We start from the raw sequence: 122,150 nt of genomic DNA, 5'->3' as shown, positions 1-122,150 counted from the left end.
AATGTTAATGCTATCTTGTGGATTTATTGTTATAATAAACACATACAGTACTTATGTACAGTATGTTGAATGTATATATCCGTCTTGTCTTATCTTTCCATTCCAATAATAATTTACGGAAAAATATGGCATATTTTAGAGATGGTTTGAATTGCGATTAATTACGATTAATTACGATTAATTAATTTTTAAGCTGTGATTAACTCGATTAAAAATTTCAATCGTTTGACAGCCCTAATATTGTATATTTATGTATATTTTAATAAATAGTTTTTAAGCACTGCAAATTTCATAATTTATATATTTGCTTATATAAATGAAATATATATAAAAGAAAACAATTTATTTTATGTGTTTACATGCATATATCTTAACATTTTTAAATGAAATGCTGTATTTTTTTTTTAATAGAAAAAAATCTGCAATGGACTGTGGGCGGGAAGTTTGAAGCGTGAAGTAGCGAGGGATCACTATAATGTGGTTTGTCTTGATAACGTTGTGAGCATTTCAACCCTTTCATAGTCAAATGGTTCCTTATTTATTTTATTTTTTTCCCTTAAACGTCTTGTTACATTCTTATGGGTCAGGGGGTCTCAACCTTGTGGCCTGTGGGCCAATAGACCCCAATCACCAACGTCACACAATCACGTGCTCGCTGTATTGTGCCTCCATATTGTCTGTCATTGTGTGTCCGTATTGTCAATGATCGTAGTTTCTAAAGGTGGATTCACTTGCAAATTATGGAAGCCCCGGTGCTTTCCGACGCTGCAAACTTATTGGATGAGTTGCATAAAAGCCGTTATTTGGAAAAGCTTCGGTCGATCCAGTCGCCAGATCCATATTTGATGCCCAAATCGATGTTTCCTCCCGTCCGGTCCCGTCCCGTGCGTCAGAGCCCATCCTGACACCACAAAATTTCCTATCATACTCCAGTTTATGTCACGATGAGGAGTCGGGTACCCAAAATCGGCACCGACCCGAATATAAAGCGACATTTGGTCAGCTGAGCGCCACCGTTGTCACGATTGTAAAATGAAACTTGATCGGCGGTTCGACAACGGGCCGGTGTGTGCCGACTGCCGAAAAATAGCCGCCCGGCGTGAAATGTCCCCCCTGACGGGAGCGCTTATTTATCACGCTTTATTGACGTCAAAACATCAAATGTCTTCATGGACACATTACAGTAATGGATTTACGACTGTAATATCAGTTTTAAATAATTAAATTACACAAAATATTAGTACTGTATTTAAGTAACAAATCATGGACCATCTTTGAACAGAAATGTATTAGTCTACAGGTTCTCACAACCATATCCCAATGACAATCACACAGGTATGACATTTATTAGTTCAAGCAGAGTAAAATAATACATATTCACAGTGCAAGAAAGTCGTTTCCCTTTGGGCGCTCCCGTCAGGGGGGACATTTCACGCAGGGCGGCTATTTTTCGGCACAACACCTGTTGTTACGCTCACCTTCTTGCTGCGCGACCGTGGCGACGAGCTTCGTAGTCTCCGTCTGATCATGTTTGCGATCGTATTGGCATCATATTGATGTTTTCGCCGCTGTCTAACAGCTGTCGACACAAACGCACCATGGACCAAGACAAACAAACCGTGCTGCTTTAGAGATTTGCCCTTTTAACAATGGGCAGACAGCAACTACTAAAATGACCGTTTATCTTCTCTGTTACTGCAACCAACCGCCACACATGCCTTCACCATTTTGATGAATCAATGTTAACGATTGTCAGGAAGGTTTTTGGGTTCGTTTACTAGGCGGCGATTCCTGAGACGAGCAGAAAACCACGCAGTAATAGGAGGAATGTACGTAGCGGTAATATGAAAACACGATGAGCTGACGGACAATATGGCGGCACAAGTCGGGGGGCGGAGTTGTGACGTCACGTGATTGGGGTATATCGCGGCCCACGGGTCTTTGTGATGGGCAATAAAAAATATATATGTAATTTTAAATTAAATGAATTGATTAAATGAAGGATACTTTTGGTCATAAACACAAAATATTTTTTAAAGAACCCATGAGTAATTAAAAATATAAGTAATTCTAAATAATGTAAAACACAATTCAAAATATAAAACAAAAATTTTTTTTTTTTTTGAATGAGGAACAGGAATAGCCTAAATTCAAAAAATTAATGACTCTTCTTTGTAGCAACCATGTTTTTATCCCACATCACAAATTTTAAAATGCATCAGGACGACTTTGGGGCCGAAGAAGACGAAGGGGATGAAACTCGCAAAATAATGGGTTTGTGTTATTTATTGTAATCTCTGATTTATTATTTACGTTTTACAAGTTAGACCTGTTGAGAAACTAATTGCTCACTGTGTACTCAAAGTCCCACCTGTGGTTATGTGGGCAATTGCCCGTTGTGTGCAGAGTATAACCTAAATACTTGTAAATCGTTGTCATAACATTTATACCATGGATATTATCTGAAATTGACCCTTGTCAGTCCCACAGCATTGCAAGTCGGCATTTGCATGTTGTTTCCACCACCATTTTCTGCCTATGTTCCGGGACCTGTGCCCATCTCGTCATTCCTGCGCTGTCATATGTACTTTGCGTTCCTTCACCTTATGATTTACAAATTAAGCACTGAATATGACCATATTAAACAGGCGCATTCTGTAGATTATGTTCTGCAGATTTAAGTTTTTTATTTATTTTTTTAACCGGTGCCCCAGTGAAATATGTCTGGGGACGCCCATGTCTGACACACACAGTCAAATCAATTTTGTTTGTTGTAATTTAAATATCTCATTTTGCATGGACAGGCAGTAGATGGCGGCATAACCATGACTCAAAATTTCCACATATCTCTCCAAGACGCAATTGAACTGCCCTTTAATACTCACTGATTCCAGTCAGGGCCTTCACAAGAGTGCAAGAAAATCTTTAGTTGCACGTAACCACACGTACGCCTCACTTTCTTTACACTTAGGTGCCAAACTTTCCATCTGGCCGTTTGCTGAAATGCTGCGACATGCCACTTTTAAGCCTAACTTTCCAATCTATCCCCCAAAAGGTATTTATTTGATGATGCTGCAAATGATACTTCCATCCTCTGACATCTCCGGACTTCCTGTCAGTGAGTCAGGAAGCTCAACGCCACATTGCGATACAGTTCACAAATTGTGCGCTTCTCTGAGAGATGACACACCTGTGACATGTTTGGGTGCAGGCGGCAAAACACAATTCTCACCAGCTTTAACAGAGACACTGCAGGTGTGAATCAGTATCTTGTCATCCTATATTCTCACTTTTTTTATGACTTCCGAATGGCCTCATGGGCTTGTCACATGCACTTCCTTCAAGGCCTCATGAAATCCAGTGAAAATTAGGCAAAGCTTATCTGAAATTTAAGCCAAAATTATGAGTATTTGGAAAAATATTGATGGGGTGGCGAGAGGGGGGCAGGATCTTTCAAGGGCAACAAATATTTCCTGACTATATAATACATAATCGATTCTTTGGACAATGACACGATATTCTGCAACGATTCCAGGGCCATCGATCGATTTACTACAAAGTTAAAGACATTTAACTCATTCACTCCCAGCCATTTTCACCTGTGCAACCCCCTTCGCTCCCGGCCGTTTTACTGGATTTTGACTGCTTTTGCAAGGCCCACTGAAAATTGTGTTCAATTGCTATATAAACACTGAACCCACCTAAAGAAAAATTAGACTCTCTTCTTTCAGCAGGAAAAAAAAGTCTTTTTCCATTCTTTCGAAATTAGCATTAGAAAACAGCTCAGTTTGAGCAATTTTCCAATTTCTGATAAAAATACAGTGAAATTGAGCTTTTTGTGAAAGCTTACATTTCAAACATAACTTTGACTTTAACAGTTATTTTTTTTGCTTTAGTTACATCTCAAACATCTGAAAATTGTTTGAATAATGAAGACAAATAGAGCTTTTGATAGCAAAGTAACAATTTATTTACACATAACTAACTGAGAGATGAAGCTGTTGTGGCCGTAGCAGCCGGGTAAACTTTTCCCTCATCGCCGCCTGTCTCTTAAAGATGGATTTTTTGAGTCTCTGCAGGGTCTGCTCGGCGAGCAGCACGGACTCAACGGCATCGTCTGCTGCACTGGTGGTCCCGGTCGTTCTGCTCGGTCGTCCAGCGCCTGGCATCCCGGGCGTCCTCTAGGTTGTTCTGCTCAGTCGTCCGCCGCCTGGCATCCTGGACGCCATTCAGTCGTCTCCCACCGGCGCCCCGGCCATTCGTTGCCGTTGAGTCGGGTTGCGGGTCTTACCAAATGCGCTACTGCCCTCCAGTGGCCAGTTTTATTGCTTTAAAATGGATTTTCAGCTTTGTGCTTTGGAGCTAAATTGAATCAGAACCCAGAAATGTCTCTTATAAAAAAAAAACCAAAAAGACGTATAACTACGTCTTTGGGACACTGAAACAATTAAAAATAGAGCATATCTATACGTTTTTGGAAGCAAATGAGTTGACACAATTCGTTCCAATATAAAGATCAATCAATCAATTTTGATGTGTAGGACAATTTTGTTGATGAAACATTTGATTTGTTTTCAATAGACAAAAATATATTGAACAAAACAGCATATCGAAATTATAATAATTTTACATTTTGATCGAATTATATTCAACTATGCTTAAAAAAATCTATTTTTTTGATCCATATCGGTTGTTACACCCCTAAGGGTCAACATCTGGCAGATGTGTATACATATTGAATCAGAGTTTGCTAAGAAATCGTATGGAGACACTACAAAAAATGTTTGTTCAACACAATTTTTTATTATTATTATTATTATTATATAGTAGCATGAAAAAGTATCTGAACCTTTGGAATTTTCTCACATTTCTGCATTAAATCACCATCAAACGTCAAAATCTTTGTCAAAATCACACAGATTAAAAAACTGTAACTAAAACCACCCAAACATTCATAGGTTTTCATATTTTAATGAGGAATGAATGAATGAATAAAATGTTAGAAATAAATAAATGTTTTTCTTATATTTTAACATTTTAATGATTGTTTTATGTTTTTTTTTTTTTTTTGTGCTATTGTGTTTTGTAAAGCATCTTTGAGTGTCGTGAGAAGTGCTGTATACATAAAAATGTATGATTATTATCATTATTATAAATACCCATTCAAATTATTTTTTTGTGTGTATTAGCAATTGTCTATTATGAACTCAAGCATACAGACTCCTAAAATCATTTTTTAAAATTTCAATCACTCCTGGTCATAGACTTCATAATGTATTGACGGGTCAGATCAGTCATGCACTGCGTCTCGCAATCAAGTAGGGGGCCGCCCACATCAACAGGAGCTATTCACAAACACACGCACGTAGCAATCTAACGCCGGATTTCTGTTGAAAAAGTACGAAAGCTGGTACGAAAGAAGGATTGTCTCAGGAGTGATTTGTTGGAGAATTCAAGGTAATTATTATATTGTTCGTACCATGCATGCATTTTGAAACGTTGTGAAAAAAAATCAATGGGAGAAATTAGCCGCTACAGCATTGGCATTATACTTCACAATATTTACGTAAAATAAATGCTAACTGCGTAGTTTTTTTGCTTTTAACCAAGAATCAAGGCTGTTTTACATGATAATAATACAAAGCTGCCACAAATGCGTTTCATCTCCAAGAAGAAAAACAATCTACCAACATCAGATTTACATACACAAGTGTTAACAACAAGCATAATAAAGTGCTTGTGTAGCGTAATCCGTTTCCACCGATATTTATTATCTATTTTATTCCACAGACAGCATGGAGGTTTCCCCAGCTGCTGTTGTTATCTGAGTCTGACGATGACGAGTCAGGTCAATGTGCGAATGCACGCAGCAAAGCAAAACGCCTGGACTCATTGATCCATTCATTTGGCTGACATACTGACATGTGATCACCAGAGATAGTTAGCTCTGATTGGTTCAAATGTGCATGTTTTCTGAAACAGCAAAAAAAAGAAAAGAAAAAAAAAAAGGGGCAATGCAACAGAAAATGGATCAAATCTTTAAGAGCAAGGACAGAGTGGCTTATTCATCATATTTAGTTTTATTTGCTCTGATGGGGAGGTTCAGAACATCTTAGCTGTCAATGTGCACTTTGGACTTAATTTGTTCATTTATGTTAGGCTACTTATTCATTTCCTTGTGATTTAAAAAAGTCAATGTTTGCACGATCTTTAAAATATATATTCCATTTCACTCTGCATAATATAAGTAATTTGTACTTATTTTTCTGAATGTATGTTACTGATATATTTATTATTAAAAAAACACAACAAATAGTAAATGTTTACATTATCTTCAATTTTAATAAACATTCTATGTTCTTAAGTAGTTAAAACTGAGATTTGGCATTTAGTATGTGAGGAAATGAGGGAAAATAAAAATTAGGAGATGGAGGTTGGGGGTAAAGCTGTTTTTGTTAACTTTTATTTTGCAAATTATTGAAAAACTAAAATTTTGAATTAAAATCATTTTTTGTATGTTTTATAGAAATAACTGACCGAAACAGTTTTCTTTGCATTTCAGCTGTTTTGACAAAATAAATAAATAAATAAATTTTCTGGCTCTGTGGCGACCTTCACGTTGGCGAGTTCCGGCAAGAAATTCTAACCACTTTCACCCCTGCTTATGACAGTCGTATTATGCCGCTGTCAAACAAAGTGTTATCGGTTAATATCTTTTGTTGTAAATATCCAATAATACAGTGAAGAAAGCTGTGGCTTATAGTCCAGTGCGGCTTATCTACGAACAAATGTTGTTTCCGTGTCAAATTTGGTGGGTGGTGGCTTAAAGTCAGGTGTGCCTTATAGTGCGAAAATTACGGTAATCGAATTGAATCATTTCAAAAGGTTTATTTGTTAAATGATAGATTTCTCATCAAGTATCCATAGTCATGTTAGTTATTATGCTAGTAAAGCTAGACTGAGGGCTAACTTTAGCTCAAAATGTCCCCTCTATTTGTGTCCACTTGCTCTAGTGCAGTACTTCTCAAATAGTGGGGCGGGCCCCCCAAGGGGGACGCAGAGTGATGCTGGGGGTGGCGCATGTGACATTGGGGAACATACTTTTTCGCCAAACTAAAATAAAGTGTAATTGCACATCCGCTGAGTGGGTGGCAGTGGCGCTCTCATTTTCAGCATGTGCGCAATATTTTTGAACCAAACAAGAACACACAGAAAAGAGCACTGGAGATATGAAAAGCTAAGACAAAGAAATATGACGAAGCGTATGTAGCATTTGACTTTTAGTACAGTGGGAGACGAGGAAAGACCAGTCTGTGTACTTTGTCTAAAGATGTTCGCAGCGGACAGCAGGATTATTTGTTTTTTTCAGCGAAAAGGTGCCGAATATTGCTAACAATCGTCCCGCGTTGTCAGTGTTACATCAGTATCACAGCGAGCACTGTCAGCATCACATAAGGTGGCATACCAAGTTGCTCAATGTAAAATAACCCAACACCACAGCAAAGGAGCTGATCCTGCCTGCAGCAAAAATAAAAACTGTCTCTCTGTCCAATGACACTGTAGTTTTTGTTCTATTAATTTTTGTTTTTTCAGTCTAATGGTTTGGCATATTGTCCTCTTGAGTTAATGTTGCTAATCAGTTTGACTTGATTATGATTATTTTATTTATTTTATTTATTTATTTATTTTTCAGTATCGAACGGTCAAAAAATGTATCTTGAGTGTATTTTTACAGTATGGATGTGTTGTTTTTTTAACACTATTTTTTTTCTTCTTTAATATTAAAACGGACACAATGTTATGCAGAGGTGTACCGTAATTTTTGCACCATAAGGCGCCCCTGATTATAAGATGCTACCCACCAAATTTGGCATGAAAATGGCATTTGTTCATAGATAAGCCGCACTCGACTGTAAGCCGCAGCTGTCCTCATTGTATTATGGGATACAGCACTTCTTTTGACAGCGGCATCATAAAACTGTCATAAGACCAAATGAACCACCACCATAAAGCTTTACAGCCAATTGGTTCATTGCTTCAAGAAGCTTCATTTGGTCATCACTGCTCCCTTGGGGGAGACAGTCCACCTCTGCTGCCACCTGCTGTTAGCACTGTTGTTGTCCAACATTCCTCTTAGCATGCACTGCAGCGCTACAGATGTACATAACGATCAAAATTCATGTTCTGTGCTAATTATTTCTTCAGTAACTGTTCCAGTTGTTTCATTATTTGCTAGTTATGGTATTTGGTAACACTTTATTTGACAGTGGCACCATCAGACTGTCATTAGACAGTCATAATTATGACATACCACTATCATGAGCATTTATGAAGGCTTATAACAGATGTCATTTAGTGTTAACCGGCAAATTATCTCACTTTTGCATGGATGTAAAAGATCCAAGCTGGACATAAATGGTGTTAGCGACATAATTTGCTGGATGACACTTAATAACATAATCATTCAGTAAAGCCCATGATAGAGTCATGTCATTATTATTACGATCTTTTGACAGTGTTATGAAACCGCTGTCAAATAAAGTGTTACCTAATAACCCAAATAAATCAACAAATAGGCCGCACTGGACTATAAGCTGCAGGATTTAAAATTCAGGAAAAAAGTAGCAGCTTATAGTCCGAAAATTACGGTTTTATAGACAAATGATACTACAGTATATTTAAAGTGGCGGCAAAGAGTTGGGGGGGCGCGGAACATTTACGTCTTCTTGTGGGGGGGCGTAACAGAAAATATTTGAGAAGCACTGCTCTAGCGTTAGGGTTGCCACCTGTCCCTGAAAATAAGGATCAATCCAAAATTGGGAATTAAATGTTGCGTTCCGTATTAAACTACTACGGAAAATAAATGAATAGATACATTTCTATGCATTTTAGGAGTTTTTGGGATGTCCCTTTTTTTCTCTGCCTGTACAGCTTTGGGCGCGAGGGGGGCGTCCCGTATTTCTTATTTCTAAAAGGTGGCAACCCTATAACTAACGTTCACTCTCCAAATGGCACCCCATATAAAAAAAATACCTCTTAACGATGTTCACACAGTACATCTAAAATGGTAGCTCAGCGCTACTGCTTATGCTCGGAATGTTATCTCCACCCGCAGCTTGGTGGAACAATAGCCACGGCCTTCAAAAGCTCCATCAACATTTTATCTCATACACAGGGCGGATGTAAAGGAGGAGGGAAGGCTTTGCCTGGACATTTCATTTTAATTAAGATTTAAGATGCTTATTATTAAAATGATATTCGGCTTTTTAGGTTCGTTTCTCCATCACGTTCAATGGCGCCACCAGGAGGTGGCCACGGCCCCCCTATAAATTTGTTGGCCACCCCACTTGCAAGTATAATGTCAGATTGTAGTAGCTGTGGAACTCAAAATGTTTACTGGACTGTTATGGACTGCTATGCACATTAAAGCAACACTATAGCCCCTTTCACACACTTATCCCGGTAAATTCCCGTGTAAGGTGACACGGGATTTGCTCACGTCATTGCTTGCACACATGTATAGAAATCCCGGGAATGACGCGGGTTGGACACTTTCAAAGACTTGTCATTTGCCCACTGGTGCTCTCTGTGCGGGGATGGGCGATTTTATAACCCGGATGTTACGTCATTTTTGGTCGGCATCGGCTGTCACATTCTATTGGTCAGATCGTGTTTTGTTACAGTGTGGGAGCGTTCCCGACGTCGTACCTGCAGCCAATTCAAGCTCATCAAGACTGTATTTAAGCCCAGGCAATCCAAGAGAAGGGTGCCGAGATATTAACTTGCCGGGCGCCATTCGACACCTTGTATGCTAGAATTTTTTGCATTTGCTAGCTTGTTTGTCTGCCGCCCTTGTTTTGAAATCCCCTACGTTGTGCTGGTATTTGTGTATTTGTTTTATTGTCTTATTGGCTCTTATCGGTATTATTGATCTCCGTAAACGCATGAATGCAAGAGTTACAATTGCCACGTTTACATGGAGCCAAATATTCCAATTACAATCGGAATATTTGTTCAAACCGAATAAATGTGTTCCATATAAACACTTCATTCGGAATGAACAGGCCCAAACCGAATGGAATTTCATTCCGATTCACAGGGGTGGAATATTCCTTTTCCCAAACCGATTAGAAGTAAAATTATATCATGTAAACAGGGAAGCGGAATGGTGTCTGGTTGCGTTCTTTCTGCGCATGCTCCGTACTGACGTGGTGACGTCACTCGGTGACGTAAGTAACGTCACTTGCAACATGGCTTCCAAGCACACGCACAGCGCACCCACACAACTTTTTAAATGAACGGCGTATCATTCTGAAGTTTTGTTTCCACTCGAAAAGTTAAAACAGCAGCTGATCTGACGATCGATCTCCATGTTTCGCAACGTGACGCTTTGTTTTGATTAATCTGCGCATGTCAGACGGCAGTTGTCAAACGTCCTTTCGGAATAAAGGCAGTCACATGTAAACGCTGGATCGGAATAGATGAAGTGACATGTAAACAGCTGATGTGAAATTTCCATTCGGAATGATTTGAATCGGTATGAATAAAAGTCAGCATGTAAACGTGGCTATTGTTTGTTTGTTTGTATTTGGAAACCGCTGTTAGGCAAGGGAAGACAAATTGATGTGCCTCAAAACAATACTTACTTGACGTTGATGGACATACAGTATATCGAGACTATATGCTTTCTACTTTGATGATGGTCGGCTGGACTTACGCGCCACCTTCGTTAATATTTTTCTAATAACTATATATTGTGATTTATTGACCTGTTTTGCACATGCGCCAATCGTTTTAAATAAAACGAGAAATGGAATCATGTTGTCCAAATGTTTGATTGCGATCAATATCTGCAATAAAAAAGAATGACTTACTATTTTTGTTTATATGTACATACCTTGTAGTATTTCCTTATAAGAAAAAAAACATGTCAGCCCTTTTGCATTCGGCAATTGTAATATTATTTGTAATTGCACCTCATTTTAGGTACTCAAGCGGCTGGCGTATCAATGTACACCTCACGTCAATACAGGCTGACAGGTTATTATAAATTTGTCCACGAATGATCAACGAAGTGATAAAAAGAAACATACAATCTTTTAGGTATATCCTTAGGTTAAAGCACATCCTTAACTTACTGTCTGCAGCTGGTTCTGAGTCAAGGCGTATGGTGAGGTAGAGCCACACTGGTGCTTTGAAGCTGGACGCTGTTCAAAACATTCCACTTCCAGCCATATATAGGCGCTTCCAGGAGCTCATGCACAACACAGAAAGTCTCGGAGTCTCATCTACGTCGTGCTGAATCTGTTTTTGGAGATTCAGTGGGTTCCTCTGGTTTGATTTTGCAGTTTTAACTTGGTCAACACACTGCTTACTTCAACCGCACTTCATGTAGTTCTGTCTACACCGGAAGTTCGGGGCAGAAATTATCAAAGATGGTGCCGCCCCATCTTTCGCTCAGGAAACTTGTCTCTTAAAAATGAACAAATAAAAACTTTGATGAAGTTGTTTTATCTATTATCTACAAATTATATACATTTCACAGAATAAATAACCTTCAGAAATCTGAATAAACATTTTTTTTTTTTTCATTTTAAATTAAAATGACCCCGCCGCCCCAATTGGTACTTAAAAAGAAAACAAATAGTGAAAAATGTATAACTCTGAAGAAGTATATAGCATATTGGGAACATTTTTATCAGAATATTATTTTCATCATCCTTAGATTGTCTATGCCTTGATATATGTACTATATAATGTATTTTTAAATTTGTCTTTCAAATTTTTAATTGTTTTTTGGCATTCTTACTTTTACTTACACAAAAGAAAAAAATACACATTTGGTCAGATAAAGATACTGTTAAAAAATATGACACCCCCCCCCCCCACCCCGCATATTTTAAATACCAATCATACATTTTGTTTAAAAAAAAAAAAAAAAAAGTACAGTGGTATGAAAAAGTATCTGAGCCTTTTGGAATTTCTTACATTTTTGAATAAAATCACCATCAAATATGATCTGATCTTTGTCAAAATCACACAGATGAAAAGACAGTGTCTGCTTTAACTAAAACCACCCAACATTTATAGATACAGAAGGGGGAAAATAAATAAGTGAACCATCACATTCAATATTTTGTGGCCCCCCTTTTGGCAGCAACTTCAACGAGACGCTTCCTGTAAGCTGCAGATCTGTCTGGCACATCGATCAGGACTAATCTTGGCCCATTCCTCTCTACAGAACTGCTGTCGTTCAGTCAGATTCCTGGGATGTCTGGCTTGAATCGCTGTCTTTAGGTCATGCCACAGCATCTCAATGGGGTTCAAGTCCGGACTTTGACTTGGCCACTCCAGAACATGTATTTTGTTCTTCTGAAACCATTCTGAAGTTCATTTACTTCTGTGTTTTGGATCATTGTCTTGTTGCAGCATCCATCCTCTTTTTAGCTTCAACTGTATGACAGACGCCCTCACGTTTTCCTGCAAAACATCCTGATAAACTTTTAAATTCATTCTTCCATTAATGGTTGCAAGTTGCCGAGGCCCTGAGGCAGCAAAACAGCCCCAAGTCATGATGCTCCCTCCACCATGCAGGATGAGTTGTTGATGTTGGTGAGCTGTTCTATTTGTCCTCCACACGACATTGTGTGTTACTCCCAAACAATTCAACTTTGGTTTCGTCAGTCCAAAAAATATAGTCCCAAAACTTCTGTGAGTGTCCAAGTGCCTTTTTGCGAACATTAAACGAGCAAACAATGTTTTTTTTTTTTAGACAGCAGTGGCTTCCTCCATGGAGTCCACCCATGAACACCATTCTTGGCCATAGTTTTACATACTGTATACAGTAGTTGATGTATGCTCAGAGATATTGGACTGTACCAGTGATTTCTGTAAGTCTTTAGCAGACACTCCATAGTTCTTATTTACCTCTCTGAGTATTCTGCGCTGAACTCATCTTTGGTGGACTGCCACTCTTTGGGAGAGAAGCAACAGTGCCAAACTCTTTCCATCTGTAGACTGAATGTCGATTGATGAAAATCCAGATTTTTAGAGATGGGTTTGTGCCCTTTCCCAGCTTTATACAAATCAACAATCCTTGATGGCAGGTCTTTAGACAGCTCTTTTGACCGAGCCATGATGCACAACAGACCATACTTTTCATCAAGACAATTCTTACCAGGTGTGTGTTTTATGGTGGGCAGGGCAGCTTTAAACCACTCATCAGTGATTGGACACGCACCTGACTTAGATTGATTGGTAAAAATTGGTTTCAATTGTTTTTTTTAAGTCTGCTTAGGCAGAGGGTTCACTTACTTATTTGTTTCCCCTTCCCGCTATAAATGTTGGGTGGTTTTAGTTAAAGCAGACACTGTTTTTATATCTGTATGATTTTGACAAAGAGCAGCTCACATTAGATAGTGATTTTATGCAGAAATGTGAGAAATTCCAAAAGATTCACCTTTTCATACTACTGTATGCGCATGATAAATTACATTGAAGATCACAAATCTGCAGAAAGTTGGAAAAAATAGTAATTTGTTCAAATGTTGTATTAACAATGATTTGTCGTGTCTTGAAGGTAGAACGAAAAGTAGTGTAACTTTCAAAGTATGCAATATTCATGCAAGGAATATTTGGAGTCGCGTCAAGGTGCCACTTTTCACAGTGGCTCTCCATCCGCTTACCCTTGTCCTTCTCCTCCTTCTCTTCCTCGTCATCATCATAGCTTTCCTCATCCTCATCGCACCTCCTCCTTGCTCAGTCTCACCTCTGCAGCCTCTGGAGGAAGTCGTGGTGATTTACAGGAGGACGCCTTGGTCTTTTTTTCGGCTGAAAAAAGTCTTAATTGAGTTAGGAGAAGGATGCTGGGCTTCCTTGGATGCTTTGCCGGTCTTTTAGTGGCTTCTCTTGTCAACGCTGATGGTAAGAGAGGAGAAATTTATCAACAAAATGGGGATAGAAATCAATTGAAAGCTTTTTTTAGATGGCATTTGTTAGCAATTCGTTACTTAGACGAAGATATGCATTGGAACTTTTCTCATATTTCCTTTTATGGTCAATATATTACTGTTAAATCTTGACAAAATAAACTCTATAGAGTGAGAACACGTTTTGTTTGTACAGCATATAAAGCGCAGTGTTGTGTTTACATTAAGTGCAAATGAGGTAATTAGACATGATATAGTAAATGCAGTTATTAACCATAGATGTACTTTGAACATGTTTATGGCCAATAAAAAGATTTAGGTATTGTACTGAAGATTTTCACATCATTTTTAGAGCATAAAAAAATAATTTAAGTAATCTAAATGAAGGGTGCCCACCATATAACTTTATACTCTTTAAGATTGATACAAATAGTTTATATAATAGGTTTAAATTAGGGCTGTCAAAATTATCGCGTTAACCTGCGTTATTTTTTCAAATTAATCACGTTAAAATATTTGACGCAATTAACGCACATGCCCCGCTCAGATTAAAATGACAGCAGTGTCATGTCCACTTGTTACCTGTGTTTTTTGTCTCCCTCTTCTGGCGCTTTGGTGTGACTGATTTTATGGGTTGACATCAACAATGGCGAGCTACTAGTTTATTTTTTGATTGAAAATTTTCCAAATTTCATTAAAACAAAAACATTAGGAGGGGTTTTAATATAAAATTTCTATAACTTGTACTAACATTTATCTTTTAAGAATTACAAGTCTCTATCCATGGATCACTTTAACAGAATGTTAATGTTAATGCCATCTTGTTGATTTATTGTTATAATAAACAAATACAGTACTTATGTACAGTATGTTGAATGTATATATCCGTCTTTTGTCTTATCTTTCCATTCCAACAATAATTTACAGAAAAATATGGCATATTTTATAGATGTTTTCAATTGCGATTAAGATTAATTAATTTTTAAACTGTGATTAACTTGATTAAAAATTTTAATTGTTTAACAGCCCTCGTTTAAACACTATGAAAAGTGCTCTCAAAACTAATTTTTAAAATCACAAATAATCACGTCATCTTATCATTCTCCCCAAAAAATATTCCAGTGAAAAAAAAAGGTACAGTATTTAATTTTAAATTAAGATATAGACAAGTATACATTTATAAATCATTGTTTTTATAGAGATTTAATTTATATCATAATTCTTACATTTGCAATGCTTAAAAAACATTTATTAAAATATATATATTTGGGTTTTTAGGTTTTTGTTATTTTAATTATATTTTGGCAAAAAAGGGAAAAATCTGTCTTACATATATATCTTTCCAATGCGCTTGAATAAGCATTGAACACACCCCTATTTTTAAAAAAGAAAAAATAGTTAAGTATATTTTTCAAAATATAAATTAGCTCCGCCTCTACTTCGCAGATTTTCGATTTTCGCAGGGGGTGGGGCCAGGGGAGGGTCTCCATTAGCTGCGAAAAATGAGGGATCACTGTATATAAGATATATATATGGCGGAAAACACTTAGGTGACTTGGAAATTCCGCTCCCCCAATTTGTCCAAATTTCAAAATTGTCTGATTTGCATGTATGATACATCATTGGAAAGCTTAAAATGTCAATTTTCTGGGGTAAGAAAATTTTTCAACAGTGGGGCAAAAAAAAAAAAAAAAATTTAAACAGCAAAACCCTAACTGGAGGCGACAGCACGCAAGAGCAGAATTAAAGACACCACGACTCTAACGACATATTATCACATACTTACCTTGTTTCGATCCAAAAACTCCATATAGCATGTATCATCGGGTGTCAAGACACAGATGTGAATGGCCACAGCTGGAATTTTTGGGGATTTTATGGGTGAAACATGGTCATATAACAAGGGTTGCGATGCAGAAATCGCAGACGTCAAGGAGTAATCGAGATTTTCATTTTCATATATTTACCCTTTTAAATGTTATTTCTCACTTTTTTTTTTGTTTGGATCGATTATTTATCATCGAAAATATTGGGGAAATGCGACAGTAACGAAAAAAATACAATTAAGTGATAGTTATGAGGTAGATATCCGTGACTTTTTTTACAGACGCCAATTTTTTCACTGCGTCGTAATTTGTTTAAATCTTTAAAATGTGCGAGTAAATATTTTTTTTAAGTCGTTTTTTTTTTTAAATGAAATATTAGACATCAATTAATGATTCTAAGCTAAAAATGACAGACATTTTGAATAATAAATATAGTTAATTACCTTCGTTTTATGGCTGGGTTGAAACAAAAGCGGTTGTGCGACGTCTGTAAACGGGGGTTTTCAGGGTAAAACGGACAAATCAAAAATAGTTTGGGGGCTTCATTCGCCATGAATCTGCTATGGGTTAGGGTTTATAGATATATAGATATATTGCTCTATCAAACACAACATTTTTTTTGGCTTAAAATACAGCAGTTTATTTTAAAGAAGGGTGCAAGAGCAGAAACTGCTTTTTCAGCCTTGTCTGTGTATCCATATATATGGCGGAAAACACAGACAAGGCTGAAAAAGCAGTTTTGCTTTCGCACCAACAATATGTCTATATGCTGCCATAGCAGATTCATGGCGCATTAAGTCCCCGAACTATTTTTTATTTGTCCGTTTGACCCTGAAGACCCCCATTTACAGACACCACCCAACCGCTTTTGCTTCAACTCAACTATCATCATTATCGTTTTTAATATAGAATCATAAATTGATGTCAAATTATAAGTTTGAAAAAAAAAAAAAAAAATTATTCACTCAAAAAAAAAAAAAAAAAAAAAAAAGTGTCTTATATGGATCTTCCTGTAGCTTTGTCAAATCTGGATAAATACATTCCAACACAAAAAAATTATTCACTCGGATATTTTAAACTTTTAAAAAAATTAAGTCACAATGTAAATGTCAGATGTAAATACAGAGGGGCAAATAAGTATTTAGTCCACCACCAATTGTGCAAGTTCTCATACTTAAAAAGATGAGAGACGCCTGTAATTGTTAACATGGGTAAACCTCAACCATGAGAGACAGAATGTGAAACCCCCCCCCAGAAAATCACATTGTTAAATTTTTAAAGAATTTATTTCCAAATTAGAGTGGAAAATAAGTATTTGGTCACCTACAAACAAGCAAGATTCCTGGCTGTCAAAGTTCTTCTTCTAACAAGGCTCCACTCGTTACCTGTATTAATGGCACCTGTTTTAACTCATTATCGGTATAAAATACACCTGGCCACAACCTCAGTCAGTCACACTCCAAACTCCACTATCGAAGGACACCAGAGACAAAATTGTAGACCTGCAACAGGCTCGGAAGTATGAATCTGCAATAGGTAAAACGCTTGGTGTAAAGAAATCAACTGTGGGAGCAATTATTAGAAAATGGAAGACATACTGATAATCTCCCTCGATCTGGGGCTCCATGCAAGATCTCACCCCGTGGTGTCAAAATGATAACAAGAACGGTGAGCAAAAATCCCAGAACCACACGGGGGACCTATTGAATGACCTACAGAGAGCTGGGACAACAGTAACAAAGGCTACTATCAGTAACACAATGCGCCGCCAGGGACTCAAATCCTGCACTGCCAGACGTGTTCCCCTGCTGAAGAAAGTACACGTTCAGTCCCGTCTGCGGTTCCTCCATCCAGATCTCCTCTAGAGCAGTGATTCTGGGGCTGTCGTTGGGCAACGCGGACTTTCAACTCCCTCCCAGATTTTCTGTGGGGTTGAGATCTGGAGACTGGCTAGGCCACTACAGGACCTTGAAATGCTTCTTACGAAGTCACTCCTTTGTTGCCCTGGCTGTGTGTTTGGGATCATTGTCATGCTGAAAGACCCAGCCACGTCTCATCTTTAATGCCCTTGCTGATGGAAGGAGATTTTCACTCAAAATCTCTCGATACATGGCCCCATTCATTCTTTCCTTTACACAGATCAGTTGTCCTGGTACCTTTGCAGAAAAACAGCCCTAAAGCATGACGTTTCCACCCTCATGCTTCACAGTGGGTATGATGTTCTTCGGATGCAATTCAGTAGTCTTTCTCCTCCAAACACGAGAACCTGTGTTTCTACCAAAAAGTTCTAATTTGGTTTCATCTGACCATAACACATTCTCCCAGTCCTCTTCAGGATCATCCAAATGCCCTCAAGCAAACCGCAGACGGGCCTGGACGTGTACTTTCTTCAGAATGGGGACACGTCTGGCAGTGCAGGATTTGAGTCCCTGGCGGCGCATTGTGTTACTGATAGTAGCCTTTGTTACTGTGGTACCAGCTCTCTGTAGGTCATTCACTAGGTCCCCCCGTGTGGTTCGGGGATTTTTGCTCACCGTTCTTGTTATCATTTTGATGCCACGGGGTGAGATCTTGCATGGAGACCCAGATCGAGCGAGATTATCAGTAGTCTTGTATGTTTTCCATTTTCTTATAATTGCTCCTACAGTTGATTTCTTTACAGCAAGCGTTTTACCTATTGCAGATTCAGTCTTCCCAGCTTGGTGCAGGTCTACAATTTTGTCTGTGGTGTCCTTCGACAGGTCTTTGGTCTTGGCCATTGTGGAGTTTGGAGTGTGACTGACTGAGGTTGTGGACAGGTGTCTTTTATACCGATAATGAGTTACAACAGGTGCCATTAATACAGGTAACGAGTGGAGCCTCGTTAGAAGAAGTTAGACCTCTTTGACAGCCAGGAATCTTGCTTTAAAAATCTAACAATGTGATTTTCTGTTTTTTTCCACATTCTGTCTTTCATTGTTGAGGTTTACCCATGTTGACAATTACAGGCCTCTCTAATCTTTTTAAGTTGGAAATCTTGCACAATTGGTGGTGGACTAAATACTTATTTGCCCCACTGTACATACAGCTACTGTACACAAGATAAACGTATAAATATAACGTATAAAATCATGTAATCACCTTTTACTGTGCTTATATTTTTTGACATTTTTCTGTGGATACTAAATCCAAATTTGTGTTGCAGGTCGAGTATTTGTGGTGGAGCTCGGCAACTCGTCGTCCAGTTCTTCGTTCCGGGACGCGGAGTGGGCTTGCGCCTCCCGGCAGGCCCGCCTGGCATCGGCCTCGGAGCTGAGGCATGCCGTCATGGAGTGTTTCTTTTCCTTGTGCACCCGCGGGTGGCTTCACGGAGGTTCCATCGGGTAAGAAAATAGATCTTCTGTCAACCTTTTTTTGGAGTTGCTTCCCGGAAAAGGACGGAGAGGATGAGGAGAATGGAATTCTGAGCCGGGGTGTCATGTCCACATCCGTCGCCGTGGCAACGTGACACTGAGGAATATGTACGGTCCTCATGGATGTCATGATTGGCAGTATTCAGCTTAATTGATCAAAAATTGTTATTTGGGTAATTTTTTCCATAGGGTGCCATATGGACGTGACAGAGTGGACATTTAAAGTTGCTAAAGTTATTCCTCAGTTTGTCTTTGCTAGCATAATAGCTAACGTGACTTTGGATACTTGATGAGAAATCTTTGATTTTAAAAACAACCTTTTGAAATGATTCATTTCTCTGATATATACCTTTAACAGAGTGGACATATTATGGCCATAAAAGTGAAAAATCTGATTCGAAACATAAAATTGCTTTCCCACCACTGGTGTGATGTTATCGCAGAAGTGTGATGTAATTAGCTTACCAGAGTGGACGGTGACAGTGGGGACGGGGAGAAACCCTTTTTATTTTATTTATTTTTAATGAAATCATATATTTTTATTTAAAAACAACACATGATTAAAGCTAGATTATATAGGACAAAATATTAACAATTATTTTGGATTTTTTTTTCTTCTGTTTCATTCGACTGAATCTGAATGAAACACACTGGGGACATAGAAAAAAATCGATACCAACCTTTTACTGGAAGTAAATTAAATTTTAAAAATAGGAGTCTGCACCCTTGAATTAATCGAAAATACACAAAAAAAGTGGTTTTGTCCATTATTATTTTTAAGCCACCACTCATCAAATTTGACACGAAAACGACATTTGTTCATAGCTTAAGCCGTGCTGGACTATAAACTGCTGCTGTCTTCACTGTATTATGGGATATTTACAACAAAAGATATTAACCGGTAACACTTTATTTGACACCGGCATCATACGACTGTCATAAGACCAAATAAACCACCATGAAGCTTTGAACCAATTCGCTGCAAGGCTTCCTTGCTTCAAAAAGCTTCATTTGGCCAACACTGCTCCCTTGGGGGAGACATTCAACATCTGCTGCCACCTGCTGTCAACACTGTTGTTGTCCAACATGCCTCCTAGCATGCATTGCGGTGCTACAGATGTAAATAACAATCAAAAATCATGTTCTGTGCTAATTATTTCTTCAGTTGCTGTTCCAGTTGTTTCAATAATTGCCAATTATGAAATTTAGTAACACTACATTTGAGTGTGGCACCATAAGACTGTCATAAAACCGTTATAATTTTGACATGACACTGTCATGAACATTAATGAATGTTTATGACAGATGTCATTTTGTGACATCCAGCAAATGATCTCACTTTTGAATGGATGGAAAAGATCCGAGCTGGACATAAATAGAGTTAGTGACATAATTTGCCGGATGACACTTGATGACATCAGTGGTTTGTTTGCTAAGTACTATGTTGAATTTTTGCTGTTATTTCTTTAGTTTGTTCCATAGCTAGCTTGTTAGTTTATCTTTTTGTTCATTACTTTAAGTTGTGTTGTTCGGTTTTGTTTACCGTAATTTTCGCACAATAAGGACTGGACTAGCCGCAGCTGTCCTCACTGTAGTCTGTAGTCCAAAAGATATTAACCGGTAACACTTTATTCGACAGCGGCATCATAAGACAATCCTAAGACCAAATCAACCACCATGAAGCTTCAAGAAGCTTCATTTGCCATCACTGCTCCCTTGGGGGAGACAGTCGACCTCTGCTGTCAACACTGTTGTTGTCCAACATTCCTCCTAGCATGCACTGCAGCACTACAGATGTAAATAACAATCAAAATTCATGCTCTGTGCTAATTATTTCTTCAGTTACTGCTCCAGCTGTTTCATTAATTGCTAGTAATGGTATTTGGTAACACTTTATTTGACACTGGCGCCATAAGACTGTCATTAGATGATCATAATTATGATGACACTGTCATGGGTATCAATGATTGCTTATAACAGATGTCATTTAGTGTTATCTGGCAAATTATCTAGTTTTAAATGGATGTAAAACAGCCAAACTGGACATAAATGGAGTTAGTGACATAATTTGCCGGATGACACTTAATGACATCTGTCATAAGCATTCAGCAATGCCCATGATAGTGTCATGTCATATTTATGACACCGCTGTCAAATAAAGTGTTATTAACCCTATTAACCCAAATAAATCAACAAATAAGCCACATTGGACTACAAACCGTAGGATTCAAAATGAAGGAAAAAAGTAGCGGCTTATAGTCCGAAAATTACGGCAATTTTTCTTATCTATAGCTTTAGAAGAGCATTAATGAATGTTTATGACAGATGTCATTTTGTGACATCCAGCTAATGATCTCACTTTTCATTGGATGTAAAAGATCCGAGCTGGACAGAAATAAGAGTTAGTGACATAATTTGCTGGATGACACTTAATGACATCTGTCATAAGCATTCAATAATGCCCATGATAGTGTCATGTCATATTTATGACGCCGCTATCAAATTAAGTGTTACCTATTAACCCAAATAAATCAACAAACAAGTAGCAGGATTCATAATGAAGGAAAAAAGCAATGGCTTATAGTCCGTAAATTATGGAAATTGATTGTTAACCTGTTGGCCTCTACATCCATTATATTATTTAAGAAGTGAATATGTTATTATGGTGGCTGATTGCATAGTTAGCTTAGCATTTATTTGTTAGTTATTCATTCACTAGTTCTGTTGTTTATTTCTTGATTTGGTTGTTAGTAACAAGTTAGCATGTTTGTTTATTAGTGTTACAAAAGCACTGATTTTCGGCCGCAAAGCTTTGTCTTGATCCAACTTAAAATGGAAATAGCTTGTTAGCATCCTGGTCTCCCAATGGGAAAAGACTCAAGCGCAGAAAATCATGCGTTAAATTGAAGCGGCACAACAAATTCCTGGAGGAGCAGTCGGACACGACATTAAAGCAATAACAAGGAACGAGCCAATGTTTTGCGCCAATTCAGCTCTCGGACTGCGTTAAAGGGTTGCTAAAGGCTCAGACCAGACAGACGGATGACACCCTGAGGTGTGAAACATTGTGAGGACGTGTCAAACCAGCACTGCCGGGAAAAGTGCTCCGTCAGACGCCATTTCGGTCTGAGCTTACATCATAAACAGATAAAGCGGACTAATTTATTCCATTTCTGGGGATGTTGGTTTTTGTGAGAATTATTTGTTTGTATACCTAATAGAATTTGTCAACTATCCAATTAGTCAGTTTGTTCCTACATCATTAACAGTAGTTAATATTGTTTTATCAGTTTCTCTGTCCATTAGTTCATCGCTGGCAGACATTCTCCTCTACCAACCAGGAAGGGTTCTTTTCCTGTATGTTTACATTGATATACGTAACACGTTCTAACATCTTTCTCTTACTTGGCAGACTTTGCTGTTGCCATAGCAAGAAACCACAACACACAAACACGTAATACACCCAACTAGTATAGCAAGGACTTTCTATTCCCCACTTTTGTCCAGTGCAAGGTGTCGGATTTTTGTCCTTATAAGACAATGTTGACAGTATGACTCACATGATTTCTCGCAGTTTCACATTCTCAATTAGTGACGATTTAGGTTGATTGGAGGGACAGGGAACTGCTTTCCTGTCGGAGACATCATGTTTTATATAGTTTAATCTATAAGACTGACATGCATGGGAACGTCAACTCGTAGGGTGATAAAGCAACACCACATTGCGCAGGCTATGCCCTGATATGCTGGCATAATATTTGTGCAAGAAACTCAACCAGAATAAACCATGGGTAAATGTTTTCCAACCAGAATAAACGGAGGAGAAATGTTTTCATGGCTCCTCCATGCACTAGAGTAGAAGTCTCTTTCTAAAATGCATTTTATACTTAATATTGAGTAGTTTTTGGTTTTATTCCAAAGGAATGGAAATGAACTTGTGTCGTAATCTGTATGTAATTTTAGTGGACGTTTCTTCGGGCAATTCAGCCGTAAAATTTGTTAGCTATATTGTATATTAGCTTTTTATTCAGTTGCATAGACTCCACCATCAGTTAACAAGACAGCTCCCAAAGACATTGCACCAGGTCTTCCCATAGGGGGCCGACCCAGGCCAAACGTTGAGTTGGCTTTCACTGTAATAACCGCAAACACACGTTGCCTTCTAACGCCGGATTTAGGTGGAAATAGGACGAACGTTTTATTGCATACAAGAATTGTCTCAAGAGTTATTTTGTCGAGGAAACAAGGTAATTATTATGTTAGATAGCACCATGCATGCACTTGGATAAAATTAGTGCAACTCTGGCCTGAAATATTTACGTAGAAAGAATGATTTTTTTTTTTTTTTCTTTTAACCAAGAATCTTGACTGTTTTACGTTCATATCTATTGAAATTCCACAATTTAAGCATTTATTTACCAGAATTTTCAACTTAAAAAGCTATTTATTTTGTGACGGCCGCCATGTTGGATTTTGTATCTCTACACAATAGCGGAATTCAACCTAAAAAAGTTGTGATTGTAGATAGGAAAATGCAAATTTTGCTTTTGTTGAGTAAAATTAAGATGACTCGGCATGCTTTCCTCAAGTATTAAGTTTCTGATGTGAAAATTGAGTGATTTATTAGCTGTTGAAAAATTGCACTTTAGCTTTAAAAAAAAATAAGTTGCTATTTTGGGCAAAAACTTATATATGTTAATTATTGCTATTGATCCTGAAAATATAGGTGATTATTTCGGCATTTGGTGATTTTTGTGCATCTAGCGTAAAATTTGAGAATTTTATAGCCATTTTAAGTTTTGTTATACTTGTATGAAAAAAAATATTAATCGGGATTTCATTACTGAATTACTTTTTTAATGTTGCTGCTCATGGAGACTCATATATGCCTAAGGGAGGTGCCTGTTTTGGTTTTATGTTGCTGACGGCTTTTTTTTTTTTAAATATTTGAAAATAGGCCCCCTAAAGATCGACCCCAAGCCGCGTGTCCCGTCAACTGATAGTGAAGTCTATGTCAGTTAGTTTGGAATTTCAGTCGCTAGTTTGTACTTTAGCTCAGTAGTTCCTAGCATAGCTCTTCTGCATTTTTTAGTCAATTTGGCAGACTGTATGACTAATGTGATTGAGTGCCACATTTGAATATTTGCAAGTTAGCTAGCTCTGAAGTTTATTTATTAGGTGTGTTTTCTCATTTTCTCATTCAGGTTTTTCCTTTGTTAGTTTTGGCTTTCTTGCACTACGCTCAAACTGCAGGAGAATTCCAATTTCTTTGCACATATGTGAAAAATATCTGTTTTTTTCCATGCAGTGTGCACAGACCAATTCCTGTTTTCTTCTTGTTGCTTAGTAATACATAAGCCCCTTTCAAATACACCTGAAACCCGTTTAAATTCCGGGATTTCAACTGGCAGCCCTTATATGTGAAAGCAATTTCCCCGGTCGACTGACACGGAGATGACGCGGCCATTGACCGAGTCGCGTCTTTGTATAATGTCCAGGACTTTCCCGGGAAGCGGTATGTGTGAAAGCAAACATTTGGCTATTTTATTTTCATTAAATGTGTCTAGTATCTATCTTGCTAACCTGCAAAACTCGAGTAGAAAACTGCTGCTCCTCTATGTGTTTTCTACTGTAGTATATTAAATTTATGAGACAAATGGGTTCCTTGAAGACTCTCCGACTAGTCCACAAGGCGGCAGGCAGTGTGGAAATGAAGATAGACACGTTCATTCTACTTGAACAAGATAATGCTTTATGTCACGCAGAAGTGGGAAGAAGGAAACAAAAGAGGTCCAGCCCCTATCCCACTTAGCGTATATACCCCAAGACGTACCTTTAAGCCCCTTTCACACATGCCGAAACACAGTGAAAATCCCGGGATTTAAACACGCAGCCCTTCTATGTGAACGCAATTTCCCAGGTCGACTGACACAGAGATTACGCGGATATTTTACAGGTAGCGTCTTAGTAAAATGCCAGAGAAAGTCCCGGGACGAGGCTTATGTGAAAGCAAGCGTTAAATTCCTACGTCACATCACGATGGCTGATGATGTAAATATCACGGCGGGCCGATTGTCACTTCCTCTTTCTTCGCAGTAAGACAAAAAGTGGTAAACAAACATTGCAATTATCAACATAGCAAGCTGGAAATAGCTAAATTAAACTGAAAGCATAATGAAATTTCTACTGGATCGTAGAGCCGTGGAAGAGAGTCCTTCGTCCATCTTTGAAAATGTGTGATTTATATTGTGGGTGATGTTAGGCTCCGCAACTGTGGAAACAAGGTTGTACCTCAAAGCAGAAAACAACGGAGGGTTTATTAAATACAAATAAAAATACACACGATCGTGGAAAAGGGGGAATAACACAATGGGTCAATGACAGTAGGTCAATGGGGATCAATAATACCAACCTAAGTGGTAGGCAGAACCAATAAGACAACAAAACAAATACATTCAAACACCAGCACAACATAGGGGATTTGAAAACAGGGGCGGCAGACGAACAAGCTAGCACATGCACGAAATTCGAGAGTACAAGGTGTCCAATGGCGCCCAGCAAGTTAATATCTTGGCACCCTTCTCTTGGATCGCCTGGGCTTACATACAATTTTGATGAGCTTGAATTGGCTGTGGGTACAACGTCGCGAACGCTCCTACAACCGGCTCTCATACCTGTCAAGTTGTACGATTTCGGCGTAATTTGTACAAGTGAGCACTGATTTTTAAATGTGTACGCCGTACGTTCAAGATCTTTACGTTTTTCGTGCATTCCTTTTTTTTTTTCCGTTTGGATTTTGTCACCGTTTCGGCAACGAGACAATGTGCGTTGGTTGAATGATGCGAGAAAAGTCAGCGACACTGAGAGAGAAGAGTGTTGTGACGCTGTAGCAAACGCGATGCTAGGCTAGGTGGCTCCAATATTTCCTGACTGTAGCTGACAGCCTATAATCTACGCCTAGATATCACATGCTTAAAGAACTACATGCAAAATGACAGACTGCAGCGTTAATAAACAGCCGCCATTTTGAAGCAGTAGACTTCTCAGAAAGGCTCTGTTGTAGTGAACCTTCCTAGCGAACTTAAGTAACTTTTCATCTAAAATACTCCTAAATTGGCAAAATCTTGACTTCAATCTATCTTTAAATGATGAAACAGTTTTAAAACTTTAACATGTCGAAAGTAGACAGAAGGGAACTAATGCAAAAACGGTAGCAATTTTAACAACTTTAACAGTTGATTCACAACATTAAACGATTTCCAAACATAGCAAAGGTTACTATGTTTTATTTATTTATTTATTTTTTTAAATTGGAAAAAAAATATGAAAGATAACACCAGTTACTTTACCAAGTAACTAATTACTCTTACCTTCAGGTAACTGGGTTACTAACTCAATTCCTTTTTGGGAGAAGTAATTTGTAACCAATTAATTACCTTTTAAAAGTATGATTAACAACACTGGTCATCAAGATGAAGTCTGCAGAATGAAAAGTGACGAAAGCGGAAATTTCATTCGGCCAATTTGTTGCCGAACACAATTTGCCCGCAACTATTGCTAATCTCTTCTCAGAATTAGCAAAAGAAATGTTCCCTGAATCAAAGATTGCATCGTTAATTTTATCAATTGACTTTTTTAATTTATAAATGGACACACTAACGAACTACCTTCAAGTCAAACCGAATTGCGAGCTGAAGTGCAGCCATCAAGACATGATAGAAATTGCCAAAAGTGCTACATACAATTATAACAAAAGTCACTGTTAAATTTTAGTAATCATGATGTAGCTGAAGATATTGATTTTTTGATTACACCAGGTTATATTTTAAAATATTACCAATAAATTCATATGATTTTAAAAATTGAGTTTTATTTTTGTTTCATATTGCACACTATATACAACGTTGTAAGATTAGTCACCGATTTTTAAGGGCATACGTCACTATTTGTAAGATTGTCAACGGCCTAGGGTTGACAGGTATGGGCTCTGTAACAAAACACAATGTGACCAACTGAATGTGACAGCCAATGCCGAACAAAAATGATGTAATGTAAGGGTTTTAAAATCATGCCAGCAGCCCTCCCCGCACAGAGAGCGCCGAGTCTAAAACATGGGGCTGTGAACTTGTCCAGCCCGCTTAATTCCCGGGATATCTCTCCATATGTGAACGCAATGACGCGAGTAAATCCCGCGGGAATTTACTGTGATATGTGTGTGAAAGGGGCTCAAGTTTCACATTTTAATAATCTCTTATCTCATTCTAGGACTACTGTGTGTAACTATGTCGGGGGCTCACTGAAAGCAGTGGATGTGAGGCTGGAAAATGCTACAAGTGATGCCAAGAGCTTGAACGGATTCTGTATCAAAGACAAAGGTCAGTCATTCAAAGGGAGTCTTTGATGGACGACAAAAATGATATGGCGGTATGTTTTTTGTCGGCGACAGGTGTGCCATGCGGCGACCCCCCATCCTTCCCCAACGCCCGTCTTCAGGGTCATGGCGGGTTTGAACTAGGCGATGAGCTCCTGTACACATGCGTGCCAGGTTACGTCATGCCCAACGGCCACAGTGCATTCAGCTTGCTGTGTGACAGCTGTGGCGAGTGGTATGGACTGGTGCAGATGTGTGCCAAAGGTATGAAATGAAGAAAGCAGCACGTTATGTTTTGGGTCAGGGTTTTCATGACCTCGACTGGAGTTCGATTTCCTGGCTTGTCAGCGGTTCGGTGAACCTCCGCTCTGTTTCTACCCTTTACGGGAACAATGGCTTGCTTGTGAGTCCAGAGGAAAATGGCCGCCGTGGCACCTGGGTGCGACATGCCGTGGCGTGGTCTGAGTTGCAGCCACGATAGAAAAAAGAGGATAAGAAGTGGTGTGAAGGATGGGCGGACGTGCACACTTACTTCACATTGGGTTGGGTTCCAAAACAGGCGTCATTTGAATGGAATGATGACGTGCGGACCTGATACTTTGCCGCTCTTTAATTAGTTAGCGCCAAGTTTATACATTCCTTTGTAATGTTGTTCACGAATATGTTTGTCCCCCTGTTGATTTCTTTGTTTGTTAGTTTGCGTCATTGTTCTCAATTAGGCCTTTAGTTTCTTCTGTAGTTTCTAAATTTGATGTTTCGTTCATTTGTTCCTGACTAAAACATTTGTATCCCTATGATTGATATGCTTTGAACTTCTAAAACTTTTGTCTATAGAGATAACTAATTGTCTTTGTGTACTGGCAGACTCGACTGAGACCCACATGGACTACGAAGACCAGTTCACGTATGACGAGGCGGACCATCAGAGGGAAGACGACGGGCCTGCGGAGGGTCACGCTCAATTGTACGAGAAGCCCCAAGGAACTACAGCGCAACCTGAAGAACCCCGGAACCGGGAAATGCAAGTGATCAGCTTCCAAAGAGAAGAAGAGGCTCCAGACATGGACGGTCAGCAGGAGGTGGAATTAGATGACGAGACTGTTGAAGAAACGAGGAAAGATGACGTGAAAATGGACGTGGAGGACGCGGGTTGGAAGATGGAGGAACGCGAGGTGACAACGGTGTCAACAGACCCACCGGTCTCCCTCCTGTCCCAGAAACATCTCTTCTGGTTCCCTTCTGACACCTTCCAGCAGCAGCAAGAGCAGCAACCGGTCTCAGTGGATTCCGTTACCCAGACCACCACTCAGCGGTCCTCTGGCAGCCAATCCGAAGAGAACCTCAACAATCACGCGCAAGAGAGTCTCGATCACCGAGATGACGGTCAAATAGAACAACAGATTCCGGTTCATCAGGAAGACCTAGATGAACAAGACCGCTACGATGACAACCACCATGATCATTACGACATGGGTGAGCATGAGGACGTTCGCTACGGCGGGTGGAACAACAGCTCCGAGGAACGTGGTGGCGACAAAGACGGTGATGATATTCTGGAGCAAACGGATGTTTCTGAGGAGCATACGGACCATGATGAACACGCCGATGACGATGACCAAATTCTTGAGGAACATGATGACCGCGACGATGATGACCACCATGATCACGATGAACGCTATGACCATGAACATCATGACAATGATCATGATCATGATGATCACGATGAACGCTATGACCATGAACATCATGACAATGATGATCATAACCACGATGATCTCGATCACTATGACCACCTTGACCATGATGGCAATGATCATGACAGCCAAGAACATAACCCTGATACCGATGACGGTGGACATGATGCAAATGATAGCCACGCTGATCACGATAGTCTCGAAGACGACGACCATCATCAGCACGTCGTCTTTCCTGAAGAAAGTCTGAACTCTACCCAGGATGACACAAGAGTAGCAACCACTACAGATGAGACCTGGCTGGACGGACACCCGGTGGCCGCCATCCCTAACGGGGTGGAAGAACTAGTCCCTGACACCAGCGTTCCAGCGGTACCAGAGTCTGAACAAAGAGAAGCCACAGTCCCAGAAAACCCCTCGTCCTCCTCATCTTCGGATACTCTGGAGTACGATACGCAGCAGGTGGTCCCCACCCATTCTTGGCTCCTGGATCTCACCCAGCACCCCATTCTGGACCCAGCCCAGGATAGCGAAACCCTTGACGGGGCAACAGGGGGGCACACCCTGAACTTGCCTGGCGAGACTGGTGAGAGGGGCGATATGGAGGGAGAGAGGGGCGAGACGGTATGCGTCGGAGAGAACTGCCCGCCGTCGAGTCCATCACGCCGTGGCCCCATTGTGGCCGCCATCATTGCGGCGGTGTGCGTGGTAGCAGCGGCCGTCATGGTAACGGTGTGGTGCTACCGTCGGCGGCAGCAGAAGAGCTCCGTGTACGACATGAACGGGAAAGGACAAAGCAGCCAGCAAATGGAGATGCAGCAGAAAGTTTAAGGATGGGCGGAGACTTTTCGGGTAAGGGGGCGTTAAGAAGAATCGGACACGCAGTGGACGCTCGAAAGCCGAACGCTAGGAGTTTCCGTTTTGATGATTTGCTCGGATTTGAGTACATTTTCAAAATTGCCACTCTAGAGGTGATTTTCCATCAGTGCCTTTCAGACATATCTTGGTGAAGAATGAGTAGACAACTTCAGTGTAATGACACAGTTGCTATCAAAACAGAGGGGGCGTGGCTAGCTAGTTTTACAATCTGGTCAAGGAATCCCGCAGTGATACCTCCCAGTTCGACTTTAATACTCCCATCTGATAATAGAATCTGATGGTAATAAGTTAATTGTAGGGGCTAAACTGCACAGAAATAACAAACAATTCCTCATGATTCGGTTAACCATTTACTTGATATTAAATCAATTTTAGATGGAAATCACCCGCTTTGTAAGCCGTTTGAGTTCAGATGTTCCACTGTATGTTGTAAAGACTTTTTTTTTCTCCATATTTGTTTTTAAATGACAGCTTTCTCGCTGGAATATTTTTTTTTTCTCGCTCAATTAGGTGTGTCGTGACAAAAATGCCTAACGGGAAACATAGTATGGCTGGAAATACAGTGGGATGTAAAAGTATCTGAACTTTTTGGATTTTCTCACATTTCTGCATAAAATCACCATCAAATGTGATGTGATCTTTGTTTCATCACATTTCATCTAATCTTGAACCATTTTCAGTCAATCAATGTCTTTATTTTCGATGTATATTGTTGAAAACAGCCAACAATTGCATCTCAGATGTAACTAGAATTAAAAAAAAAGACAAATTCACTGCTTTCACTCAAAAAACTTTTAGATCTTATTAAAAAAAAAATATATATATATATCTTACCTAAAAATGCCGTTACGCTTGACAACGCACATCACTTTAAAGTTAGGATTTTTTCCCACGTGTTTCAATTGAATTTCTCTTTGTGTCAAGCCATTTTTAAGTTCTAGTTAAGTTTTAAGTTAGTCTAAACTGTAAGTCCTGATAGGATTTTGAGTTTTTGCAGTGTTCAAAATAAATGTATGACACAGGCTGTATTGGAGCACATTAGGGACCAGTGCTACTTGGTGTTTTATCCAGCAATGACTACTGAGCTAAAACTGATAGTTAGCATGATTAAGTTTTTAGTTTACACCCTCATCACTCCGCAGTGCTATGTTATGTTAAAGCCTGTATGTAAGACACGCTAGCCACGCATCGACAGTGGTCATAATTAATTGAAAACTAGCCCTCCGCAGGGCAAACGTTACGTGAGCTAGTAGCGACAGTATCGTTAATCTTATTTATTTGCGCTTAGCGCATTACTGCTTTAAGATGGCGGCTGTTTACTAACGTTGCCCAGACGCGGCCGAGTCTGTCATTTCGCATCTAGTTCAACATACATGTGATCTCTATGAGACGCATCTGACGCTACCTGTTACCAACGTAGCATCGTGCGGGCTAGTATTTAGCAACGTCGGCGTCGTTTGTGGCGGCTGTCGACTGCAGTAAGTTTTTTTTTCTTTCCCTTCTTCCTCTCCGCACGTGACAGCGCGTTGTCATGCATTAAAAGTAGTCCGAGCAAAACGTGATGCTTAGAGCTGTCAAAATAAACGATTACTCGAGGTGAATAAAATTACTCGGATCAGTTTTTAAACTCGAGTTACTCGAGTTGCTCGAGTACTCATTTCAGCTCTAAACCAGACGCTTCCTGCACCTGCAGATCAGTCTGGCACACCGATCAGGACTAATCTTGGCCCATTCTTCTCAACAAAACTGCTGTAGTTCAGTCAGATTCCTGGGATGGTTAGCATGAATCGCTGTCTTTAGGTCATGCCTCTGCATCTCAATGGGGTTCAAGTCGGGACTTTGACTTGGCTACTCCAGAACATGTATTTTGTTCTTTTGAAACCATTCTAAAGTTGATTTACGACTGTGTTTTGGATCATTGTCTTGTTGCAGCATCCATCCTCTTTTTAGCTTCAACTGTTTGACAGACAGCCTCAGGTTTTCATGTAAAACATCCTGATAAACTTTTGAATTCATTCATTCATTAATGATTGCAAGTTGTCCAGGCCCTGAGGTAGCAAAACAGCCCCAAATCATGATGCTCCCTCCACCATGCTTCCCGGTGGGGATGAAGTGTTGATGTTTGTGAGCTGTTCCATTTTTCCTCCACACATGACGTTGTGTGTTACTCCCAAACAAATTAACTTTGCTTTCATCAGTTCAAAAAATATTTGCCAAAACTCTTTGTAGAGTGTCCAAGTGCCTTTTTGAAAACATTAAACGAGCAACAATGTTTTTTTTTTTTTTTTTTTAAGACAGCAGTGGCTTCTTACGTGGAGTCCTCCCATGGACACCATTCTTGGCCATAGATGATGTGTGCACAGAGATATTGGACCGTGCCAGTGATTTCTGTAAGTCTTTAGCAGACACTCTAGGGTTCTTTTTTTTTTTTTTTTTTTACCTGAGTACTCCGCGCTGAACGTTTGGCATCATCTTTGGTGGACGGCCACTCCTTGGGAGAGAAGCAACAGTGCCAAACCCTCTCTATTTGTAGACAACTTCTCTGACTGTCAGTTGATGAACATCCAGACTTTTAGAGATGGTTTTGGATCCTTTTCCAGCTTTACACAAGTCAACAATCCTTGATCGCAGGTCTTCAACAGCACTTTTGACCGAGCCATGATGCACATCAGACAATGCTTCTCATCAAGACAATTCTTACCAGGTGTGTGTTTTATAGTGGGCAGGGAAGCTTTAAACCACTCATCAGTGATTGGGCACACACCTGACTTAAAATGTTTGGTAAAAATTGGTTTCAATTGCTCTTTAAGTCTCTTTAGGCAGAGGGTTCACTTACTTATCCCACCCCTTTCTGTCATTGTTTGCATGCTATCCTCATTAAAATATGAAAACCTATAAATGTTTCGGTGGTTTTAGTTAAAGCAGACAGTTTTTACATCTGTGCGATTTTAACAAAGATCAGATCACATTTGATGGTGATTTTATGCAGAAACGTGAGAAATTCCAAAAAGTTCAGATACTTTATCATACCACTGTATAATTGCTATGCTTTTGACAATTAATCTACATTCATTACTTTTAAATAAACAAAAGCCCATTTTTGATGCATTTAACTGGAAATGTTGGGTTTGAAATTGCTGATCCAGTAAACTGTTCCGATGTTCCGTCTCTAGTTTTAAATGATAGCAGTCTAGTTGAAATAGCGATTTTCGCTCAGTGAAATTTGCGAAAAAACCACAACTGAAGAAGTCTTCGGGATACAACAATAAAACACAGAACTAGCTAACATTCCTTTGGTAGTTAGCTTTTCTCCTTTGGACTCATCATTTTTCAAGAAAAGGGATATATAGACAAAAAATTGCAACATAGATAAGTTAGCTGGATCACAGCCGATCAATTTTAGGTTGTAATTATTCTTTGGGTTCTAATGTTTCACTGTATTTACGAAAGATTTGTGAGTGTATTTTATAATGTAGCTTTTGAGATAGGTTGTCGGGGTTTTTGTTTTGTTTGTTTTTTTTGGGGGGGGGGGGGGGGGGCATTTGTGGCTAGGCTAATTTAGGAAAACCACAACAGAGGGCTGCACAGTTAAGCTTGGCTAACAATGAAACCTAGTTAATGTTACCATTGACAAACAGTTTCGGTAGTATGCTAACTGCCATCATTGCTTTTTTCATCATCGGGTGAGTCATCGCAAATTCCCTTGTGAAGGGAAGCATACACAAAAAATGCAAAAAAAAATTTAAAAAAAATAAAATAAAAAATAAAAATAAATATATAAGATTAAAAAGTTAAAAAAATAAAGTGAATATGAACTACGCATTTTCTTTACAATTTTAGCTTGTCAATTTGAATCAGTTTTCAAAGTTCCATTGTATGTATAAAAGATTATAAAAAACTGTATATATAATTATAAGTGGAGTTGTCCGATAATGACTTACATATCCCGATATTGTCCAACTCCAAAAATCTGATGCCAAACTGATACCAACAAATGAAATCGTGGACTTAAGATATTACAGATAATTGTATTGTGATGCCCCATTGGATGCTTTAAAGGGATCCACGTAAGAAAGGCTTGTGGTTCTTAAAAGATAAACCTCAACTCGGGATGTCGTGAGTCGGTGGGGAGAATACTTCGAAGACTTCCTCAATTCCGACAACACAGCTTCCTTAGAGGAAGCAAAGTCTGAGGACTCTGAGCTGGGCTTCCCTATCTGTGGGGTCAAAGTCAATGAGGTGGTTGGAAAGCTCCTCGGTGGCAAGGCCCCGGGGGTCGATGAGATCTGCCCGGAGTTCCTAAAGGCTCTGGATGTTGTGGTTCTGTCGTGGCTGACACGCCTCTACAACATCGGAGACAGTGCCTCTGGATTGGCAGACCGGGGTGGTTCCCCCTTTTTAAGAAAGGGAGCCGGAGGGTGTGTTCCAATTATAGCGGGATCACACTCCTCAGTCTCCCCGGTAAAGTCTATTCAGGGGTGCTGGAGAGGAGATGGTGCTGCTGCCTTCATCAAGCCGTGACCTCCAACTCTCACTGGAGCGGTTCGCAGCAGAGAGTGAAGCAGTTAGGATGAAGATCAGCTCCTCCATATCCGAGACCATGGTCCTCAGTTGGAAAAGGGTAGCGTGCCCTCTCCGGGTCAGAGATGAGATCCTGACCCAAGTGGAGGAGTTCAAGTATCTTGGGGTCTTGTTCATGAGTGAGGGTAGGAAGGAGGGGGAGATCGACAGGCGGATCGGTGCAGCGTCTGCGGTGATGCGGACTCTGCACTGGTCCGTAGTGGTGAAGAAGGAGCTGAGCCGAAAGGCGAAGCTCTCGATTACCAGTCGATCTACGTTCCTACCCTCACCTATGGTCACGAGCTGTGAGTCATGACCGAAAGAACAAGATGCTGGATGCAAGTGGCCGAAATAAGTTCTCTCCGCAGGGTGTCCAGGCTCTCTCTTAAAGATGGGGTGAGAAGCTCGGTCATCCGGGAGGGACTCGGTGTTGAGCTGCTACTCCTCCGTGTTGAGAGGAGCCAGTTGAGGTGGCTCGGGCATCTGATTCAGATACCTCCTGGACACCTCCCTGGAGAGGTGTTCCGGGCATGTCCCACCGGCGGGAGACCCCTGGACCCCTGTCTCTCGTCTGGCCAGGGAACGCTTTGGGATCCTGCCGGAGGAGCTGGTTGAAGTGGCTGGGGAGCGGGAAGTCTGAGCTTCCCTGCTAAAGCTGCTGCCACCGCGACCCGATCTCGGATTAAGCGTCAGATGATGGATGAATGGATGGATGGATGGATGGATGGATGGATGGATGGATGGATGGACGTACGAAACAATAGTGGCTTATTAGAGCCTACAAGTCCGAGGTTCCCTATAAGTACAGTAAGTAAGTACGTTTACTTGTCTGTTTCCTCTGTCTCGATTTCCTGTCAAGAAATACGTTTACTTCGTTACATTTCACCACTGCCAAGCATCTTAGTTTGGAGGTATCTAATGGTCAATACTAAGCTTGTTCTGATCATGTTTTTTTGCTCCCGATTGGATCCTGATCGTTTTAGTTTGAGTATCTGCCGATCCCAATATTTCCCGATCCGATTGCTTTTTTTTTGCTCCCGATTCAATTCCAATCATTCCGGATTTTTTCCGATCATATACATTTTGGCAATGCATTAAGAAAAAAATGAATAAAACTCAGACGAATATATACATTCAACATACAGTACATAAGTACTGTATTTGTTTATTATGACAATAAATCCTCAAGATGGCATTTACATTATTAACATTCTTTCTGTGAGAGGGATCCACGGATAGAAAGACTTGTAATTCTTAAAGGATAAATGTGACTTTGTATATTGTGACTAAATATTGCCATCCAGTGCTTTCAGTAAATGATACTGTAGCCATTTAACTTCTGCCAAAATCCATGATGGGAAGTGCAACCATGACTGTGCGTCGTGGTACCAATTGATATGTCTTCTCTGCGTTGGGAAATGACATAGGGTGTTAAGAAAAAGATCAACTACTTCCTTTCTTCCCCACATTGCTTCCCACGATTATTCTAATCATTGGGAGAGGGATTGTAAGGCTTTAGCCATTTAAAAAAAAAGCGTTAATTGCGTTAAATATTGTAACGTGATAAATGTAAAAAATATTAATTCTAGCCGTTAACGCGATAAATTTGATAACCTTACCTTAAGCTTAAACTAAAGACTCTGGAAGAGTGTAACCCATTATGTCTGTAACGTTAAATACAATTAGAAAACGATTTACTAAAAAAAAAAAAAATTAATAAAAGGCATGTCCGATATTTTTTTGCCGATTCCGATACTTTGAAAATGACGTGATCGGACCCGATCGATCGACATCTCTAGTCAATACGCATAACTGCTGTGCTAAGCTGTGACCAGCCCTTGTACAAAGGCCAAAGGCTTCTAAATTCACTTTGGAGGCAACATGCATATTGGCCCAAAACAGATAAAGAAAAACCAATGTCGATATTATCCGATTTCATTTTAAAATGCTTTTATTGGGTGGCCGATAATATCGGACAACTCTAACTATAAAATTAAAAATTATAAAAAGAATTTTTTTTTTAAAAAGGACGAAGTGAATATGAATTATGCCTTTTCCTTACAATTTTAGCTTGTTAATTTGTATCTGTTTTAATGTATTTTTGTCTTTATTTTGATCAAATCCATTAAGCTGGAATGGCTTTTAAATTAAGAACTATCACATACAGGATTTGGGAAAAAACAGCTGCATTTCCTTCAAAATCCTTCGTGTTCACAGAAAACTTTTGTGTTTATTTTTATGGTACTTATGTTTAGCGTCAAGCTGCAGGTTTTTTTTTTTTTTTTTAGTAACAAATGCCAAAAAGAAGATGGTTCTAAGAATTGTGAAGCATACATTAGATAACGATATAACACAGCTTAAGTAATAACTAACTATAGTAGTTTTGCAATAAGTCTATCATAGTCATCGTTACGAACACAAAATACCCTAAAATGTTGGTTGTAGTCTGTTTTGGCCAACTGTCCTATTCGTTGGATTTTAAATTGGTTGTTTTCGTTAAATTATGGGCTCTCTTTCATTGTAAATTCGTAGGAATTTCTTTTGTTTAAGTTTCAGCCTTCAATACAGAACACTGGTTGTCGTTTTGTTCTGACAAGACAACCAATAATGGAGGAAAAATGTTGCTACGGACTGAGACGGCAACCTCCGAGGAGGCTGTTGCACAATGTGGTATTTTTGCTCATTTGACTTTCCTTGCTGTTGTTACATTCTCTACACGTGCGTCCCCACCCCTGCCCGAGAGTGCGTCCTTTCTCTTCAAATGTTCATCAACAAAATAATTATCGATTAGCGTCTAAAATGACTGACACGTCATCGGTAATTAAACATCGCAATTTGCCGCCGTGATGATGAATGTAGCAGCCGATCTATACTTGTTGATGTGATTATTACTCACGGTAGGATGTATGTGCGCGTGACGCATTTGGAGTGTGCAATTGTGTTTATAGGCATAACACTGTGTGATATTGATCTAGAATACGGGGGATAAAGTGAGGCATATCTTCACAAATCAGTTCATGCTTGTTGTTAAGATGAAGTGTTTGTGTACTGTTGGTCATAATAAATTCCTAAACATATGACTCGGCCTTATTATTCAACTCTACATAGGATTTTTTACTCACAAACAACCTCAAAGGCAGTAAAAATACCGTTTTTCTTGAAGCAAACAGAGAGGTGAACTACAAAGTCAACGGTGTTAAGTTTGCATCCTTTGCTGTTTTTCAAAGGCAAAAAGAGCAAACTCATGCACACAGAAGGGAATTTTCCGCAGTGGACATTTTAACACGCGAGTGTGACAAACTGCACAGAGACTCAATGTTCAAACACGATTCAACACGTGTGTGTCTGCTCTGACTTCACCCACCCTCACGCGGAATAGTCGGTCTCTTTTTAGGATTATGACAGTTTCGAGCCCTCTTTGTTAAACGTGCTCATCAATTATGAGCAGGGGTGTGACAAAATATCGAAATTGTAATAAATCGTGATACGTTGTATCCCAAAAGGATTTTGATAGGCTTGATATACAGTGGGGCAAATAAGTATTTAGTGAACCACTAACTGTGCAAGTTCTCCCACTAGAAAATATTAGAGAGGCCTGTAATTGTCAACATGGGTAAACCTCAACCATGAGAGACAGAATGTGAAAAAAAACAAAACAGAAAATCACATTGTTTGATTTTTAAAGAATTTATTTGCAAAACATGGTGGAAAATAAGTATTTGGTCAATACCAAAAGTTCATCTCAATACTTTGTTATGTACCCTTTGTTGGCAATAACGGAGGCCAAATGTTTTCTGTAACTATTCACAAGCTTTTCACACACTGTTGCTGGTATTTTGGCCCATTCCTCCATGCAGATCTCCTCTAGAGCAGTGATGTTTTGGGGCTGTCGTTGGGCAACACGGACTTTCAACTCCCTCCGCAGATTTTCTATGGGGTCGAGATCTGGAGACTGGCTAAGCCACTCCAGGACCTTGAAATGCTTCTTACCAAGCCACTCCTTTGTTGCCCTGGCTGTGTGTTTGGGATCATTGTCATGTTGAAAGACCCAGCCACGTCTCATCTTCAATGCTCTTGCTGATGGAAAGAGATTTTCACTCAAAATCTCTCGATACATGGCCCCATTCATTCTCTCCTTTACACAGATCAGTCGTCCTGGTCCCTTTGCAGAAAAACAGCTCCAAAGCATGATGTTTCCACCCCCATGCTTCACAGTGAGTATGGTGTTCTTTGGATGCAATTCAATACCTTTCTCCTCCAAACACGAGAACCTGTGTTTCTACCAAAAAGTTCTATTTTGGTTTCATCTCACCATAACACATTCTCCCAGTCCTCTTCTGGATCATCCAAATTCTCTCGAGCGAACTGCAGACAGGCCTGGACGTGTACTTTCTTCAGCAGGGGAACACATCTGGCAGTGCAGGATTTGAGTCCCTGGCGGAGCATTGTGTTACTGATAGTAGCCTTTGTTACTGTGGTACCAGCTCTCTGTAGGTCATTCACTAGGTCCCCCCGTGTGGTTCGGGGATTTTTGGTCACCGTTCTTGTTATCATTTTGACGCCACGGGGTGAGATCTTGCATGGATCCCCAGATCGAGGGAGATTATCAGTGGTTTTGTATGTCTTCCATTTTCTAATAATTGCTCCCACAGTTGATTTCTTTACACCAAGCGTTTTACCTATTGCAGATTCAGTCTTCCCAGCCTGGTGCAGGTCTACAATTTTGTCTCCTGTGTCCTTCGAAAACTCTTTGGTCTTGGCAATTGTGGAGTTTGGAGTGTGACTGACTGAGATTGTGGACAGGTGTCTTTTATACCAATAATGAGTTAAAACAGGTGCCATTAATACAGGTAATGAGTGGAGCCTCGTTAGACCTCTTTGACAGCCAGAAATCTTGCTTGTTTGTAGGTGACCAAATACTTATTTTCCACCCTAATTTGGAGATAAATTCTTTAAAAATCAAATAATGTGATTTTCTTTTTTTTCTCTCCACATTCTGTCTCTCATGGTTGAGGTTTACCCATGTTTACAATTACAGGCCTCTCTAATCTTTTCAAGTAGGACAACTTGCACAATTGGTGGTTGATTAAATACTTATTTGCCCCACTGTATTATTTTAAAAACGTGTAAAAAGTAAAAAGAAACCAATTAAATCGAAACAGACTTTTTGGGTTAAAACTATCGCTGCAACGATTAATCTACTAACTCGAGTAATTCGAAGAGAAAAAAAGCGTTGTATTAAATTTTGCTTTTATTGATTCGGGCGGATACACTGCCCTCTAGTGGCAACAGTGAATATGTCATAACTCATTTAACAAGGCTGAATCCAGCTGCTACCTGTTAAAACCAAAATAAGGTAAGTTTTTGTTTGTGCTAATGTTTTTTATGCAGCCATAATTTAGTTTATAGGTATATTTAGTTTTTTTTTTGTGGGAATATGTGTTTGAACGATTTGTTCAGAGCACTGTAAAAAAATGTTAGCATTTTATAGCATTTAAGCTAGCAGACTTTTGCTATGCAAGTTAGTCAATCGTTCTTTTGTTGTACTTAGATCATTTATTGATACCGTTTGAGGCTAAGCTCAAGTATTTGTTTTTTTTTCTTTTAACGAAAGTGCAGTTCTGCATAGTTTGATGAAATACTCAAGAATTTTATTTTGTATTCACATTTAATGCTCTTTTGAAAGTGCAATTTTGCCAAGCATTTGTTTAACATCTCCTCAAATTTGTTCTGCAACGCATTAAATATTCCTAATCCGGCTACTCGATTATTCAAACTAACTAGTTGATAGATTAATTGACTACTAAAATAATCGATAGCTGCAGCCCTAGATAAAACGAAGAATGATTTTCGTAGTTTCCGCTGCATTTCCGCTTCTTCCCACAAGAGCGCGCTGTCTTCAACAACTAGAACTACAACAACAACCACGGCTACTGGCGATTCTGCTACTTTTGCCCAGCCAACTTTGGACACAAATTGCATAGCGCCATGAGTAAGTGTATTAGTATCTCATGATGTACTAGCGATTATTCGATAAACTCGAGTAATTCGATTAGAAAAAAGCTTCAAATTAAATTTTGCTGCAACGAGTATTCCTTTAATTAAAGTGGCGTTGTAATGGTTTGTTTTGAAAGTGTTTGCATTTATTTTTATTGATTGAGTGGATACACCACCCTCTAGTGGCAACAGTGAATATGACATAACTCCTTTAACATGGCTGAATCCAGCTGCTCCCTGTTAAGACCAACATAAGGTAAGTTTTTGCTTGACCGAATGTTTTTTTTAATGCATTTGTAATTTTAAATCTTTTTGTGGGAATATGTGTTTGAACAATTTGTTAAGAGCATTGTTAAAAAAAAAAAAAAGTTAGCAATTATATTTAATTTTTCATGTACCTAATGTGATTACTATTATTATTACAATACTATTATTATTCGGACTAAATGGTTCATAAATTAATCGCCTATTAAAATAATCGATAGCTGCAGGCCTGATATGCATGCATCCCTGACACGTTCAACACTCCTCATTTACTTCGTCTGCACACTTTCATGTATAACACGACAGGCAGTAATTTAGCGCCACGTCTGGCTGAGTGTATATTGCACTCTACCACAAGTATGAAAGTACTAGTCTCACCTCTCGTACTAGTCCTTCTAAAAAACATTAGCATATTGTGATAAAGTTCATTATTTTCTGTAATGTACTGATAAACATTAGACTTTCATATATTTTAGATTCATTACACACAAATGAAGTAGTTCAAGCCTTTTATTGTTTTAATATTGATGATTTTGGCAAAAAAAAATCGAGAAAAAAAAAACAAAAATTCCCTATCTCAAAAAATTAGCATATCATGAAAAGGTACTCTAAAAAGCTACTAACCTTATCATCTGAATTAAGGAATTAACTCAAAACCCCTGCGAAAGATTCCTGAGGCTTTTAAAAACTCCCAGCCTGGTTCATTACTCAAAACCGCAATCATGGGCAAGACTGCCGACCTGACTGCTGTCCAGAAGGCCATCATTGACACCCTCAAGCAAGAGACACAGAAAGAAATTTCTGAGCGAATAGGCTGTTCACAGAGTGCTGTATCAAGGCACCTCAGTGGGAAGTCTGTGGGAAGGAAAAAGTGTGGCAGGAAACGCTGCACAACCAGAAGAGGTGATCGCACCCTGAGAAAGATTGTAGAAAAGGGCCGATTCCAGACCTTGGGAGACCTGCAGAAACAGTGGACTGAGTCTGGAGTAGAAACATCCAGAGCCACCGTGCACAGGCGTGTGCTGGAGCCACTTTTGAACCTGAAACAGCGAGAGAAGCGCCTGACCTGGGCTAGAGAGAAGCAGCACTGGACTGTTGCTCAGCGGTCCAAAGTACTTTTTTCAGATGAAAGCAAATTTTGCATGTCATTCAGAAATCAAGGTGCCAGAGTTTGGAGGAAGACTGGGGAGAAGGAAATGCCAAAATGCCTGAAGTCCAGTGTCAAGTACCCACAGTCAGTGATGGTCTGGGGTGCCAACTCAGCTGCTGGTGTTGGTCTACTGTGTTTTATCAAGGGCAGGGTCAATGCAGCTAGCTATCAGGAGATTTTGGAGCACTTCATGCTTCCATCTGCTGAAAAGCTTTATGGAGCTAAAGATTTCATTTTTCAGTACGACCTGGCACCTGCTCACAGTGCCAAAACCACTGGTAAATGGTTTACATGGCATTACTGTGCTCAATTGGCCTGCCAGCTCTCCAGACCTGAACCCAATAGAGAATCTGTGGGATATTGTGAAGACGAAGTTGAGAGACACCAGACCCAACACTGTGGATGAGCTTATGGCGGCTATCGAAGCATCCTGGTTCTCCATAACACCTCAGCAGTGCCCCAGGCTGATTGCCTCCATGCCACGCCGCATTGAAGCAGTCATTTCTGCAAAATGATTCCCGACCAAGTATTGAGTGCATAGCTGATATAATTAATTGAAGGTTGACTATTTTTGTATTAACACTTTTTGTACTGGTCGGATGAAATATGCTAATTTTTTGAGATAGGGATTTTTGTTTTTTCTTGACTTTTTTGCCAAAATCATCAATATAAAAACAATAAAAGGCTTGAATTACTTTAGTTGAGTGCAATGAATCTAAAATATATGAAAGTCTAATATTTATCAGTACATTACAGAAAATAATGAACTTCATCACAATATGCTAAATTTTTGAGAAGGAATAGTATATGTGTCCGTCTCGTTTTCCTGTCAAGATTGATGCTACTAGATTACGGTAACTAAAAGCATGCCATGTTGTTTATCGTTTTAATACAATAACATATTTTAGCTCAATGCATCGGTCTACATGTGAAAATTGAATCTATATGCATTAGCCTATTAACGTGTATGATCTGAAGTCTTTTGTAAAGATGAGGTGCTCACAAGGATCATCCGGTTTGTTACCTTCACTGGGGTGCATTTTTGTGTTTGTTTAGACAAGGTGATTGCCACCTTGCATATTGTTATTACTGAGTGACTGTTTTGCACTAATCATTAATTTATGTAAGTAAGACCAGAGAGAAATATGACAGCACATCAGCCGAGCCTAGCTGCCTACCTACTTCACCTGACTGGCTGGCTAGCTGGTTAGCAGACTGACTTGATGACATCCTATTTGGTTTACAGACTGACTGACTACCTTTTCGTATGTTTGATTTTGTTTCAAACGGTGAATGGACATTCTTCTTTCGTTATCACTTTAATTAAGAACAGAGCTAGAGTCTGTTGTATGAATAAAATGCTCTTAGTGCCAAGGGATTGTTCTGTGTTTATTATCGGAGTTAAATTCACTGGCACTTTTGGTTCTAAGAACGAAAATAATAATTTTAAATAGAAAACATTCCCAATACTTTATTTGTCATTGCTTTTATTCTGCCAAGAAATTGTAAGCGACATCGGAAAATCGGATTTGAGAGAAAACAGTCGGGATTTTGTTGTTATGCCAAATTGAACAACCCTACCAACAAGTTGCTCCCAAAATCTTCCACTATAATAGTGTGTCTGTTAACTCAATGGCTTGCCATTGACGCCGCTAGACGTCCAATCCCTTTTGAATGGGAGGGGCGAATGAACGTTCCTTCATCCGAAACCAGTACATCGCATTTAGTCTATCCGATTTTCGGGGCATTTACAGGTCACTTCCTGTTCTGTAACTCAAAATCAACAGGAAGTGACCCAGAAATACCCCAAATATCAACAGGGAATGAATGATAGTCAACAGCAAATGACCTGAAATGCCCCAAAATTAAACTCCTTGAATGCAACTGACTGCCATAGACGTCCAATCCGTTTGAAGTGGGAGGGATTGCAACACGAAGTGACCAGTGTTGTTTTCGTCACCGATGATGAGAAAGAAAATATTTAGTCAAAGTACAATTTTTTTCATGATGATGATGTCACCATGACGCGCTGAAAACGTGTCTTGGGAGACTAAAACATGACGAGATGGATTGATGCCAGTTGTCGTCTGACAACACGAGAACGAGACGAAAATTCACCATAGTTTCCGTCATAAAATGTGTGATATTTTCTTATTGTATGCGTCGTTAGAACGCATTTAGCAGTGTTTGGTTGTGTCACTCGTGTTACGTGCTGCGCCTCCCCCTGCCCCACACACATAAATGTGCCCATAAAAATGTATACATAAACTGATACATGCGGGGCTCCCTTGCTGGGCTGCGGGAGGAGGGAAGGGCTGCACTGAAAGCCCCCCCATTCCCCCCGACATGAGAATTGTCGACTAAAACTAGACGAAGACGAACACATTTTGAAATGATTAAAATATGAGTAAGACTAATAAGTATTTTCGTCCAAAGGACTGAGACTAAGACGAAAATTAAAAAGACTGCCAAAAACAACACTGAGATTGAAGGAATCTGACCTTCTAGCCAGACTGCCGGAATCGCGCCAGCCGAACTGCCGGACCCGCGCTGGCACAGCTCCAACGGCCCGGGCCAACGGGACACCAGCAATCTGGCCAGAAGGCCAAACCCCGCGCGTTCAACTTAGTCTTAACCCTTTGTAGTGACTCCATTTTGAAAGGTTTAAAGAAGGCTCACCGAACACAAGTGGACAATTTATTCAGGTCGACAGCGATCAAAACGGCAAGGCGAAACAGAAACAATCAGGCAGGGAGGCAAGCTCGTTCAAAGGTCACCATAACAGAAGTCAACAAAAGGTTCCCGAGAAAAAAATGACAACGCTTAGTTAAACATTCAGTCTTTTGAAGGCTCTTACGGGGCGGGCGTGTGTTTGGGGTGTGTTGGGATTATTGTCTGTTCGTGGATTAGACAGGAGGATTCAGGAGTTACTGTTGTCCTGGTAATGAGAGTTGTGGATTTTGCCACCTCGTCGTCAAAGGAGCTCTTGAAGTCATGTCTGTCGCGTTATCAGTTGGATTTCAGGTGTTCTCTGGTGCTCCTTGTGTGCTCACAGCGTCCAGCCATTTGTTCTGGACTGTCCGGGAGAACTGATTGCGAGAGTTGGTGCGTCAATCTTGCACACGACGCACACATTGGGCTTCCGTGATAAGAAGGTGTCGTGTATCTTTTATGCCCTACATTCTGCTTGTTTCCCCTAAAATATGGTATGTATATGACCTAGAAATGCCCCAAAATCAACAGAAAGTGAATTGGATGTCTACTATTGATAAACTCAATTCAATTCACAGCAGGAGGATAATAAAAGCTTGTTTTTCTGTTTATTATTTTTTTTTGTAGAAAGATTTCCTGACCCATGCATCCATAACTGTTATCGTTATGGTGAGCATTGTATCGCAAGTCGTATCATATCATGAGGTACCTGGAGGTTCCCACCACTAATTATGAGGTTCGCGGAAGACGAGTCTGATATTTTGGTGTTTTTTTTTTTTTTTTTTTTTATTATAAAACAATTCACAGCGGATGTATTCGTCCATGTAACAGCAAGTTCAAATATTTCAACACTTACCCAGCACAACCGTAAAATCATGAGGATGGAAAATGTTTCAATAAATATAGGATGTGTGTGTGTGATTTGCCTCAGGGTTCGAGAAACTCATCTATAAACTCCACCACCTCACCCTGTGGATAACACACAAAGACACATTGGGTTGGATAAAATTTGGGGAAAAAATGGAGTATATTCATTTGAAGTTGCTATGTAACTCATGATACTGTTTTACGAATGACAACAATTCATCAAAAATAATAATCATGGTAAGAGGAAATAAAATGATACATACTCATTTATAATATACAGTGCCGAATGATTAGTTGTAATGCATTATTTTTGTATTCAGCTTTCATATTATTAATAGATTATTTATTTGTATCATTTAAATTATTTATTTAAAAAAAAAATGTATTTCACTTTTTTTTAAATTTCATTCTTGCACTCTTGTTCCTCCACGAACAAGAGTGCAGGAATGAAATAAATAAAAAGTGATATAAATAAATGAAATAAATTAATACAAATTAAAATGAATATATAAATGTTGAAATAAATGTTGAAATAAATAAATATACTGTATATTGGAATAAATAATGTTGAAATAACTAAATAAAAATTTAAGTAAATGTTGAATTAAATAAATACTGAAATAAATAAAAAGTCAAAAAAATAAATATTGAAATAAATAAATATAAATTGAAATAAATAAGTGAAAAAAATAAATAGTTGAAATAAATAGTAAATATTGAAATAAATAAATGTTTAAATAATTAAATGAATGCTAAAATAAATAAAAAGTCAAAAAAATAAAATTGAAATTGAAATAAAAAAGTGGGAAAAAAAATTGAAATAAATAGTAAATATTGAAATAAATGTTAAATATTGAAATATATATTATAAATAATTATTAATAAATATCAAATACTTTGATGACGCATTTAATAATTTTTTAAATTTTCTATTTATTTAATTTTTGCACGCCTGGTCCTCCACAGATTTGATGTGAGCCGTAGTGTGCTACACCCTGGTGGATTCTTGTCATATTGCAGCTACTCATGTGAAATGAACAAAAAGTCACCTCATCATCACTAGCTAGATGCTTCCTGGAGAAGTCCAACATTTCCATCTGCATGGTGGTCTGGTTGAAGTAGCGTATCGCTTCCTACACAACGCACATAAATGGAATAAATGTTTCTGCATAAGTTGTTGTTCTTGTGCGTTTGCCACGAACCGCTCTGGGTAGGAAGTCTTCATCGGTCAGCTCCCACTTGTCCTTGTGGAACTTGTAGTAAGCCACGTTGTTGTTCATCACCTCATCAGTGGGGTCGAAGAGAAGGTAGCTGGTGGCGCACGGCACTGCGTTCTTCAAGTCCTTAACTGTGGGCGCAAAATGGTGACATCGAGTGGATGTTCTATTCTAGTTTTTTTTAGTTCATCTGAATTAAATGTCAAGTATGCTTCAAGGACTGCAAAAACTCTGAGTAGAACTCACGCTTGTAGTAGGCAAACTGTAGGTAATGGTACATGGTAGCCACAAACTTGTCCACCACAAAACCACCCACCACGGGGGTTAGGTCGCTCTCGCACTGCACTTTTCGCTCCAGGACCTCCGTGTAGTGATCTGGAGACAACAACAGATATGCATAAGAACAGGCAAAAATATTGGCCAACAGCCATCTTTAACACTAGAGGTAATACAGCAGAAATTTTATGATTTGTTGTATCAAAGATTTCCGGTATGAAGATGTTCCACTCAGATCAATTCAAAGCTGCAGACTCACTCCAAAGAATCCCGGACCTTAAGTACTACAAACATTTAGTTTCAAGTACCGTAATTTTTGGACTATATGGCGCACCTGACTATAAGCCGCCACCCACCAAATTTGACACGAAAACGTCATTTGTTCATTGATAAGCCGCACTAGACTATAAGCCACAGATGTCCTCACAGAATTATGGGATATTTACACCAAACGATAATAACTCTTAACACTATATTTGACAGCGACATCATAAGACTGTCAAAAGACCATATGAACCACAATGAAGCTTTAAACTAATGGCTGGAAAGCTTAATTGCTTCAAGAAGCTTCATTTGGCCATCACTGCTCCCTTGGGGGGGGGGTGAGGGGGGGGGGGGTCAACCTCTGCTGCCACCTGCTGTCAACACTGTTGTCGTCCAACATGCCTGTAAATAACAATCAAAATTAATGTTCTGCGCCAATTATTTCTTCAGTTACTGTTCCAGTTGTTTCATTATTTGCTAGTTATGGTATTTGGTAACAATTTATTTGACAGTGGCGCATTAAGTCTGTCATAAGACTATTACCGTAATTTCCGGACTATAAGCTGATACTTTTTTCCCCTCATTTTGAATCCTGTGACTTATAGTCCAGTGTGTCTAATTTGTTGATTTATTTGGGTTAATAGGTAACACTTTATTTGACAGCGGCATCATAAGACTGCCATTAGACCCTCATAATTATGACATGATACCATCATCGGCATTAATGAATGCTTATGACAATTGTCATTTAGTGTCATATGGCAAATTATGTCACAAACTCCATTCATGTCCAGCATGGATCTTTTACATGCATTCAAAAATAGATAATTTGCCGGATAACACAAAATGACATCTGTCATAAGCATTAATTAATGCTCATGGCAGTGTCATGCCATAGTTATGATGGTCTTATGACAGTCTTATGACGCTCTGTCAAATGTTAAGTGTAAAAGTGTTACCAAATAACATAGGCTAGCTAGCAATTAATGAAACAAATAGAACAGTAACTGAGGAAATAATTAGCACAGAACATGAACTTTGATTGTAATTTACATCTGTAAAGGTGGCAGCAGAGGTTGACTGTCTCCCCAACGGGGCAGTGATGGCCAAATGAAACTTCTTAAAGCAAAAATGCTTTGCACCCATTTGGTTCAAAGCTTCATTTGGTCTTATGTCAGTCTTATGATGCCGCTGTAAAATAAAGTATGACCGGTTAATATCTTTTGTTGTAAATATTCCATTATACGATGAGTACAGCTGCAGCTTATAGTCCAGTGCGGCTTATCGAAGAAAAAATGCTGTTTACGTGTCAAATTTGATGGGTGGGGGTTTATAGTCAGGTGCGCCTTATAGTGCGAAAATTACAGCATAATTGTGACATGACACTGCCATGACCATTAATGAATGATTATGACAGGTGGCATTTTGTGTCACGTGGCAAATTATCTTACTTTTACTTTTAAATGGATGTAAGGATCAGAAATGAAGTTAGTGACAGAATTCAAATCGTCATTAATACTCATGATAATGTCATGCCATAATTATGATGGTCTTATGACGCCACTGTCAAACAAAGTATTTCCTATTAACCCGAATAAATCAACAAATAAGACGCAATGGATTTTAAGCCGCATGATTCAAAATGAGGGAAAAAAGTAGCGGCTTATAGTCTGAAAATTACGGTACTTTCTGGTGACGATGTATATCGTTAAAACGATATAAAATGACATCATATCATGAGGATCTCATACCGCCAATACCATGATATGGTGGACAGAAAATAAAGCTTTTATGCACTTACTGTTTAGGTTTAGGTCTAGATCAGTGATATTCAACAACAGTAGTTTGCCACAGAACAGTGGTTGAAAAACACTGCTCTAGATGTCTTCAAATAATCATGCTCGATAGAGGAGAATTGATTAATCAATTTCAATACTTGATGGATCTGTGTTACGAATGAACGGAGTACATTAACCTGTGAAATTCTGGATCATTAACAAAACCATAACTCGTCAATTTGCACTTACATTGCGTTTGTAATTGCTTAAGTTTACATTCAACTCATAACAGGCAGTCGAAACAACAACTGGAACAGTAACTGAAGAAATTATTATCACTGAACATGAACTTTACATTTTACAATATTATTCACATATTTTGCTTTGCAGCCAATAGGGTCAATGCTTCGTGGTGGTTCATTTTCTGTATGGCGCAATCAAGTGGCCTTTTAGCCAAAGAGGTCAACAATGTTGAGAATTCTATGGCAATTTGTTTAAGAGAATGACATGAATGAGCTTAGTAAGTAGTAAGGTACTAAGGTAATTAATATTGTCTACATGCAGGCACTTATTTTATCGATGTGGTAAATAAGAAGGAGGAAGATAAGCGGGAAAGTTTTTTTTTCATCAAATGATTAAGAAATACATTATACAGTATCTTGACATGTCGCCATCATGACATAAAATAGCCTATATCGCCATAGAGGATTTTTCCCATATCGCACGCCACTACTTCCTGGTATTAAACAGTAACAGATGTAATGCACACTGCACCCACTCACGCATGACTGTGAGCTAATTAACCCTTGAGGTACCCTTAAATACCCCCTAAATCCATCCATTATCCATCCATTATCTTCCGCTTAGTCCGGGGTCGGGTCGCGGGGGCAGCAGCTTTAGCAGGGAAGCCCAGACTTCCCTCTCCCCAGCCACTTCAGCCAGCTCCTCCGGCGGGATCCCAAGGCGTTCCCAGGCCAGCCGAGCGACATAGTCTCTCCAGCGTGTCCTGGGTCGACCCCGGGGCCTCCTGCCGGTGGGACATGCCCGGAACACCTCTCCAGGGAGGCGTCCAGGAGGCATCCGAACCAAATGCCCGAGCCACCTCAACTGGCTCCTCTCAACGCGGAGGAGTAGCGGCTCGACACCAAGCCCCTCCCGGATGACCGAGCTTCTCACCCTATCTCTAAGGGAGAGCCCGGACACCCTGCGGAGGAAACTCATTTCGGCCGCTTGTATCCGGGATCTTGTTCTTTCGGTCACGACCCACAGCTCGTGACCATAGGTGAGGGTAGGAACAAAGATCGACAGGTAAATCGAGAGCTTCGCCTTTTGGCTCAGCTCCTTCTTCACCACAACGGACCGGTGCAGAGTCCGCATCACTGCAGACGCTGCACCGATCCGCCTGTCAATCTCCCGCTCCCTCCTACCCTCACTCGTGAACAAGACCCCAAGATACTTGAACTCCTCCACTTGGGGCAGGATCTCATCCCCGACCCGGAGAGGGCACTCCACCCTTTTCCGGCTGAGGACCATGGTCTCGGATTTGGAGGTGCTGATCTTCATCCCAACCGCTTCACACTCGGCCGTGAACCGCCCCAGTGAGAGTTGGAGGTCACGGCTTGATGAAGCCAACAGCACCACATCATCTGCAAAAAGCAGAGATGCAATGCTGAGGCCACCAAACCGGACACCCTCAACGCTTCGGCTGCGCCTAGAAATTCTGTCCATAAAAATTATGAACAGAATCGGTGACAAAGGGCAGCCTTGGCAGAGTCCAATCCTCACTGGGAACGAATTCGACTTACTGCCGGCAATGCGGACCAGACTCTGACACCGGTCGTACAGGGACCGAACAGCCCTTACCAGGGGGCTCGGTACCCCGTACTCCCAGAGCACCCTCCACAGGACTTCCCTAGGCACACGGTCGAACGCCTTCTCCAAATCCACAAAACACATGTGGACTGGTTGGGCGAACTCCCATGCACCCTCGAGGACCCTGCCGAGGGTGTAGAGCTGGTCCACTGTTCCACGGCCGGGACGAAAACCACACTGCTCCTCCTGAATCCGAGATTCGACTTCCCGACGGACCCTCCTCTCCAGCACCCCTGAATAGACTTTACCGGGGAGGCTGAGGAGTGTGATCCCTCTATAATTGGAACACACCCTCCGGTCCCCCTTTTTAAAAAGGGGGACCACCACCCCGGTCTGCCAATCCAGAGGCACTGTCCCCCGATGTCCACGCAATGTTGTAGAGGCGTGTCAGCCATGACAGCCCCACAACATCCAGAGCCTTTAGGAACTCCGGGCGGATCTCATCTACCCCTGGGGCCTTGCCACCGAGGAGCTTACCAACCGCCTCAGTGACTTCAACCCCAGAGATCGAAGAGCCCACCTCAGAGTCCCCAGACTCTGCTCCCTCAAAGGAAGGCGTGTCGGTGGAATTGAGGAGGGCTTCGAAGTATTCTCCCCACCTACTCACGACGTCCCGAGTCGAGGTCAGCAGTACACCATCTTCACTATACACAGTGTTAATGGTGCACTGCTTTCCTCTCCTCAGACGCCAGATGGTGGACCAGAATTTCCTCGAAGCTGTCCGGAAGTCGTTTTCCATGGCCTCGCCGAACTCCTCCCATGTCCGAGTTTTTGCCTCGGCGACCGCCGAAGCCGCAATCCGCTTGGCCAGCCGGTACCTGTCAGCTGCCTCCGGAGTCCCACAGGCCAAAAAGGCCTGATAGGCCTCCTTCTTCAGCTTGACGGCATCCCTTCGGGGATTGCCGCCACGACAGGCACCAACCACCTTACGGCCACAGCTCCGATCGGCCGCCTCAACAATGGAGGTGCGGAACATGGCCCACTCGGACTCAATGTCCCTCACCTCCCCCGGGACAAGGGAGAAGTTCTGCCGGAGGTGGGTGTTGAAACTCTTTCTGACAGGGGATTCTGCCAGACGTTCCCAGCAGACCCTCACAATACGTTTGGGCCTGCCAGGTCTGGCCAGCAACTTCCCCCACCATCGGAGCCAACACACCACCAGGTGGTGATCAGTTGACAGCTCCGCCCCTCTCTTCACCCGAGTGTCCAAAACATGTGGCCGCAAGTCCGATGACACGATTACAAAGTCGATCATTGAACTGCGGCCTAGGGTGTCCTGGTGCCAAGTGCACATGTGGACACCCCTATGTTTGAACATGGTGTTCGTTATGGACAAACCGTGACGAGCACAGAAGTCCAATAACAGAACACCACTCGGGTTCTGATCGGGGGGGCCGTTCCTCCCAATCACGCCCCTCCAGGTCTCACTGTCATTGCCCACGTGAGCGTTGAAGTCCCCCAGTAGAACGAGGGAGTCCCCAGAGGGGGCGCTTTCCAGCACACCCTCCAAGGACTCCAAAAAGGGTGGGTATTCTGAGCTGCTGTTCGGTGCATAAGCGCAAACAACAGTCAGAACCCGTCCCCCCACCCGAAGGCGGAGGGAGGCTACCCTCTCGTCTACGGGGGTAAACCCCAACGTACAGGCACCAAGCCGGGGGGCAATAAGTATGCCCACACCTGCTCGGCGCCTCTCACCGTGGGCAACTCCAGAATGGAAGAGAGTCCAACCCCTCTCGAGAGGATTGGTACCAGAACCCAAGCTGTGTGTGGAGGAGAGTCCGACTATATCTAGTCGGAACTTCTCTGCCTCACCCACCAGCTCAGGCTCCTTCCCTGCCAGAGAGGTGACATTCCATGTCCCAAGAGTTAGCTTCTGCAGCTGGGGGTTTGGCTGCCGCCCAACTCTCTACGCACCCGACACCTTTGGCCCCTCCCACAGGTGGTGAGCCCATGGGAAGGGGAACCCATGTTGCCTTTTCGGGCTGTGCCCGGCCGGGCCCCATGGGGACAGGCCCGGCCACCAGACGCTTTTCTTCGAGCCCCACCTCCAGGCCTGGCTCCAGAGGGGGGCCCCGGTAACCCGCGTCCGGGCAAGGGAAACTGGAGTTCATTTCTTTTTCTCATCATAAGGGGTCAGTTTGAGCCATGCTTAGTCTGGCCCCTCACCTAGGACCTGTTTGCCATGGGTGACCCTGCCAGGGGCTTAAAGCCCCAGACAACATAGCTCCTAGGATCATTGGGACACGCAAACCCCTCCACCACGATAAGGTGATGACTCACGGAGTCTCAAAATAATTATCCAAAATCATGAATTTTATGTCAGATTAATAAAATAAAATGAAAAATAAGATATTGTCCTTACCATCAATGCTGAGATGTTTTACTGTTACGCGACAAAAGACAAAAACAAACAAACAAAAAACAACTGGAAACTAAAGCCGCGTTCAACTTATATCCAACTTATTCCTTACCCGTGTCATGGCTTTCAGACATGGGGATATGTACCAGGTATTACCTGGGTTGGACTCTTTCAGACTCATCCCATGTTGGCGACTTGGCACTGTATGTGCAGGGAGGGCGGGGGATTTTATAACCTGGACATTACAACGTTTTTGGTCGCCATCGGCAACAAAATAAACCACACATTTTCAAAGATGGACAATGGACTCTCTCTTTCTCGGCGCTAAGATCCAGTAGCAATTTAATTTCGTTAAGTTTTCAGTTTAATTTTGCTATGTTTCCAGTTTGCCATGTTGATAATCTCAATGTTTGTTTATCAATCTTTGTCTTACTGCGAAGAAAGAGGAAATGACTATCGGTTCACCATGATATTATCGTCATCAGCCTGTTGCTTTCAAACAGTACGTACCGACGTAGGAGTTAAACTGCTGCTTTCACACATGCTATGACCCAGATAGGTCCCGGGCATTATACGATTAAGCGACCCGGTTAATGTCTGTGTCATTCCGTGTCAGTCGATAGGGGCTAAAATGGCGGACGAGACTCCCGCGTCGTAAAGTCGAAATCATGTAAGTCAGGTACTTCATAACTAGGGGTGTGACAAAATATCGAAATGGTGATATATCGTGATACTTTGTATCCCAAAAGGTTATCGATATGCTCCTGCAAGAATCGAGGTATCATTTTAAAAAGGTGTCAATGTCTAAAAAACAAACAAAACAAACAAAAAAAGGAACCAACAAGTTGCTACCAAAATCTTCCACCAGTGTTAACTCTAAGGCTGCCTTGACGGTGCTTGACATCCAATCCATTTAGACTGGGATCGTTTGCCAATTCGAAACCAGAGCATTCATAGTCATCTTAACAGATTTTCATGGCATTTCATGGGTCACTTGCTGTTCATTTTAGGGCATTTCCAGGTCATTTCCTGTTGAGCTTGAGTCACTGCCTATTCATTTGGGTGATTCCCAGGTCACTTCCTGTTCTGTAACACAAAATGAACAGGAAGTGACCCATAAAATACCCCAAAATCAACAGGAAATAACTGAAAATCAACAGGTAAATGACCTTGAATGGCCCAAAATTACCAATCAACAGTAAGTAACTGAAAGTCAACAGGTAAATGACCTTAGATGGCCCAAAATTACCTCATTGCCTGGCGTTGGCTGCTACTGACGGCCATAGATGTTTAATCGAGTTTGAAGTGGGAGGGATGGCAGCGAATGAATTCGCTGCCATCCCTCCCACTTCAAATGGATTGGACATCTACTAGTGATAAACTCTTTCCAATTCACAGCAGGAGCTTGTTTTTCTGTTTATTAGTTGTTTTTAGAATATCCTATAATGATTTCCTGACCAATGTATCGATAATCGTTGTATCGCCATATCGTCAGATCATCGTTATCGTGAGCTTTGTATCGCAAACCGTATCGTATCGTGAGGTACCAAGAGGTTCCCACTCCTAGTCGTAACCTTGGGACTACCTGTACTTGAATCAAGGAACTTTTAAGTCTTGTTAATTCCTGAAACCAAAAGACGCTAACCAGTTTCCCAAAAATTCCTGGATTTCTACTAGGGGTGCAACGGTTCAGTCAGCCCACGGTTCGGTTTGAACTTCGGTTTTGGGATCACGGTTTCGGTTCGACTTTGGTTTGCTTTTTGCATTTTTTTTTTTTTTTAAACTGCTTTTATTTTACTTTTAAGAAAATGAAATAAACATTTAAAATGTAAAAATGTTCGACTGTTAAAATGCCTTTTAGCCCTTTGGCTAGTTTAGTGACTGACTACTGAATGGTAAATGGTGTTATACTTATATAGCGCATTTCCACCTTTCAAGGCGCTCAAAGAGCTTTACACTACATCGCCATCTACCTACTGGTGACGCAGCACCAGCAGCATGTGGGGTTCAGTATCTTGCTCAAGGATACTTAGGCGAGTTCATCAGTGCGGAGAATCGAACTGAAATACACACACAGTAGTAAAAAAGTTACTTGGCAAAGTAACTGTTGTTACCGTTCATGTTTTTTATTCATTTTTTTCAAAAAAAACAAAAAACACAAAAACATAGTAACCTTTGCTATGTTTGGAAGTCATTTAATGTTCTGAATCAACCGTTAAAGTTGATAAAATTGCTCCCGTTTTTGCATTAGTTCCCTTCTGTCTACTGTCTACTGACATATGAAAATTTTAAAACTGTTTCATCATTTAAAGATAGACTCAAGTCAAGATTTTGCCGATTTAGGAGTATTTTAGATAAAAAGTTACTTAGGTTCACTAGGAAGGTTCACTACAACAGAGCCTTTCTGAGAAGTTTACTGCTCTAAAATGGCGGCTGTTTACTAACGCTACCAACGCTGTCATTTCGCATGTAGTTCTATATGCATGAGATATCTAGGCGTAGGTTGTGGGCTGTCGGCTACAGTCAGGAAGTATTGGAGCCACCTAGCCTAGCATCGCGTTTGCTACAGCGTCACAACAAACACTCTTCCCTCTCCGTGCCTCTGACTTTTCTCGCGTCATTCAACCAACGTATTAACGAACGGAGGGGAAAAAAAACGTAATGCACGATAAACGTACAGAATTTGAACGTAACGTACGGCGTACACATTTAATAATCATGGCTCACTTGTACAAACTACGCCAAGACCGTACAACTTGACAGGTATGAATTACAGTGGACCGTCACAATTAGGTAGTAGCACTCTGTAGCACGGGACGTCCAACTATCAGTGGTGAGGGCGAAACTATGTGCTTTAGCGAAGTCATCTTTGATGGCTTTGCGTGCCATTTCATAAATGTCGGGGAATACATTGTTTGAGAAATATGTCCGCGAGGGAACAATGTAACGCGGGTCAAGCGTTGCAAATAAATTAACGAAGCCCGCCGTGTGTTTTCACTGGGGTCGTCTCCGGGGTTGTCCTGCTCTGAGAAAGTGATATCTGTGGGTGATGCCGGCTGAGGTGCTGGAGTCATGTTATAAGTGTTGCCATTAGCATAGGGAACAAGCACTGAGCAATGCTTGCAAATTGTTTTTTTTTTTTTTCAATATTTTCTCTCCCTCCTATTTTCTCTCCCACCCCATTGTAGTCCACGGGGAAACCGAAATGTTGCCACACCGCAGATTTGAAAGAAACCAGTGCTTCCTAAAAATTCGGTCTCTCCACTCCTCCACTCGCCATAGCTTTTTGTTTTCTTTCTTGTTTCATTTTCACTTCGCTAGTAAGCGAGAGAGGGCGTTACTCGGCTTCTATTACACAGGTGCTTGACAGCGATAGGACATTTACTTGCGGCGGGGCTGGAATTTCTCCACAGCTGTGCTTCACGTCGCATACAGAGCTCGACCAATTCATTCCACAAGTGTTCGGAATAAATTAATTGCAAAACCGAAAAGGCGCGGTTCATAAAGGCGTATTGAACCGTACAGGGCGAACTGTATGGTTCAGCTTTGAACCGCAAACTGTTGCACTCGTAATTTCTACACAAAAACAATGGTGCATAAAATTCTGAGTTTTCGTGCACCTGCTGTAGAACTGCACTGCCAAAAAAATCGACAGATATTTTGGGACGGTAACAAAGGTTTTCAAAACCCTGGAACTCACTAACCAGCTATATTGGCGTAAAAGTCCTTGAATTCCTTGACGTCCCTGGGCCCTTCCGAGGCGGCCAAGCACTCATCATAGACCTTGAAGAAGTCACGAAGAGCCAGTTCCATGTCGGACACCGACGTCCGGAAGTTGTCGCCGTTGTACGCCCGAACGGCACGAACGAACAGCATCTAAGAAAAATTACTAGGTTGTTAGAGACGGCAAAGGAAATCTGACATCGGAGTTGTTTACCTCGTAGGATTTGGTCTCCAGATCTTTAAGATGCTCTTCAGCCCCTGGTAGGCTTTTGTAGTAGGCCATGTTTTTCTGCATCATCTCGTCATTTGGATGCTTTAGCAAGAAGGTGTGAGCGGCTGACACGGCTTTGGCCAGCCTGTCGGTCTGAATGACAACAAAGAGAAACTAAAGTCAGACATTTTGCTACTTTTCCACCTACTAAGACAAAGTGTCTAAGTGACGTATGCCTGAAATTTAGCCATTTTGGTTTGAAGTAGACATTTTTGGGGCTCCAAAGTTAAAAAACAATAGTCCCTGACACCAACTGGATGGAAATAACTATCACATTTGTAGAGATATTTGTTCCCATATATTTGTTCTTTATACTTGATATATTCATTTCAATATTGCTTGTCTTTATGACTTTATTTGGATAAGGTGCAGCTCTCAGCGTCTTCTCTGAAGCCAGGTCATAAACAGATAACACAGTTGCCCAGTAAAATACCACCTTATTGTGAGCCATTTGGGGGCCTGCCTATTTGCATTTGGAATAACAAAAAGTGCGTGCATTGGAAGGTCGGGGCAGATCTTCTGAAAGGCACCCGGGGCACTCTAGGACCTCTGTCCTGGCCGGACAGCTTTTAATTGTTCATTTGTGATGATTGCTTTCTTTTTGTTGCTGAATTGTGTGTTGTGCTGTTCGTGAAAAGAATTAAAGAACCTGTGAAAAGAGAAAATCTGCTTTTTTCTTCCTCACATGAAAAAAACTATGGCCTAAATTAAAATTTTGTGTTTTGAAGTGGACATTTTACGGTTGTTTTGGGTACGATAAATGTATACAAAAATGATGTGTGCAGTCACTTTGTGACATTAGTTTTACCCACACAAATACACAGTGATGACTGGAAAAAAAATGTGTAAGTGATCATAAGTATAATTAATATTCTTTCCGCTAGGAGGCACATGCAAAATGTCTTGTCTATCCCATTAAATAAGTCTTTCTGATAGTTTCTACAGCAGTTAGCTGCAGTTAACATGTGACCCTATCTGCCCACCAATGAGAAAAAGTTCTGGAAGCTAAGCTTGAGAACGATAAACCAATACGACCAGATATCCAGTTTTACAGGTGAGAGATACAGATGTATCGATAGTAAAGTTACCATTCGACAGGAATTAGCCATTAAATATTCAATGAACCGATAGTAGAGATAGAATTCGGCTATCGCGAGCACAAGAATCGGCTTCTAATGCCTAGTTCAATGCATTGCTTAATATGATAATAATTTAGCTTTTACTTCACATGCTGCGCTTGTGTCATTCACCACACAGCGCACTTAGATCGAGACCGCACGCATGATATAATATGGACAAGCACTACTCACAGTCGTGGTTGCCTCAACTTCCCATGCATTTCGGCAGAACCGCTACTAGTCGCCGTCATTACCCGATCGTCACAGGCGTGTCATAACAACGCGAGAGCTAACGAAACCACTGTAACGCACGCTCCGTAGCATTTTCTTCACAGCCAAAACGAAACTAGTAGTGGCTACGAAGCAACATGCTAAAACAATGGACAGTGTGATCACCGACGCCAGCGACGTGCAGCGATTCATTTTCAACGCACCCAGGAAAAAGTCGGACTTTGAAGTGATGAAGGCAGCCAGATCTGTTTGCATGGGACAGAGCTTGTGTGAAGTGTGGAGCGGTACAGAGATCGTGAGTTTTTAACCCTGAAAAATAACCCACTACAATGGTGGAAAGGGCGGCATATTGTTTCCACGAAAGACAGTCTACTTAAACATAAACATGTGGATTAGTTGATCTTCCTCAAGAAAAATCTGCCCTTCAAAAAAGATATGGACAGTGATTAGGAATAAAAAATGAGGAAGCACAGGCATAAGTGAATAACTTTGCTGTGTATTAGGTTCAATGTTGGTCACGTTACTTTAAAAAAGTAATTAGTAACATTACTCACTACTTCTTCCAAAAAGTAACTGAGTTGGCAACTGAATTACTCTATAGTAAAAGTAACTAGTTACCAGGGAAAGTAACTATTTCCGTTACTTTAAAAAGAACTTGTTGTATGTCAAAGAATTTGAAATTTTCTGAGCAGTATTCGAGTCAGTGGAAAAGAGAAGAACAGACAGGTAGTTAACTTGTTAGGCGCTTCAGCAGATTTGAATTGCTTACCACAGATGTCGACAAAAGCTTTGCCCCGGGACATAAATTACACATTACATGCAGGTTCTTTCCTTTAATTTCGACAAACTTGAAATAGTGTCTATATCTCCACCTCTTAAAGGACAATTTTTCTTCTGAATGCTCTGCCATCCCGACCCTGTGAATCTGTTTTGCGTGTGTGTGTTTGCCGCACGCGGCGCGCGCTGTTCCGGTTTGCTTGTGAAATCACCGGCTCTGACTGGCTTACCACGACACATCACTCTAACCCTCAGCCAATCACAATAACTTCCATCGCATCTTTCGAGGGGCTCCATTCAGGTAGGCTCGTTTCCCGACAATTCACGTCACCTTCAAAGCGTCTGCCGTCCTCAAGATGGAAGCAAAATTATTGCTGGCTGACAGTGGGAGATGGGAACGAGGCTAGCATCAGGTGTAGCAAACACAGAAACGTTACCAAACTTTGGAAAGCATTGTCTAATTGAATGAGCAGGGACAAACAGCTTGGAGTCAGAAGTACGTGCGCTATTCTCGAACCTGAACGCACCCCAAGTCTTGCATGACAAATCGAGCAGAGAGTCGACTCGACACGGCTGGTAGTTTCTTCAATTTATTCAGAGTAAGTAACGCACCGCTTTTGACCGTCAGTAACGGTAACGGCGTTGTAACGGCGGAAAAAGTAATTAGATTACCCCGTTACTGAAAAATAACGCCGTTACGTAACGGCGTTATTTATAACGGCGTTACTCCCAACACTGATTAGGTTACAGTAATGATTATTGACCTGTTTAAAATGTCAGGTTTTTATTCCCCCAATTATACCAGTCGTAAAGCATAATTTATTACTTATTTATGATAACACTAGCAGTTTTTTTTTTTTTTCTAGAGCTGCTGTACATAATTAATATTTTTTGTTTGTAAGATGTTTACGTTTAAAGTTTGCACTTAAATTACTTACCTCTTGTGTTAAAAACACCAGGAAATACAGTAATTGAATTACTGCACTCTATTGCTGTCTGTCACTGGAGTTTTATTTTATTATCAATCCCATCCAACAAAATGACGGTCATATAGTAGGCCTTTTTTTTTTTTTCATAAAAAAATAAAACATAACATTGGTATGAAATTTTGTTGTTTAATTTTGCTATATCAGAAATGTGGTCTTTTTATATGTTTAAAATACTGTACAAACACACACAACAAATATTTACTATCATATTGTTTTCACTCTATCGAACCGTATCGTTCTTACACTGTATCGAATCGCTTGTATCGTATCGTATCGGTTTTTTTTAATCGAGTCGTAACCTGTGTATCTAGATACATATCGAATCGGCTTCATGCCAGAGATTCCCAACCCTACTGGAAGCACCACTGATGCGCCTCTCATCTGTTCTCACCTTAAAGTAGGCGTACTGCAGGTACCGGTAGGGCTCCCTGCTCTCGAACTCGTCCAGGGTCTCTCGGCTGGGTAGGGTCTGCCTGAAGGCGGGCAGTCCTTGCTTGCAGCGTTTCAAACACTGTGCCCTCAGTAACACGTTACCGAAGGCTCGTAACTCCGGGAACTCCGCAAACTTACTCTCGTCTTCCCGGCGCACCGAGCTGCAGTTGAGGTTGCAAAAGGCCTCGCTGTCCCGCAGCAGCCGGTAGAGGCGAAGGGACACTTCTATGTACTCCACCGTGTCCCCCCATTTCTCGGCCGTGTACTGTTCCAGCGCGTACTTATAAGCAGACTCCAGCGGCATGAGTTCACTTCTGGGGAAGCTCCGGAAGCTGTACTTTTCATATTGGCAGTGGACCGAAGTTAAGCCGAGAAGCACAACTAGAAGCGACAACGCGCAGGGTGCCATATTGTTTATTAGAGAGGGCCGACTCGACTCGATACACGTAGCCGGACTGAGGCTCTCCGCCCCCGGGTACCGCGCGAAGGAGGAGTCGGGACTCTGGGAGGTGCTCCTCCCACACCTTTTAAATCACAACTTTTGACTTTTTTAATTGCTGTAGGAGAACACCCGTCACGTCCAAACATTACTAGAGTTTATTATTTAAATTTTGTTTATTTTTGCGGAACGATTCTCCTTTTAAAAACAGTTGTACGGGTTGGCTCCCTTTGCCTAATTAGAACCCTGGTGAGCCTTGGTTTGACACACCCACTGCCACGTAGAGGCATTCCTTCTCGCTCATTCACCTCCCAAAAGTTCTACAATACCCCAATAAATACTTACGCATTGGTTAAATGACTTAATTTACCATTGAAAACAATAATATAGTCGTTACGTTTCGTTAATTGCCCCGTAATACCGGAAATGGGATGCTACGTACGTGAATGGGTACGTGGAGACCCCTACCACGTTGTCACTTTGCCGAGGCTTTACTGCGCATGTGCGATACGTGGTACCCCGAAAAAAGCTATCCCATTCAAGCTCAGGGGCGTGACAAGTTCGCGTAATAAAGCTACGCTTGCTAGCGGAAGTAGTCAAAATAAAAGCACACAAAAGTAGATTCGTCGGTGCCTTAGGTTGTTGTTGTTGTTGTTGTTTTTTTTTTTTTTTTTTTTTTGATTATGTAACAAACCTTTACGCCAACGCATTAATCTTAATCATTTGCATTCAATAGAAGGGGATTATAATCGACAATATTTGGTTCATTTTACATGTTGCAAACGGATGTTAAACTTGTATTATCAAACTTGACAGCAGGTCCTTCAAGAACAGGGACCGGGAAGGCAGAACTTCGGTCCAACACAGCGTAGACTGCAAGGAAACCACCTGGGAAGAAACTGGAGGACAGACGAAGGAAGTTTTACCATCTCCTCGGAATAGAAACACGCACAAAATAAAATGCTGCGAGGCGTTCAAGGATTCTGCTGTCTGGCGGTTCTGGTGGCGTTGGCCGCCTGCAGCGCACCTCTGGTTCCGTTAGACGACATAGTAATTGAGAAGACTTTCGTCCCGGAGAAGTGCACGCGCGCCGTCAAAGTGGGTGACTACGTCCGGTACCACTACAACGGCATGTTCCCGGACGGCAAGAAGTTCGACTCCAGGTGAATTACGCACTCGCTTTGCCCAGTTGATGCACCGTGGGAACTTTTGCAGGCTTGTGGGTTGGTTCCGAGAGCCACGCAGGCAACATTTCTGAGCTGTCCGTACAAGTTGGCACTCAAATAGCATCCTTAAAAAACCCAACCTACTTTGAAGTAGGAATGCAGAATACGTACTTAAGTATTTCACCGAAACAATTGTTTACACTGTCAGTTTTACAATGTAGACTCAAAGTGGTTCAGGTTAAATTGACCAGAACTCAAAGGCCCCGTTGAATTGAATTCTTAGTGTGAACACTAAACTGAATTGAGTTCTTGTTATTACTATCCAAAGAAGTCTTTATTTAGTGTGCTGAAAGTGGTTCATGTTCACTTTACCCAGTAACGACTAAGGTCCATTCAGGTCTTAATTGGATGAGAAAGAAATTTGTCTTTTTGATCAAATCTTCTGCGGAAGATGACACTAATTTAATTTCCTTTGTAATCCTTTGATGCAAGGGTGTATGTTTGCATAGGGACGGTAGGGAAATCACATAACTCCACCAACTTTTCAGGATGCTCCAATTGTCCCCACCCACTTTTAAGCAACCTTATCTGCATTACAGAATGAATTCAGTTGTATGGGTGATTTAGATTGTCTTCCCGTATGTTGTAAGGATAGAATAGACCCTATCAAGTGAATTATTTTCATTATGTTCAGACTCACATTTGTCCCTTTTCACTTGCTGAAATTGATAGTCCATTTTTTTCCCTTAAATGCACATTTGATTGGCTGATGACTTACTCCAACACATACACACACACACATGCACTCACAGCCCTGACAGAAATACAACATGTCGCCGCCTCCCCCCCCTTAAAAAAGGAGGGACATTAGAAGTTTTTTTTTTCGGCCAGCAGCAGCCACTGTAGATAATGTGAAAAGGTGGAGGTGGGGAACAAACCACTAATTTTGCTACTGAAAGTCCAACCTGCATCAGAGTTAGTATAACATTAAACTGTGAATTTGCTAATCTCCCAATTGACTCTGGAGTTTTTGGAGTTTTCCTTGCCGGCATGGAGGGTCTTAAGGATAGGGGATACCCAGGACTTGAACTGTATCTATTCATCTTTGTTGCTTCATTTCTAATTTTGTATCATATTGCCTCTGTAAAGCCGTTTGAGACCTCTGTTGTGATTGAGGGCTATACAAATTGAATTGAATTGAATTGAATTAATCTGCAAAACTCGAGTTGGCTGCTTAGAGAGGTGTCCTCCTGTAATTGTTTTCCACTGTTAACATTAAATAATCTGTGAGAAATGTATTGAACCGAGGTTTACCTTTTCATTTTTATTTTATTTCTGTGGTCTTCAAGCAGCCCAAAGGAGCTTTCATGTTTTTGTTGAGTTTGGCTGTGCTTGTGGACAAAAACAGTATTGTTTTACCTGAAGGAAGGCTCCATTTTTGTTTATTTTTGTTATTTCTGTTAATTTCATATTGACAATGTTGAGTGGCAAATGTTTAGTTTTTTGCATTTCTGGATGGTTAAGTGTTTATTAACGGTTTATTCTGTTTATTGTGTATGTTATATAATTTAAGTTATGTTCAAATATTGCTATTTAAATTTGTTAATAAAATCCAGACATTTATTCTGGAAGTTTTCAAAATGGTTCTCTAGTAGTTTTTGAAAATAAAGGTGTGCTGGCTATACACACCAGTATGGGAAATCAATTGACCATTTGCGGAGCATTGCTGCCACCTGCCGGTCAGAATAATTCGCTGCATCTATTTTTGTCTCACAGTTTGGCTCATAATCTCATTCACTTACACAGTGCGGTGTCAATCGGTAGCATTGACACTCGTGAATGAATGCTTTCTGTTACGTTTATGCCTCTGAAATATATGTCTGTTAGTATTTTATGTTAACTACCGTAATTTTCAGACTATAAGCCACTATTTTTTTTCCTTCATTTTGAATCCTGCGGCTTATAGTCCAGTGCGGCTTATTTTTTTTATTTATTTGGGTTAATAGGCAACACTTTATTTGACAGCAGCGTCATAACACTGTCATATGACCGTCACAATTATGACATGATACTATCATGGGCATTACTGGATGCTTATGTCATTAAGTGTAATCCGGCAAATTATGTCACCAACTCCATTTACATCCATTCAAAAGTGAGATAATTTGCCGGATAACCCTAAATGATATTTGTTATAAGCATTCATAAATGCCCATTGGCAGTGTCATGTCATAATTATGATTGTCTAATGACAGTCTTATGGCGCCACTGTCAAATAAAGCAATTAATGAAACAACTGGAACATTAACTGAAGAAATGATTAGCACAGGACATGAATTTTGATTTAATTTACATATGTAGTGCTGCAATGCATGCTAGGAGGCATGTTGGACAACAACAGTGTTGACGCAGGTGGCAGCAGAGGTTGACTGTCTCCCCCCCAGGGAGCAGTGCTGGCCAAATGAAGCTTTTTGAAGCAATGAAGCTTTGCAGCCAATTGGTTCAAAGCTTGGTGGTTCATTTGGTCTTATGACAGTCGTATGATGCTGCTGTCAAATAAAATGTTACCAGTTAATATTTTTTGGGGTGTAAATATCCCATAATACAGTGAGGACAGCTGGGGCTTATAGTCCAGTGTGGCTTATCTATGGACAAATGCCGTTTTCGTGCCAAATTTGGTGGGTGGGTAAATTACGGTATAACATATGGATGCGCAATATATGTTTACTTCTGTGGTGAAGGGTCATATGTACAGAACTTCATATGTTGTTGTGTTATAGAAGCCAGCAAATGCTTAAGGCTGGTAGCTCAAGCAAGTGTGCTATCCATATAATAGTTGTGTATATAAGTGTATTGTGCAGTTTGCTGTATATCGAGTGTTGAATATGTGTATGTTTTTTGTGTTGTAGTTTCACAATATTGAGACGAGTCTCTTCCCATAAAACAAGAAAAGACCAAGCCTTGTCGTTTATGGAAGTGCATTCATTGTTAGCTGCCTGTCGGACAGTGCAAAAAGGAAACGCACTATTTTGGGCTGTACAAAAGGCTTGAATCGAACGGTGTATCACCTGAACCAATATATATGAAAGTTAGTATAAGTAAATACAAATGTATTTTGCATTGATCATTTAACCTATCAATTAATTAGGTTCATATTCGTGAGAAATGTAGCCCTGACCCTGTTCACTCAATTTGTTTGTCCTGTCCCTAACAAAAAGTGTAAATGGAGGTTATGCTGTTATATCGTCCCCTACCAATGACCCCAAACCTATGCCCTTGCTTTGATTTGATATGAATTTGATTTCCCTAATTTGAACTAAGGCTGTCAAACGATTAAAATTTTTAATCAAGTTAATCACAGCTTAAAAATTAATCGGAATTAATCGCAATTCAAACCATCTCTAAAATATGCCACATTTTTCTATTGTTGGAATGGAAAGATAAGAAACAAGGCGGATATATACATTCAACATACTGTACATAAGTACTGTATTTGTTTATTAAGACAATAAATCAACAAGATGGCATTAACATTATTAACATTCTCTTAAAGCAATCCATGGATAGAAAGGCTTGTAGTTCTTAAAAGATAAATGATAGTACAAGTTATAGAAATGTTATATTAAAACCCCTCTTAATGTTTTCTTTTTAATAAAATTTGTAAAATTTTCAATCAAAAAATGAACTAGTCGCTCACCATTGTTGATGTCAATAATTACACAATGGTCATGGCGCTGAAACCCATAAAATCAGTCGCACCCAAGCGCCAGCAGAGGGTGACAAAACACTAAGAAACACAAGTAACAATTGGACATGACACTGTGCTGTCATTTTAATCAGTTTGAGCGGGGCATGTGCGTTAAATGCGTCAAATATTTTAACATGATTAATTTTTAAAAATTAATTACTGCCCGTTAACGCGATACTTTTGACAGCCCTAATTTGAACACAAAGTGGTTCTGGTTCACATAGCTTTGAAAAGGGACTCCAATTTTAATTATACTCAGTACGAACTCTAAAACCAACTGAATCAATTTTTTTTACCATACGAAGCCACACGGGTGCTAACCATCATATGCTATTGTTTAGCCTCAACTGGATTCATTAACTTACTACTATTCATTCTTCATACAGCCGCTGGAAACAGAAATGTTGTTTTAATCCATCTGCAGGCGAACGGAAGATTAATTATTGATTGGTTGATGATTTTACGACACTGTGCAGGTGTGCATTGGTCCTCATGGGAAACGCAGTCTTCCTGAAGGCAAAAAACTACCACTTTTGTCCACCGGCGTCACTAAAATCGAACAAAATTGAAGCGTTACCAAGTGTGCTTAAAACCTGTGGGAGCAGTTAGCCTAATGTGAACACAAAGTGAACTAAAGAGAGTTAGGCATTATGTGTGAATGCAAATATCACCTGAATCCATTCGGTTCCAAATAAACTCGCAATATGAATGCTAAAGTAAATTCTATTGCTATTTCTGAAGTTTCCAGTTGGTATGAATCTTTCCTCAAGTCTTCTTCAAGTGGCTCAAATAGGAAATTCGGTCCATTTACTAAAATGAACTGTAGTGAAAATGGATTTAAGTCCAATTCACTTATTTCGAACGACACTTAACCTGGCCTGAACGTCCCCTTATGTTGCAGTTACGATCGCGGCAGCACCTACAATGTGTTTGTGGGCAAGGGGCAGCTGATCCAAGGCATGGACAAAGCTCTGGTGGGCATGTGTGTCAACGAAAGACGACTGGTCAAAATTCCACCGCAACTCGCCTACGGGAAGAAAGGATACGGTGAGTTCGATATTGAGATTAACATTGCAGCGCTTCTCAAACCTTTACAAAGTGTTTATTGACAGTAATTGTAGTTGGTAATTAAGGTTCAAAATCATGTCTGCATGCTTTTCAGGTGACATCATCCCAGCGGATGCCATCCTCCATTTTGACGTGCTGCTGCTGGACGTGTGGAACCCTGAGGACGGCGTGCAGATCAATACATACCACACCCCCACCGTCTGCTCCCGCAAGGTGATGGTGTCCGACTATGTGCGCTACCATTACAACGGCACGCTGCTCGACGGGACGCTGTTTGACTCCAGGTACATGTCCTAAATCTACATTTGCCCTAAAAAGCATCATTATTTACCCTGGAATGATATATTCAAACACAAAATTCTTCGTCACTTTTAAAGATAATGTGTTATCTGGTGGTGGTATGAAAACGTATCTGAAGCTTTCGGAATTTCTCACATTTCTGCATAAAATCACCATAAAATGTGATCTGACCTTTGTCGAAATCATGTCGAAATCACACAGATGAAAAAACAGTGTCTGCTGAAACTAAAACCACCCAAACATCTATAGGTTTTCATATTTTGATGAGGATAGCATGCAAACAATGACAGAAGGGGGAAAATTAAGTAAGTGAACACTCTGCCCAAGGAAACTTAAAGTGCAATTGAAACCAAATTTTACCAAACAATTTAAGTCAGGTGTGTGCCCAATCACTGATGAGTGGTATAAACCTGCCCTGCCCACTATAAAACGCACACCTGGTAAGAATTGTCTTGATGAGAAGCATTGTCTGATGTGCATCATGGCTCGCTCAAAAGAGCTGTCTGACCACCTGTGAACAAGGATTGTTGATTTGTATAAAGCTGGGAAAGGATACAAAACCATCTCTAAAAGTCTGGATGTTCATCAATCGACAGTCAGAGAAGTTGTCTACAAATGGAGAGAGTTTGGCACCGTTGCTTCTCTCCCAAGGAGTGGCCATCCACCAAAGATGATGCCAAGAGTTCAGTACAGAATACTCAAAGAGCTGGAAAAAAAAAAAGAACCCTAGAGTGTCTGCTAAAGACTTTCAGAAATCACTGGCACAGTCCAATATCTACAGTATGTGCACACATCAACTATATGTAAAACTATGGACAAGAATGGTGTGCATGTGAGGACTCCACGGAGGAAGCCACCACTGTCTAAAAAAAGATTGATGCTCGTTTAATGTTCACAAAAAGGCACTTGGACACTCCACAGACGTTTTGGCAAAATATTTTGTGGACTTATAAAACCAAAGTTGAATTGTTTGGGAGTAACACACAACGTCATGTGTGGAGGAAAAAAATGGAACAGCTCACCAACATCAGCACCTCATCCCCACTGTGAATCATGGTGGATTGAGCATCATGATTTGGGGCTGTTTTGCTGCCTTTGAGCCTGGACAACTTGCAATCATTAATGAAAGAATGAATTCAAAAGTTTATCAGGATGTTTTGCAGGAAAACCAGAGGCAGTCTGTCAGACAGTTGAAGCTAAAAAGAGGATTGATGCTGCAACAAAACAATGATCCAAAACACAGAAGTAAATAAACTTTCACAAGAACAAAATACACTTTCTGAAGCGGCCAAGTCAAAGTCCAGACTTGAACCCCATTGAGATGCTGTGGCATGACCTAAAGACAGCGATTCACGCCAGACATCCCAGGAATCTGACTGAACTACAGCAGTTTTGTAGAGAAGAATGAGCCAAGATTAGTCCTGATCGATGTACCGGACTGATCTGCAGCTACGGAAGTGTCTGGTTGAAGTTATTGCTGCCAAAGCGGGGGCCATAAAATATTAAATGTGATGGTTCACTTACTTATTTTCCCCCCTTCTCTAATTGTTTGCATACTATCCTCATTAAAATTTGAAAACCTCTAAATGTTTGGGTGGTTTTAGTTAAAGCAGACACTTTTTTCATCTGTGTGATTTTGACAAAGATCAGATCACATTTGATGGTGATTTTATGCAGAAATGTGAGAAATTCCAAAAGGTTCAGGTACTTTTTCATACTACTGTAAAATATAAATGTTTTTTTTTCCTCGAATATGCAACTTTCCTTGATCAGAGTTAAAATGTTTTTTTTTTGTAATATTTTTTCTTCTCACTCAATGTAGCAAATTTATTTTTGCAAGGAAAGTACTAGTAGTGGTTGATTTAGCCCCAGAAAATGTGACTTGTTTCATTTTAGAGCACTGCTACAAATAGTGATCTTTGAAAACAAAATCTAGGAAAAGGATGTGTAAATTCCTGTACTTTAGTGTAAATTCCTGTACTTTAAAGGGAACCTCGGACTTAAAAACTTGTAGGCTCTAATAAGCCACAATTGTCACCTCTGCAACCTTCGTGAGGATAAGCGGCTTAGAAAATGAATGAATGAATAATCTTCAGTACATTTTTCTGACCTACAGAGGGCGCCATGTTTTAGACGCGCAATGCTGGGTGTGATGACGCGGTTGGGCTGGACTGGGAGAATAGCTGTGCTACCTAGCAACCGAAGCTAGTTTAACGACTGGCATGATTTTGTCACATTCTGCTGCTGATCAGATTGTTTTGTTACAAAGATGTGGAATGAGTTCCCAACGTCGTACCTGGATCCAATTCTTTTTGGTAATTGGCGGTGTTTTCAACTCCTCGCCGTAGTGAGGAGTGAACCGGGTGTTCTGTCAAAATTTGCTCCCTTATAAAATTTTGCTCCCAATGCTTTTGTGGCGCTGAAAAAGCCCTCTTTTACATTCAGTAGGACTCACAATGTTATTCAAAGGTGCTAACTAAACTAGATACATCATAAACATACATGTGCAACACGAAAATGGCGTAAATTAAGACTTAACGAGACGGCGAAGTCGTTAACAGTGAGAGCGCGGGTTGCAGTTGCTGTGTGCAGCTAACATGGTAGGATGTGTCTGAGAACTTTTGTACATGTCTTTACATGATCAAACCTAAGTAAATATTCCTTTCATTCAAGAAAGTTTGTAGTGTTTACTTTGGAATCGCCGCATTCGCGGCCAGTTTTAATATTACGCTCATGCGCAAAACCGCAAGGTAGCAATTTTTGATGGGTTGCAAAATTTGTCAGAACACCGGCGATTCACTTGGCTCGTTGTCGTCGGTTCGTCCGATTTCCTCCTCAGGAAGGCGGCGGCGTGCATAAAAACACCGAGAGGCGTCGGATGGCTCTTTATGGATACTTTTATTGACCAAAACCTAAACGTGGGGGATGCAGCAACTGAACTCCGCGCTACCCGCGCGCTTTCCCAACTCACCAATCTCGCTCCCTCTCTCTCGCTCGCCCACTTTCTTCCTCTTTGCTCAATCTGACAATGCCGGTCACATTAAAATAACAGCGGCCCCCTTGTGGGTGCCAGTAACAACCGCTTGCATCGCGAGCGCCCGCCATTCTAAACTTTATCCGCATGTAATTTTTTTTTTTTAAACCTGTCATTACCCGTCGACGGTATGTTTTGCCCGTCGACGCATTTACGTCACCGATGACGTCGACAACGTCGACTAGTCGGGACAGCTCTATACTTGCTACCTTTTGACAGTTTGTAAATCCCTTCGTTGCTAGTTGCATCATTGCCTTGTTTTTTCCATTCATCTGCCTCTCACCACGGTGTTTCCTCAGGTTTTTTTGTTTTTGTTTTTAATTGATCCCGACCTACTGCCTTTTTTATGTCTCCCTTTTCGCGATAGCATGTTTTTTTGTGTGTTTAATAAACCCTTTTATGCAATACCTATGTTATTGTTGTCTGCTTGCCGTCTGAAGGGAGCCACGTTTTCTAATTCTGTGGTCAAGCCAGCCGCACTTTCTTTTCAGTTGCGTTTTCCTTTCAGGTTCCACCTTTCAGTTTCTATTATAACTCATACTAACTTTTATTTTTTAGGAACTACAAGCCTTTCTGTCTGTGGTTCCCTTTAATATGCATTTTCACAAAATTTAATTCAAAACTGTGCAACATGTAAAGGTTTTTTTCACATTTTACCCCCCAAAATTTGATGACAAATACTATTAGTAAATATTAGCTTTTCTGTTGTCAAAAACGTAACATGTGGTGTTCTCCAGCCACACCCGAATGCGGACGTACGACACCTACGTGGGCATCGGCTGGCTGATCGCCGGCATGGATCAGGGCCTGCTAGGAATGTGCGTGGGCGAGAGGCGCATCATCACCATGCCACCTTCGCTCGGTTATGGCGAGAATGGAGACGGTGAGCTATAAGCCCCAAAAAACCAAAGCAAATGCTTCTCCTTAAAATTATCATAGACTTCACTATCAGTTGACGGGACATGGGGCTCGGGGCTGATCTGTAAGGGGCCTATTTTAAAAGACTCAAAATTCAAATATTTTCAAAACCAAAGCCATTTGGGACCTAAAACCAAAACAGGCACCTCCCTTTGGCATATATGAGTCTCCATGAGCAGCGGCATCAAAAAATTCAAAGTCGTTCCCTAATAAAATCCTGATTATTTTTTATATGAGTATAACAAAACTTGTTTATAAAATTTTCAGATTTTATGCTAGATGCACAAAAATCACCAAATGTAGAGATAATCGCCTATATTTTCAGGATCAATAGCAATATTTAACATATCATATAAGTTTTTGCCAGAAATAGCAACTTACAAAATCCAACATGGCGGCCCTCATGAAAAAGAGCTTTTTAGGTTGAAAATTCTTCAAAATAAGTGCGTAAATCGCGGAATTTATATCGATATGAACGTAAAACAGTCTAGATTCTTGGTTAAAAAAAAAAAAATGGGCAGTTATCGTTCATTTATGTAAATATTTCAACCCAAAGTTATGGTACTGTGTAATACAACATGGTGGCCGTCACAAAACAAAGAGCTTTTTAAGTGGAAAATTCTTGTAAATAATTGCTTAAATTGCGGAATTTCTAGAAATATGAACGTAAAACAGTCTAGATTATCGTTCATTTTACATAAATATTTCAAGCAAAAGTTACATATTGTGTAATCCAGCATGGCAGCCGTAACGAAACAAATAGTTTTTTAAGTTGAATATTCTTGTAAATAAATGCTTAAATCATGCAATTTCTATAGATATGAACGTAAAACAGTTTAGATTCTTGGTTAAAAGCAAAAAAAAACAGGTAGTTATCGTTCAGTTTACATAAATATTTCAAGCAAAAGTTACATATTGTGTAATCCAGCATGGTGGCCGTAACGAAACAAATAGTTTTTTAAGTTGAATATTCTTGTAAATAAATGCTTAAATCATGCAATTTCTATAGATATGAACGTAAAACAGTTTAGATTCTTGGTTAAAAGCAAAAAAAACAGGTATAGTTATCATTCAGTTTACGTAAATATTTCAAGCCAAAGTTACACCAACTACAGTATATGCAATGATTTTTTTTCTCCCCAATGCTTCAAAGTGCATACAGGGTGCTAGTTCATATAATAATTCCCTTGAATCCTCGAACAAATTACTGGAGACGCTCCTGCCTGCTTGTATGCAGTAAAACCTTCGTCCTGTTTCCACCTAAATCCGGCTTTAGAACGCAGCGTGTGTTTGAGTTAATCACAGTGAAAGCCAACTTAAAATTCTGCCTGGGTCTGCCCCCTATGGGCAGGCGTGGCGCAATATCTCTGGGAGCTGTCTTGTCAACTGATGGTGGAGTCTGTGAAATTATGTTTAAAATAACATCCAAGATGTTGTCCTTCAGGTAGCGACATTCCTGGTCAGGCATCCCTGGTCTTTGACGTTGTCCTGCTGGATCTGCACAACCCCAGCGACGGCATCACCATCACCAACCAGAAGGTGCCTGAGTCGTGCCCGCGTAAATCGGTGGAAGGAGACTTTGTGCGCTACCACTACAACGGCAGCCTCCTTGACGGAACCTTCTTCGACTCCAGGTGTGGAAAAATCGGAGAGTTGTAATATCTGTGACAGTCTCAAGATGGCAGCATTTCTCTAATAGTCATTGGAAGCTTATGGGTTACAAAAAAAGTTGCCTGATGGCCCAAAAAGAGGAATTTGGCCAAAATAATTAATATGTATGGGGAAAATGCTCTCTCACATCACAAAAGCATTATTTTGGACAATTAGTCAGGATATTTTCTGACATAAATGTCCTAATTCAAGGGCGTAGGTTTGTTCTCAATATTGGTAGTGACCATATAACAGCATAACCTGCGTGTACACTTTTTGCTGTGGACAGGACACTAATAAGACCAAACAGATTGGGGGAACGGGGGTCAGGGCAAAATTTTTCAAGAATATGAACCTAATTAATTGATAGGCCAAATGATCAATGCAAAAAAAAACAACCTGTACTTTCATGTGTATTTAGTTCAGGCGATACACCGTTTGATTCAAACCTATTTTTTCAAAAACTACTGAAGAAACATTTTCAAAACCTCCAGAGTAAATGTCTGGATTTTATTAGCAAATTTAAATTATTCATCATAAATTATATTAACATAGTGAATAAATACAAATTTGTTTATAAGGTCTTACCTATCCAGGAATACAAAAAATGAACATGCCAACATTATCTGACTAAATATAGTAAATATAACTGAAAAAACTTAGTCAGACAAAAACATAAATAAATAAGAATGGAGCCTTCCTTCTGCTGCTTTAAGACTACATAAATAAAATACAAATAAAAATTGAAGAGAAGGGGTTAAACCTCGGTTCACTACATTTATAACAGTTGAATTAATGTTAAAGGGATCCTCTATTTTTAAGACAAGTAATTCTTAAAAGATAGATGTTAGTATGAGTTATAATAATTTGATATTAAAACCCCTCTTAATGTTTTCATTTTAATAAAATTTGTATATAATAAAGTGATAGGTCGCCATTCTTGTTACGTCGCAGTGCGTGACGTCACCGGTCCCGTTGCCGAAATTCCAGCGTGTCACTCGTTAGCTTTCCCAACATGTCGTCAGTTCTAGGGTTGTTCCGATCATATTTTTTTGCTCCCGATCCGATCCCGATCGTTTTAGTTTGAGTATCTGCCGATCCCGATATTTCCCGATTCGATTGCTTTTTTTTGCTCCCGATTAAATTCCAATCATTCCCGATAATTTTTCCCGCTCATATACATTTTGGCAATGCATTAAGAAAAAAATGAATAAAACTCGGACGAATATATACATTCAACATACAGTACATAAGTACTGTATTTATTTATCATGACAATAAATCCTCAAGATGGCATTTACATTATTAACATTCTTTCTGTGAGAGGGATCCACGGATAGAAAGACTTGTAATTCTTAAAGGACAGATGTGACTTTGTATATTGTGACTAAATATTGCCATCTAGTGGATTTTTATGAGCTTTCAGTAAATGATAATTCAGGCATTTAACTTCTGCCCAAATGCATGATGGGAAGTGCACCCATGACTGTGCGTAGTGCTACCAATTGATATATCTTCTCTGCGTTGGGGACTAACTGAAGGTGCTAAGACAAAGATCAATAGCTACCTTGCTTCCCCACATTGCTTCCCATGTTATTTCTAATCATAGAGAGAGAGATCGTAAGGCTTTAGCCAATTAAAAAAAGGCTCCAAAGGCTACCAGAGTTCACCCTACTTGATGGACGCTGCCATTAATCTCTCTATATGGGTAAAACGGCGTCATTACAGATTGAATGCAACAATGCGAGGGTGGGTCGTGCAGTGCATGCATCAATTGCGTTAAATATTTTAACGTGATACAATTTTTAAAAAATTAATTACTGCTGCTATTGGGATAAATTTGATAACCCTACTTAAAGCCTAAACTAAAGACTGGATGACATATTATGTTTGTATCGTTAAATACACTTAGAAAATGATTTAATTAAAAAAGTCACGTCCGATATTTTTTTGCCGATTCCGATACTTTGAAAATGACGTCTCTAGCTGAAATCCCAGAATTCTTCATAGATATGGGCGTAAAACAGTCTCGATTCTTGATTAAAAGTAAACTATGAGGCTAGTCAGTTACGAAAATTAGCCGCCTCCATGTGTAAACAAAGACGTAAATTCCTGTGAATAAAAGCTTCAATCACGCATGCGTGGTACGAAAATATCATATTTACCTTGAATCCTCAAACAAATCACTCCTGAGACAATCCTTCCTGGGCGGTACAGCTTTCCTAGTTAATCCAATCATAAGCAAATCCAAGTTTAAATCCGACATGAGCGTGTGCCATCTTCGGTTATTACTAAATAAAGCTCGGCCCCCACTGATAAGCCGTTACGCAAAGAATGACGAAGTGACACGTCAATAGTAATGAAGTATATGGTTTTTCTTTAGCTCATCACTTTTTTCCATTACTTACTTGGTTTACAAAAATTGCAAAATTAGCCCACGAAAATGCCACTTTGACTCCCTGTGGTGTATTTTCATCTCTCAAGCAATCTCTTTAACTTCCCAATGCAGCTATTCTCGTAACCGCACATACGACACCTACGTGGGTCGCGGCTACCTCATCGCTGGCATGGACGAGGGTCTTATCGGCGTGTGCATGGGCGAGAGACGAACCGTCACCATCCCGCCCCATCTGGCCTACGGCGAGGAGGGCACCGGCTCGAAGATCCCCGGCTCGGCCGTGCTGGTGTTCGACGTGCACATCATCGACTTCCACAACCCGTCGGACAGTGCTGCGGTCACAGTCACGAGCAAGCCGGACGCTTGCGACAAGCTGACCAAGAAGGGCGACTTTGTCAAATACCACTACAATGCCACGCTCATGGACGGCAGCCCTATTGACTCCACGTGAGTGTTTCTGTGTAGCATACAGTGAAAAAAATAATTATTTGAACACCCTACCACTTAGAAATCATGGGGAAGACTGAAATTGTCATCGTAGGTGCATGTCCACTAAAAGAGATAATCTAAAACGAAAAATGTCCTCTACACAACACTAAAATAAATTGCACACAAATATCCAACTATGCTCTGCGCAGCAGCAGCTTAACATCAACAACAAATAATAATATGGCTACAATGCAAACGTGTCTTACCTATTTGAGGGAACCAAAAGATGATTTCCTTTCTGGACTCAACAGTCTAAATCCAGCACGGCTGAGAACCAAAAGTGGTATTTGCCATGTGGCATTTTTTTGCCATATGATAAAATTAATTTTGCCATGTGGCATTTTTTTTTGCCATATGGCAAAATTGATTTTTTGACATGTGGCATGATGGATTTTGCCATGTGGATTTTTTTTTCCAAGTGGCATTTTTTTGCCATGTGGCTTTTTTTTTGCCAAGTGGCAAAATGGATTTTGCCTTTTTCTGCCATGTGGCATTTTTTTTTGCCATATGGCAAAATTGATTCTGCCATGTGGCATTTTTTTTGCCATGTATTGATTTTGCCGTGTGGCATTTTTTGTTGCCATGTGGCAAAATTGATTTTGCCATATGGTATTTTTTTCCCATGTGGCAACATTGATTTTGCCATGTGGCATTTTTATTTTGCCATGTAGCATTTTTTGACATGCGGCATGATGGATTTTGCCATGTGGATTTTTTTTTCCAAGTGGCATTTTTTTTGCCATGTGGCAAAATGGATTTTGCCATGTGGCTTTTTTTTTGCCAAGTGGCAAAATGGATTTTGCCTTTTTCTGCCATGTGGCATTTTTTTTGCCATATGGCAAAATTGATTCTGCCACGTGGCATTTTTTTGCCATGTGGCATTTTTTATTTTTTGCCATGTGGCATTTTTTTTTGCCATGTGGCAAAATTGATTTTCCATGTGGCATTTTTTTTGCTATGTATTGACTTTGCCGTGTGGTATTTTTTTGCCATATGGTATTTTTTTTTTTTTTGCCATGTGGCATTTTTTTGCCATGTGGCAAAATGGATTTTGGGTTGCATTTTTTGGGGGGGTATGTGGCATGTTTTGGGCTTGTATGGAAGTTTTTCAGGCCATGCACGTCCATGCCGTTGATAGCTATGCATGTCCACATTTTCCATTCATATTAAATAGCGAAAAAACGTGTGGCTGTGATTTTTGTCCATACACTTTACATTACAGCACATTGACATTCAACTGTCACCCAACTCAGGCTTTGCCATTGACGGCTATGCACGTCCAAATTTTCCATTATTTTAAATGGAAGAAAAACTTGTGGCTGTGATTTTTGAACATACATTTGAATGCCACATGTCAAAATCCATTTTGCCAAATGGCAAAAAAATGCCACATTGCAAAATCCATTTTGCCATTTGGCAAAAAAAAATGCCACATGGCAAAAAAAATGACACAGGGAAAAAATCACCCCCCCACCCACCCAACAGGTCCCATCCATCCCACAACCATGTTGCATGATGCGTTAAAATCAAGGGGGAGCAGGGCCAGGACTGTATGGCCCCAGTACCGACTCTCCCCAAAGGAATGAATGAGTATGTATGTTAGGGAGCGCGAGAAGGAAAGGATCCCGGTGCAGACTAACAGGGCTTGTGATGAGCAATGATTTATTAGCGACATCAAGGAAGAAGTGTTGTTGTAGCCTGCTCTTTTCGGGGTGGCTGAGCCGGCGTGAGGCGAGGGAGCTCGGAAGGAGCTGGCCCTAGCTCCCCCACCTGGAACTTTTCGCCATTACACTCCCACACTTTTGTTTTTCCAATTCCAACCATTATTAGTGTAAGACCCACGCGTGCCCATCCTACCCACAAAAGAGCAAACATCAACAACCGATCCCATATTAAATTAATGCCTCCGATCCTTCCTCATAAGCACACTGATACCAGTATTAAATTCGGCTTGCTCAACATTCGCTCTCTCTCAAATAAAGACCATCTTATTCATGACCTCATAAGTGACCATAAACTGGATATTCTCTGTCTAACCGAAACATGGCAGCAGCCCAAGGATTTCACCCCACTGAATCAGTCTACTCCACCTGGATTCACCTACACGTGTCAACCACGTAACTTTGGTCGTGGTGGCGGTATTACATCCATCTACCGTGATAACTGGAGGTTGCTACCTGTACCTGATAGCCCCATTCTCACATCTTTTGAATACTCCGCCTCACTCTTGCCTGGTCGTTCTCCCACAACAATTACCACTATATACCGGCCGCCTAAACCTAACAAGGATTTTCTACTTGATTTTTCACAACTGGTCATCCATCTTTTTTCCCTCTGTCAAACTATTATCATCCTTGGCGACTTCAACATTCATCTTGACAATCAAAATAATCCCTTCACAAAAGATTTCATCTCTTGCCTTGACAGCCTCGGTTTAACACAATGCATCAACTTTCCCACTCACAACAAAGGACACATTTTGGACTTGGTTTGCTGCTCTGGCTCCACCCCTTCTGACTGCACCCCCCACCCATTACTATACTCTGACCACTCCCTAGTTACTTTCAGTCTCAAGATCCCCTATTCAAAAATTATCCTCCCCAGATCAATTTCATTTCGCAAGACCGAGACCATTAACACCCAAGCACTCTCTTGTGACATTGACAACCTCCCTCCCACAAACTCCACCATTTCACCTGCCGATTTAGTGTCCCACTACAATACCCATCTCCACTCACTCCTGAACTACCACGCCCCCCTAAAAACCCGTTCTGTTTCTTTCACCCAATCCGCGCCCTGGTTCACCCCTGCTCTCCGCCTGTTTAAGTCACGAAACCGTCAGCTCGAACGCCTGTACAAGAAAACTGGACTATCAATACACAAAGAAATGTACTGTGCACAACTCAGTTTATACAAGGACCAAATCAAAGCAGCCAAATCAACTTACTATTCCAGTCTCATCTCAGCTAATCAACACAACTCTAAAGGCCTGTACTCACTTCTAGCCAAACTCACTAAGCCTCCCGATCCACTCCCTCGTCACATATTTTCTGCTAATTTTTGTGAAGCCATCCTGACATTCTTCTCCACGAAAATCACTGACATTCACCAATCCCTGACCCACTCCGGAGCTGCAGTTTCTGGGACTGACCCTGTTCCCTTTCATGTTCCCCTCATTAGCACCCTCTCTTCATTTATCCTTCCTTCAATCCCGGCTATCTCTGACATCATCACCAAATCCAAATCCACTACCTGTCACCTTGATCCTCTTCCCACCGCCCTCATAAAAACTTGTCTTCCCTCAATAGCCCCCCTCATCACCACCATCATTCACTCTTCACTTACATCCGGTGTAGTCCCTCCATCCCTCAAAACTGCTTCCATCACACCCATTCTAAAGAAACCTAACCTGGATCCAACCAACTTCAATAACCTCCGCCCAATCTCCAACCTACCTTTCATTTCCAAAATTCTTGAAAAAACTGTTGCATCCCAACTTCATAACCACCTAATTACCAATGACATTTACGAGCACTTTCAATCCGGTTTCCGCCCCCTCCATAGCACCGAAACAGCCCTACTTAGAATTACAAACGACCTCCTCACAGCATCCGACTCCGGTTTATTATCAATTCTCGTCTTCCTCGACCTCACTGCCGCCTTCGACACAATTTCCCATACAATCCTTCTCGACCGACTCTCCTCCATTGGTATCACCCACACACCCCTTTCCTGGTTCACTTCCTACCTGTCCAACCGCACACAATTCGTCAAACTTGGCCCCCATCAATCCAGTTCCCTCCCTGTCTCCTCTGGCGTGCCCCAGGGCTCGGTCCTGGGGCCGCTTCTCTTCATCATCTACATTCTACCCCTCGGTTCCACTTTCCGTAAACACAACATTCACTTTCACTGTTACGCGGATGACACCCAGCTCTACATATCCTCAAAACCAACCGCCTCCCTCCCACCTTCCTCCCTCACCCTCTGCTTAGATGACATTAACTCCTGGTTCTCCTCCAACTTCCTCCTACTTAACAGCTCCAAAACAGAAGTCCTCTTGGTTGGTACCACCGCAACACTCTCTAATGTCCATAAGTTCTCTATTACAATCAACAATTTACCGATCTCTCCTTCATCTCAGGTTAAGAGTCTGGGTGTCATCCTCGACAGCACACTTTCCTTCCGGTCACATATCAACAGCATCACCAGATCAGCCTATCTCCACTTTCGCAACATTTCTCGCCTCCTCCCTTCTCTCACCCGCCATACCGCTTCCACCCTGGTCTGTAATCTAATAACCACCCGGCTCGATTATTGTAACTCACTGCTCTTCGGTCTCCCTAATAAGTCCCTCCAGAAACTGCAGCTCCTCCAGAACTCAGCAGCACGCCTCATCACACGAACCCCCGCAACACACCACATTACTCCCATCCTCCGTCAACTTCACTGGCTTCCCGTCAAACAAAGAATCAATTACAAAATCCTCATCATCACCTTCAAAATACTCCATGCCTTGGCCCCTCCCTACCTTTGCGATCTTCTCCATCCAAACAATCCAACCCGTTCACTTCGCCCTACCACTTTTCCCCCCCTCTCCGTCCCCCGTGTCCGCCTCTCCACCTTTGGTTCCAGAGCTTTTAGTCATTGCGCCCCCCAGCTCTGGAACTCCCTACCCCCTGATCTCCGCAACATATCTACTCTATCACTTTTCAAATCTCGACTGAAAACACACCTGTTCACTCTATCTTACCCACCATAACCCCTAGCTGTCATATTTTTTTACCTCTTTTTATTGTGCTTTTAAGTTTTTAATCCTTTTAAAACCTTTTTATCGTACTGTAATTCCATGCCTCTTGTGAAGCGTCTTTGTGTATCTGAAAAGCGCTCTAGAAATAAAATGTATTATTATTTATTATTTATTAAGGAGGCAGGTGTGGAATCCGACAAGGGGCGCGCGGAGAACAGGTCCTGGGGCTAGAGAAAAAACAAGTCGTGAGCCGGTGATCAAAGGAATGTATCAAAGCAATGCGAGAAACAACTGACGGTGGAACCAGACGAGTTGATCGGGCGACGTGGTGTTGCGTCTGCTGGGCTTTTAAAGCTGGCTGATGTTAAACGCTCTCAGCTGTGGCCGCTCCACCCGTCTGACCTGTAATCAGCCAAACTCCCCTCACCTGAGGAAGGCCTCAGGAAGAAGGGGCGGAGGCCCTAACAATGTAGGTGCCAGGGTGAAAGATATTTACAGTGCAAAGTGAGGAGTGCATGAATTAAGAGGCAGGCTCCCGCAGGGGTGGCCCCTGTCCGCCAGTTGCCCCAATCAACCCCCGCGACAGACCACCCCCAACGCCTTCGCATCCACCCACCTTGTCGCCCGAGCACCCAGCCCGCACCCTGGACAGGCACCACACCAAGCGCCAGAGACCAGGGGATATCCACCCCACTGGCGGGGGACAACAAGCCCCGCCCCAGGCCCCAGGAGGCACCGCCAACGACCCCACCGACAGAAGGGCAGCGGCAGCTGCCGCGGTCCCAGAGAGGCGGACAGGGCCAGAGACAGACCAAGGGGCAGGAGGCGCGACCCCCCAACTCGGGCCGGGAGGGGTGCGCGATATAACACCAGGGAGCACCTCCCCGGTAGAATGAATTCAAAAGTTTATCAGGATGTTTTGCAGGAAAACCTGAGGTCATCTGTCTGACAGTTGAAGCTAAAAAGAGGATGGATGCTGCAACAACACAATGATCCAAAACACAGAAGTAATTCAACTTCAGAATGGTTTCAGAACAACAAAATACACGTGCTGGAGTGGCCGAGTCCAGACTTGAACCCCATTGAGATACTGTGGCATGACCTAAAGACAGCGATTCATGCTAGACATCCCAGGAATCCGACTGAACCACAGCAGTTTTGTAGAGAAGAATGGGCCAAGATTAGTCCTGATCAATGTGCCAGACTGATCTGCAGCAAAAGGAAGCGTCTGGTTGAAGTCATTGCTGCCAAAGGGGGGGGGGGGGACACAAAATATTAAATGTGATGGTTCACTTCCTTATTTTCCCCCCTTCTGTCATTGTTTGCATACTATCCTCATTAAAATATGAAAACCTATATAAATGTTTGGGTGGTTTTAGTTAAAGCAGACAGTGTTTTCATCTGTGTGATTTCGACAAAGATCAGATCACATTTGATGGTGATTTTGTGCAGAAATGTGAGAAATTCCAAAAGAGTCAGATGTTTTTTCATACCACTGTAGCTCATATTCACTGTTGCCAGTAGAGGGAAGTGTATCCAACCAAATCAATTAAAACTAAATACAACACTTTTTAAAACAAATCATTCCAACGCCACTCTATTTAAACGAATCATCTAAGCAGAAAAAATTGATTCAAAGCTTTTTTCTATTTCTATCTACTCGATTTCAAATGTAGTACAGCCTTTTTTTTAATTTATTAAACAAGATTCCACTGGGATGCACATGATTTAGCTATTGTCTTTTCTTTTAAAAATGTAATCCTTCATGAAAACTTAACATTTCTTTCTCTTTTTACTACTTAAGGTACAACTATGGGAAGACGTACAACATCGTACTGGGTGCCAACCAGGTCGTCCCCGGGATGGAGGAGGGGCTGCTAGGAATGTGCGTGGGGGAGCGGAGGCACCTGGTAGTCCCACCGCACCTCGGATACGGAGAACAAGGAGTTAGTAAGTTACACACACATATTGTGTCTAGATCTGCATTCCCACCTAAGTATGTGAACTGCAAATTTCACAGACCTCTGATAATGGAGAAAATAGTTTTAAACTATTTTAGTGCCATTGAGTATAATAGACGGCCAATCCATTTGAACTGGGAGGGCTGTAAAGGAGTCTTTATTAGATCAACTGTTAACTCTATTCCTCAAGGTTCCATGTGTTTTCATTTTCATAGGACGATAATAGCAACAACATAGAGTGCCTTGCAAAAGTATTCGGCCCCCTTGAATCTTGCAACCTTTCACCACATTTCAGGCTTCAAACATAAAGATATGAAATTTAATTTTTTTGTCAAGAATCAACAACAAGTGGGACACAATCGTGAAGTGGAACATTTATTGGATAATTTTTTTAACAAATAAAAAAACTGAAAAGTGGGGCGTGCAATATTATTCGGCCCCTTTACTTTCAGTGCAGCAAACTCACTCCAGAAGTTCAGTGAGGATCTCTGAATGATCCAATGTTGTCCTAAATGACCGATGATGATAAATAGAATCCACCTGTGTGTAATCAAGTCTCCGTATAAATGCACCTGCTCTGTGATAGTCTCAGGGTTCTGTTTAAAGTGCAGAGAGCATTATGAAAACCAAGGAACACACCAGGCAGGTCCGAGATACTGTTGTGGAGAAGTTTAAAGCTGGATTTGGATACAAAAAGATTTCCCAAGCTTTAAACATCTCAAGGAGCACTGTGCAAGCCATCATATTGAAATGGAAGGAGCATCAGACCACTGCAAATCTACCAAGACCCGGCCGTCCTTCCAAACTTTCTTCTCAAACAAGGAGAAAACTGATCAGAGATGCAGCCAAGAGGCCCATGTTCCTTCTGGATGAACTGCAGAGATCTACAGCTGAGGTGGGAGAGTCTGTCCATAGGACAACAATCAGTCGTACACTGCACAAATCTGGCCTTTATGGAAGAGTGGCAAGAAGAAAGCCATTTCTCAAAGATATCCATAAAAAGTCTCGTTTAAAGTTTGCCACAAGCCACCTGGGAGACACACCAAACATGTGGAAGAAGGTGCTCTGGTCAGATGAAACCAAAATTGAACTTTTTGGCCACAATGCAAAACGATATGTTTGGCGTAAAAGCAACACAGCTCATCACCCTGAACACACCATCCCCACTGTCAAACATGGTGGTGGCTGCATCATGGTTTGGGCCTGCTTTTCTTCAGCAGGGACAGGGAAGATGGTTAAAATTGACGGGAATATGGATGCAGCCAAATACAGGAACATTCTGGAAGAAAACCTGTTGGTATCTGCACAAGACCTGAGACTGGGACGGAGATTTATCTTCCAACAGGACAATGATCCAAAACATAAAGCCAAATCTACAATGGAATGGTTCAAAAATAAACGTATCCAGGTGTTAGAATGGCCAAGTCAAAGTCCAGACCTGAATCCAATCGAGAATCTGTGGAAAGAGCTGAAGACTGCTGTTCACAAACACTCTCCATCCAACCTCACTGAGCTCGAGCTGTTTTGCAAGGAAGAATGGGCAAGAATGTCAGTCTCTCAATGTGCAAAACTGATAGAAACATACCCCAAGCGACTTGCAGCTGTAATTGGAGCAAAAGGTGGCGCTACAAAGTATTAACGCAAGGGGGCCGAATAATATTGCACGCCGCACTTTTCAGTTTTTTATTTGTTAAAAAAGTTTAAATTATCCAATAAATTTTGTTCCACTTCACGATTGTGTCCCACTTGTTGTTGATTCTTGACAAAAAATTAAAATTTTATATCTTTATGTTTGAAGCCTGAAATGTGGCGAAAGGTTGCAAGGTTCAAGGGGGCCGAATACTTTTGCAAGGCACTGTATAACAAACCAAAAATTTATTGCTTTGACATACTTCAATAGCTAAATCCCCAAAATGTACTGAAACGTTTCACTGCTCAGCCGTGTCCGGCTTAGCATCAGTTAAGACTGCTAGAAACTCTGTTAATTAACGCCTGGGCCTATTTTGTCTGCTTTTGCGTTCCTCTCTTCAAAGAAAAAAATGTTTACAATGGTTTGCTTGGGTCCCTTTTTTCAGAACACCATAACCTAATGTCCAAACTGTTGATTTCTTCGCTAACCAATTATAATCAACATTTTGGACCCAAAAAGACAAAACAAATCCCAAAATATTTGTCAAAATTTGTAATATTAATCAGGGTTGTTCCGATCATGTTTTTTTTGTTCCCGATCCAATTCCGATCGTTTTAGTTTGAGTATCTGCCGATCCCGATATTTCCCGATCCGATTGCTTTTTTTTTTTGCTCCCGATTCAGTTCCAATCATTCCCGATAATTTTTCCCGATCATATACATTTTGGCAATGCATTAAGAAAAAAATGAATACAACTAGGACGAATATATACATTCAACATACAGTACATAAGTACTGTATTTGTTTATTATGACAATAAATCCTCAAGATGGCATTTACATTATTAACATTCTTTCTGTGAGAGGGATCCACGGATAGAAAGACTTGTAATTCTTAAAGGATAAATGTGACTTTGTATATTGTGACTAAATATTGCCATCTAGTGCTTTCAGTAAATGATACTGTAGCCATTTAACTGTTCTGCCCAAATGCATGATGGGAAGTGCAACCATTGTGCGTAATGGCACCAATTGATATATCTTCTCTGCGTCGGGAAATAACATAGGGTGTTAAGAAAAATAACAACTATTACCTTGCTTCTCCACATTGCTTCCCACGATATTTCTAATTGTTGAGAGAGGGATTGTAAGGCTTTAGCCAATTAAAAAAAGGCTTCAAAGACTGCCAAAATTCACTCTACTCATTCAACACTGCCTTTTAGCTCTATAAATACGTAAAACGGCGCCATTATAGATTGAACGCGACAATGCGGGAGTAGGTCGTGCAGCGCATGTGTTAATATAAAAAAATTTATTACCGCCGTTAATGCGATAAATTTGATAGCCCTACTTTAAGCCAAAACTAAAGACTCTGGATGAGTGTAAGACATTTTGTCTGTAACGTTAAATACAAATAGAAAACAATTTAATTTAAAAAAATATGTATATTTTAAAAAAGCATGTCCGATATTTTTTTGCCGATTCCGATACTTTGAAAATGACGTGATCGGACATCTTTAATATTAATAGCCCATTGACAACCAAACATGCTCAACCAACCGTTATGGAGCTTGCTAATTATTCAACTTGTTAGGATAAACATTCAACAGAAAAAATGAGACTGGATAGTCTTCTATATGATATTTCAACAAAAACAGCAGGTATGGTCATAGGATTTTTGTCCTTTCTACATACGATGGTCAAAACAGAGATGCAAAACAAGATGCTAATTGCAGCTATCCAAACCTACCCCCCTTTACACCAAGGCAGCGACTCCACAAGAGTGTGTAGGGGGGTTGTCTGCTTGATTGCTTATTTGAGTGGTCTATTGTTTGACGAAGCCAAGTAGTCAGTTTGGTATCGGTGTCATTTGATGCCTTTTTGGTCTTGCTTTATAGCCAAAAAACCCCCCCCCCGGGACTTCCAGTGTTATAGAGTGCGGAAAATAAGTATTTAGTCAACCACCAATCGTGCAAGTTCTCCTACTTGAAAAGATTAGAGAGGCCTGTAATTGTCAACATGGGTAAACCTCAACCATGAGACAGAATGTGGAAAAAGAAAAACAGTAAATCACATTGTTTGATTTTTAAAGAATTTATTTCCAAATTAGAGTGGAAAATAAGTATTTGGTCACCTACAAACAAGCAAGATTTCTGGCTGTCAAAGAGGTCTAACTTCTTCTAATGAGGTCTAACGAGGCTCCACTTGTTACCTGTATTAATGGCACGTGTTTTAACTCATTATCGGTATAAAGAAACCTGTCCACAATCTCAGTCAGTCACACTCCAAACTCCACTATGGCCAAGACCAAAGAGCTGTCGAAGGACACCAGAGACAAAATTGTAGACCTGCACCAGGCTGGGAAGACTGAATCTGCAATAGGTAAAACGCTTGGTGAAAAGAAATCAACTGTGGGAGCAATTATTAGAAAATGGAAGACATACAAGACCACTGATAATCTCCCTCGATCTGGGGCTCCATGCAAGATCTCACCCCGTGTTGTCAAACTGATAACAAGAACGGTGAGCAAAAATCCCAGAACCACACAGGGGGACCTAGTGAATGACCTACAGAGAGCTGGGACCACAGTAACAAAGGCTACTATCAGTAACACAATGCGGCGCCAGGGACTCAAATCCTGCACTGCCAGACGTGTCCCCCTGCTGAAGAAAGTACACGTCCAGGCCCGTCTGCGGTTCGCTAGAGAGCATTTGGATGATCCAGAAGAGGACTGGGAGAATGTGTTATGGTCAGATGAAAACAAAATTGAACTTTTTGGTAGAAACACAGGTTATCGTGTTTGGAGGAGAAAGAATACTGAATTGCATCCGAAGAACACCATACCCACTGTGAAGCATGGGGGTGAAAACATCATGCTTTGGGGCTGTTTTTCTGCAAAGGCACCAGGACGACTGATCTGTGTAAAGGAAAGAATGCATAGGGCCATGTATCAAGAGATTTTGAGTGAAAATCTCCTTCCATCAGCAAGGGTATTGAAGATGAGACATGGCTGGGTCTTTCAGCATGACAATGGTCCCCAACACACAGCCAGGGCAACAAAGGAGTGGCTTCGTAAGAAGCATTTCAAGGTGCTGGAGTGGCCTAGTCAGTCTCCATATCTCAACCCCGTAGAAAGTCTGTGGACGGATTTGAAAGTCCGTGTTGCCCAACGACAGCTCCAAAACATCACTGCTCTAGAGGAGATCTGCATGAAGGAATGGGCCAAAATATCAGCAACAGTGTGTGAAAAGCTTGTGAAGAGATACAGAAAACGTTTGGCCTCCGTTATTGCCAACAAAGGGTACATAACAAAGTATTGAGATGAAGTTTTGGTATTGACCAAATACTTATTTTCCACCATGATTTGCAAATAAATTCTATAAAAATCAGACAATGTGATTTTCTGGGGGGGGTTCCACATTCTGTCTCTCAAGGTTGAGGTTTACCCATGTTGACAATTACAGGCCTCTCTAATATATCAAAAGTGGGAGAACTTGCACAATTAGTGGTTGACTAAATACTTATTTGCCCCACTGTACATACAATCAAGTTTCTCAAACACACACATCTATATACAAATTCAAAAGATTGTCAAAAAAATATAACACTGAAAAAAATATTACAAAAATTATTTTCAGTCAACCAGTTCAGTTTAATTTCTTCAGGCATGACATTCAGTTTTGTCCCTGAAAAAGAGTTTTGGCTGGCATGAAGCAAAATATAAACAAATTAATCCGCAAAATCAGCTGAATAACAATACACCCATCCTGCTTACATTTGGTATAGCAGCCCATAACACTATCACATACAACCGTAGCATGATGTGGGCGTAGTTTGTAGCAATTTACCATCATGTGGGTGTAGTTTGTAGCGGCTGGCGCTTGGCTCTGGGCTGCAGTCTGGTATTATTGTGAAGGCTGGCCTCTACAGTAAGCTTCAAGCTTACCTTTTTTGTAAATATTGTAAATATTTTCACTTTTTTTTTTTTTTTATGAGAGAAAATGCAATATGCACACATTGCACAGTGATGCCTCATCATCAGAAACAAATCTGTTCCATGAGCCATGTGCAGATTGCGTATATGGAGTGAATGGAGTAATATACGATCCTTTCCTGGAGACATCTGTGCCGTCGTGACCTGTTGACCTGTTAGCTTAGAGCTAGGCAATTTATTGCACCTCGATTCTGGGTGATGAGTTCCAGACGCATTCCAAGGGAAGTAAAACCCTTGAGAGTTTGTTCTGAGCAAAATATTAGGTCATCTCAAGTGGACAATGGTTGCTCTCTTACTCCCTGGTCCGTTCTGCTGAGTCGACATCTACTAAATGCAGTTTTTCTGCAGTTATCATGCAGTTAATGGTGATTAATAGAATATCGAGTACATTTAAATCAGCGTTATCAGCATGCGATTGAGACTATACAGTGCCCTCCATAATTATTGGCACCCCTGAAAAAGATGTGTTTTTTAGCTTCTAATATTTTTTTTTAAATTCAAATAATATGGGACCTTAATGGAAAAAAAGAGAAAAATCCAACCTTCAATACAAGTGCATTCATTCAGTGGAGAAAAAATCCCACATAAAGAAAAAAATATTTGACATCAAATAATGTGTGTCACAATTATTAGCACCCCTGGTGTTAATACCTTGTACAACCCCCTTTTGCCAACAAAACAAGGTCTAGGGACTGAGATGGCCACGGGAGGAGCTTGATTGTGTGTCTGGTGAACCATTTCTGTGTATATTTGGCCATATGTTTAGGGTCATTGGCTTGCTGAAAGACCCAGTGACGATCCATCTTCAGCTTTCGGGCAGAGGGCAACAGATTTTGATTTAAAATGTCCTGGTATTTCTAAGCATTCATGATGCCATGCACCCTAACAAGGTTCCCAGGGCCTTTGGAAGCGAAACAGCCCCACAGCATCACTGACCCACGCCCATACTTCACAGTGGGTATGAGGTGCTTTTCAGCATGCGCATCTTTCGTGGCACGCCAGACCCAGTTAGAGTGTTTGTGGCCAAAAAGCTCAATCTTGGTCTCATCTGACCAAAGCACACGGTCCCAGTTGAAACCTGGGACCGTGTGTATTTTTGTGTGAGACCAAGATTGAGCTTTGACCCTAAACATATGGCCAAATCTACACAGAAATGGTTCATCAGACACAAAATCAAGCTCCTCCCATGGCCATCTCAGTCCCCAGACCTTGTTTTGTTGGCAAAAGGGGGTTGTACAAAGTAGTGACCTTTGTGTTCGCCAATTGTTGCCGCTCCTCATACCAGCTGTGATAACACATAATCACCTTTGCCACACACACATAGCCACAACAAAATGTTCCACAGCAAACAGATGCAAAAATGTCAGGGACATGACTAAGCCATAACCTTGAACGCCCTGAAATTAATTGAGCTGCTTGACTGGACGCTAAGTTACTAAACTCAGATTGTTGATTGTGTTATTGTACAGTTTTAATGTATGTTCCATGCCTGAATGTGTGTCTTTAGTTGTATGGGGGACGGACAACTGATAAGCATATGCTTCATCCCGCCCGCCTTTGTCTTCTTCTTTGGTTCCTTCGGGCAAATCATATCACATTTTGTAATTGTCAATGATTGTCAATGATACCGATGATGATGACAATAAAATTCCATTCCATTCCATTAACACCAGGGGTGCTAATAATTGTGACACACATTATTTGATATCAAATATTTTTTTCTTTATGTGGAATTTTTTTCCCCACTGAATGAATGCACTTGTATTGAAGGTTGGATTTTTCTCTTTTTCCATTAAGGTCCCATATTATTTGAATTGAAAAAAAATATTAGAAGCTAAAAAACACATTTTTCAGGGGTGCCAATAATTATGGAGGGCACTGTACATGTTAATAAGGTAAATAATTATAGAATGTACAGTAAGGTAAATAGGTATTTGAACAGGAATTCTCCCACTTAGAAATGATAAGTGGGTTTGAAATTTTCATCGTAAGTGCTTGTCCACTGTAAGAGAATTGAAAAAAAACAAAAAACATATGAACACCTGTCTATTAGCTAGAATTGTGAGCCTCAAAGACCTGTTACTCACCTTTAAAAAGTCCACCTCCAGTCCACTTATTCTCCTGAATAAGTAGAATGGAGGTGGAATTTTTGAGTCTGAATTTTTTACCTGTTTGAGGCAGTTAGCTGCATATTAACACCTGTCCACCCCACACACTCCAAAGAGCTGTCCAAAGACACCAGAGACAGAATTGTAGACCTCTACGGGGCAATTGCCAAGCAGCTTGGTGATATAAGATCCACCGTTGGAGCAATTATTAGAAAATGGAAGAAGCTAAACATGCCTGTCAATTTCCCTCGGACTGGGGCTCCATGCAAGATTTACCTCGTAGGGTCTCAATTATCCTAAGAATGGTGAGGAATCAGCCAAGAACTACTCAGAGGGAGCTGGTCAATGACCTGAAAGGAGCTGGGACCGCCATTTCCAAAGTTACTGTTGGTTATACACGAAAGTCCGAGTTATGCTTCTGCGGCAGACCTGCGCCGTCAAGGCAGACCCGATTTACGACCCTCCGCCGTAGCCTGCCGTGCACCTCAACAAAATCTTGACTTGTGAGACGTCAACGCGTGGTGACGTGGCGCAAATGGACTGTGATTGGTCCGCTCAGACTGTTGTTTCCAGTTCAGCGCGAAATCACCGCTATTTTCGAACAATGTTTTGCTAGACGCAAAAATGGACCAAGCCGACGGGAGTATTATGGAAGAGCAAGTACGACAACCTCGACAATGTCTCGTAAAGACATTATAAAGATTGCCAAATGGCAAGGTCAGCGATTGCATAAAAAAAAATGGAAGAACCACCGACACAAGCATGTGTGTGTTCGGAAGCGAATGGCCACCCGAATTGGTGACACAGTTGGCCAAAAACTGCCAGCTTTTTTTCACTTCATGTCGGATTTTTTGGTTGGTGCACTTTATCATTTATTTTGTACATGTGTTTGCTGTGAGTCTGTGACCTTTTTACATTTTACACTTCAAGTATATGAAGAATAAATCACAGGTTTGGTGTCAAAAGAGTTGTTTTGATGTTTAATTTTCAACGACAGTTTACACATTTGATACATCATCACTGATTGAGAGTGCCTCGGTGCTTTTATGATAACGTGTTTACCATCAAGGCTTCCAACGCAGTTTGGGAAGTTCCATAACCGCCAGAAATCGGCTATGGCTTCCCACTGGCTGGTTGTAGGACACGGCAAAGAAATCGGACAAAACGCTGGACAACGCAGCTTGCTGGCTTCCACCCCCCGATGATAGAATTCTTAATGTGACTGCCAGTCTCTGTGCGGCATCAACAGTTGGACAGAACACCTCCGCAACCGTCTTATGCGTCGCCTGCACCTCAACATTTGTTGTTCAATGTTGATGAGCTGAAAATCCACATTTCAAGCGTTCCATTTCCGTTGCCATTGTTATCTAACTGGAAGAAAACTCAAGGAATTTGACAAGTCCCCCAAAACCGCACAAACACAAAGCAAAACCCCTCTAGTGGCTTAGCGGTGAATTTCAGAGCGCTGCGTTTCCTTGACGCAGAACTTCGAATGCTCGTTGATGATGTCGGGTCAACTCCGTTGCTCCTCGGTCACCGCAACGCAGAAGCATAAATTAGGCTTAAGACTTCATGATTTAAATTCATGCGTGCCACGGTTCCCTTGCTTAAACCAGCACATTTCCAGGCCTGTTTTAAGTTTGCCAATGGCCAATTGGATGATCCATAGGAGTCATGCGAGAAAGTCATGTAGTCATATGAGATCAAAATGGAACTTTTTGGTCTTAATTTGACTCATAGTGTTTGAAGGAAGAAGAAAAATGAGTACCATCCCAAGAACACCATCCCTACTGTGAAACATGGGGGTGTAGCATTATGGTTTTGCTGTGATTTTCTGCACATGGGACTAAACGATTGCACTGTATTAAGGAGAGAATGACCGACATGCAATCAAGCTTCTCCAACACACATCTATATAAAAATTGAAAAAAATGTTAGTGAAAAAAAAAACATTTCAATATAACATTGAAAAAAGTATTTTCAAAAATATTGACAAGTAGTTCAGTTCAATTTTTTCCAAGATCAATCATTCGACCCAATAAAGTTTTTTCTTTTTTTTGCGAAGTCAATAAAGTTTCCTCTTGAACAGGTCATGGAGCTTTGTCACACACGTCACACAGCCTATTCTTCCACCGTTTGCTCGCTGCTGTCACTTCTACTCGCCGAGACACCGGCTCATCTGAGGAAAACAACGAAAAATACGGCTCATCCTCTTCCTTGAGTTGATGAAATAATGCATTAGCTTGCGCTAAATTTAGGTTTCAATTCATTCCACACGTTTCAAAGACGCTCGCTCAATCCAACCGGCCGTTGCTCGCTTCGCATGCCTTCCTTTGGTTAGATGGCGCCTCACTCGGCAATTTATAAAAATTGTTCACATAAGGTTCATCCTTCTTGACCTCACTATGGTTCCTGGGATATGTAGTCTTTAGCGCTGCTTTCGGTTTTGAAAAAGGACAAGAAATGATGGAAATATGTAGATAAACACATGGTCAATGCAGTGTTTTAATGCTTATTTATGAGTGCAATAAAACTATATAACTCAAATGACATTATCTCCCGTTTTACTTGGTCGATTGACTTCAATTAAAAACTGGTGTGGACATCAATTTCCGCACTTTCAAAAAAGAGCAACCAGCGTCACGTAGGTGACGTAATTACAGCGTGACGAGGCTTCAAAGAGGATATGTGTAAACGCGTCGCTGCTGACACGTTCGGTGTTAAAGGGTTGAGTACTTTATCGATAACGATAAATGACGATAAATTCGCTAACCGGACTGTTATATAATTTGAAAATCTGAATCAATTTTTGAAATACAAACTAACAGTTTCTCGTTGATTTATTTACCAGCTTTCAATTTCACATATTTAACAAATGTAGTGTAAACATTAAGTGTATAAAAATATCTTGTAAACAATAAGCATTCAAGTATGAACATTTATAACGGCTCATATAACTTGAACAATGTGCAACATTGTTAATATTGCGTTGGCCATTGTGCAAAAATGTCATTGTAACACAAGAGAGACTTGAACTTCAGAGGACCGAGTATCAGACAAATTCTTGTCCATGGCTGCGGTGACATGATTACTCAACACAAGTGTTTAATTCAAGGTTTCAAGTATTTTTCCTAGATCATTTACTGAAATGTCCGCACGCACACATGCACACACCTCGATCCCCCCCGACCCCACATACACACTAAGTTATAACATACTGCTCTAATGCCATTGAAACATTTACGATTTTATGATGGCAGTAATGACATAGAATAAAGCAAGCACATACAGAAAAATAGCTGTGGCCAATAAACGGTCATATTATAGGCTACACTGTTGGATTATACTTTATGCTGAACAGAAATAACACAACATACTGATCGCTAGATGCAGTCCTTGCCCAATGCACTCATTAGGTTAAAGTTCAGCCACTTCGACAAGATTAACGCCGCTGTCGGTGGTGGCGACTTCACGTCCCACGTTGAGAGCATTTGTTTTGGGGTCTGAGCAGTCATTTCACCCGTGTGATCGTCCGAAATATAGGCTGTATCCAGCACCCGGGGTGCGCAGCTCCCACTTGTTGCCTTTGATATGGACCGTGAAACTGATTTAGTGTTCCACGGTTCTTCATCATTCTCAAATCCAAAATACAACTGACGTCGAGTTCTTTCTCTGCACCAACATTAACACACAAGTGCATCGACTAATGCTATACTCGAAATGCCTGTGGCCTGGCTACCAGTAGCTGTTTCACTATTAGTATTTTACTTCATCACGTTCACTTGTAGCGTTAGCATACTAGTTGATAGCATGGGCTTGTTTGTTTGATTTCCTGATAGTCATGTGAGGTCACACGTAAGGACACTGGCTGTACTTAAAGGGGAATGAGAATAGCCAAACAACACATACCAAAGCGGGCTGAAAAAGACTTTGTTTCATTGAAACAATGAATTTGTATGGAGCGTAAAAATCAATGAGATCCCGATTCATTTTTATTTAACTCTAACACTACTGGGGAAAGTGAAATACTGTATGTCTGGCGACACCCATGCTACTTAGCTAAAATAAATGTAAACCTGTTTCTAGTCGACGAGGTTCCTGGCAGTGCGGTTCTGGTGTTCGACATCGAGTTGATGGACATGGAGGACGGCCTTCCTGAAGGCTACATGTTCATCTGGAACCAGGAGGTGAGCGGCGACCTCTTCACCGAGATGGACAGCGACAAGAATGAGCAGGTGGAACATACTGAGGTACGTAGCTTAAAGGGTACCAAGGATAGAAAGACGTGTAGTTCTTAAAAGATAAATGTTAATATGATATTAAAACCCCTCTTAATGTTTTCTTAGTGTTACAAATACACAATCAAAATAGATATGCAAAATACACATAACACTTAGTTTGGTAAATATAAAATGGTAAAAAATGATAAAACTTTGGTCTAAGTCTAAACTTTTTAGCAACTCGTTTAGCTCAACAAATACACTGGATGGCAATATTTGGTCACAATATACAAACTATGATGCTGGGAGCCATTATTAGAAGTCTTAGCTTCTCAACATACAATTGAACATAAGTGTCATATACCGTATTTTTCGGACTATTAGTCGCAGTTTTTTTTCATAGTTTGGCTGGGGGTGCGACTTATACTCTGGAGCGACTTATGTGTGAAATTATTTACACATTATTATATCATTTCACATGTTATTTTGGTGTTTTGGAGTGACACTGATGGTTTGGTAAACTTGTTAGCATGTTCTTTATGCTATAGTTATCTGACTAACTCTTAATAGCTATGTTACGTTAACATACCGGCCATGTTCGCATTTCGTTGTACACTTATTCAGCATGTTGTTCTCGATTGTATTTTAAAATGCCTTTCAAGATGACGTATCTGTTCTATGTGTTCGATTTTATCAAGTAAATTTCCCCCAAAAATGCGACTTATACTCCAGTTCGACTTATATATGTTTTTTTTCTCTTCGTTGGGCATTTTATGGCTGGTGCGACTTATACTCAAGTGTGACTTATAGTCCGAAAAATATGGTCGTGAAAATACAACAAAAATAATATTCATATCGCTAAAAAAATAATTTTCACAAAAAGAAAAGTGCTTCAATCTGTATTAATGAGGCCCTATTATCACACAGTTAAACAACAGTGCAAAAAGAACTGACATTTACAAATACCCAGTCAAAATAGATATGCAAAATACACATAAAATTTACTTTGGTAAATATAAAATGTTAAAAAAATTATAAAACTTCGGTCAAACTTTAAACATTTTAGCGACTCGTTTAATTCAACAAATACATTGGATGGGAATACTAGTATTTAGTCATGAAAGGCTAAGGCTGATTATTTGCTGTTGTTGAATTAACTGACATTGCACCTGAGAGTAATGAAGGCCAATACATGATTAAGGCGCGCCCTAGTTCGCATCACCTGGTCGCCACTGTGTTTGGGATATGTTGACTGGAAGATACCACGAGGCAGGCCCATGTCTAAGCATCAACGAAGGAATTATGGACATTAAAGGACAATGGACAAGACTGGTGACTCACGGCAGAAATGCCGACAACATCTTAATCCTGCCTGTTTGGGAATGGGTCGGAAGCTGAGGATCCAGAAGAAAGAAGAGAGCGCATATTTTACTGTGTGCTGCGTATGCTTTACTATGTGCTATGCTGTATTATCATATATCAATGAGTAAGTGTCTGATTATTGTATGTACATTGTTTAGAGATGACCAGGCTAGGAGGCTACCGTTCCAAGCGGAAGGTAAGAGGGGAATTTTTTCCTGGCTTCAAGAACAGCAAATATATACTCCCAAATAATAATCAAAATGATATTAGAAGTGCAGGTTTTCGCCCCCCTCTGGCATCTCACCCTTGGTAATTAGGCATTTTAATAAATAAATAAGAAATAAAGAGTTGAATAGAAGGCCAACACCAATCGACCTTGGTGATTAGGCATTTTGGTAATGATTAATAGGCCAAATACCAAGGGGGTTTTGTAGTGCTTGTGACACGAAAAAGCATGTTTATTTCATAATACACGTGGTATTTTATGCTCCTGAATGATATGGACCGCTTGGATGTGTGTGGAAGCGATCGCTATATTTATTTAGTTTTTTGAATCCCGCGCCAGGAAAATGAGTGACTTCCGGCTTCGGTCTCGCATTGAGGAGGAGGGCGCTGTGACGTGTACGGTAGAAGACGTCCTCTTCACGCTACAGTGTACTGTTGTGTATGAGGACGAAGGATTCAGCTGATTTTGCGGATTAATACTTTTATTTTTTGCATCACGCCAGCCAAACGGCTGCAGAAAAATCATTCTGTATGCGGGAGAGGCGTATGCGCCTTTTTGGAGTTTCAAAAGGTTCCCATTCACCGTGGATATTTACTGTGGGACCATTGGACTTACAAGGAAGTGAGTAAACATCTTGTTTTGTATTATGTCAAATACGAATACAGTGATTACAAAGTAAACACTATAAAATTCCTTTAAATAAAGGACTACTTACGTTTGATCATTGATAGGCATGTAAAAAGCTATCCTCACGCTCATTAGCAGTTAGCTGTTAGCACGTTAGCTACACAACAATTCCAGCCACCCTCCTCCAGGGAACGAACTGTAAATTGCTCTCCGCCGGGCGGTTTGCCGATCCGCAAAGAAACTCGACAACCGGGTCGTCATGTCAAATAATCCAGGCTAGTTATGTGTGATTTTCCACTTCGAAGACTTTGAAACATCCCTCGGTTCGGGTTAGCATGTCGGCTAGCTGTCACTCCTTCTGGTCTGTTTACATTCTCCGAAGCCGGGAAAGGGAAATGACATATGTCCGATTTAGGTGTCATAAAATATCGTTCGGCAGGTGTGACAGTAAAGGTAAAGTCGACTGTTTTGACCATTATGGAGTAATTTTGCCATGTCGTCTTGAATAAATGGATTTTTATTATTTTATATTCCATTTAGCACAAGTTATTTGTCATGACCATGCCATTTATTTAGCAATTGGGGAAAGTACTTGGGTAAAAAGAATATCCTGTAAAAATATTGAAGTAAAGAGACAGAAACAATGACATTTTGCCGCTCTCTTCGTTGCGTTTTCCTCATTGTGAATAGTTCCCCCTCGACGGGCTGACTGGTCCTTCTCAAGCCATTTATATAGCTATTGGGGAAAAATACTTGGATAAAAAGAATATCCTGTAAAAATATTGGGAGTAGAGAGACTGAAACAATGACATTTTGCAGCTCTTTTCGTCTCGTTTTCCTCGTTCTGAACAATTCCCCCTCAATGGGCTGAATAGTAAAACCGATGAGCCTAGTCTACCGCTGACGTCATCCACCTGTTGGGGACGCTAAAGCCCTATAATTGTAGGCGTGGCTAACCGGCAGATTAAAAGACTAATTTCTCGTCATCTGCGCTTTGCTAAATTGTTGTATATGGTCGAATCGTCTCAAAATATGATTCTAATTCACATAATAATGCCATTTAAGACTTTTTTTCTGGTGTCGTATGCTCTTTAAGTTCCATGTACGAAGCCATAAGGCAATAGCTTGCTTGCACGTACAAGCTGATGTGAATTCTATATATGGGGATATTTATGTACGAAGCCATAAGGCAATAGCTTGCTTGCACGTACTGGCTGATATGAATTCTATATATGGGCATGTTTATCAAAAGAATAAGTTTGAAGGCCTCAGTTTGACTAGTTGGAACCAGTTTGTTGCTTGATTTAGGGAAGTGTTTTGAAGAAGTATGCAAACAAAGTTACAAAGTGCGAGACTTCTTCTTGATAGAAGAAGAATTCCTGGAAGAACAAGACCCAACCAATGAGAGAAAGAAAAGATCATGTATCCATGCATCGTCATCATTATGTCTATATAAACCATGTACTTGTTCTGGGTATTGTCTCTCAGCCGCAGTGTTCCTTTGCATTTGATCAGCTGAGAACCCAGACGTCTGTAATACTTTTAATTGGGAGAATTAAATCTACCTCTGCTAATCTGGTCTGATTGATTCCTGGTCTCTTCTGCGACAGAACGAATGCGCAAAATTGTTAGGTGCGAGAAGGTAAAGGTATAGTATAACTAATTGGATTAATGTTAATTGGAGTCAGATAGGGTAAAACAATTGCTGAAAACTGGTATGTATATTCGTTAACCTAACAGTCACAATATACAAACTATGATGCTGAGAGCCATTATTAGGTGTATTAGCTTCTCAACATACAATTGAACATAAGGGACGATGAACTCGTACTGGAGAAGAAAAGTAAACTACGGGGTCAGTCAAGGAACAAAACGCACTTATTGGCTTGATCTGTAATTATTTTAATCCTCGCCATTGACACCTTGTTGCGTATTTAAATCACTACATTACATCGTTAAAGAGTGGCACTGTGGAAGTACGGTCAATGTGGCCATGTGACGTCACACACACTATATATATACATATATATATATTAGGGCTGTCAAAATTATCGCGTTAACGGGCGTTAATTAATTTTTTTAATTAATCACGTTAAAATATTTGACGCAATTAACGCACCCGCTGGCATATTGCCTCAAACATTACAATGAGGCCGTTTATGGACATTAAGAGTGAAGAGAATGCCATCGGCCGCTTGGGGGCAGCGCCGTTCCATACTCATGTTATGTCTTCTAAACGTGAGAGAATTAGTAGTTGTAAGACGTTTATGCTGTATTCACAATGCAATGCAAATTGCTATTTGTGCTCCACACATATTTCGGTAAGTTTTCTTTCTTTTAGTGGCAATTATGTGTCTCTTGTTTTATTTTGGGTAAGATATGTACAGGTACAGTGGGGAGAAGAAGTATTTTATACACTGCCAATGGGTTTTGGCAGTGTATCAAATACTTGTTCTCCCCACTGTATATGTTATACAGTAAAGGCGAGTGGACACAGGCGCGCCGTTTATTGGCATAAGCTTCTCCTTCACAACAAACATAAGTATTGTTTAGTGAAAGCACAACAAAAATAATATTCCTATCTCTCCAAAAAAAAAAAAAAGTTCTCAAAAAGAAAAGCACTTCAGTCTGTAGTAATGAGGCCCTATTCTGACACACAGTTAAACAACAATGCTAAATAAACTGGCATTCATATCAATTTAGCTATGCAAAATACACGTAAAACTTTTCACTCTATTTTTATTATTGTTATTTTTATTCTTATTATTATATTAACTCTACTTTTGATTGAAAATTTTACAAATTTTATTAAAACGAAAACATGAAGAGGGTTTTTAATATAAAATTACTATAACTTGTAACTATAACATTTATCGTTTAAGAACTACAAGTCTTTCTATCCGTGGATCACTTTAACAGAAAGAATGTTAATAATGCCATTTGTGGATTTATTGTTACAATAAACAAATACAGTACTGATGTACAGTATGTTGTATGTATATATCCGTCGTGTGTCTTATCTTTCCATTCCAACAATAATTTGCATAAAAATATGGCATATTTTAGAGATGGTTTGAATTGCGATTAATTGCGATTAATTACAATTAATTAATTTTTAAGCTGTAATTAACTCGATTAAAAATTTTAATCGTTTGACAGCCCTAATATATATATATATAGTCGGGAGAACTAGTATTAGATACACTGAAAGAGGAAAGTCAATTACATGCAATGACACTTTACGGCCACCAGGGGGGGGCCTGACCCCCCCCCCCCCCCCCCTTAAAATCCGCTTATGGTTTACCCATGTTGACAATTACAGGCCTCTCTAATCTTTTCAAGTAGGAGAACTTGCACAATTGGTGACTAAATACTTATTTGCCCCACTGTAGTTTCACAGCAGTTAATAATTGTGTTTTATAATCTTGTATAAAATATTTATTCACTATTTATCTTTAAGAACTATGTGTTTTTCTATCGAAGAACTATGTGTTTTTCTATCTGTGGTTTCCTAAAAAAATCTTTCACTTTCAAGTAACCTTTTCACATCGACTGATCGCACTGTCGTCTCGCAGTTCAGCGACTACATCCTACGCCAAGTGAGTGAAGGCAGAGGCCGCCTGGCGCCCGGTTTCGACCCGCAACGCATCATCGACAACATGTTTAACAACCAGGACCGCGACAGCAACGGCAAGATCACCGCCGCGGAGTTCAGGCTCAAAGCCGATGAAGCCGCCTCGCACGACGAGCTATGACGGGACTCAAATCGGGAGATGAGAGGGGAGGTGAAGGGTTTTGGGGAGGGTAGAAGTTCTTTTGTTTTTTTAAAAGACTGGCAGAATGCTCAAGTGAGCCATATGAGATTTTACATCAGGGTGAGGAAGTTTTCTTTTTGGGCAGTATTTTGAATCTACTAAAGGTCATACTAAATTGATGAAAATAATCTCCAACTGTTAGCTTTAGATTTAGTGTTTATTTGTACAAAAAGTGCTGCAGTGTATGACAACCAAGCCACCAGTTACATCCTTTCTTGACCGCATTTCTACCTGAATTACAGGGTAATCGACACTTAGCCCAACCACAGATGTCATGGGTACTTGCGAAGAACAAAACAACCCCGAACGCAAGTATTCCTTAACTTTATGATACGAATTGACGTCATTCCGATAAAAGTTCAGTTGGAAGTGAGTGAGTTTGTGTCAGGGAAAAAAAACAAGATAAACACTCCATTCAGCGAAGTCATTAAAGTCATCAAGACTTTTGTTGTTTTCTGTTTATCTTATCAGTTTGACTACATGTGTGTACAGATGACAATAGGAAAGTATATGGTTGTTTTATGGGGTGTTACATTCCGAGTCGGTTGAAGGATTCCACCCTCAACCAACAAACACATTTCGTGCAATGACTGATAACTTGTGTGTTTCTTGAACTTTAAATAAAAACAAACAACAGATGAGAAAAAAAAACAAGTCCCAAGAGTGCTGTTGACGAGAGCATGCTGATAAATTTGCTCAAATCTGGCATGTGTATTACTGTTCGTATTCTGAAATCTAACCACAGCATAATTTTTTTTTTTTTTTTCACTTACACCGTGAAGGAACCTGTGTTTTCACTGCAAATTTCTAATTTTTAAAAATCAGATTATTTTTCTTTTAAATCTAGTCAAATCATTTTCTCCATCTTGTTTTGAGTGTTAAAGACTAGTTAACAGATAAATGTGTCAAATTATTCCACTTACGAGTGTACACTTCTGGGCAAAAGTATTGGCACCCCTGCAATTCTGTCAGATAATGCTCAATTTCTCGCAGAAAATGATTGCAATTACAAATGCTTTGGTATAGGGGTGTGACAAAATATCGAAATGGTGATATATCGTGATACTTTGTATCCCAAAAGGTTATCGATATGCTCCTGCCAAGAATCGAGATATCGTTTTCAAAAGGTGTCAATGTTTTAAAAAATAAAAATAAAGGAACCAACAAGTTGTTATCAAAATCTTCCACCATGATAAAACCCCCAGCAAAAAGTATGCAATCACCAGTCTCGGACGAGCACTCACTCAGACATTTTATGATGCAGAACAAACTCCGATAAAAATCTTGAAAAAATAAGGAATTCGTTCGAAAGTGCGACTCTTTAGCATTCAGAAACAGTAAAAGGAATGAAAAAACGTGGGTGGTCAGTAAATGTTAATTTTATAGAGCAAGTGCAGGGAAATATATATGGAATCACTCCATTCTGGGGAAAAAAATATGAATCATGAGAAACAAACAAAGAAATAACAAAACACATCTCTAGTATTTAGTAGCACCATGTTTAGTATCATATTTTCAATTGAAGGGATAAGAAAGTTGTCTAAAATTTCAATGTAAACTCGTGCATTTATTGAAGATTTAACCACAGCCATCTCCCCACTGCCTTTGCCTGACATGAGCCCCATATCATCAAGGACTGAGGGAATTTTGATGTCTTCTCCAGGCAATCATCTTTGTAAAGCTCACTGGAAAGGCACCAAACAAAAGTTCCAGCAGCATCTCCTTGTCAAGAATCTGCATTGGACAAGGTGATGATGCTGGAACTTTTGTTTGGTGGAACAAAAGTTCCAGCATCATCACCTTGTCAAGAGTCAAGAACCTGCATTGGACAAGGTGATGTTTGGTGCTGTTCCAGTGAGACCTTAAATGGCCCAAAATGACCTAATTGCCTGGCATTGACTGCCACTGACAGCCATAGACGTTCAATCCGTTTGAACTGGGAGGGTGGCAGCGAATGAACTAATTCATTCAGTTCAAACGGATTGAACGTCTACTAGTGATAAACTAATTCCAATTCACACTAGAAGCTTGTTTTTCTGTTAATTAGTTGCTTGTAGAATATCCTGGAATGATTTCCTGACCAATGTATCGATAATCGTTGTATCGTCATTAGAGGTGTGCAAAATTTCCGATTCTTAGATTATTCGCGATTCGGCCGTGGAAGATTCGAGAACGATTCACAAACATCCAAATTCCGATTATTGAAATATGCCAAGTAAAGCGGAAGTACAACACACTCAGCGCGCCGCGCAGTCTTCGGAACGGAACGGAGCGGGAGTAGCTAAACATTATGCTTCTCATTAACCGGCCCCTCGGGTAATGCCAACGCTCAACTCACGGCTCTAGCTCAACTCATGCCACGAGATAAAAAAACACAACAACATACCTGACTGCTGCCGAAAAGCTGCTACAAGTACAGCTAAGCTACATAATGTTACGGTAGATATCATTTATATAGGACTAGATGGATTATAGACTCGGTAGCGGTAGCAGCACATCTGCAAAAAGCTAGATGCGGGCGTTAGTAAACGGCCGCCATCTTAAAGCAGTAAACTTCCCTGCAATGCTGTTGTAGCGAACCTTCCAAGCAAACCTAATTAACTTTTTATCTAAAATACTCCTAAATCGGTAAAATATTGACTTGAATCTATCTTTAAAATAGTTTTAAAACTTTCACATGTCGAAAGTAGACAAAAGGGAAATTATGGAATAACGGGAGCAATTTTAACAACTTTAACGGTTGATTCACAACATTAAATTAATTGAATGTAGTTTAAAGCTGCTGATACAGAATGGGGACTGGAGTTTTTTTATTTAATGTTATTTTTGTATATTTGTTTACTGCTATATGTTAACTTGATACTGAAATAGGAGTGGTTTAGCCTGAGAGTATTTTTGAACAATTTTGGAACTAATGTACAAAACTTTATTTAAAAAAATAAATAAATAAATAAATAAAAAAGGAAGGGGGGTGCATCAATAATCGTTTTATAATCGAATCGGAGCCTCTGAATCGTAATCGAATCGTTAGGTGCCCAAAGATTCCCAGCTCTAATCGTCATATCGTCAGATCATCCTTATTGTGAGCTTTGTTTCGCAAATCGTATCGTATCGTGAGGTACCAAGAGGTTCCCACTCCTACTTTGGTTGTAATTTCTTCATTTATTTTGCTTGCAATGAAAAAAACACAAAAGACAATGAAAAAAAATCATTATAATTTTACACAAAACTCCCAAAATGGGCCGGACAAAAGTATTGGCACCCTCAGCCTAATGCTTGGTAGCACAACCTTTAGACAAAATAACTGCAAACAACCGCTTCCAGTATCCATCAGTGAGTTTCTTACAATGCTCTGCTGGAATTTTAGACCATTTTTCTTTGGCCAACTGCTCCAGGTCTCTGAGATTTGAAGGGTGCCTTCTCCAAACTGCCATTTTCAGATCTCTCCACACATGTTCTATGGGATTCAGTTGCTGGTAACTTTAGAAGTCTCCTGTGCTTTCTCTCAAATCATTTTCTATTGCTTTTTGAAATGTGTTCTGGGTCATTGCCCTGCTGGAAGACCCATGACCTCTGAGGGAGACCCAGCTTTCTCACACTGGGCCCTACATTATGCTGCAAAGGCCTTGTTTTTTTCCTGTAAACCCTATGTTGATGCCTTTTCCCAAAAAGCTGTACTTTTGTCTCATCTGACCAAACATTCTTCCAAAATGTTTTTGGCTTTCTCAGGTAAGTTTTGGCAAACTCCAGCCTGGCTTTTTTATGTCGCTGGGACAGAAGTGGGGTCTCCCTGGGTATCCTAACATAGAGCCCCTTTTCATTCAGGCGCTGACAGAAAGTACGGGTTGACACTGTTGTACCCTCAGACTGCAGGACAGCTTGAACTTGTTCGGATGTTAGTCTTTATCTACCATCCGCACAGTCTTTCGTTAAAATCTCTCCTCAATTTTTCTTTTTCGTCCACATCTAGGGAGATTAGCCAAAGTGCCATGTAGGCCTGAACGATATTGGATATATTGCAATATCATATTGCGATATCAAAAATATATATGTATATATATATATTTTTTTTTTAAAGAAATTTTTACTTGATGACTTCAATAGCTGTTTGGAAAAACTTTGGATGACTCATCATGACCACAGTGTACAGTATTCCATCGTTTTTTGCGGTTAATAGGGAGCAGAACCCGTCGCGATAAGTGATAAACCGCGAAGTAGCGCATCCCCCCCATTTTTGTGTGTGTGTGTGTGCACTGGAAAGAGATACATATAGGACATGTTTTTTCTCACTTTTTTCCCCCAAAGTATGATAATTTATACATATATCTATATATATAGATATATATATATTAATACAGTGCCTTGCAAAAGTATTCGGCCCCCTTGAACCTTGCAACCTTTCGCCACATTTCTGGCTTCAAACATAAAGATATAAAATTTTAATTTTTTGTCAAGAATCAACAAGTGGGACACAATCGTGAAGTGGAACAAAATTTATTGGATAATTTAAACTTTTTTAACAAATAAAAAACTGAAAAGTGGGGCGTGCAATATTATTCGGCCCCCTTGCGTTAATACTTTGTAGCGCCACCTATTGCTCCAATTACAGCTGCAAGTCGCTTGGGGTATGTTTCTATCAGTTTTGCACATCGAGAGACTGACATTCTTGCCCATTCTTCCTTGCAAAACAGCTCGAGCTCAGTGAGGTTGGATTAGAGCTGGGAATCTTTGGGCACCTAACGATTCGATTACGATTACGATTCAGATGGTCCGATTCGATTCTAAAACGATTATTGATGCACCCCCCCACCCCTTTTTTTTTTTTTTTTTTTAATATTTTGTACATTTGTTCCAAAATTGTTCAAAAATACTCTCAGGCTAAACCAAACTACTATTTCAGTATCAAGTTAACATATAGCAGTAAACAAATATACAAAATTAACAGTAAATAAAAAACTCCAGTCCCCATTCTGTATCAGCAGCTTTAAACTACATTCAATTAATTTAATGGTGTGAATCAACCGTTAAAGTTGTTAAAATTGCTCTCGTTAATCCATAATTTCCCTTTTGTCAACTTTCGACATGTGAAAGTTTTAAAACTATTTTAAAGATAGATTCAAGTCAATATTTTACCGATTTAGGAGTATTTTAGATAAAAAGTTAATTAGGTTTGCTTGGAAGGTTCGCTACAACAGCCTTGCAGAGAAGTGTACTGCTTTAAGATGGCGGCCGTTTACTACGTCTGCATCTAGCTTTTTGTAGATGTGCTGCAAACGCTACCGCTACCGTAGTGCATCTAGTCTTATATAAATGATATCTACCGTAACATTATGTGGATGACGTACTTTTGTAGCAGCTTCAGGTATGTTGTTGTGTTTTTTTATCTCGTGGCATGAGTTGAGCTAGAGCCGTGAGTTGAGCATTGGCATTACCCGAGGGGCCGGGTAATGAGAAGCATGATGTTTAGCTACTCTCGCTCCGTTGCTCATTGACCGCGCGGCGCGCTGAGTGTGTTGTACGTCCGCTTTACTTGGCATATTTCAATAATCGGAATTTGGATGTTTGTGAATCGTTTTCGAATCTTCCACGGCCGAATCGCGAATAATCTAAGAATCGGAAATTTTGCACACCTCTAGGTTGGATGGAGAGTGTTTGTGAACAGGAGAGTGTTTGTGAACAGCAGTCTTCAGCTCTTTCCACAGATTCTCGATTGGATTCAGGTCTGGACTTTGACTTGGCCATTCTAACACCTGGATACATTTATTTTTGAACCATTCCATTGTAGATTTGGCTTTATGTTTTGGATCAATGTCCTGTTGGAAGATAAATCTCCGTCCCAGTTTCAGGTCTTGTGCAGATACCAACAGGTTTTCTTCCAGAATGTTCCTGTATTTGGCTGCATCCATCTTCCCGTCAATTTTAACCATCTTCCCTGTCCCTGCTGAAGAAAAGCAGGCCCAAACCATGATGCTGCCACCACCATGTTTGACAGTGGGGATGGTGTGTTCTTATGTACTGTATGTTGAATGTATATATTTGTCCGAGTTTTATTCATTTTTTTCTTAATGCATTGCCAAAATGTATATGATCGGGAAAAATTATCGGGAATGATTGGAATTGAATCGGGAGCAAAAAAAAAGCAATGGGATCGGCAGATACTGTAAAACGATCGGGATCGGATCGGGAGCAAAAAAACATGATCGGAACATCCCTACTAGCTATTTCTTATTTCAAGAAATCAGGTGAGTAAAATTTACTTGAAGCACCGGCAGATAATTTCACTTATTTCTGGTAGATTAATACTGAAAACAAGAGAATTTAATTAGTTTTAAGGAGGAGCGTTTTTGCAGTGTTGAATCTTCTGTTAGCTCCTTAATCCTCAAGGTTCCATGAGTGTTTGTTTTTGCGAAAGGACTGCAATGATAATGACATGTCAAAAGCCCAACACTTTATTGCCCAAAGTTCCTGACTGTTGAGCCTAAATCTCAGCGCGCCGGGTCAAGTTACGCCCTTCTTATCTTCAGCAGAGATGTAGTAGCTAAATTCTCAGTCCCATGATAACAGTAGGAAACTGAAGGAGAGGTTTGTCTTTTTGTTGATTGGTCAGCTCACCCTGATAGGAGGATGGAAGTTGAACCGCCAGCTGCCAGATGCTGTCTCCCCCTGCGACTGCAGTTGCCCAATAAAATTGACCCTTGGCCGAGGTGGCTGTGTAAACAATGGCCCCTTGACCTCACCAGCATCGAGTGAAATGCAGGGGTAGAAGTGGCTAGAATTTCTTGGGGGAACTCCCTTGACATAAAGGTCGCCGCGGAGCCAGTTTCCGTTTTGTGGGGGTAGGGGGCAAACCCCCTAAAACCACAGAAATGCAAAGAAAAGTGCTTTTGGCAGTTATAACACAATATAACAGACATAGGCAGAGTTTGACTTTTTGTACATGTTGATGACCCAGAAACGCAGTGTCAGCAATAAAATTAACTTACAAGAATATTTATAATAATACGTTGACAAGGAGTGTTTTTTGTTTCCCATCATTCTTGAGGGGAATTCTAAATCCGGCTGCTTAGGCATTGCTTTTCGCCAAGATCGTCAACCATTGAATATGGTATGCCCGCCGCTTTCGTGCCAATGTAGTTACCCCAGTCAAAAATTGTATACCCTGGGCAGAGCCTTATGGAGGTAGATTTGTGTCTTTATTGTTCAATCCCCAAAAAGTTGCTTCAATAAAAACAAAAAAGTTGCTTCAATCAAAATATATCTTTTCAATTAAAAAAAAAAAAAAAGTCGCTTCAATCAAAAAAAAAAAAAGTGAATGCAAAAATAAATTTGAAACTCAAAAGAATGCATGTGAAACTTTTTTGATTGAAGTAATGTTGATTTGTGTTTGGGCCACATTTTGACTAAGATGTTTTTGTCTAATTCAATTAAAAAATAAGTTGTTAAAAAAATACACATTTTCAAAAAGAAAAATCACTTCAATCAAAAAAAGAAAAATTTCAATAATAAAAAACGTTTTTGAATGTGAAATATTATTTGGGATTGAAAATTTTGCATTTGAACACTTAATTTTTCATTGAAAAAGTTTTATTTGATTGAAGCAATCCTTTTTGTGTTTGGGCCATATTATGGGTAGGACATTTGTGTCTGAATCATTCCATCCCAAAAAAGTTGCTTCAATCAAAAAAAAAAAAAATATATATATATTTTCAATCTAAGGAAAAAAATCATTTGAAAAATAAAATTGCCCTCCCGTAATTTAAAAAAAAATTACATGCAAAGAAAATGACCGTCTAAGGTGCTATTCACATGATCTGTTCAAAAAATAATTTTGACACCATTATAAATTTTTTTTTTTTTTTGTTCATTTCATTCATTCACTCATTTTTGTTGCACTTTTATTGCTTTACAACTTATATATATATATTTATATTTATATATAGGAAAGTCAATTTAATGCATTGACACTTTTCGGCCACCAGGCCCCCCCTGGTAGCCCTTAAATTCCGCTTATGATAACAGAACAGGTTTTGCACATGCATTATGCTGCTGCATTACACTTACTCTAACTAGGCATACATGAGACTGATTTTCATTCAAAATTGTATTTTTTCAATGATGTTCAAAATACCAGTTAACAAAAACACCATACAGTAACCCCAGTAACTTCCATCTACTCATGTTTATTTTCCTCATTTCTTGACATCAAAATGCAAAACCTCAATTTTAACTACTCCAGGACAGATTTACAGTACATTAACATTGAAGATAATGTAAACATTGACTTATATATGATGGAAAACACAGACAAGGCTGAAAAAGCAGTTTCTGCTCTTGCACCCCTCTTTAAAATAACCTGCTGTACTTTAAGCCAAAAGAACTGTTGTGTTTGATAGAACAATATGTCTATAGACCCTACTCACCAACGTCACAGAATGACGTGTCGCTGTATCCGGCCGCCATATTGTCCGTCTCTGTTTAGCCCTATTCTCAATGGTTTCAATAAGTCGTTCAGTTTATAGAGCAATTCATGGAAGCCCCGGTGCTTTCAGACGCTGTAAACTCATTGGATGCGTTGCATAAAAGGCGTTATGTGGAAAAGCTTCAGTCTATCCATTCGCCAGATCCATATTTGATGCCTAAATCGATATTTTTCGACCCGCTGTCTTCGCCCTCTCTGCCTGACATCTGCTACCCTGATATCTACAACTATCTTGTCCACACAAAATCAGCCTATTCTCACGAAAGTTTAAAAAACTTTAAGAGCAGCACTCTAAGCAAAATTACCCTGTGTGATTTCTAAAATGGCGACAATCAAAAAAAAAAAAAAAAGTTGACTGCGATGGCCGACGCTTCAAGGATAGGTGGATATTCGACTATTTCTTCAATAAAACACGCAACAACTGTGTCTGCCTCATTTGCAAAGAGACAGTCGCTGTTTTCAAAGAGTTCGATGTGACGCAATATTACTAAACAAGACACGCTGACATGTACGATAACACTACAGGGAAGATACGCAGCGAGAAATTATAGCAACTTGAAGCTAGTTTATTTTTTCACAGCAGCGGTATTTCGCAAGAGTCCGAGTGTCGAAAGAGAAAGCCACAAAGACGAGACTGTTGAAATTATGAATTAAAAAATAATAATAAAGCAAATGTGACACACAGAAGGGCTTGCTAAAATTTGTTTAAATATATTGTTCTATGTAAATCAGCCAAGGTAGCCCCCCGCATTTTTACCACACCAAATCTGGCCCCCTTTGCAAAAGGTTTGGACACACCTGTTTAACTGATGATCCGTAGTCGAGGCCAGCTTCTTTCACTTGGTACCAGCTAAATATTATTTAAAATGTAATGATGGTGGAAGAAATAAGCATGTTGAATTTGAAACTGTATGTTGTCGGCCATTAGCCTCGCAATGATCTTAATTGTGGTTGTCAGCCCAAAACCCTCTAAATATATCTTAAATGCATCTTACCAGATATAAAATGATGACTACATAGTCCGTGGTAATCGTTTGGAGCCCAGTTTTCTCGTCGAATCGCAGCAGTCCATCTCGCTCTCCTCTCCGGGTCTCTCGGAATACGGTAAAACTTCAAGTCTCTCCGTCTATCTTCTCTGTTATTGCAACCAACCGCCACACATGCCTTCACCATTTTGATTATTAATGTTAACGAGCAGAAAAACACGCCATAATAGGAGGAATTTACGTACCGGTAATGCATCAACACGACGAGTAGACGGACAATATGGCGCGGAGGCGTGGTTGTGACGTCATGTGAGTAGGGTCTATAATGCTGCCATAGCAGATTCATGGCGCATTAAGTCTATTTTTAATGTGTCCGTTTTACCCTGGAGACCCCCGTTTAAAGACACCGCTCAACCTTTTGTTTCAACCCAGCCATAAAAAGAAGGTAAGTAATTACATTTATTATTCGAAATGTCTATCATTTTTAGCTTAGAATCATTCATTGATACCTAATATTTAGTAAAAAAAAAAAAAAAAAAAAAAACGACTTAAAAAAATTATTCGCTCGCATATTTTAAAGTTTTAAACAAATTACGTCACATTGAAAAAATTAGCGTCTGAAAAAAGTCACGGATACTCATTTGCTCCCAAAAACGTATAAATACGTTCTATTTTTAATTGCTTCAGTGTCCCAAAAATGTATTTCTAGGTCTTTCGCGTTTTTTTTTTTTTTTTTTTTTTTTTTTACAATCGGAATCTATAGGTACCCATGTATCTAAGATGGAATGCACAAAGCTCAAAACCCATTTTAAAGCAATAAAACTGGCCACTGGAGGGCAGTAGCACATTTGGTAAGACCCCCCCAACCCGATTAAATCAGTACAGCATAGTTGAGTCTGTGCTGGTCACCGAGCAGAGCCCGCGCCGCCGTGCTCGCCGGTCGCGTCCCCCGCACCCTCCAGTGTCCCGCACGGAAACGCGAACGGCCAAACCAGTTCCCCCCCAGGAACACAAGTTTCCCAGGCGAACGAGGCAGCGGTCACCACAAAAGAAAGACTAAAAAAAAATCCATCTTTACGAGTCAGGTGGCGATGAGGGAAAAGTTTAACCCGCTGTCGCGGCCACCAAGCGTCATCTCTCAGTTAGTTATGTGTAAATAAATTGTTACTTTGCTATCAAAAGCTCTATTTGTCTTGTTGTTTATGTTATTTTGTAAAAGGAACACATTATTCAGATGTTTGGGATATAACTAAAGCAAAAAATTGCAGGGTGAAAGTCAAAGTTATGTTTGAAATATATGTGTTTACAAAAGCTCATTTTCTCCGTTTTTTTCATCAGAAATTGGAAAATTCCTCAAACTAAGCTATTTTCTAATGCTGATTTCTAAAGAACGGAAAAAGATATGAACTTACTTTTTTTCTGCTGAAAGAAGCGAGTCTAATCTTTCTTTTGGTGGGTTCCATGTTTATATAGCAATGGAACAGAATTTTCTGTGGGCCTTGCAAAATCAGTCAAAATCCAGTAAAACAGCCGGGAGCGAAGTGCCTTGCTCCGGTGAAAATGGCTGGGAGTGAATGAGTTAATTGTTGTTGGTTTTTTTTGTTACTGTCACATTTTCCCCAATATTTTAGATAATAAATAATTGATCCAAACAAAGAAAAATTGAAAAAAATGTGTAAAAGGGTAAATATATGAAAATGAAAATCTTGACCACTCCTTGATGTCCGCAATTCCTGTATCGTGACCCTTGTTATATTACCATGTTTCACCCATAAAATCCGGCTGTGGCCATTTACAGCTGTGTTCTGACACTTTGTGATACATGCTACACAGAGGTTTTGGATCGAAAAGAGGTAAGTACACGATAATATCACATTAAAATCATGACGTCTTTAATTATGCTCTCGCGTGCTCTCACCTCCAGTTAGGGTTTTGCTGATATTTTTTTAAAAATGCCCTCCTTTTCAAATTTTTTCTTCCCCCAGACAATTGAGATTTTAAGCCTTCAAATGATGTATCACACATGCATATAGGAAAATTTTGAAACTGGGGGTCTCAGAGCCGAACTTCAAGTCACCTGAGTGTTTTCCGCTATATATACAGTTGTGGTCAAAAGTTTACATACACTTGTGAAGAACATAATGTCATGGCTCTCTTGAGTTTCCAGTTATTACTACAACTCTGATTTTTCTCCGATAGAGTGATTGGAACAGATACTTCTTTGTCACAAAAAACATTCATGAAGTTTGGTTCTTTTATGACTTTATTATGGGTGAACAGAAAAAGTGATCAAATCTGCTGGGTCAAAAATATACATACATGGATCTGAAAAAGCGAATCATTGACTTGAACAAGTCAGGAAAGTCACTTGGAGCCATTTCAAAGCAGCTGCAGGTCCCAAGAGCAACAGTGCAAACAATTGTTTGTAAGTATAAAGTGCATGGCACTGTTTTGTCACTGCCACGATCAGGAAGAAAACGCAAGCTATCACCTGCTGCTGAGAGAAAATTGGTCAGGAGGGTGAAGATTCAACCGAGAATCACCAAAAAGCAGATCTGCCAAGAATTAGAAGCTGCTGGAACACAGGTGTCAGTGTCCGCAGTCAAGCGTGTTTTGCATCTCCATGGACTGAGAGGCTGCCGTGCAAGAAGGAAGCCCTCGCTCCAAAAGCGACACCTTAAGGCTCGACTGAAGTTTGCTGCTGATCACATGGACAAAGATAAGACCTTTTGGAGGAAAGTTCTGTGGTCAGACGAAACAAAAATCGAGCTGTTTGGCCACAATGCCCAGCAATATGTTTGGAGGACAAAAGGTGAGGCCTTTAACCCCAAGTACACCATGCCTACCGTCAAGCACAGTGGTGGTAGTATTATGCTGTGGGGCTGTTTTGCTGCCAATGGAACTGGTGCTTTACAGAGAGTAAATGGGATAATGAAGAAGGAGGATTACCTTCAAATTCTTCAAGATAACCTGAAGTCATCAGCCCGAAGATTGGGTCTTGGGCGCAGTTGGGTGTTCCAACAGGACAATGACCCCAAACACATATCAAAAGTGGTAATGCAATGGCTAAATCAGGCTAGAATTAAGGTTTTCGAATGGCCTTCCCAAAGTCCCATTGAGAACTTGTGGACAATGCTGAAGAAACAAGTCCATGTCAGAAAGCCATCAAATTTAACTGAACTGCACCAATTCTGTCAAGAGGAGTGGTCAAAGATTCAACCACAAGCTTGCCAGAAGCTTGTGGATGGCTACCAAAAGCGCCTAATTGAAGTGAAAATGGCCAAGGGACATGTTGCCAAATATTAGCGCTGCTGAATGTATATTTTTGACCCAACAGATTTGATCACTTTTTTCTGTTTACCCATAATAAAGTCATAAAAGAACCAAACTTCATGAATGTTTTTTGTGACAAAGAAGTATCTGTTCCAATCACTCTATCAGAGAAAAATCAGAGTTGTAGAAATAACTGGAAACTCAAGAGAGCCATGACATTATGTTCTTCACAAGTGTATGTAAACTTTTGACCACAACTGAATATGGCGGACAACACAGACAAGACAGAAAAAGCAGTTTCTGCTCTTGCACTCCTCTTTAAAAGAAACCGCTGTATTTTAAGCTAAAACAACTGTTGTGTTCTATAGACCAATATGTCTATTTGCAGCCATAGCAGATTCATGGCGCATTAAGCCCCTGAACTATCTTTAATTTGTCCGTTTTACCCTGAAAACCCCCGTTTACCGACGTCGCACAACCGCTTTTGTTTTAATACAGTCATAAAACTAAGGTAATCAATTATATTTACTACTCAAAATGTCTGTCATTTTTAGCTTAGAATCATAAATTGATGTCTAATACTTTATTTAAAAAAAAAAAAAAAAAAAAAAAAAAAGGACTTTAAAAAAATTATTCACTCGCATATTTTACATTTTTAAACAAATGACATCACAATGAAAATAATGGCGTCTGTAAAAAAGTCACGGATATCTACCTCATAACTATCAGTTAATTGTATTTTTTTTTGTGACTATTGCATTTTCTCTGATATGTTAGATGATAAATAATCGATCCAAACAAAGAAAAATTAGGAGAAAAAAAACGTTTTAAGGGGTAAATATATGAAAAAGAAAATCTCGACCACTCTTTTTGGATCCAAACAAGATAAGTACACGATAATATCTCGTTTAAGTCATGGTGTCTGTAATTCTGCTCTCGCGTGCCTTCAGATAGTTTTGCTGTTTAAAAAACTTTTTTCTTTTTTAAATGCCCTCCTGTTCAAAATATTTCTTCCCCCAGAAAATGGAGATTTTAAGCTTTCCAATGATGTATCACACATGCATATCGGACAATTTTGGCTCTCAGAGCTGAACTTCAAGTCACTTGAGTGTTTTCCGCCATATATGTATATTTTTTAAAAAAGTAACATACATGAACAAAAATAGGTAAATATGACATATGTAATGCACATTGAAATGGAATGTATTTTGAAGAAAATGAAAACATTTTTTATTTTATATACAAATTTCCTGACATCTTTGACATTTCCTGCTATGGAATTCCGGTTAAGACAGAACACCATGAATTGCGGTTAAGTACCAAAAGTTTTAAACTGCCAAATCAAACCAGAGGAACCCACGGATTTTCCAGAAATTGGTTTAGCACGACGTAGATGACACTGTTGGACTCTCTGTGCCGTGCTTGGTTGTTTGAACTCCTGGAAGCGCCAATGGACAGTGTATCACAAAAGTGAGTACATCCCTCGCATTTCTGCAGATATTTAAGTATATGTTTTCATGGGACAACACTGACAAAATGACACTTTGACAAAATGAAAAGTAGTCTGTGTGCAGCTTATATAATACAGTTATTTCCCCCTCAAAATAACTCAAAAATATAGCCATTAATATCTAAATCTCTGGCAACAAAAGTGAGTACTCCCCATAGAAACTACATACATCCCTAAATGTCCAAATTGAGTACTGCTTGTCATCTTCCCTCAAAAATGTCCTGTGACTCGTTACAGGAGTGCTGTCAGCATAGCTGCAGAGATTGAAGAGGTGGGGGGGGGGGGGTCAGCCCGTTATTGCTCAGACCATACGCCGCAGTCTACATCAAATTGGTGTGCATGGCTGTCACCCCAGGAGGAAGCCTCTTCTGAAGATGGTACACAAGAAAGACCACAAACAGTTTGCTGAAGACATGTCAAGAAAGCACATGGATTACTGGAACCATGTCCTATGGTCTGATGAGACGGGCGGGCTAAATCCGGTTTGGTCATGAGCGTGTACTGTCTTCGAATGACTTACTAAATGAAGCACAGCTCCCTATGATCAGGTGTGATACAAAAATGATGAAATGTCATGTCAATTGAGTTTTGAAGTCTATGGTCAGGGTTAAATTTCTTACGAATATGAACCTAATTAATTGATAGGCCAAATGATAAATGCAAAATAAATCTGTATTTATTTATACTAACTTGCATTCAGTGGGGCAAATAAATATTTAATCAACCTCTAATTGTGCAAGTTCTCCCACTTGAAAATATTAGAGAGGCCTGTAATTGTCAACATGGGTAAACCTCAACCATGAGACACAGAATGTAGAAAAAAAAACAAAAAATCACATTGTATGATTTTTATAGAATGTATTTGCAAATCATGGTGGAAAATAAGTATTTGGTCAATACCAAAAGTTCATCTCAATACTTTGTTATGTACCCTGTGTTGGCAATAATGGAGGCCAAACGTTTTCTGTAACTCATCACAAGCTTTTCGCACACTGTCGCTGGTATTTTGGCCCATTCCTCCATTCAGATCTCCTCTAGAGCAGCGATGTTTTGGGGCTGTCGTTGGGCAACACGGACTTTCAACTCCCTCCACAGATTTTCTATGGGGTTGAGATCTGGAGACTGGCTAGGCCACTCCAGGACCTTGAAATGCTTCTTACGAAGCCACTCCTTTGTCAACCCTAGCTGTGTGTTTGGGATCATTGTCATGCTGAAAGACCCAGCCATGTCTCATCTTCAGTGCCCTTGCTGATGGAAGGAGATTTTCACTCAAAATCTCTCGATACATGGCCCCATTCATTCTTTCTTATACACAGAACAGTCGTCCCCTTGCAGAAAAACAGCCCCAAAGCATGATGTTTCCACCCCCATGCTTCACAGTGGGTATGGTGTTCTTCAGATGCAATTCAGTATTCTTTCTCCTCCAAACACAAGAACATGTGTTTCAACCAAAAAGTTCTATTTTGGTTTCATCTGACCATAACACATTCTCCCAGTCCTCTTCTGGATCATCCAAATGCTCTCTAGCGAACGGCAGACGGGCCTGGACGTGTACTTTCTTCAACAGGGGGACACGTCTGGCAGTGCAGGATTTGAGTCCCTGGCGGCGCTTTATGTTACTGATAGTAGCCTTTGTCACTGTGGTCCCAGCTCTCTGTAGGTCATTCACTAGGCCCCCCCCCCGTGTGGTTCTGGGATTTTTGCTCAACCGTTCTTGTTATCATTTTGACGCCACGGGGTGAGATTTTGCATGGAGCCCCAGATCAAGGGAGATTATCAGCAGTCTTGCATGTCTTCCATTTTCTAATAATTGCTCTCACAGTTGCTTTCTTTACACCAAGCGTTTTACCTATTGCAGATTCAGTCTTCCCAGCCTGGTGCAGGTCTACAATTTTGTCTCTGGTGTCCTTCGACAGCTCTTTGGTCTTGGCCATAGTTTAGTTTGGAGTGTGACTGACTGAGATCGTGGACAGGTGTCTTTTATACCGATAATGGGTTAAAACAGGTACTATTAGTACAGGTAACGAGTGGAGCCTCGTTAGACCTCTTTAACAGCCAGAAATCTTGCTTGTTTGTCGGTGACCAAATACTTATTTTCCACTCTAATTTGGAAATAAATTCTTTAAAAATAAAACAATGTTATTTTCTGTTTTTTTTTTTCTCCACATTTTGTCTCTCGTGATTGAGGTTTACCCATGTTGACATTTACAGTCCTCTCTAATCTTTTCAAGTAGGAGAACTTGCACAATTGGTGGTGGACTAAATACTTATTTTCCCCACTGTATGCATTGGTCCAGATGACACACTGCTGGATTCAAACCTTTGTTTTCAAAAACTACAAAAGAAACATTTTTAAAACATCCAGAACAATTGTCTGAATTTTATTGGCAAATTTAAATCTTAATATTTGAACCAGGGGTCGCGTTAACCGAATATTTTCCGTCGTTGACCGGTTTTTTAAAACGTAGACGGAAAAAACTGAAGTCCATCTGTCATTTTGACAGGTTGCAATTCACACCCCAGACCACAGGGTGGCGAGTGAGCATATTAATTAGCTATTGTCTCTCTTGATGCATGACGTCGTTGGCCTTACTCGGAAAAATGTCAAGGCAGCTGAATGTTTGCCTGGCACGGCCAGACTGTTCTCCCTGTATTTCTCAAACACTAACAGAAAAGTCTGGGACATAGCCTCTCGAGTAGGTACAAAATCAATCGACAAATCAGATTTGTTTATTTGTGTAACGTGTTCTTCACGAGTAACGTCACTCTTGCGCGCCGAAAGTCGTCTCTACAACAACACGGATGGCGAACGGGAGAGCCGAGAATATGTTCCAATCCGCGGTAAATTCAGTTTTAAATGAGCTAAAACACATCGACACGAGTCATTGACAACAGCCTGTCTCGCGCTAGCCATGTTGAATAAACTCCGTTCTCCTCGTATGTTTACTTCCGCGCGCAAGTCCCTCGTCCTGCCCTCGTCGCTTTGCTAACGACACGTCTGCCCGTCGCTGATTGGTGCACTCTGTTTGCCTCTTGTTAAGCTTGTTCGGACAGAATATGAATGAAAAATGAATGAAAACTAAATACTATTAAATATGTCATTATTATCATTTTAAAAATGTAAGTGACGGGTAAAAATAGATTATGACCGGATTTTTATGACACTGTCAGTCAAAATGACAGACAACGAAAAAGTCTAGCGCAACCTCTGATTTGAACATAACTTAAATTTCATTAACATAAAAAATAAATACAAATTAGTATCCAGGAATGCAAAAAGTAAACATTTGTCTCAAGACCACTCAACATTGTCCGTCTAAATAAAGAAATTAGATATAACTGAAAAACATCTTAGTCAGGGAATAACAAAGATAAATAAAAAAATAAAGCCCTCCTTCATGTAAAACACTACTGCTTTTGTCCACAAGCTCAGCCACACTCAAAAAAAAAAAAAAAAAAGAAAACTCCTTTGGGCTGCTTTAAGACCACGTAGTTTATATGAAAATCAAAATTGGGGAGAAGTGCTTAAAACCACAGTTCACTATATTTCTCAGAGTTTAATCAACTTTAACGGTAGTGTAGTATATGTGCAGAGTCATGTAGCAATTTATACGGCTACTGTACTTGTGTAGAGATGTAACAAGGTGGACCAAAGCAGTATCCTGCAGTACATGTGACAATACGGGAGACCGCAATCTGTTGGGGGAAGATGTACAGGGTGTCGCCTCTTTTTAATACATTGTGCTAGTTCAATCCAATAAGTTACAGCTGAAAATGATCACATGTTGACGAATAACGACGCAGATAAGCATCTAAAAGGTAATCAGTATGCCGCAGTAGGGGGCAGCCAGCAACACCTTTCAAGTACTTTGGACACCGCAACGTCCGGGGGCATCTTCTCTCTCGGCCTGGTGATTGAACAAAGGAACTCTAAAGGTGCGTCTTGGGGTACATAAGCGAATGGAGACGGAACCATATAAATGCAAATTTGAAATTTTTCGTATTCTGAGTCACCATGTAAACGGCCCTTAAGCCTGATAGGGACTCGGCCTCTTTTGTTTCCTTCTCTGACCTTGCATGAGTACATTGTAATAATGGACATGAGGCTTTATTTCAAGCAAAAGTCTTAACTTGTGGACTAGTCCGAGAGTCTTCAAGGAACACATTTGGTCTCATAAATTTAATATACTACTGTAGAAAACACATACATTAGGACACCTCTCTATAAGGAGCTTCCTACTCGAGTTTTACTGGTTAGCAAATTCAGATAGTTTAATGTTATGCTAACTCTGATGCAGGTCGGACCTAAAGTAGCAAAATTAGTGGTGTGTTGCCCGCCTCCACAACATTGCCGACTTTTTACATTACTTACAGTGGCTGCTGCTGGCCGGAAAAAAAATTCTAATATTCCTCCTCTTCAAAGGGGGTGGAGGATGCGACATGTTGTCGACATATTGTATTTCTGCCAGGGCCGTGAGTGCCTGTGAGTGTATAGGGGGGTGGAGGGTCAAGTCACCAGCCAATCAAACGTGCGTTTGATGAAAAAAAAGTTTACATGTTAGTTTTAACATAATGAAAATAATACACTTAATAATGGTAGAGTCATAGACTTCATAATATATTGACGGGATGCGGGCCCGATTAATAGGGAGGCTATCTCCGTGAAAGCTGACCAAGTGGAAACACAGAGAAAGACCTTATTACGTTGAAAATTCTTGTGAATAAATGCTTAAATCACTGAATTCTTTATCAATATGGACATAAAACAGTCTCTATTCTTGGTTAAAAGCAAAAACACTGGCAGTTAGCATTTATTTTATGTAAATATGTCGAATGTGCTGCTAGTCTTTAAGCCTCTGTGGCGCCGCCTTATCACCACAAAGAGCGTTTTACGTTGAAAATTCTTGTGAATAAATGCTAAAATCCCTGAATTCTTAATAGATTTCGATGTAAAACAGTCTCGATTCTTGGTTAAAAGCAAAAAAAAAAAAATACAACAACGGGCAGTTAGCACTTATTTTATGTAAATATGTCGAATGTGCTGCTAGTCTTTAAGCCCGTTAAGCTGCCTTATAACCACAAAGAGCTTTTTATGTTGAAAATTCTTGTGAATAAATGCTTAAATCCCCAAATTCTTTATAGATTTGGATGTAAAAGAGTCTCGATTCTTGGTTAAAAGCAATAAAAAATGGGCAGTTTGTATTTATTTTACATAAATATGTTGAATGTGCTGCTGGTCTTTAAGACACTGTGGCACTGCCTTATCGCTGCAAAGAGCTTTTTACGTTGAAAATTCTTGTGAATAAATGCTTAAATCCCTCAATTCTTTATAGATGTCGACGTAAAATGGTCTCAATTCTTGGTTAAAAGCAATAAAAAATGGGCAGTTAGTATTTATTTTACATAAATATGTCAAATGTGCTGCTAGTCTTTAAGACATTGTGGCGCCGCCTTATCACCACAAAGAGCTTTTTATGTTGAAAATTCTTGTGAATAAATGCTTAAATCCCTGAATTCTTTATCGATATTGACGTAAAAGAGTCTCGATTCTTGGTTAAAAGCAATAAAAAACGGGCAGTTAGTATTTATTTTTACATAATTATGTCGAATGTGCTGCTAGTGCATTTATTTTACGTAAATATTGTGAATTATGACGCCAATGCCGTAGCGGTTAATTTCTCCCATTGATTTTTTTCACATTCCAAAATGTATGCATGGTACAAAAAAATCTAATAATTACCTTGAATCCTCCAACAAATCACCCCTGAGACAATTCTTCCTCTTTTTATGAGGTACAGCTTTCGTACTTTTTCAACCTAAACTCTGAATTGAATCGCTGCATGTGTTTGAGAATAACTGCGACCGACTTCGACCGACTGAAGAGTAGTGTGGGACGGCCCCCTACTTGAAGGCGTGGCACAGTGTCTGGGGAATGTGTCCCGTCAATATCATTATCATGTCTTTGGTAGGGTCAATTCAACCCTTACAACATTATCTATTTAACTGAAGTCATCATATAATGCAAATAAAGTCGCTTAAAAGTTGGTGGGGACAATTCGAGCATCCTGAAAAGTTATAACCCTACGATCCCTATGATAACGTACGGTCTTGGTGGGAAGGCTGGTCGCCGTCAACTCCCCAACTGGCCGAAGTGTCCTGGGATGATTAGTCTGTGCTACGTTTGCGCTAGTTGTTAAGACACCCCTCTGTTATGGAGAGACTTGGTACGCTTCGTCAGCAGCGACTGAGGTGCTGCGATTGATGTCATTACTCAAAAGTAATATCTCAATATCTACTGTGTAAAACAATAGCAGCACAAACAAAACATTTCTACAGCACTGTCATTGTTTGCAGACTATCCTGATTAAAATATGAAAACCTATAAATGTTCGGGTGGTTTTGGTTAGCGCAGTCACTGATTTTTCATCTGATGGTAATTTTATGCAGAAATGGGAGAAATTCCAAAAGGTTCAGATACTTTTTCATACCACTGTAATGTGAGGCTGATGTTAGCTGTGCCACAAAGTCGTACAATTTAAAGTTAGGAAATTCTTGCATTAATTGTGGCAGCTATGATGAGGAAGTGAGTGTCTCGTTCAAGGTTGCCTAGTTTGTATTTTGACTGACTATGTGGTAAGATGCCACAACTTCAACTATTTAAAATAAACCAAAGGTCACCCATGCACACAGACTCATGTAATATGTACAAATATCAGTACTACTTTCATGTTATTTTGAACTAAAGATCAGAATAATACTTGTAAATATCCTGTAAAATGCTTTGGCTGTGATCTGTTGAATAAATGCTATGTTTATAAAACATTGCATAAATAACATTAAGGGATGGCATTTATAAACTGAATTAACTGTAATGGAAAAATACAAATTTAGGGGAATGCAGTGCCCTGATATATGCAGCAGGTAGTGCTGTTGCTGTTTCCCTTCTGTATTTTCTGAAGAAAACAAAAACATTGCATAAAAATAATGCTGCTTTTCCAAAATATACTAATGCATTCATTTTTAATAGCTGTTGGTGTGTTATTTTTCTTTAATGAT

General features: G+C 40.2%; 3 protein-coding genes across 4 annotated transcripts; 2 read left to right on the top strand and 1 right to left on the bottom strand.

Annotated features, from left to right (window-relative positions):
• The first annotated feature begins 13,778 nt into the window (after positions 1-13,778).
• susd5 (sushi domain containing 5) lies at positions 13,779-33,581 on the top strand. Of its 2 annotated transcripts, XM_057828120.1 has the most exons (5): positions 13,779-13,923; positions 18,939-19,116; positions 27,412-27,521; positions 27,593-27,781; positions 28,382-33,581. In XM_057828120.1, exons 1-5 carry the CDS (start codon positions 13,863-13,865, stop codon positions 30,040-30,042), a joined length of 2,199 nt encoding a protein of 732 aa, XP_057684103.1. In that variant the 5' UTR covers positions 13,779-13,862; the 3' UTR covers positions 30,043-33,581. The 2 variants fall into 2 exon arrangements, with proteins under 2 accessions (XP_057684103.1, XP_057684104.1); XM_057828121.1 differs by lacking the exon at positions 27,593-27,781.
• Positions 33,582-45,540: 11,959 nt separating this feature from the next.
• crtap (cartilage associated protein) lies at positions 45,541-61,815 on the bottom strand. The gene is made up of 7 exons (XM_057828183.1): positions 60,907-61,815; positions 57,344-57,493; positions 57,111-57,282; positions 47,104-47,232; positions 46,843-46,988; positions 46,690-46,773; positions 45,541-45,742 (listed from the first exon to the last, which is right to left on the bottom strand). Exons 1-7 carry the CDS (start codon positions 61,354-61,356, stop codon positions 45,701-45,703), a joined length of 1,173 nt encoding a protein of 390 aa, XP_057684166.1. The 5' UTR covers positions 61,357-61,815; the 3' UTR covers positions 45,541-45,700.
• Positions 61,816-62,346: 531 nt separating this feature from the next.
• On the top strand, positions 62,347-101,566 carry fkbp9 (FKBP prolyl isomerase 9). The gene is made up of 9 exons (XM_057828184.1): positions 62,347-62,549; positions 67,202-67,347; positions 67,463-67,652; positions 71,440-71,585; positions 73,065-73,254; positions 75,780-76,115; positions 82,709-82,854; positions 94,683-94,846; positions 100,607-101,566. The coding sequence occupies exons 1-9, from the start codon at positions 62,347-62,349 to the stop codon at positions 100,784-100,786; spliced, it is 1,701 nt and encodes a 566-aa protein (XP_057684167.1). The 3' UTR covers positions 100,787-101,566.
• Positions 101,567-122,150: the final 20,584 nt, after the last annotated feature.

Source organism: Corythoichthys intestinalis, chromosome 22 (genome assembly GCF_030265065.1).
Source record: "Corythoichthys intestinalis isolate RoL2023-P3 chromosome 22, ASM3026506v1, whole genome shotgun sequence".
In the NCBI taxonomy this organism is placed as follows: domain Eukaryota; kingdom Metazoa; phylum Chordata; class Actinopteri; order Syngnathiformes; family Syngnathidae; genus Corythoichthys; species Corythoichthys intestinalis.
The sequence above is the reverse complement of the archived record's forward strand: the minus strand, read 5'-3'. Positions and strand labels throughout refer to the sequence as shown.

Coding starts and splice junctions, on each gene's coding strand:
- fkbp9 (XM_057828184.1), top strand. CDS start 62,347: ATGCTGCGAGGCGTTCAAGGATTCTGCTGTCTGGCGGTTCTGGTGGCG. Junction 67,653..71,439: donor GGGACGCTGTTTGACTCCAG/GTACATGTCCTA, acceptor GGTGTTCTCCAG/CCACACCCGAATGCGGACGT. Junction 73,255..75,779: donor GGAACCTTCTTCGACTCCAG/GTGTGGAAAAAT, acceptor TTCCCAATGCAG/CTATTCTCGTAACCGCACAT.
- susd5 (XM_057828120.1), top strand. CDS start 13,863: ATGCTGGGCTTCCTTGGATGCTTTGCCGGTCTTTTAGTGGCTTCTCTT. Junction 27,522..27,592: donor ATTCTGTATCAAAGACAAAG/GTCAGTCATTCA, acceptor TGTCGGCGACAG/GTGTGCCATGCGGCGACCCC. Junction 27,782..28,381: donor GGTGCAGATGTGTGCCAAAG/GTATGAAATGAA, acceptor GTGTACTGGCAG/ACTCGACTGAGACCCACATG.
- crtap (XM_057828183.1), bottom strand. CDS start 61,356: ATGGCACCCTGCGCGTTGTCGCTTCTAGTTGTGCTTCTCGGCTTAACT. Junction 57,283..57,343: donor TGGAGACCAAATCCTACGAG/GTAAACAACTCC, acceptor AATTTTTCTTAG/ATGCTGTTCGTTCGTGCCGT. Junction 45,743..46,689: donor ATCTAGCTAGTGATGATGAG/GTGACTTTTTGT, acceptor TGTTATCCACAG/GGTGAGGTGGTGGAGTTTAT.